The sequence below is a fragment of the Hemiscyllium ocellatum genome, chromosome 19, assembly GCF_020745735.1.
Source record: "Hemiscyllium ocellatum isolate sHemOce1 chromosome 19, sHemOce1.pat.X.cur, whole genome shotgun sequence".
Classification (NCBI taxonomy): domain Eukaryota; kingdom Metazoa; phylum Chordata; class Chondrichthyes; order Orectolobiformes; family Hemiscylliidae; genus Hemiscyllium; species Hemiscyllium ocellatum.
In genome coordinates, this window is record NC_083419.1 from 4,804,886 (window position 1) to 4,941,755 (window position 136,870).

A 136,870-nucleotide genomic window follows, 5' to 3' on the forward strand; every position below is an offset into this window, starting at 1 on the left:
ATTCCAGGGTCAGAGTTTACCACCCATTCCCAACTACCCAGGCATAGAACTTCTCCTTGAACCACTGCTGTTCAGACAGTAATCATTCACCAAAAGGTAAGGGATTCTAGAATAGTGGATTCGATTAGGGAATAATGATAAGTGATCAATCCAGAACGTATGATGCTCCCTCACTAATGCTGCCCTTGCTGTCTAAATGTAGAGGGGCACACAAGGATACTCTACCAATCAATCTGGACTCTCTCATGCAGAATAAAGCATTGTTTGAATTTATATTGTTTTTTAAAAATTATCCTGATTAGGAGAAGATGAAAAACTTCAAGACTGTTTTCTTTTTTAAGCAATTCTCAAATTCTTCAATTCTTACAGCAATCAAGAATGGACAAAAAAAAGACACTTAGGAGACAAGGCTTTAACGTTGATATGGCTACATTTTCAGGGTGGAAGCATCTCCTTTCATTTCAAGTTCACGGGTGGTTGAAGAAGAAAAATCCTATCGACATTCCTAAGATTTTTTCCTCTGAAACATCTGCACAGATGTTACATTGAAAAGTATCACTGATTCACCATGCACAACCCACCTGCAGAAACACCCCTCACACGACATTCAGTTCACTCTTTTGTCATGACTCACTTGGGAAAGTGTGCTGAAATTGAACCTCTCTACTCTTGGTGTTGTTACAAATACGAAAATTCAATTAAACTGCCAAAATGCCCAATTTACCCAACTGCGTGATTCAGAAATACATAACAAGTGGAGAGAATATAGAGACAGGTGTGGCAGGAACTGAGAAGCGAGGGTATTAACAGCTTGAGTCCAGCATGACTCTTCTCATGGTTCAGCAACTGTAATGTTTTGCTTTTTATAAAAGAAATACACACCAGTTTAGGTCATGACAAGGAAATTGTGATTTATAGTAACTGAACTGACTTTCCTGAATTAATGTCAAAAAAGGAGAAAAACTGAATTGCTAATTTATGACCATACAACTTAAACCTTACCCCTTTGAAATTCTCACACAAAGACAAAAAAACAAATATCGAGCATAAAACAAACGTCAGCGAAACAATTCTGTACGACGAACATGAAATCACAAAATCGGATGAGTCGGTTTCACAATCTTTTTGGTTTCTCGTTGATGCCATGTGAACTATGGCAGTGTTCAGAGTTTAATTCATTGGTTGGATTCTGGTCTTTTTCCCTTTGGTTTTTAAATTATTCCTTTCAGCATCTCAACATAGTGTTCTGACTACTTAGACTGAAAATTGGAAAGAGTGCAACTTTAAAGAGAAAGGAGACAGAGACATTTTAATGCAGCCCACTTGACAGTTTCCTTCCTTCCTTCTGGTTTTCCCTCACAGGCTATATGTTAAGTTGCAGCTGGATCCATTAGCGGGTTGTTCGAATGCCAAGCTCTCCTGAACCCACAACAAACAGCGCACATTTGTCTCAACTCAATCTCCCCAACAAGTAATTAGCTCCACTTTTTTTGCCAGATTCCGAACAATTCCTTATACATTCTCCCCTTTTGGAAACCGGGTCCATTTTCTCTGATGAAGGGCTTATGCCCAAAACGTCGAATTTCCTGTTCCTTGGATGCTGCCTGACCTGCTGTGCTTTAACCAGCAACACATTTTCATCCATTTTCTCTTTTTCAATCCTCAGTCCAAAAGATTAAATAAAATGTGGTCTCTTACACATTCTATAAATGCAACAGTTCCTCTCATGAACCAAATTATACTGACCACTCATGGATAGCTTTTGTAAACATCAGATGAAACATGTACTGGCTCATTAATGATTTAAACTATGTGCACTGTGGCAATTTTATCTAACACTGTACATCAATGTTCTTTGCGATATTAAATACTTGAGCTCGCTACTATTGCAAAGGAAACACTTCACACAACCTTCTTCACTCCTGGATTTTTAAACCCCTGGTTAAAGAAGCTCGACTCCCCTTGGAGTTAGTTACAGACGTTGTTCAGACGTACTGTACCTTCACCATGCAGTTACAACTTTCATCCCTTTAAGGAATTAAAGTTGGCTTGTGAAACCACCTATTAAAAGGTAACTCTAATTTAAAAGACAGAATATATCACATTATCCAGTTACATCTAGCATCACATTGGCTAAGCCAGTTCCAGTGAGTTCTTGCACTGTTTTAGCTCACTTTGCTCTCAACTCTGTTGTTTTTTTTTAAAAAAGAAAACCTTGACTGGATAATTACTGCTGGGCAAATCCCAGTATTATTTACATAAAAGGAAATGCTCTTAGGAGGCTGACATTGTGATTAAATCCAACCAACCTATTCAAAAGAGCCATGATGAAATCATATTTCTATTCATGGCTATGAGGTAATATTTACTGTATAAATATAACCAGTAAAAACAAGTCTGGAAACTTCATGGAATGCAATTTGTGTGAACAACCCACGTGTAAAGTTGCCATTGTCCCAGAAGACCACAGCTGCTCTGTCGTTAGAGATCTGACTGGTGCCTCAGGCAAGGGGCAAGATTGAAAAGGGTGAGACCGTCATAGTGAGCTGTGCTGTCAGCATCAGCCATATGTACTAATCAGTGTACTTGTCAAACAACTGTACTTTATGGCAAAACCTACCAGCTCCTGCAAAGTGGGTGTGGAAGAAATTTAATTCAGTTGCCAGCATTGTACATTTTGGTTTAATATCTTACATCAAGGGTGGTCGCTTTGGCAGTGTAGCACTGTATTGACAACGAGCTGAAATATCAGTCAATATTATACCCTGGCAATAATGTTAGCTGTTGCACAGCACTCTTTCTGTCACACAGCTAGAGGTTCAAGTACTACTCCAGAACTTGAGCACAAAATCAAAGGTCGACAGTGCAGAGCTGAATGAGTGCAGCCTTGATGGAGGTGCCATCTGTCAGATGAGCTATTGAACCAAGGCGCACATCTGCCCATTCAAGTAGATGTGAAATCTCTCTCCTGTGGTCCCTGTTTAGAAGGTAAGTGTAGGAATTATCCCTAGTGCCCTGTCCAACCTTTATCCCTGGATCAAAAGCACAAGGGGAAGCAGATGATCTATCCATTTATCTCTCTGCCATTTGAGAACTTGCTATGCACAACTTAATTATCACATTCCTTATATAGCAAGAGTAACTACACTTCAAAAGAAATTCAAAGGTGGTAAGATACATTGTGGTTGTAAAAGGCACTACATCAATGCACGTCTGTCTTTTTGCTTCAAGTCTTGGCAGAAGAACTCAAACTGTTGGCTATTAGCTTGAGGCCGAGTGTGCTTTGACTGGGAGAAAGTGAGGACTACAGATGCTGGAGGTCAGAGTGGAGAGCGTGGTACTGAAAAAGCACAACAGGTCAGGCAGCATCTGAGGAGGAGGAGAATTGACATTTCAGGCATAAGGCCTTCATCAGGAATGAGGCTTGTGGGTCAGGGGACTGAAAGATAAATTGGGGCGGGGGTGGGACTGGGATAAGGTAGCTGAGAATGCGATCGGGCAGTACAGGGTTCACAGACGATATCAGCCAGTGTGGGGGTTCATGCATTCTCAGCTACCTCTCCACCCGCACCCCCCTCCACACCCCTCCCCCCAACTCCCTCCAGGAGAGGTAACTGGTTTTCTTAAGAGTTTAAATGGAATATTTTTTTTCAAACAGCAGAGTACAGGCAGCTTCCACTGGGAAGAACAACTGCACACCCTTCAGTATCTTTCCCTCTCTCTCCAGTACACTTTCTGTAAGTGGTTTACAGTTTCAACCTGCACTGTTAACCAACAGCTTCATTTGTGAACAATTCCACAGCTCCTGATCATCTGCACACAGCAGGAACCCACAATCATAGGAGGTAGAGCTCTAAGTATCAAATTCCTCTTTGGGAAATTATGCAGCTAACCTGGTAAACCTGTTTTCAGAAAAGTTCTCTTTCCTTGTAATCCATAGTTTTTAAAGACAAAAATAAAAAGACATTGCTTTATACTGTAAGAACTAACAGCAAAGACAGTCCTATTATTGCTTGGTTAGCAATTTAGGTTATGTTCTGGGGAAAGGTGATCGAATGCTGTCATGTCAGAGGGTGGAATCTGAATTGGAAATAAAAATGGAAAAATTGGAAATTAAAAGAGCAATGATGGTCAAACCATGCTGACCATCATCAAACCCATCTGGCTCACTAATCTCCTTCAGAGAAGGAAACTGCCAGACTGCATGTGACGCCAGACCCAAAGCAATATGGTCAACTCTTAACTGGGAATCAGGGGAGTCATAAATGCTAGCCCAGCCCCACACATTCCATGAGTGAATAAAGAAATTACATAGAATCTTTCACATCCTAAAGCTCTTTACATCAAACAAACTATTTCTTGCAGAGAAGACACTTGTACGTTAGGAAACATGACAACCCCGTTATATACAGTAAGCTCCCAAACACCAGTGAAATAATGGTGTGTTGTTTTTAAATGTTGGTTGACTGGTAAATATTACAAAGGAACATCAGGAGGTCATTCAGCCCCTCAAGCCTGTTGCATCATTTAAATGAGATTATGTCTGATCGGTGACCCAGCACGATATACCTGCCTTTGGTCCATACTCTACACAACAAAAAAAATCTCAGATTTGAAATTAACTAGCTCAGCATCAACTGCCATTTGTGGAAGAGAGCTGCAAAACACTCTCAACCTTTTGTGTGTAGAAGTGCTTCCTAGCATCTCTCTTGAATGGTCTGGTCCTAATTCTCAGACCTTACTCCCTAGTCCTAGAAGACCCAATCAGTGGAAATTGTTGATTATCTTGTCTTTTCCTGTTAATATCATGAAGGCTTAGGGGCTGCATAGTGGTCAGCACTGCTGCCTCACAAGACTAGGGATCTGGGTTCAATTCCAAGCTTGGGCACCTTAGTGGAGTTTGCACGTTCTCCGTACATTTCCTCTAGGTGTTCCGGTTTCCTCCTATAGTTCATAGGTGTGCAGATTTGGTGGATCAGTCATGTTTTATAACCCTATACACTATATAGGGTTATTTAGCATGACCGATCCACCAAACCTGCACAGACTGTAGGAGGAAACCGGAGCAGGCTAGGTGGACTATGGGACAGATAGGGGGCTAGGTCTGGGTGGGATGCTCTTTGGCGGATTGATGCAGTTAATAGGCCAAATGCCCTCGTTCCGCACTGTGTAGGTACTCTGTGACTTAGGTCATCAAGGAGAAGTCCTGATCATCTTCGAAATTCTAGTTTGGAGACTCATGCCCAGTCGAGGGATCTGGTTTAATGTTGTACACAAAAAAAAGCCTTGTATCATTGCCTCAGCACTGTGGGGATTGTCAAACTAACTCCTTGTGCTCAACTCTCTGGAAGGTTCAAGACTGCACAGACTTCCTGGTCTGGGGAACAGTAACAAACCAGCAGAATCAGATTCCATTGAGACTTGTAAGACAGTGGGAAATGCACTTAAAGAGAAAATGTGGAAAACAGACTGGGATGTGGAATTAAGTTGTACAACCCTTTTAAAGATCCAGTATAGATATGACGGGTCTAAAGGCTTCCTCTTTAAATTTTAATTCTGAACAATGACTGAGAGAACCTCAGTCTATGTAACTCTGGGGTAAATACTAAACCATCAACCTGCCTGGTGGGATAAGAACCTGTGTCCTCACATCATTAGTCTGGACACGTGCATGACTAGTCCAGTGACATTAACACTACCATCTCCCTCTGAGGGTACATTCAATCTAACTATTTAAAAGGCCAAAACATCAGTTATACAGACACTGCTCAAATGTGCAGAATTTCCATATTTAAAACTTGTACTGCAAGTATTTCTGCATTTAAATTCAAATCAGCACAAATACAACAAAATATCCTGTAAGCATGAAAGAATTCCTTGTCCTTTCTGACTAAATATTCAGACAACTGTGCTAACCCTGAGTTATAAACAGGCGCTCTCACCTTACTGTGAAGTCATGAAAGAATCCCTGTAATTTTAGCAAGTCATATTTCTTTGTACTTATCTTCAAGTAGTCAGTGAGTCATGCACAGCCTAAATAAAAGCAGCTTTCTTCACAGCAACAAAGACACTACACCTGTTAGTTAACGCACAAGGATTTCAGGTTTGATTGCTGTTGTTTGCTCAGTTAGCTGCTCACCTTCATCACAGCTAACGGCAGGTACGCAATTCAGTACAGCATTTGTATGTAACTGCACCGTATTACCAACATACTGACTGGCCAGGGAGAGAGTCAACCCTCCTGATCTCTGCAACCACCTCAAATGTTGCAATCCACTAAGATCAAGTTGTAGCTTATTATTGGTTTGTTCAGTTAGCTTCATAACGAGTTAGAATACCACAGATGGTGCCAGTCAAATCCTTGTAAGAGCTGAGAGGGTTAGCTTTATTGAACATTTTATAATCTACTCAAATATTAATTAACATTAAAATATATGTTGAATAAGACATATTGGATTGAAAAGCACAGGGAGAGGATGCAGAATTAAAGCCGATCAAACTGGTTCACTTATGTTCTTGAAAGAAGGAAACTGCCATCCTCACCTTTTCTGGCCAACATGTGACTCCAGGCCCATAGCAATGTGGCTTACTCTTAACAATTTGGACAGGCAATAAATGCTGGCCTAGCCAATAACACCCAAATCCCGTAAATAAATTAATAAAAGAATCGTATTGGATGATATGACTGAGCAACCAACTGGTATTTCTTATAATCTGGCCCTTTTCTCACGGTGTAGTATCCCATCATAATCATTTGCCTCTCTCTCTAATGGAGACAGATGTTGGTGGTCTTTGTATTTACCTTCAAGTCCTCAGCTAGTCACGCACAACTTAAATAAAATCAGCTTTCCTCACAGCAACAAAGACACTACACTAATTAATGCAGTGATTCTACACCCATTCTCCAATATGGAGATTGGAACCTTGCCCAATTCTCCAAATCTGGCAAGGTTTCTTTTTGAAAAATGTTCTTCTAGTATATGTCCATTGAATCGACCTGATGCAGGGAAGGCTGGATTCAAATCAAAACAGCATCTACAGCTAGATTATTCAACTGTATCTGGGAGCTGAACAAATGGGTACGTACAGTATTGTGTTGTCATGTACAAAGTATTTCCAGTAAATTATGTTGTGGAGTTGAACCGATCTTGACAATAAGAATGCAGCTAAAACCAATTAAATTTGGTGCAAGCATCACACCATCCCATTAAAAGAAAGTACACGCCAAGCATATTGCACAATTTCTTTAATATTTAACTTGAATTCTTTTCAACAAAATGTCAATGTGCCACAAATGCTTCCAACAGTGTGATCACGGAATTATAGGAGTTTCATCATCTGGGTAATGTAACCCAACAGGAACTAATTTTCCATGAGCCAACAGTGTGGGAAGGTGAAGGAAGCAACAGTCCAAACAGCTGCACATTACCATCCAATATACATTCACAACCTAATTACAGCAAAACAGCATCCCCCAATCAGAACTAAATCAACAAGCTCACTTTAAACAAAATACAAGGCATGCAACCAGAGGAGTCAGCCAGAAGCTGAGTGAGATGTGGCTCCTGCTGGAACAGGAGTGTTGGAGCAGCCTGAGACGGGCTCAGGTCACCAGTTTTAGTCATGCATGGGTCTTCTTCAACCTGACTGAGTGACACGTCCCACCAGGAGCAGTAGTTTTCAGTGAGGATGCAGAATGCAGGGCTTTCTATCTTCCATCTCCTCAGTGGTAGATTGTCCTTAGGGTTACCATTAGTCTTATATACCCACTCTCTGCCTCACCAACCCAGAATGACAGGAAGGCCATTAGACACAAAGAACTTGGGACAGTGAGTTAGTGAGCGCCCTCTCCCCAGAATCACACGGCAGTTTTAAAGTTCAGGGTAGCTGTGGTCTCCGTGATATTTAGCATTTTGTTTCCCAGATACGGTTTCAGAATTCACGGACAGAGGTTACTCAATGAACAGCACCTTGTCACTAAAAAGAAGATAAACCATCTGGTACGTCGCACTGTGAAACTACTGGGTTCATCCAAGTTCAACCAGAACCCCGAGCCCAGAATAATTGGGGCAGCTTAACTCACTGAAAGGCCAACACACGCCCTTGAATTTTAAAGAAAAATCACAGTGGTGACCAAAATGGGGGGAACAAGGGGAAGGCACACTATACACTTACTGACTTTGAACTGTATCTCTAGGTTAACTTTCAAAACCAAAATGGTTTTTTTGAGCATCCTGGAATAAAAATGTATTTTAAACCTTGGTGCGGATGCCTTAGCAATTTTATCAGTATTCATTTCCCCTACCTGCCATCCTATAAAAGAAAAAATGTTGCAATTATCTTTGCACAAAGTGTAGATCACACCATCAGTCTGAGTAGGATGCTGCATCCAGCTGCTATGATTCAGGCATGGGCTGAGAGCGACCACTGCTTCTTGTCCCAAGCTGTGACTGGGCAATGTCCGCTAGCGCACTCTGTATCTTCTCCAACAGCAGGTCACCCCGACAAACTACTTCTTCCAGTAGTGCTGCAGCCTCATGGTTCTCCTCTTCCAGCTGACGTAAACTTGCAGCCTAGACATTAGGAGACACAACCTGGTTATCCCAGTGCACCTGGAACATGTATACTATTTATTCCATGCAAACACTTTGAAACAAGATGATACTTATGAGCGGACAGACATAAATCTGGGCTAGACCATTAAACAAAGCAGTGCCAACGGTGTGCTGCACTGTTACATAGGTGTCATTGATGGAATACACCAAACTAAAGCTCCATCAGCTGGAATAAAAAGATGTCACAGGACAAACTGAAGAGAAAGGGAGCTCTTGCAATGTCGTGACCAACAGATATCCAATCAAATTCTTTAAGGGAACTTTTTTCATGTTACAACAATAATGACACTTCAAAAGCCTTTAATGGTGACGTCCAGAGATTGTGAACAGTGCTAGATAAATGCAAGTTCTAGCTGCCCTTGTTCCTTACCATAATATCTTACCATATTACTTTTTCTTAACATCAGCCACTTGAAGTATATTGCTTAATAGCTGACGTTATGCAACAGTGGAAGTTGCACCATTTTGATTTTCATACTTAACTGCTTAGTTTTTGTTTAGCAAGGAGGGCTACATATCTGTTTATGGCAGTAGAGCTTTAAATTTATAGAACATTGATAACTACTTGACTTGTCATCCTCCTCTATCAATCTAAACCAGCTTATACAGAACTTGCATGAGATTTCCTTATATTCAATTTGCCCTCCCTGCTGACCTCTTATTTTGCATTTGCACTACCACAGAGTATCAAAATTATACACATCCTAACTCAGCAAGTGTTGTCCACCTATGATTCTTGACAGTTTCTGGTCTATGTATGGACCCAGCTCAGCAATACTTCAATTTTAAAATACTCATTTTGGTTTTCAAATCCTCCCAGGCTTTCACTCAAAATCGAAAAAAAAATTAAAAAGCCACAATTTTTCACGTATTTCTTATTAGTCCTAGAGACATCAAGCTAATCCTGGAGGGTTGGTAATGATGAGTATTGACAGCAGACTCACTATATGAACCTGATTTAAGGACAGGGATAGGGTTATACTCAGCTACAGTAAAACTGTTTTCTTTTAAAGGGACAGACATATGTTACAATGCCATTAGAAAGGTAGGAAATCCTGTTTGAGTGATAGCATCATTCATTGCTGAACATGGAGACAGATTTAATAACTCAGTTCTGGTCTCTGCTCGTGTTGTAAGTTGAAAATGTTGTGCATCGTTGCAAACAGCAAGTGGTCTGATTACAGGATGACCCATTGTAGCAATTGGATTGATTCAATGACCTTTGTGCAGTTGTATTCAAAGACAAATTAGGATGGGAGGAGGGAACGGGAGAATCAGTATTTCTGTTCCACACGCAATCCATTCACGTTATGTGCACTTCCACACACGCACTACCATGCTGCCCCCAAAATACATGGAGAGAACGTTCTTCATCTTGTGAGTGGTTTCAAAGCCAAACTCATCATCAACCATCACATGCCAGAAAGCACCAAATCTCTTGTCCCTGGTCTCTTCAATCACTCTGGCGGGTGTCTCATTGTTTGATGCAGACTTCTCACAAGCCATAACACACAATTTCATCGTCTCCACTTTCATTTCCTCCAGTGTATCGCAAATCTGAAAGGAATGTTTGAATGCACCTTCACTTTGCATCTTCCTTCTTTACCTAAGGCTCTGCAATTACAAATCAGCTCTATCCCTCCCTATCTCCCATCACTCCATGTGATGTCAAGAAACAGCTGAACACTCTGGATACTGCAAAGGCTATGGGGCCTGACAACATTCCAGCAATAGTAAAGTCATAGAGATGTACAGCATGGAAACAGACCCTTCGATCCAACCGATCCATGCCGACCAGATATCCCAACCCAATCTAGTTCCACCTGCCAGCCTCCGGCCCATATCCCTCCAAACCCTTCCTTATTGATATACCCATCCAAATGCCTTTTAAGTGTTGCAATTGTACCAGCCTCCACCACTTCCTCTGGCAGCTCATTCCATACACGTACCACCCTCTGTGTGAAAAAGTTGCCCCGTTGGTCTCTTTTATATCTTTCCCCTCTCACCCTAAATCTGTACCCTCTAGCTCTGGACTCCCCGACCCCAGGGAAAAGACTTTCCCTATTTACTCTATCTATCCCCCTCATAATTTTGCAAACCTCTATAAGGTCACCCCGCAGCCTCACACTCCAGAAATGCACTGCAGAAATTCACCAAAGATTCTTAGACAGCACCTTCCAAACCCACGACCACTTCCATTTAGAAAGACAAGGACAGCAAATACATAGAAGCATCACCGCCTGCAAGTTCCCCTCCAAGCCACACACCTACCAGACTTGGAAACATATCACCATTTATTCATTGGCACATCCAGGTCCAAGTCCTGGAACTGCCTACGTTACAGGCATTGTGAATCAATCCACAGCAGGTGGACAGCCATCACTACCTCAAAAGCAAACCAGAACAGGCAATAAATGCTGGCCAACCACCAACACTCAGATCTCATGAACCAATGAAAGATGATCACAAATTTCTTCAGAACACTGGATTTAGATGGTACCTTTAGTTATTTCAAACACCAGGGCACTATAATGATGTGAAACAGATGCCTTCAATGTTATTGCATTGTGAGGTGTACTGGTGAAGAAAACGTAGCAGCACAGATTGCCCCAATAAACTACAGTCAGCAGTGAACAGAATAAATTACTATTAGACAGTGTCTGTTGAACAAACAGAGAAGCCACTCACAGCAGCTAAATTCCACCACCCACACAGAGGGTCACCAGGACAGAGGACAGCACTTTCACTTGCTTCTTTAGAAAAGGGTGACTGCCAGGTTACAGTGCACCCTTTTTCACTTCAGTAATGGCACAGAATCTTTGAATATCTACTGAATAAGTGGACAAGACCTTGGTTATACAAATTAACCAAAAAGAAAAGGCTGTCATGACTGTCAGACAGAGGACTCCTGCATTGGGTCTCCTCCCCAAAAACAAAGATGTGCTTATTTTTACCATGTCGGTTCCTTTCATAGTGCCATTGGTCCATAACATGCCATTCCTCAATCTTCAGCTTTAAAAATAAAGCAAAAGCAGGCCCAGCATATTCAATAAAAACCGAAAAACTGAGGATGCTGTAAATCAGAAAAAAAAACAGAAGTTGCTGGAAAAGGTCAGCAGGTTTGACAGCATCTGCGAAGAGAAATCCAAGTTAATGTCTCGAGTCCAGTGACTGTTCCTCAGAACTCAGTTCCCAGCATATTCAGCCTTTCCCAGTAAAGGTCTGAGCCTTTGCTTGCAACATTTAATCATAAACTTGTTGCTTGCAACTGGATTCCCCTTTTGGTTGCACCCTGACAAATAATGCAGCAACTTTACTACTTTTTAAAACCCCTTATCCAGGAAGAGAATCGATGATTTATAGAACAGTGCCATCCAATGGTCTGGCAAGGAAGTGCAAAGCCTCAAGTCCATAACAGTTACTACTAACTTCAAGTCAGGACTTTACCTGCAACACTCAAAAAGCCTGGCACTATCCAGGACAAAAGCAGCCCACTTGATTGGCACCACATCCACAAGCATTCACTCCACCCAGTGACACTCGGCAGCAGCAATACCATCTACAAGATGCACACAATTTCACCCAAGTTCCTTAGACAGCAACTTTCAAACTCATGACCATTTCCATCTAGAAGGACAAGGGCAGCAGATACATGGGAACACTACCGCTGGAAAGTTCCCCTCCAAGCCACTCACCATCCTGACTTGGAAATATATCACCGTTCCTTCACTGTTACGGGATCCAAATCCTGGAATTCCCTCCTTAAAGGGCATCGTGGGTCTACCTACAGCACAAGGACTGCAATGGTTCAAGGCGGCAGCTCACCCCCACCTTCTCAAGGGACAACTACATACAGGCAACATATGCTGGGCCCACATCCCACAAATTAATTTAAAATAAGAGTCTCAGTTTGATTTTCACACGTGCTTTTCCGGACAACCTCGGGTGGGATGAAAATACATCAGAGTAGCAAATATTATTTTAAAATATAGCCTTGACTATGAATTATTTTGAGACCACAGAAAGCTAGCATTTAAGTTCAGCAGGTAACAGGGAAGGTAAATGGACGAATGACCCATCCACAGTCCCTTTGATATATAACTAGGATGGTTTTACTAAAACTATACAAAAGCACTACTGAGACTACAGCTGGAATACCAAGGACAGTTTTGGTCTTATCTGGGGAAAGATACATTGGAGGCAGTCCTGAGAAAGTTCACTAGGCTGGTACCAGGTACAGAGGAGCTGCCTTAATGGGGAGAAGTTGAGTAGGTCGGACCTGTAGTCATTTGAGTTTACAAGAATGAGAGGTGACCTTGTTGAAACATACAAGATTCTTAGGCGAGTTGACAAGGCAGATATGGAGAGGTTATTTCCCTTTGGGAGAGAGTCTCTGACCAGAGGGCATCATCTCAGAACAAGGGGTCACACATTTAAGAGGAAGAATTTCACCTCTTGGGCAGTGATGCACCAGGAGAGGGCTGTCCTGGCTGGATCATGAAGTAAATCCAAGGCTGAGATAGACACAGTTTTGAATCAGTAACGGAACAGAGTTATGTGGAGAAGGCAAGAAACTGGAGTTGAGGATTATCAGCTTAGCTATGATCTCGCAATGGCATAGCAAAACTGATGGCCCAAATAGCCTACTTGTGTAAACTGTAAAAAAAAAAGCAAACTTACACAATGAAGTGCTTATTGGTTCATAAGCACTTATGAACGAGGGAGGGGCATCATAGTCCTAAGGAAACTAAGTATACCTGCAAGCTTCCCACTTCACTCTTTTCCATTCCTCACATAGGGCAGGATTCTTTGATGATGATATCTCCTACCTCAAAGAGTCAGCAGGGAATACATCCTGGCTGACCACAGGAGTCTTGCAGACACCTTTAACTCCAAGTGACCCCGTTCTGATAGAAGCCTCAGCTCTGAAATCCCAATAGATCCAGTAGCCACAGCCAGGAGGCTGGCACTATTATCCAAGCCACAAGATCAGGGCCAGCTCAGTTGATATGGAGCTGTCACTCTGGGAAGCAGAGATATCCCATTAATTACCCAGTCACGCTCCTCATTGGGGAGGGAGGAGAGACGTCTCCCATCTCAGTAAAATGACAGAGGAGAGGGCCACGTGGGAAAGTGGCAGGATGACCACCTTAGACCCTGGAACTTCACAGACGTCACCGCCTGCAAATCCACCCACAGGGTCAAGTGCAAAATTCTGCCTGTGCTATTTTCCAATCAAAGGAGTTATGCATTTTTGAAGTAACAAAAAAAACTCAGACAGCACCTGTAGAGGAAAGCAGAGTTAGTATTTGGGTCAAATTTTGAAAAAAAGATCAGAACCAATAAACAGCTGGTTGTGTAAATTTGATTTTTGTTTTTGTAAGAATAGAGCAAGTGGAAACATCAAATACAAGAGCAAATACTTGAGATACTATGAAAGGGCTTTTCAAGCTAACAAACAAAACAGGGTCGGCTTTCCTCACCCTGATCACCTTAACAGGTGGCTTAATATAAAAATACAACACTTGCCACATATACAAATACTTCTTAAAAATCAAATCACTTAAAAATATTAGAAAGATGGTTTATCCATACGCAAAAGAACGATGGAAATAAAGACTTGCATTTCTATAGCATCTTCCATGACCACAGGGCACGTCAGTCTGGACATTGTGCTCAAACCTAGAGAGTGGAGCAGGACATCATAGAAGAGAAAGTGCCCTGTGAGTGTTACAGGCTGTCAGCTAACAGATCAAGGCAGGATCACAGCAAACAGTTAGTCAGGGATTCAGAGTAGCGTAGAAATTGAAAATGGAACAACTCTGGAAAAAAAATGTAGCTGGATCACGAAACTAAGTGCAAAATGGATAAAGGTTAATCTTAGCCATGATATCAAACAACAATGAGTCAGAAATACAGAAAAGAGATGGAGGGCTTAGTGATGTGGTGCAATGAGAACAACCTCTCTCGCCATACTGGCAATACTAAAAAACTGATCATCAGGGAGGGGTGGAGAATATTCCCCCATCTACATCAATGGAGTGGAGGTTGAGAGGGTGGACAGTGTCAGGTTCCTCGGAGTGATGGTCAACAAGGCACAACACCTCTTCTTCCTCAGGTGGTTCAGGAAATTTGGCATGTCCACAGGATCCTCACTAACTTCTACAGATACATCATAGAAAGCACACTGTCCGGGTGCATAATAGGCAGGTATGGCAACTGCTCTGCCAGGACTGTAAGGTGGTGTGCACAGCTCAGACCATCACAGAAGCCAACCTTCCATCCATGAACTCCACTGACATGGCTTGCTGCTGCAGAAAGGCTGCCATCATCGAAAACCCCTCCCACCCCGTTAATGATCTCCAACATCCTCTTCCATCAGGCACAAGGTACAGAAGTTTGAACACGCACCAGCAGGTTCAGGAACAGCTTCTTGCCTGCTGTTATTAGGCTGACAAATGGACTCTCTAACCTCAAATAATGCTGACCTTGCTAATGTTGTTCTTGTCTCACGCCCGCCCTGTGCAGTTTAACCTTTATGCCTTACTCTGTCCAAGTATTTTTCACTCTATGATCTGCCTGTCCTGCTTGCAAACAAAGCTTTTCACTGTCCTTCAGCACGTGACAATAAATCAAATCAAATTGAATTAAGGAAGTGAATCAGGGTCAAACTGAGGTCCAAACTACCAGAGTACAAAAACGCCAATACTATACCTACTTGTTTTTACAGCAAAGTAACTATATTCAGAAATTGCTTCTGCTCTTTCAAGTGGCCACAAAAGATCTAAAAAAACACTTTTCAGGAAGAGAGCTTTCCCCAGTGCTGAGTGTTCATTAGGTACACCCAAGCTAACACCTCAAACAGTATTTTCTGGTCACTGTCCCAGCTACTTAGAAGATATGGTGGCTCAACGGTTAGCGCTGTTAGCTCACAATGCCAGATACCTGGGTTCGATTCCACCCTCGGGCAACTGGGTGGAGTTTGCACATTTTTTTTGTGTGGTTGTGTGGCCAAGCGATCTAAGGCGCTGGATTTATGCTCCAGCATAAGGAGGCGTGGGTTCAAATCCAACACCGCCATTGTGAGAGTTGCAGTTTACCCTGCAGCGAGTTAAACTTCGTGTAAGGGGCGGCACGGTGGTTAGCACTGCTGCCTCACAGCGCCAGAGACCCGGGTTCAATTCCCGCCTCAGGCAACTGTCTGTGTGGAGTTTGCACATTCTCCCAGTGTCTGCGTGGGTTTCTTCCGGGTGCTCCGGTTTCCTCCCACAGTCCAAAGATGTGCAGGTCACGTGAATTGGCCATGCTAAAGTGCCCGTAGTGTTAGGTGAAGGGGTAAATGTGGGGGAATGGGTCTGGATGCATTGCTGTTCAGAGGGTCGGTGTGGACTTGTTGGGCCGAAGGGCCCGTTTTCACACTAATCTAATCTACTTAAGAGACCTTAAGTGCTGCCACCTCCCATGTGATGTGGCAGCACTTCAAAATAAAACAATGCCTGTCAAGTGTTTTGCAATTGCAAAGTTTTACAAACATACAAGTCGCAGGCTCATAGTTCCTTGAAAATTGGAGTCGTAAGTAGACAAGGCAGTGAAGGTGGCATTTGGTACACTTCCCTTTATTGGTCAGAGCATGGATTATAGGAGTTGGGAGGTCATGTTGCAGCAGTACAGGACATTGGTTAGGCCAATATTGGAATACTGTGCGCGATTCTGGTCTCCCCGTTATGGGAAAGTTGTTGTTAATATTAGATTCCCTACAGTATGGAAACAGGCCCAACAAGTCCACACCGACCCTCCGAACAGCAACCCGCCCAGATCCATTCCCCACATTTACCTCTAACAGCCCAGCAATAATACCAGTAAGCCATATGCTTCCCCACATCTAACTGGAGTAACAGTGTGAAACAAAAAAGCTAATGTCTGCTCACTGAAGAGACAAAGCATTGACTTTACAAAGGAGTTTTAGATTAGACTAGATTCCCTACAGTGTGGAAACAGGCCCTTCGGCCCAACTAGTCCACACCGACCCTCCGGAGAGTAACTCATCCAGACCCATTTCCCCCTAACTAATGCATCTAACTCTATGGGCAATTTAGCATGGCCAATTCACCTAACCTGCACATCTCTAGATTGTGGGAGGAAACACGGGGAGAACGTCTGCATGGAGTTTGCACAGTCACCAGAGACTGGAATCGAACCCGGGTCCCTGCCGCTGTGAGGCAGCAGTGCTAACCACTGAGCTACCGTGCCACCCCTTAAACTTGAGGGGGTTCAGAAAAGACATCAAGGCTGTTGCCAGGGTTGGAGGTACTGTAGGGAGAGGCTGAATAGGATGGGGCTGTTTTCCCTGAAGCTCAGAGACTGAGGGGTGACCTTATAGAGATTTGTAAAATCATGAGGGGCATGGATAGGGCGAATCGCCAAAGTACTTCACACAGGGTAGGGGAGTCCAAAGTGAGAGGAAACAGGTTTAGGGTGAGAGGAGGAAGATTTAAAAGGGACCTAAGGGGCAACCTATTCATGCAGAGAGTGCTACACATATCGAATGAGCTGCCAGAGGAAGTGGTGGAGGCTGGTACAATTACAGCATTTCAAAGGCATCTGGATGGGATGGGAATAGGAAGGGTTTAAAGGGACATGGGCCAATGCTGGCAAATAGCAATAGATTAATTTAGGATATCTGATCGACATGAACAAGTTGGGCCGAACGGTCTGTTTCCATGCTTGACATTTCCATGACTCTTAAATAACTTTAAAAACAGATGGGACTGGATTAGGTTGGGATATCTGGCCAGCATGGACGAGTTGGACCGAAGGGTCTCTTTCTACGCTGTACATCTCTATGACTCTATGAGAAGGAATTTGCCGTTGGTAGCTGCAGTTCCTGAACTGGCCACTTGGTGATGTACCAAGACAAAGCTTGTGTCGACAGCCACAAGTTCCTGCCTGATGCAGAGAATCCTGTGTTGAGCTCCACAAGAAGCAGGAGATCACACTGAGGCCTGGTACGATCTAAACACTTCTGTAACAGGCAACTACTCATCACCACAAGTGGCATTTAGGGGAGAGAAACCACAAAACCTCAAAAACAAATACTGCATCTTTTCAGCCCTAGGTACTACAACCCACGCGCGCACAAAAAAACCTCAAAAATACTGCAGAGATGAGGAAAAGAAAGAAAATTCTAGAAACTCAGTTAGATATCTGTGCACAAAGGAGAACAGTTTCAGGCAAAATCTTTTGAAAATTCATGTATTTAATCATCGAGATTAAAAAAAAGGGATAATGGTTAAAAAAAATTATTTTGATACAGAATTAAACAAACATTTGATTCAACCAGACCCCACAGTCCATACCAGACTCTCAATTAAAACTACTTATTCTGACAAAATATCAGAATATCTAGCTTCGCTGCTATTTGTCCGGAACCATCGCCTGAGACTTCACACCTCACTCTGGGTGACGAAATTTCTTCTCAATTCTCTCTTCGGTTTACTGGCCACTTACATTTAAGATTGCTGGTTTTGGTCTCCCCTATAAATGGAACATCATCTATCCTCTAACTGATTGAACTCTCCCATAATTGTAAAGGCATCTATCAGATCACGCCTCAGTCTACTACTTGTGTGTCAGGGAACCACAGTCTTTCCTGATGCTTATACCTATCCTTTAAGTCGTTGCGATGTTATGCATGGGAACTCTGACTTAATAACCTCAAGCATGACACCATGTGCATCTGGCTATGTGACCCTCTGTCATTTGTCACAACACCATCAACTGCAGAGAAATGGAGATGTGCCACTTGGCATCAATTCCATGTTTGACCCAGACACAAGACTTTAAGAGACAGGAGAGGGCCATTTAGTCCCTTAAGTCTGTTTGCTATTAAATGAGATCTGGCTGATCTGATAATTGTCAACTCCACTTTCCTGTTTTTTCCCCCAACACCCTTCATTCCTTTGCGGATTCAAAATCTAGCTATCTCGGCCTAGAACACTCTTTAATTAGTCAACCCTCTGCAGTAAAGAATTCCATAGATTCACTACCCTCTGAGAAGTAATGCCTCATCAGACTAAGATGAGTGAGCCCTTATTCTGAGAGTATGTCCGCTGGTCATAGACAATTTCCTCTTGTAGATGAGTCTTTCTGCATCTAGCCAGTCAGGTCTCCTCAGAATCTTGTATGTTTCATTAAGATCTCTGCAGTTATTGTAACAAGGTCAGTCAGGTGGACCAGAGAGAGTTCCTGGATTGGGGCTTTTAATCTGGTCCAATCAGGGAGCCCTGGCTGCCAGATAAGAACAGGAGTGTTAGATATTCTGCTCACTCAGAGCTGGCCCAGTGTCAAGGACTCTCCATGTGTTAATAAAGGGTGATTTGACGTGTGCAGTTATTTCAGTCTCCTCTCACTTGTTTAAACTAATCAAGTACAGGTTTAACTTCACTCAAATCACAAGAGAATCCCTGTGTATCTGGATATAGTCTAAAGAATCTTCTCTGGACTACCTCCCGAGGGAAGCAAAACTGTTCATGACCAGGGTCTTATAGTTTTAGGAAGACATTGCTCGTTTTATACGCAATTCCTTATGATATAAAGGCTTACAATCCATCCGCATTCCCTATTATCCCCTGAATTTACATACTGGCTTTCACGTGATGCTAACCACATTCTATAACCCTCACAGCAGAGGCTAAGAAAATCAACTTTTGCAGTTGATTAACATGCAACTCTCAAGCACTCAACAACACTTTCACTTCAGCGAGGTGTGCCAGCGGAGAGATGCTCGCTTTGGTTATTTTAAAATTGCAGTTCCCCATGGCTGCAATTAATTTATTCTGAACATTCTTACTTAGTAGAATCTTCACTTGCTAACGTTCGGTTAGAGGAATATCAGGTCTCACTTTCCTCTTTTTAAATTGTTCTGAACTTTAACTAAGGGTCAGGCTGTCATCCTGCTCTCCACAGATAGCTGCTGGGCATTTCCATCAGGCTAAGCAAGTGCATAAACCCAGAAAGGCAACAGACACCAGGCTGCTTGCACAGTTTGTGGTAGCAGGCTCAGCTCAGCATTGGCACAGGCAACAACAGTGCAATGCTCACTTCTGACCTAACAGGAAAAGAACATAATATAAAACAAAGAACAGAACAGGACCTCTCCAAAGTAGTCAATAAACGAGGGACAGGACAGCGCACACACTGTAGATGCATACCTTGAACATACAAGTGAGAAAGTATCTTTCTCCCATTAGCTAAGTGTTAATTCTGTTTCTCAACACAAGCACACATTGCATCGTATGTTTTAACCACAGAGGCAATTTGTTATGAAACAGGATGCACTATTTCAACTGATTTTTTTTTTTAACAGCCAGGACAAAAGGAAACGCGTATTACTGATCTTACATTTGACACTTGCTACTCAGTTATCCTCTCAACTGTTGTATTTTGTTTGACTTTTATTATGATTAACCTATTGCTACCTGGAATTTTCACAATGAACATACCCTGGAAATAAATTAAAGCTTGTTTCAGATATGGCATCTTAAGAATTTACTGTAACCGCTACAAAACATCTGTATGCATTAAAATTATCATATTTGTCTTTCGAGCAAGATAATTATGCAACAACTGAAATCAAACCGTGCATCACTCTTTACTAGTGCAATCATCACAAGTTGCTGAGGAAAACAAATCTGAAAGATGCTCACGTGAAGCAAGCAGTGGCCCAGATACAACTGCTTGTTTAACTGCATCCACTTGGACACAGAAGAATTAGATTGGTGTGGTGCTGGAAAAGCTCAGCAGATCAGGCAGCATTTGAGCAGGAAAATCAACATCACCATTCCCGATGAAGGGCTTTTACCTGAATCATCAATTTGCCTACTCCTCGGATACTACCTGACCTGCTGCGTTACTCCAGCACCCCACCCTCGACTCTAATCTCCAGCGTCTGCAGTCCTCACTTTCACCAATAAGAATTAGGTTGTTTATACTGTTTCAGTGGATCTGAACATCACTGGCTAGTCTATCATTTGCTCCCCAGCCCGAGGTACATGAAAGAGATGGCGAACTGCTGCAGTTCATACAGTGAAGGGTCAGCCACTGGGCTGTTAGGGGGAAGGTTTCAGGATTCTGACTCAGTGACAGTGAAGTAACAGTGATATACTTCCATGTCAGGGTGGGGCTCAAAAGAGAACTTGCAGGTGGTGCTCATATGTATCTGCTGCCTCTGCCCTTCACAGATTGCAGGCTTGGAAAGTGCTGACAAAGAAGCCAAAAATTGGTGAGTTCTTGCAACGTTTTGGATAAATACAAGTTCATGCCAGATGGGATACAGACCAGCAAAGCCATAAAATAATCGGGATGTGAGGTGAAACAACGGATGAGCTGACACCGGGTTGGTGTTGAACAATATGATAAAGATTGATGTGGGTAACCTTGATGACAGACAGATCAGGATCAGACTCAACGTAAAGGTTACAAAGGACTAGCTCAGTTTCAGACAACTGTCAGAGGAAATGGAAACAATGACTGGGGAGTGGGGATTGAGGCAGAGACTGCAGTTTGGTTTCACACCTCGCAACAATTAATTTCAGAGTCAAATCAGAGATGATGGAAGGGTCAAGGCAAAGGTGGCGAGATAAGACTTAAGAGCAGCTGGTTACATTTGGGCTAGATGTGTTTCCAAATGATACCCCTGGGGTGAAGCAGACAGAAGAACAATCAACAGTGTCAATACTCTGTCACTGGAGACACCAGAGGCAACAGTCACAATGAAGTTTAATATATATTACTTATATGGAACGTGGATTCCCAGTTCTGTATAGATGATGTTTTACAAACAAAGAGCCAGAAAGTAACCAGGAACAGTGAACAAAAGACAGACCTTCCAAGAAAGCTTTTGACTTCAATTAAATGACTGAGTCAGCTGCATGGGAAGTTAAACGCTGAATGCATACAAGCTTAACTTTTATGATCACAAGAAACAGATGGTTAGGTGCCATTAGCAGGTTAAATTCAGAGGAAGGCACACCACCAGATTGATAGCATTATGATTTGTAGAAGTCTCCAAGCTATCAGAGCTGAAAATAAGAAAATAAATCCAAAGCAGGGTCAGCAGTTGGCAGCTTAGTGCAGATCATGGAGGCACCCAGCATTGGTCTACTGTGGAGAGCCCTTCAAGAGAGACTGATGTTGGTCTTTTTAAAACTTTGCTTCTTGTGTTTCTGACCTACGGTTAAACTGTGTTTAGCAGTAATGTAACTCTTCTCTTCATTCCTTTATTCTGTAACTAAAGATTGTACCTAGGGACCTTTATACCCAAGATGGCACTGTAAGTGGAATTTGAATACATGCGACAATAAAGCTAATTCAATTCAAGTGTCTTAAGTTGCTTCTGCAGTCCAAGGAGAAGAGCTGGAAAGAGTCAGTGTGTTATGTCTGTACTTTGTGTGTCTGATAGAAATGGAGAATGGCAGCTGGTAAATGTACAGAAAGTCAATGGAGTAGGAAATCTAAAAGTGAAGACACTTCCTGGGGTTAAGTATTTCTACAAGATACAATGATAGAATTTTATATATACTCCTTCTCCCTTTTGTTAACAAGTTTATGCTCATTTGTTAAAGGATATTGGCAGGTTGAGTGAATATGTTCAGTGACTGATCACAGTAATCAAAGCAAAAATCCAAATAATGACCTATCAAGTCAGGTTGCAGTTGAGAAGCTGACTGCTTATATACAGCCATCTACTGGGATCACAATGCAGGAGCTGACAGGTGCATCTCTCACTATGATTCAATGGAGATGAGTGGCACTGAAAAAGTGCACATCCACTGAGCTGGATAACAGATAGGCAGGTAGTGGAGGAGGCTGGTGCAGCCAAATCTGTCCAAAAGGAGGATGAGAGGTAGTTTACCATGACCATTCATTTAGAACTTGACTTTGAAAAGAGACAAACTTAGGATCACAACTACGAGAACCACGAATAAGGGCAATAGACAATTCAAGAGAAACTGGAGTACCCAGTTTGTGGTTTGGTTGAACAATACTGACACATTTAAGGTGAAGCAGCACGAGCACTAAGGAAGGAATAGAAAAATGTGCTGATAGGTCAAGGTGCAGAGAGGCTGAGAGGAGACTCACATGAAACTGTTAGGCAGAATGGCCTTTTGCTGTGCTGTAAATTGTAAACAATTAGCTTCTTCAGCACATACAATTCAAGATGGGCAAGCGGAAATTCTTCCTACATCCTGCTGCTAGAATTTACTAAATATACTGTGTCTACAAACACTGCACAGGTTCCTACATTAGCTTTCACTGGCAGAATGTAACAGACCACTCTTAATGTGATGCAAGCAGTGGGATTTATTTAAGTACCATCTAATGTTATTTGATGAATTTGCATTTGTTTTCAGTGTGTGCCTGAAGTTAATTATTAATTTGAAGTCATAGAGATGTACAGCATGGAAACAGACCCATCGGTCCAACCTGTAGTTCTGGACTCCCGAACCCCAGGGAAAAGACTTTGTCTATTTATCCCATCCATGCCCCTCATAATTATGTAAGTATTTTTGTAACCATGGCGAATTCTGGGAGAACTGTTTTTGAAGCCTGGCTGTGGAACAAATGGGCTGTTTGTGCACAAACGGACTTTATTTTAGGCGATGACCTAGCATGGTAAGTAATGGAGCAAAAATGGTTCATCAGAAAATTTGCAATCCGAGTTTTTTTAAACTTCAGGGAAACACCCATAAAGAGAGACTTTTAGTTTCACTTTTGACTTCATGTTTTTAAGGTTTGGCAGATCTTACAACAGCATGGCTGTATAGAGCAGAGTTCCAGAGATAAACTTCATGAAATAGATTACCACAGAGTGAGAAGTTAATGTTAGTCTACAGCAGAAACATTGGGATAAAAACCCAGAAGTTCTGGATGTAGGTTTGCTCGCTGAGCTGGAAGGTTCATTTTCAGACATTGTCACCATACTAGGTAGCATCTTCAGTGAGCTTCCGAATGAACCATTGGTGGTGGAACCCACTTTCTCTTTGTATGTTTGAGTTTTTTGGGTTGGTGATGTCATTTTCTGTTCTTTTTCCTTGGGGTGGTAAATGGGAGCCAAGTCAATCTGTTTGTTGATAGAGTTCCAGTTGGAATGCCATACTTCTAGGAATTCTCGTGCATGTCTTTGTTTGGCTTGTCCTAGGATAGATGTGTTGTCCCAGTTGAAGTGAAGTGGTGTTCTTCCTCATCTGTATGTGGATCATGTCGTTTTGTGGCTAGTTGATGTTCACGCATCCTGGTAGCTCGTTTTCTGTACATTTGCCCAATGTAGTGTTTGTTACAGTTCTTGCAAGGTATTTTGTAAATGACAAAGGTTTTGCTTGTTGTCTGTATAGGGTCTTTCAAATTCATTAGCTGCTGTTTTAGTGTTGGTGGGTTTGTGGGCTACCATGATGTCAAAAGGTTTGAGTAATCTGGCAGTCATTTCCGATATGTCTTTGATGTAGGGAAGACTGGCTAGGGTTTCTGGGTGTCTTCTGTATACAGTAGTAAAAAGTGAGGTCTGCAGATGCTGGAGATCACAGCTGCAAATGTGTTGCTGGTCAAAGCACAGCAGGCCAGGCAGCATCTCAGGAATAGAGAATTCGACGTTTCGAGCATAAGCCCTTCATCAGGAATGAGGAGAGTGTGCCAAGCAGGCTAAGATAAAAGGTAGGGAGGAGGGACTTGGGGGAGGGGCGATGGAGGTGGGATAGGTGGAAGGAGGTCAAGGTGAGGGTGATAGGCCGGAGTGGGGTGGGGGCGGAGAGGTCAGGAAGAGGATTGCAGGTTAGGAGGGCGGTGCTGAGTTGAGGGAACCGACTGAGACAAGGTGGGGGGAGGGGAAATTAGGAAACTGGAGAAATCTGAATTCATATCTTGTGGTTGGAGGGTTCCCAGGCGGAAGATGAGGCGCTCCTCCTCCAGCCGTCGCGTTGTTATGTTCTGCCGGTGGAGGAGTCCAAGGACCTGCATGTCCTCGGTGGAGTGGGAGGGAGAGTTAAAGGGTTGAGCCACGGGGTGATTGGGTTGGTTGGTCCGGGCAGCCCGGAGGTGTTCTCTGAAGCGTTCCGCAAGTAAGCGGCCTGTCTCCCCAATATAGAGGAGGCCACATCGGGTGCAGCGGATGCAATAGGTGATGTGTGTGGAGGTACAGGTGAACTTGTGGCGGATATGGAAGGATCCCTTGGGGCCTTGGAGGGAAGTGAGTGTGGAGGTGTGGGCGCAAGTTTTACATTTCCTGCGGTTGCAGGGGAAGGTGCCGGGGGTGGAGGTTGGGTTGGTGGGGGGTGTGGATCTGACGAGGGAGTCACGAAGGGAGTGGTCCTTGCGGAACGCTGATGGGGAGGGGAGGGAAATATATCCTTGGTGGTGGGGTCCGTTTGGAGGTGGCGGAAATGGCGGCGGATGATACGTTGTATGCGGAGGTTGGTGGGGTGGTAGGTGAGAACCAGTGGGGTTCTGTCTTGGTGGCGGTTGGAGGAGCGGGGCTCAAGGGCGGAGGAGCGGGAAGTGGAGGAGATGCGATGGAGGGCATCGTCGATCACGTCTGGGGGGAATCTGCGGTCCTTGAAGAAGGAGGCCATCTGGGCTGTGCGGTGTTGGAACTGGTCCTCCTGGGAGCAGATGCGGCGGAGACGAAGGAATTGGGAATATGGGATGGCGTTTTTACAGGGGGCAGGGTGGGAGGAGGTGTAGTCCAGGTAGCTGTGGGAGTCAGTCGGTTTATAATAGATGTCTGTGTTGAGTCGGTCGCCCGAGATAGAGATGGAAAGGTCTAGAAAGGGGAGGGAGGAGTCTGAGACAGTCCAGGTGAATTTCAGGTCGGGATGGAAGGTGTTAGTAAAGTTGATGAACTGTTCAACCTCCTCGTGGGAGCACGAGGCAGCGCCGATACAGTCATCGATGTAGCGGAGGAAAAGGTGGGGGGTGGTGCCAGTGTAGCTGCGGAAGATGGACTGTTCCACATATCCTACGAAGAGGCAGGCATAGCTGGGGCCCATGCGGGTGCCCATGGCAACTCCTTTAGTTTGGAGGAAGTGGGAGGATTGAAAAGAGAAGTTATTCAGGGTGAGGACCAGTTCAGTCAGTCGAAGGAGGGTGTCAGTGGAAGGGTACTGGTTGGTGCGGCGGGAAAGGAAGAAGCGGAGGGCTTTGAGTCCTTCATGATGGGGGATGGAGGTGTACAGGGACTGGATGTCCATAGTGAAAATAAGGCGTTGGGGACCGGGGAAGCGAAAATCCTGGAGGAGGTGGAGGGCGTGGGTGGTGTCCCGAACGTAGATGGGGAGTTCTTGGACTAAAGGGGACAGGACCGTGTCGAGGTATTGGGAGATGAGTTCGGTGGGGCAGGAGCAGGCTGAGACAATGGGTCGGCCGGGGCAGGCAGGTTTGTGGATTTTGGGCAGGAGGTAGAAACGGGCGGTGCGAGGTTGTGGGACTATGAGGTTGGAGGCGGTGGATGGGAGATCCCCTGAGGTGATGAGGTCCTGGATGGTCTGGGAGATGATGGTTTGGTGGTGGGAGGTGGGGTCGTGGTCAAGGGGGCGATAAGAGGAGGCGTCCGCGAGCTGGCGTTTGGCTTCAGCGGTATACAGACAACAAACAAAACTAAAGTCATCAACTAGCCACAAAAAGACATGACTCACTCTCACTCGTATCCTTACATACAGATGAGGAAGAACACCACTGTGACTGGGACATCACACCCTTCAGAGGACAAGCCAAACAGAGACACGCATGAGAATTCCTAGAAAGCATGGCATTGAAACCAGAAGTCTATCACATTGACTTGGCTCCCATTTACCATCCCTTCCGAGAAAGAACAGAAAATGACATCACCAACCCTAGGAAACCTAAACACTAATAGAAAGCAGGCCATCCGGACGCTCGCTGATGTTACCTCGTATGCTGAAACATCTGAAAACAAACCTTCCATCTCAGCAAGCAAACCTACATCCAGAACCTCAACCTGAGCTACAAATCTTCTCAAAACTCGCTAAAACCCAGAAGTGTTAATTTCAGCGGGGAATATTAAAGCTCAGGTGTGTAGTGTCTCCAGAAGAAGCCATCGCAATTCCATGGTTCGTACTGCTGCATCACACCACCAGGGACTCAGGTTCAATTCCACTCTCAGGTGACCGTCTGTGGAGTTTGCACATTCTCCCCTTGTCTGCGTGACTTTCCTCTGGGTGCTCTGGTTTCCTCCCACAGTCCAAAGATGCACAGCTTAGGTAGATTGGTCATGGTAAATTGCCCATAGTGTGCAAGATAACATTCACATTGGCATGCCTGTATGAGTGTTTTGGGAACGGTATCAGGTATAGTTTTTGGGGGATAAAATTGTTTTATTTCATTTGCTGAAAAGAAGTGTTTTGAGACTAATAGGATTATATTATCACTGTGCATTTTAAACTTTTGAACTCATACAAGTTAACAGTTTGGATCATTATATCTTATTCCTTGTGTCATTAAAACAAAATTTTCAGTATTGCATGCTTATTTTCTGGCAAAATCTTAGATTTTGTTAAAACCAAAATAAGTAAAAAGTTAAATTTCTGTCTGGGATTGGATTTGTTCAGGAATATCATCAGGTGGAATCACATTACCTGCAATGCTGCTGTTGATTCTTCACTTGGTAGCGAGTCGACTAATACATCAATATCTTTCGCAGTCCGTGCAATCAGTGCAGCAAAAAGCTGGGCATATTCTGGAGGGAAAATGTAGGGCCAGGAGAGAAAAAGAAATTTCAGATAATAGCCTTTCAGGAATGACCCAATGAAGAGAGATGGTGGTAGGGAAAGATTTGCATTTACAAACGGCTCTATTATACCATTGGGTAATAATTTAACTCAGACAGCAAAGCCCATGTCTCACAAGTGAACTAATTTTTAAAAATTCCAAACGATTTTGTAATCACTTGACTACTTGCTAGTTATAACTATAATGTAAAATCATAAAGCAGAGGAGGCCATTTGGCCCACTGTGTCTGTGTTGGTGCTTTAAAAGAATTATTCATTGTATTGAACAGCCCTGCATATTGCCCACAAGCAAATGTTTTCCCTTCATTAATGTACCCAGCCCATTTCAGGCAATGCATTCCAAATTACAATTAAAAAAACTTCCCTCTTTTCTTTGGGCAATCATCATAAATCTGTACTTTCTGATTACTGACTAACTTGTAGTCTCCTATGTTCCACTAAGAGAGATGGACCTGATACAATGTTTTTTCATGAGACAATCTTCCTGACCTGGCACTGCAACTTTTAGCCACTCAGGCAGATGTGTCTTCCAAATGGGGTTGGCATTAATGCACTTCAGCATCTACATTGAGATGATTCTGCAATCTAATTTGTTTTATAAAAGGAGTGAACATTTCAGGTACTTGGAAGGATAAGGAACATCCTGGAGTAACACAAGAGTTAGGGTGGATGTGCAAAAACAAAAACTGGCAACCTGAGTTTTAAATGGAACATCAAGGTCAAAGGAAGACAGCTCTCAGCTCCAAAAAGGTGGTGCTCCAGAGGCATTGTGCATTTTTATAGCTTTCTACATCGTAAAGCTTCCTCCAAATATAACCTGATTCCAGGCCAAGGTGAAGTGTAAAACTTGCAACTCATACTTTATTGATAATGATTGCAACATCACAATGTTCACTTCCTCCCTGCAGCCCCCACATCCTAGCAGTCTCTCAACAATTTTACAATAGAAATTACACCAAATTAAAGTTGACAGGCCCTTAAATGGTTAGTCTCTCTTTTTAAGTGAAATAATTAAAATATGCCTTTTGTTTTAACATATTTACATACCATAAACATCAAGGCATTGAACATAAGCATAATCAAATTAAATTTCAGTGAGTCATTAAGGTGACATTAGGACAAGTGGTGAAGCAATTTAGGTTGCTATCACCAGGGAAACTGGACTTTAAGTCCAGGGGATCAGAAACACTGGATTCACAGACAATTGCAATAACTTATTTTGGAAAAGTAAAGACATCCAAAAACATTCAGGGAAATAGTGGCATAGCTGTCATGTAGTTCAACCAGTAATCCAGAGGTCCAGGCTACAGTTACAGGGGGACTGCCTCAAATCCCACTAAGGCAGCTGGTGGAATTACAACTCAATTAAATAAAATTGGAATAAAAAGTCTCAGCAATCTATCAATTATTGTAAAAACCTATTTAATATGAATAAAACTGCTATGCTGGCAGGCCTATAGGCAACTCCAAACCCACAGTATGTTAAACAACTATTAACTATTCTCCAAAGTGGTCAGGCAAGCCACTCAATTCCAAGGCAATTAGAGATAGGCAACATATATTGGTGCTTCCTGTGACACCACCTCCCATCAAACAATTAATTTTAAGAACTAACCTTCAGTTGGGTTGGATGGTTGATCTTTGTTTATGGCAGTCTGGATATTTGTAAATGATGCAGGTGGAGCACACTGCTGTAAGACACCAATGGCATTACAGAACTGGTCTGCTAACTAGAGAGAAAAGAAAAGAAGGTCAATTTCAAGCAACACGACTATTTATTTTTGTTGGGTAATGTTATTTACGGTCAAGGAACAAGATGTGTGAATGGAGTTTTTACTTAATTCAGTCATGGGACTTGGGCATCACTGGCCAGTCTGCATTTACTGCCTGACCCAAACTGCCCCTTGAGAAGGTGATGGTTAGCCATGTTCATGAACCATCTTCAGTTCACATGCTGGGGGTAAACCCACAGTGCCATTAGGGAGGGAGTTCTCCAATTTCAACCAAGTGACAAAGAAGAAACGACGAGATATTTCCAAGTCAGTTGGTGGGTAGTGTGGCTGGCAACTTACAGGTGATGGTGGTACTCCCATGCATCTGCTGTCACTATCCTTCTAGCTGGAAGTAGGTGTGGGTTTGGAGGGTGCGAAGGATCTCTGGTGAATTTCTGTAATGTATTTTGTGACAGTTTACATTGCAAAATAGTCACATTCAAATGCAACAAAATCTGGACAATATCCAGCTTGGTCCAACAAGTAGCAAGTTAACATTTCCGTCACGGAAGGCAAAAAGAGGCAACCTAACCACCACCCCCTGACATTCAACAGCGTTAATATCACTGAATTCCCCACTATCAACATCCTGGACATTACCATTGATCAGAAACGGAATTGCTCTCACCACATAAACACATTGGCTAAAAAGCAGGCCAGAGAGTAGGAATACTGCGACGAATAACTCCCCCCCCCCCCCCCCCCCAGACTCCCAAAGCCAGTCCACCATCTACGAGGCACAAGTCAGGAGTGTGATGGAATACTCCCCAAGTGCGTGGATGAATGCTCTCCTATAATACTCAAGCAGCGTGACACCATCAGGGACAAAACAGCCCAACTGAGTGGCACCACATCCACTCAACCAATCATGTAGTTCAGTCCTCCCATGAAAACCCTTGTATCACACACAACATGGGTGCTGGGGTAAAAATAAGCATTACCACAGTTAGGCAATAGTGTGGGGGTACAAAAAAAAGAACAGGAGTGCCTGACATCCTGTTCACTCTAAAAGAAATAAATAAAACAGGAGTGCCAGACGTCCATTTTACTCAGAGCTGGATCAGTGTCAAGGAGTGTCTATATTTAAATAAATGTTGACATGGTGACAGTGGGGTTAGTTCTCTAACTTTTGAAAAAAAGTAAACACTTGCATAAGTATCTCTCTGTCACTGAATCAGTCCTGTTTTCAGCCTATCACTAACATTTGTTCCTACCTCCCTTCCTTCCTTTTTAACCTATCTCTGAAGTTGATTAAAAATGTTTACATCTCTCAACTTTTGATGGTTCTGGTGAATGGTCATCCAGCATATACAGGTTTTGTTTGTGTACAACAATGAGTTAGTTCAATGATAGAACCCATTCAAGACTGTTCTTTCTGTCCTTAGCAAATTATAAAGCATAGTTCAAGACAAAGTGCAAATTATGAACAAGTTTGACAGTCCCACCCTTCTGTCCATCACAAATTCCACAGATTATTTGTTGATGGCATATTGGTGTATGGAAGAAGATAAATTTAAAAACGAAACAGAGCATATGGGAGTGTGAAGATTTGAGCTAGATTCCAAACAGTAAACTGTTAAGTAAACAGTGTTTAAATGCTCTGTCTCACGATTATAGTTCACCTGAACATATATCAGAGCTAACTGGAAAGAGACCAAACTACACTTAACTACAGAGAAGGAGCAGACCATTCTGCCCCTCAAGCATGCTCCATTTAACCTGATGGCTAATTTGATTCTAAGCCAGCAGCCTTTCACCCCTTGCTTATGAAGAATCTAATGTCACCCGCCTTAAAACTTTTCAAGGACTCTGATTTCACCTCATTCAGGAAAAGAAGTTCAGACATGCTCCACCTGAGGAAAACAAAATCAAATCTCTTCGATGAATGGGTGATCCTTATTTTTAAACTGTAACCCTTAGTCTAGATTCTCCCAGAAGGGGAAATAGCATCTCCACATTTGCCCTGTTAAGATTAAATGTTTGACCAAGTCACTTCTTTTTCATCTAAACTCCAGTAGGTACAAGCGTAGTGTTTCGAACCTTTCCTCAAAAAATCCTGCCATTCCAGGCATCAGCCCAGAGAACAACCTATAAAATGTTTCCAATGCAGTTCCACCTTACTAGAAATAAGGTGACTGGTAATGTGCATAGTTCTTCAAATGCAGTCCAGTCAGTGCCCTTAAAAACAATCATAAACTCTCATGTTCAATATCCCTCATAACAAAAACAAAGTTCTATTAGCTTTACTGATTAGCTTTGCTATATCAATACTATATTCTCGTATGATGCATATACTGGGACATGTAGATTTCTCTGCAACTGAGAATTCTACATACGCACACCATTGAGATATGTTTTTCATTATACCTGAGAAAATGAATGATTTCAATTTACCATTCGCAAATCTTTACCTTGTTCCTTAACTTAGATAGTCACACCTTAAACATCTCACCATATTTCAGAATATGATATAATTCAGAATATAATTAATATATTCAGTAAGACCTCAATTATTCCACAAAATCTCCCCATGTTGAAAATAGTGTGACACTGTGCCTGACCAAGTCTGTCCAAATGAAGTAGGGCCAGTGCCGCACTGTCGCAGGGTCAGCGCCGAGGGAGCGCCGCACTGTCGCAGGGTCAGCGCCGAGGGAGCGCCGCACTGTCGCAGGGTCAGCGCCGAGGGAGCGCCGCACTGTCGCAGGGTCAGCGCCGAGGGAGCGCCGCACTGTCGCAGGGTCAGCGCCGCACTGTCGCAGGGTCAGCGCCGAGGGAGCGCCGCACTGTCGCAGGGGCAGCGCTGAGGGAGGGCCGCACTGTCAGAGGGTCAGTGCTGAGGGAGGGCCGCACTATCGGAGGGTCAGTGCTGAGGGAGCGCCGCACTGTCGCAGGGTCAGTGCTGAGGGAGGGCCGCACTGTCGCAGGGTCAATGCTGAAGGAGGGCCGCACTGTCGGAGGGTCAGTGCTGAGGGAGGGCCGCACTGTCGGAGGGTCAGTGCTGAGGGAGGGCCACACTGTCGGAGGGTCAGTGTTGACGGAGGACCACACTGTCGGAGGGTCAGTACTGAGGGAGTGCTGCACTGTCAGAGGGTCAGTGTTGAGGGAGTGCCGCACTGTCGCAGGGTCAGTGCTGAGGGAGTTGCCGCACTGTCGCAGGGTCAGTGCTGAGGGAGTGCCGCACTGTCGGAGGGTCAGTGTTGACGGACAGCCACACTGTCGGAGGGTCAGTACTGAGGGAGTGCTGCACTGTCAGAGGGTCAGTGTTGAGGGAGTGCCGCACTGTCGCAGGGTCAGTGCTGAGGGAGGGCCGCACTGTCGGAGGGTCAGTGCTGAGGGAGCGCCGCACTGTCGCAGGGTCAGTGCTGAGGGAGCGCCGCACTGTCGCAGGGTCAGTGCTGAGGGAGCGCCGCACTGTCGCAGGGTCAGTGCTGAGGGAGCGCCGCACTGTCGCAGGGTCAGTGCTGAGGGAGCGCCGCACTGTCGCAGGGTCAGTGCTGAGGGAGGGCCGCACTGTCGGAGGGTCAGTGCTGAGGGAGGGCCGCACTGTCGGAGGGTCAGTGCTGAGGGAGGGCCGCACTGTCGGAGGGTCAGTGCTGAGGGAGGGCCGCACTGTCGGAGGGTCAGTGCTGAGGGAGGGCCGCACTGTCGGAGGGTCAGTGCTGAGGGAGGGCCGCACTGTCGGAGGGTCAGTACTGAGGGAGTGCTGCACTGTCGCAGGGTCAGTGTTGACGGAGGGCCACACTGTCGGAGGGTCAGTACTGAGGGAGGGCCACACTGTCGGAGGGTCAGTACTGAGGGAGTGCCGCACTGTCGGACCGTCAGTGTTGACGGAGGGCCACACTGTCGGAGGGTCAGTACTGAGGGAGTGCTGCACTGTCACAGGGTCAGTGTTGACGGAGGGCCACACTGTCGGAGGGTCAGTACTGAGGGAGTGCTGCACTGTCGCAGGGTCAGTGTTGACGGAGGGCCACACTGTCGGAGGGTCAGTGCTGAGGGAGTGCTGCACTGTCGCAGGGTCAGTGTTGACGGAGGGCCACACTGTCGGAGGGTCAGTGCTGAGGGAGTGCCGCACTGTCGGAGGGTCAGTGTTGATGGAGGGCCACACTGTCGGAGGGTCAGTGCTGAGGGAGTGCCGCACTGTCGGAGGGTCAGTGTTGACGGAGGGCCACACTGTCGGAGGGTCAGTACTGAGGGAGTGCTGCACTGTCAGAGGGTCAGTGTTGAGGGAGTGCCGCACTGTCGCAGGGTCAGTGTTGAGGGAGTTGCCGCACTGTCGCAGGGTCAGTGCTGAGGGAGTTGCCGCACTGTCGCAGGGTCAGTACTGAGGGAGTGCTGCACTGTCAGAGGGTCAGTGTTGAGGGAGTTGCCGCACTGTCGCAGGGTCAGTGTTGAGGGAGTGCTGCACTGTCAGAGGGTCAGTGTTGAGGGAGTTGCCGCACTGTCGCAGGGTCAGTACTGAGGGAGTGCTGCACTGTCAGAGGGTCAGTGTTGAGGGAGTTGCCGCACTGTCGCAGGGTCAGTACTGAGGGAGTGCTGCACTGTCAGAGGGTCAGTGTTGAGGGAGTTGCCGCACTGTCGCAGGGTCAGTACTGAGGGAGTGCTGCACTGTCAGAGGGTCAGTGTTGAGGGAGTTGCCGCACTGTCGCAGGGTCAGTACTGAGGGAGTGCTGCACTGTCAGAGGGTCAGTGTTGAGGGAGTTGCCGCACTGTCGCAGGGTCAGTACTGAGGGAGTGCTGCACTGTCAGAGGGTCAGTGTTGAGGGAGTTGCCGCACTGTCGCAGGGTCAGTGTTGAGGGAGTGCTGCACTGTCAGAGGGTCAGTGTTGAGGGAGTGCCGCACTGTCAGAGGGTCAGTGTTGAGGGAGTTGCCGCACTGTCGCAGGGTCAGTACTGAGGGAGTGCTGCACTGTCAGAGGGTCAGTGTTGAGGGAGTGCCGCACTGTCGCAGGGTCAGTGCTGTATATTTGATTTTGTCTGAAATTATCCCCGCCCCCCCCCGGGCCATCTACACCCCGACAGGAAGGGGCTGCTCTCGGGGCACACTGGTGAGTCACCCTGGGAGTGGAGCGGGAGGGGGAAAGGAGGAGGGGGAGGGGGAAAGGGGGAGGGGGAAGGGGGGAAAGGGGGAGGGGGGAAAGGGGGAGGGGGGAAAGGGGGGAAAGGGGGAGGGGGGAAAGGGGGAGGGGGGAGGGGGGAAAGGGGGAGGGGGGAGGGGGGAAAGGGGGAGGGGGAGGGGGGAAAGGGGGAGGGGGGAAAGGGGGGAGGGGGGAAAGGGGGGAGGGGGGAGGGGAGGGGGGAAAGGGGGGAGGGGGGAGGGGAGGGGGGGGGGGGGAAAGGGGGAGGGGGAGGGGGGAAAGGGGGAGGGGGGAAAGGGGGGAGGGGGGAGGGGAGGGGGGAAAGGGGGGAGGGGGGAGGGGAGGGGGGAAAGGGGGAGGGGGAAGGGGGAGGGGGAGGGGGAAGGGGGAGGGGGAAAGGGGGGGGGGAGGGGAGGGGAGGGGAGGGGGGGGGGGGGGGGGGGGGGGGGGGGGGGGGAGGGGAGGGGAGGGGAGGGGGGGGGGGGGGGGGGGGGGGGGGGGGGGGGGAGGGGGGGGAGGGGGGGAGGGGGAGGGGGGGGGGGGGGGAGGGGGGGGGGGAGGGGGGGGGGAGGTGGGGGGAGCGGGCCGACTGCAAACCCCGGGATGGAGTCAGGCTCCAGCCACTCGCCCTCACCGAGTTCACAGCGTCCTGCAGCTGCGTGAGCCGGTCCGCCATCTTCCAACCGACACCTAACAAGCCGCTCCGCCATTGGAAGAGGGTCCCGACCAACTCCCGGCCAATCGGCAACCGCTTTACTGCCGTGTGGCGGAATTGACCAATCACCTACCGAGATAACTGGTAACCAATGGAAACGGCACGGAGCGACCAAGTCAGGACGGGAGGCTGGGAATGCTAACCAATCATCTGGCGGAAACCGATGGAAAGACAGCCAATCATTAGCCACATTTCGATCCCCCAATCAGTGACGGGGATTGTAAACCAATCACATTGAGCTAATCCCAGGGTCTGTCCAATCAGAGTTACTGGCGACACATGGTTATGTTCCTCTACCCCAATCAGCTTGGCCAGGTCTGATTGGACAATATTTAAACAGTTAAACCATTGAAGTCCATTCCTAAAGAGAAACAAATCTGAAACTATCATAAAACTTGCCAAGTGATAAAGTTGGGCCTTACGTAAGGAATAGGAGCAGAAGCAGGCCATTCAGCCCATCCAGACTGACCTTTCCCAGGACACTGGGAGCCAACAGCAAATCAGGATCAAAAATAGAGGTTTCTGGAAAAGCTCAGCGGGTCTGGCAGCATCTGGCAACACAAAGCTGTTGACCCCGGGAAACATCGAGGAGCTCAAGAGGGACTACGCAGGTTGGAGAACCGTGAAGCCCCTCTTTGAGTCCCCAGCAGACTGGTGGGAATCAGTAAAAGGGAACATCAAGAGGTTCTTCATCCTCAAAGGTGTTCAGGAGGCGAGAGAGAGAGGCGGGGAAAACTGTCCCAGCTCCAGGAAAGTATGCAGAACCTGCTGCCGCTGCAGACGTTGGGGGTCGATGTCGTGGAGGACCTCCAGGAGGTGAAGGGCCAGAAAGCCTCGTTCTTTGCCTCGGAGGCCTCCAAGATAATCTTCCGGTCCAGGGTCCGCTCGATGGAGGCCTCCAAGATAATCTTCCAGTCCAGGGTCCGCTCGAAGGAACGTGCTCACGTTTCTTCTTCCAGAAGGTGCACAAAGAGAGCTCTGTGCTCAGAGCCTGAAGGAAGAAGATGGTTCGATAACATCATCTCAGGCTGACGTCATGAAGATCAGCAAATCCTTCTATGCCAGTCTGTATGACTCGAAGCCAACTGACAGCGTGGCCTCCCAGTCACGGAGGTCTTAGATGACAGAACACGAGAGAGGCTGGACCAGCCACTATCTCTGGATGAGCTGACCTCGAGTCCTTCGAAAAGAATAAACTCCCGGAAGCAACGTCTTACCGGTTGAGATTTATTCTGCTCTGTGGGCCTTGATTGGCCAGGACCTGCTGGAGGTGTATGTCAGTATGCTTCTGGCAGGTACCATGAGTGAATCCATGAGGAAAGGCATCGTCACCCTCATCTACAAGCAGAAGGGGGAGAGGGAGGAAATTAGAAACTGGAAACCAATCTCACTGTGAAACACAGACTACAAAATCTTGTCAAAGGTCAACGCCAACTGGGTCAGGTCTGCTCTGGGGTCAGTGATTCACCCCGACCAAACTTGTGCTGTACCGGGCAGGAAGATCACTGAGAGTCTCGCACTCCTCAGGGATACGATCGCCTACGTGCAGGACAGGGAGGTGGACACCTGCCTCATCAGCCTGGACCAGGAAAAAGCCTTTGACAGGATATCAGATACATATGTGAGGATGTTCTCTCCAAAATGGGCTTGGGGAGGGAATCTGTAATTGGATAAGACTGCTCTACACCAACATTGTCAGTGCAGTCTCAATCAATGGGTGGGAATCAGACAGCTTCCCTGTAAGATCTGGAGTCAGGCAGTGTTGCCCTCTCTCTCCTGCCTTGTTTGTGTGTTTCATAGAGCCATTGCTGAATCCATCAGGAAGGATGCGAGCCTGAGAGGGCTCACTATTCCGGGCAGTTGTGGCCTGCAGGTTAAGGCCTCCCTGTACATGGATGATGTCGCTGTTTTCTGCTCGGAACTACAGTCCGTGCACAGAATCACGTGCATCTGTGACCAGTTCGAACGGGCCTCGGGGGCCAAGGTAAACGGAGGCAAGAGCGAGGCCATGCTCTTCGGGAACTGGGCCAACCAATCCTCTATCCCCTTCAGGACTGACCACCTGAAGGTGCTGGGTATTTGGTTCGGTGGGGCTGGCGCGTGCGCCAAGACCTGGGAGGAGCGGATCAGGAAAATGAGGCAGAAACTAGGCAGATGGGAGCAACAGTTGCTCTCCATCGCCTGAAAAAACCTGGTCATCAGGTGTGAGGTACTCTCAGTATTGTTATATGTGGCACAGGTCTGGCCTATCCCCAGAACCTATGCCTCCGCAGTCACCCGGGCCATCTTCCACTTCATGTGGAGATCAAAGATGGACCGGGTCCGAAGGGACACAATGTACAAAGACCTGGGCAATGGGGAAAAAACACACCCAATGGCACCCTCACCCTGATGTCCACCTTTGTGTGTGGCTGCATCAAGCTGTGCATGGATCCCCGATATGCAAACACCAAGTGTCACTACGTACTGAGGTTCTACCTGTCCCCGGTGTTGCGAAGGATGGGCCTGGCCTCGTTGCCGCGGAACACTCCGAGTAGTTGGACCGTTCCGTACCACCTGTCCTTTGTGGAGAAATTTATGAAGAGAAACACCCTTGTCCACAAGTCCATCAGGAAGTGGTCAGCACGTAGTGTCCTTGAGACTCTTCGGGAAAAGAGAAGGGAAGATCCTGTCGAGCGGTTCCCTGAGCAGACTGTCAAAGCCATTTGGCAGAATGCCTCATCGCCAGAACTTTCCAACAACCACCAAAACATGGCTTGGCTGGTGGTGAGAAGGGCTCTGCCTGTGAGATCCTTTATGCACGCCCGGACTCTCAGCCGCACCGCATGCTGCCCTCGAAGTGGCTGCGGGGGGGACGAGACTGTCACACACCTCCTTCTGGAATGTGCCTATGCAGAGGAAGTCTGGAGAGGAATGCAGTGTTGTTTGTCGAGGTTCATACCGAGCAGCTCCGTGACGTGGGACTCCGTGCTCTACGGCGTGTTCCCTGGGACGCACACCGAGACGAACATCAACTGTGCCTGGAGGATCAACTCGGTGAAAGACACTCTTTGGTCTGTCCGAAACCTGTTGATCTTCCAGCTGAAGGAGTTGACCCCAACTGAGTGTTTCAGACTGGCACATTCCAAGGATCAGGACTACGTGTTGAGAGACGCACTGAAGCTTGGGGCAGCTGCCACCAAGGCGTGGTGGGGAAAAGACCACTGTAACATCTGCCTGACTAAGAAGAACAGGGGGCCCATGCAGTCATTTGGGCTCTGCTGACACCTCAGCAGAACAGCTGGGTAGTAAATGTACAGACTATGTATAGGAAAAGTAAAGTTCGACGTCTGTACGTAAAGCAATGTAATGTGTGCACAAGAATGGCATTGTATAGAGATCCAAATAATTTTTATGAATAAAGTATATTTTTGAAATTTAAAAATAATCTGTGGGGAGAAATCAGAGTTAACATTTCGGATGCTGTGACCCTTCCTCAGAAGTGGACCTGAAATGTTAACATTGATTTCTCTTCACAGACTCTGCCAGACCTGCTGAGCTTTTCCAGCAACTTCTGTTTTTGTTTCTGATTTACAGCATCAGTCTTTTTCTTAGCAACTGTAAGACCTTGAAGAGCTTGCCCATAGATTGGGGGTGGCGGGGTGGCACAGTGATTAGTACTGCTGCCTCACAGCGCCAGAGACCCAGGTTTGGTTCCAGCCTCAGGTGACTGTCTGTGTGGCGTTTGCACATTCTCCCCATGTCTGCGTGGGTTTCCTCCAGGTGCTCCAGTTTCCTCCCACAGTCCAAAAAATGTGCAGATTAGGTGAATTGGCCAAACTAAATTGCCTGTAGTGTTAGATGCAGGGGAATGGGTCTGGGTGGGTTGCTCTTCGGAGGGTTGGTGTGGACTTATTGGGCCGAAGGGCCTGTTTCCACACTGTAATCTAATCTAATCTAGATCCCTGAAGGCAGCAGGCCAGGTTAATGGAGAGGTTTAAGGAGTTATATGGGATGTTTTACTTTTTCAGTCATGGCATTGAACTTTTACTGGAAAAATATACCTTCTTCATAAAAATTATGTACATAGAAATGTTGGTTGAAAACAGCTCCACACTGTCTGGCACAAAAGGATCTGCTGATCCTCAGGATGTCAAAGTGAAATGATGTTACTGATCCATCTTCTTACTTCAGGCTGCTGAGCACAGATCCCTCCTGTGCACGTTTTGGAAGAACAAGTGCAAGCACTTCAATGGAATTGAGGTGGGGAAGGAGTGTCAAATTCCTTGGAATGGCGATAACCAGAAATCTTTCCTGGTCATCCCACATAGATGGATCATCAAGAAGGCACAACAACGCCTCTTTTTACCCCAGGAGGCTAAGAAAACTCGTCGTGTCTAAAAGGACACTCACCAACTTTTACAGATGAACCACAGAAAGCATTCTATGTCGGTGCATCACGGCTTGGCACGGCAACTGCTCTGCCCAGGAGTGTAAGAAACTACACAGAGTTGTAAGCACAGCACTGTCCATCATGCAAGCCAACCTCCCATCCACTGAGTCCATCTATGTTTCTCGACGCTGTGGAAGAGCAGCCAACATCATAAAAGACTCATCTGATTATAATCTCTTACAATCTCTCCTGACAGGCAGAAAATACAGAAGCTGAAACACACATACCAACAAGTTTAAGAACCATTATTATGGGAAGGACGCTGTGAAACTTGAAAGGAAAAGATTTACAAGGGTGTTGACATGGTTTGGAGGGTTTGAGCTATAGAGAGAGGCTGAACAGGCTGGAGCTGTTTTCCCTGGAGCATCGAAGGCTGAGGGTGACCTTATAGAGGTTTATAAAATCATGAGGGGCTTGGATGTGGAAACTGACAAGATCTTTTCCCTGGTGTGGGGGAGTCCTGAACTAGAGGGCATATGTTCAGGGTGAGGGGGAAAGACTTAAAAGGGACCTAAGGGACAATTTTTTCACAGAGGCTCACGCGTGTATGGAATGAGCTGCCAGAGGAAGTAGTGGAGGCTGGTACAACATTTAAAAGGCACTCGATGGGTATATGAATAGGAAGGTTTGGAGGGATATGGGCTCAGTGCTGGCAGATAGGACTAAATCAATTTCGGATATCTGGTCAGCTGAAGGGTCTGTTTCCATGCTGTATATCTCTATGACTGTAAGGACAGCTTGTTATTAGACTGCTGACGGACCTGTCTAATCTCTAATGATGATCTTGCTTTGTGCATGTCCTGTTCAGTGTAACCTTGTATGCATCGCCCAGTCTAAATGATCTCTATGTCCATTAATGATCTGCCTGTACTGCTCACAAAACAAAACTTTTCACAGTACTTAGGTACATGTGACAATAATGAATCAAATCAAACATTTTATCCTATTCCACATGTGTGGGACTTAGTCTAGAAGATTATCCTAGAGGCCTCTGAGGTAAAGAGCAAGGCTCCTAGTGATGCCCTGTGACATTGAGCCCTCTCTCTCTCTCTTTCTCTCACACACACACACATATCTTCTGATCACCATTGAAGATAAAGAACCTCTTGCTGTTCCATTGCCCTGCAATGGGATTGTCAGCCTGAATTACACACTGAAGCCTCTGGAGACAGATGTGAGCTGAATATCTGAAGGTGGGGCTCTGCACAATGAGCTATGATTGACAGGCAAATGGTTTTAGAATAAACAGCTGCAGTTAGGATGCTGAAACCCACATCATTGTGAAGGGCTGAATGGTCTCTTTCTGTGCAGTAATTTTCTGGGATGACAAGTTTACTTTGTACATAATAAACTGTGAAAATAACTATAGGCGATGGGTTGCTTGGGATCAAAAGTTATTTATAGATTCAGAGGAAACACCAGGAAACTTGGGGAGTTTCAAAACGCAGACAGGAAATGTGACAACAGCATGATCAATGTGAGTTCGAGAGAAGAATCAGATCAAACTTGAAATGTTAGCTGGTTTTCTGTTCACTCTCATGTGTCCAGACAGGCTGAGTTTCTCTGGGATCAAATTGCAGCATCTCCAACATGTTTAATTGACCGCCACATCTCTTCAGGAATACCAACCCTGAAGAAAGCTTGCTCTTCCCTCCAACAGGAATTCTGGTTGTCACCTCTCCCCCAGCATTCCAAATCCATCCACCCCCAGCTGACTATAGCCTAAATGCTGCCCCTTCCACACTTCACCTCAGCTCTGATGAAATGTTAGCTTGTTCTCTCTTCACAGATGTGCTGTGACCTCCAGCATTTTTAGTTTTCAGTTCGGACTGTACTGTAACTTCCCCCTTCAGTCTAACAGAGATTGGTTGAACTTACTCTAGCTAGGGCTAGATCACTAATGTACTGATGAGGGGGAGACTGAGTCTTAAGCAGAAATAACTCAATTTGAAGAGATGTGACTGATCCTAGTAAAGGTACAAAGGTAGCATCCTAGTTACAACAGCAACTTTAAGAAGATTATAAAATGATGCAGAAAAAATTCGTGAGAATGGTTTCAGGCATGAGGAAATGTAATTACATGAAAAGGTTTGTCTTTCAAGTGATGTGTGTTTTCTAGCTGCTTCAAACTGCTCCCACAGGCACTTACAGAGGTAGAGGGCACCACAATACACTAGCCCGTATATTATGCAGAATTATATGTTTCCAAGCATCTCTATTTCATAAAAATAAATTGTACGCACGATTAGTTGCAGTTATCATTTACCCAGTAGACATACATACAATGAAAATCATTTTTCATTAACAAAACATTGTGTAAGTATGGTCCATTCCACCTTTATCAGTCTCTATACTTGCATTACATACATACTCTTTCAATTCTGCAGGAGTCCTAATGGGAGGTGTGCATGTTGTTGCTGGCTGCTCCTCTGGTACCTGCTCATTCCCAGGGTGATGTGCCTCTTCTGGGGAGTGTTGTTCCCATTGCAAGTGCTGTTGCGATGAGAATTGTTGCTGACCCATTTCTGCTGATGGGGAACAATGGATCTCTGAGATTGATGACAGTTTTATACTTGGTGCAGATAGTGAGATTGCTTCTACCTGACCTGCTACCTGTGATGCAGGTTTAGTTTCTCTTTTGGTATGTTAATGATATATCAAATTGTTCACGTAAACCACATACAGTCGGCTTGGAAACTGCTCAACAGGACCCAGGTTGTTCCAAGCATTGACTGTTTGCACTCTGACTTGTTCTCTGATCAGAGAAAGTGGGGACTGCAGATGCGGGAGAGTCAGATTCAAAACGTGTGGCACAGGAAAAGCACAGCAGGTCAGGCGGCATCCGAGGGACAGGCAAGTCGACATTTCAGGCATAAGCCCTTCATCAGGAATGGTTCTCTGGCAATGACTTGGCTGGCTGTCATTCACCTTGATTTTGTTACTGATGTCCCTTATCATTTCTAAATTCAGTAATTTCTCACCATTGGAAGAGTAGGTTGTATGCATCACAACATTATTCTTTGGACTGGATTACATAGAAACATAGAAAATAGGTGCAGGAGTAAGCCATTCGGCCCTTTGAGCCTGCTCCACCATTCAATATGATCATGGCTGATCATGCAATTCTCAATATCCCACTCCCGCTTTCTCTCTATATCCCTTGATCCCTTTAACCACAAGTGCCATGCCCAGCTCCCTCTTGAATATATCTAATGAACTGGCCTCAACAGCTTCCTGTGGGAAAGAATTTCACAGTTCACAACTCTCTGAGTGAAGAAATTCTTCCTCATCTCAGTCCTGAATGGTTTACCCTTATTCTTAATCTGTGACCCCTAGTTCTGGACATCTCCAACATTCTTCCCATATCTAGCCTGTCCAGTCCCATCAAGATTTTATATGTTTCTATGAGATATCTCCCCTCAATCTTCTAAATTTCAGTGAATACAAGCCCAGTCATTCCAGTTTTTCTTCACATGTCTGTCCTGTCATCCCGGGAATCAGTCTGGTGAACCTTCATTGGACTCCCTCAAAAGCAAACGCCAACTCACAGAACATTTCAGAGAACATCTCTGGGACACACGCCCCAAACATCCCCACCACCCTTTGGCCTACCACTTCAACTCCCCCTCCCACTGGCCCAACAACATGCAAGTCCTGGGCCCCCTGCACCGCCAAACCCAAGCCACCTGATGACTGGAGGAAGAACGCCTCATTTTCCGCCTTGGGACCCTTCAACCACACGGCATCAACATCGACTTCACTAGTTTCCAAACCTTCCACCTCATCCCAGATCCAACCCTCCAACATGACACTACCCTCTTGAATTGTCCTACCTGTCCATCTTCCTTCCCACCTATCCGCTCCACTCTCCCCAGCGAACTATCACAATTACCCCCCCCCCACATCCATCTACCTTTCACCCTCATAGCCACCTTGACCCAGCCTCACCCCCAGTCCCCTATTTATCTCTCAGCCCCCTTCACCCTGCACATTCCTGATGAAGGGCTTTTACACAAAAGGTCAACTCTCCTGCTCCTCGGATACTGCCTGACCCTCTGCGCTTTTCCGGAACCACATTTTTCAACTCTCCAGCAGCTGCAGTCCTTACCTTCTCCTCCTTCCCTCAAATAGAAAGAATCTCCTTCCTCAGACTAGGAGACCAAAACTGCACACAGTCCATAAGCTGTGGCCTCACCAAGGCCCTGTTCACTCTCCTTGCCTTCAGTTTTTGAACGTTAGTCTGTGCTGGATTTTTTGCTAGGCTGATACTTCTACCTTTGCATTTAATTGGAGTTAGAGTGGAGATGAAACATGGTGTTCAACCTCCTAAACATTAATGAAGTGCCTGATTTTTTGTATTCATGAATTAAGGACCATTGCCTCTCATCACACTGTCTGGAATGCTGTCATGACGCGAATGTGTTTTCAGTCTCACTGGGAGGCATTAACATCAGCTGGCCTAATTCCCAATGACAAGATAATCAGTTCTGGCAAAAGCATAAAGATTAAGTGCAAGTTTCATCATGTTCTTTCTGAGATATTGTGCACCATAAATGGCTGTCTGGTTTGCTCTGCTTGGTATCTGTTACAAGCATTGCATCAGCTGATGTATGCCTTAACCTCATTGCGAAGGGTTGACCATTACAAATATTCTCTTCCCTTCCTCACACTCAACTCAATTCCATGACGGTTTGCACAGATGTGCTTCAGTATTCACTTTCTCATCCCCTTGGGAACAATGACTCTCCTTGCTTTGTACAAAATGCCATCTTGAACTATCACTTTGTCTCCATTTCCCAACACACTAATATCACAACAGGCATGTCCTTGATGCTTTCAGTTCACTCCTCCCGCAGAAATTGGAGAGTTACATCATGTGGTGTTCTTGTTTTAAGCAAGATGTGTGCTTTTCAGTTTAAAAGTTACTGTTGGGTTAATGATATCTGGGCCATGTTGTGTTGTTGCTTCTCATTGAATCCGTGGGCGGCACGGTGGCACAGTGGGCGGCACGGTGGCACAGTGGTTAGCACTGCTGCCTCACAGCGCCTGTAGACCCGGGTTCAATTCCCGACTCAGGCGACTGACTGTGTGGAGTTTGCATGTTCTCCCCGTGTCTGCGTGGGTTTCCTCCGGGTGCTCCGGTTTCCTCCCACAGTCACAAAGATGTGCGGGTCAGGTGAATTGGCCATGCTAAATTGCCCGTAGTGTTAGGTAAGGGGTAAATGTAGGGGTATGGGTGGGTTGCGCTTTGGCGGGTCGGTGTGGACTTGTTGGGCCAAAGGGCCTGTTTCCACACTGTAAGTCTAATCTAATCTTAAAAAAAGATCCCAAACTCTGCCTTAGCTTCCTCAATTTCCTTCATAGGGAAAGCTGGATTTAACGGCATATCAGCAATAAACACCCGTTTCCCTTGCTTGTATTGTCATGTCCAGCTGATATTTCTGTAAATGAAGTCACATTCTTTGCAGATGTTTCCCAACACAAAGAAGAGCTTTGGAGAAGATGCTTTGAAATGGCTCTGGATGGATTGTGTTGTCACTTTGTCTCTCTTTCTTTCTCTCTCTCTCTCAAATTATATGGATTACAAAGATCACAAGAAAAAAATAATAGACAGGCATTCTTTCCCTATCTGCGTAGAACGTCATTCAGTGTGTATGAATCCCTGTGAAGTGTGTGTGAATCCCTGTAAAGTGTGTATGAATCCCTGTAAAGTGTGTATGAATCCCTGTAAAGTGTGTGTGAATCCCTGTAAAGTGTGTGTGAATCTCTGGTATAACGCATGTTTCATTAATACATATTGGCTATAACACGATTGACAAATTGTGGATGCTGTTTGGATAACGCAAACTTTCTACTGAACGAGTATAGTAATTTTCTAAAGCGATCTTCTACAGCGTGATTTTTGACAGCAATTTCCATAGCGCGATTTTCAAAAGCACGAGATTGCAGAGGAACACAACTGATCACAGAACAACCTGTACAAAGGCAACTGCTTGTCCTGGCTGCCTAGGAGTCACTGCAAGTCTTCTCTTGCTGGGATCACACCACAAGGTGACTTCATCATTGACACTGTGGAGCTTCTGTGGAAGTATTGTCATCACGAGTTGTTTGATTCCAGTGAAAGCTACTATTTGTTCTCTTCACCGATACTACTGCACGCCCTTAGCAGTGAACTTATGACCCTAAATAGAAGCTTACACGCCAATTACAAATTAGGCAGGATTTTTGTTAAATAATTCCCAAATCCACGGATTGTTGCACTAGTTTCACACCAGTTGATTGCTGCATCTCTGCATCACCACGTATTTTATTTGGATGTGAGTGGAACGAGTGGAGAGTGTCAAGCTCCTGGGAGTGGCCATCCACAACAAGCTTTCTTGGACACTTCATGTGGACGCACTGGTTACAAAAACCCAACAATGTCTCTTTTTCATCAGGCAGCTGAGGAAATTTGGCATCACAGTGAATACCCTTGCCAATTTTTATAGGTGTGCCATTGAGAGCATTCTGTCTGGATGTATCACTACCTGGTGTGTCAACTGTACCATTCAAGATCGGAGATGGTTATAGAGAGTGGTGAACTCGGCCTGGACAATCACAAAGGCCAACCTTCCATCTATAGAATCCATCCACCAGGCCCACTGTCAAGGAAAGGCCACCATCATTCTCAAAGATCCATCCCATCCTGGCAATGTTTTTCTACAACCTCTACCATCGGGGAGAAGGTACAGAAGCCTGAACACATGCACCAGCCGTTTTCAAAACAGTTTCTATCTTACTGTTGTTAGAACACTGAATGGACTCATAAACCCTTAACATTTGCCTGTACCTGTGTTTTTGCTTTTGCTACTGTTTACCTATTATTTACTTATCTATGCTACTTAACTCTGTGATCTGCCTGTTGCTCACAAGACAAAGCTTTTCACTGTGTCTCAGTACATATGAAAATCAATTCAATTCATTCCTTTCACCTGTGAATACGTGATGTCAGGCTTCTTCAGTTACACTTTCTTTTCAGCTACAGGCTCATCTGATGAGCTCTGTCCAGGATTACCCTAGTTTCTGCTGGTGCTTTGTGATGGACGCTTCCACTGTCTCTCCAAACCCAAAGGACAAGCTGATCATAACTTCCACTCCAGGAAGATCACGGCCTAGCTCATGTCGTCTGTGTTGATGTGCTTATAGAGCACTGGGAATGTCAAATGGTTTGTGATACAAAAACAGAAACTGTTAGGAAAACTCATCAAATTGGCAGCATCTGTGGAGGGAAAGCAGAATTAACGTTTCAGGTCCAGTGACCCTTTTACAGAACTACTTGTAACTCGGATAAGTTTGGTATATTTGCGGAAGATAGGGTGGGGGAACATGGGAAGAGTAAATGATAGATTGAAATGGAGCCCAGAGAGAGAGAGAGAGAGAGAACAGCAGTTGGGCAGACAAAGGACTGGGTAAAGGTCAGCCTTGGAGAATCATTAGCTGCTCATGGAGACTATCAGTAGCTGACAATGGATATTGTGTGTTGGAGTGGCCTATGTGATGACAAGAGCTGGTGTGTGAGGGTTGGGCTAAGGATATAGGAGAAGGTGCTTGGGCCCTAAAATTATTGAACTTGTTATTGAGTTCTGAAGGCTGCAGGGTCAAACATTTGTGATGACTGACTGGCACTGAGCAAGTGGTTGGAAACCCGCTGCTTTCATTCAGTTTCAACTGCTGGTAACCCTTGAACTAACTCCACAGAGGCCAGTATCATATCACCAAGTCACCCTTTACTTACACATGTACAGTACGTGGACTCTGACCAGCCAGCTCAGAGGCAGTCCCTAGAGATGGGAGAATCCGTGAGACTCCTGTTTATATCTGTCAGCCAGGGCTCCCTGATTAGCCCAGGTTAACATCCCCCAATCAGAGAACTCATATGCAATGAGATCCTCTTTACCAACCTCATTCTAATCACTACACCACCCTGGACAGCAAGGTTGGTAAAGGCCTTTGCCTTGGCAAGTTGTTGTAAAATGCCTTCAATGGATAGTGAGTTCATGAAAAACTTTCCTCAGAGCCTTCGCGGCAAGGCATAATTTCAGTTTTCCAGTTATTGTTTCACTGCTGCTGTGTTGTTAATGCAGTCTGTAGCAGTTGTCACTTTCTTGATGGCTCCATTCTCCTTTGTTTTGTCTTTTGGGCTGGAGTTGAGGCAGTGGAATGCTCCTTAGAGTTATAGAGTCCCACAGCACGGAGACAGTCCCTTCAGCCCAAACAGGTGCATGCTGACCAAAACGTCCATCCACGTTAACTCCATTTCCCTGCACTTAGCTAATCTCCTTTTAAACCTTTCCTATCCATGGATTTGTCCAAAGGCCTTTTAAGTGTTGTTAATGTATCACTTCTGCTGGCAGTTCATTCCATACACGTACCACCCTCTGTGTAAAAATGTTGTCCCTCAGGTTCCTTTTTATTCTTTACTCTTAAACCTTAAACTGATGCCCTCTAGTCCTCGATATCCCAAAGCTGGGAAAAAGACTGAGTGTATTCACCCTATCCATGCCTCTCATGATCTTATATACCTCTATAACTTCCCCTCTTAGTCTCCTACACTCTAAAGAAAAATGTCCTAGCTTGTCCAATCCCTCCCAATAACTCAGACCATTGAGTCCAGGCAACATCATAGTAAATTTTCTTTGCACCCTTTCCAGTATAATAACATCCCTTCTTCAGCAAGGTGACCAAGACTGAACACAATACTCCATGTGCGGTCTCACCACCATCCTGCATAACTGCAACATAACTTCCCAATTTCTACACTCAGTGCCTTGACTGATGAAGGCCAGTGTCCCAAAAGCCTTCTGCACTGCCTTGTCTACCTGTAATTCCACTTTCAGAGAACCATGCACTTGAACTCCAAGATTCCCTTTTTTCCACTCCACTCCTCAAGGCCCTGCCCTACCATGAAATTCCCAGCTCGGTTTAACTTTACAAAATGCAAGACCTCACATTTATCTATATTAAACTCCATTTGCCATTTCTTGGACCACTTCCCAAACTGATCAAGTCCTGCTGCAATTTCTGATAACCTTCCTTACTATCCATGTTACCGCTGATTTTATTGTCATCTGCAAACTTACTAATCAAGCCTTGTCTATTCTCATCCAAATTATTGATACAGATAACAAACAGAAATGGGCCCAGCACTGACCCCTGAAGCACTCCACTAGTCTCAGACCTCCAGTCTGACAAGCATCCCTCCACTATTACCCTCTGCCTCCCACCATCAAGCCTATTTTGTGTCCAGTTTGCCAGGTCACGCTGGATTCCTTGCAACCTAACCTTTCAGAGCAGCATACCAAGTGGAAACTTATCAAAGGCCTCACTGAAATCCATAGAGACTACACCAACTACCCTTCCTGGTCACTTCATCAAAGAACCCTAACAAATTTGTGAGGCATGATCTCCCATTCACACTGTCTAATCCTAGTCAAACCTTGTCTTTTCAAATGCATGTATATAATATCTCTCAGAATCTTCTTAAGTAACTTATCTACCACAGAAGCTCGGTTTACTGGTCTATAGTTCCCAGGTTTCTCTTTGCAGTCCTCCTTGAATAATGGCACAACATTTGCTACCCTCCAGTCTTCTGGGACCTCACACGTGGGTAATGATGATGCATAAATATCAACCAAGGCCCCCTTGGAAAAGGCTGCATTACTCACACTCCTTCATCTACGGACACCATATTCACCAGAAAGACATCCAGACCTGGTAAATATCTTGTAATCATTTAGGATCTGTTCATCAACCAATGGTGTAGTGGCCTGTGAGACACTGCCAAACTCTTCTGGTGAATTTAACATTACCAGTCCAATGTTTAAGACTTGGTTCCCAGGGCAAGTGGGTTTTGTTTAATATCAATTATCTGGAACTGTAAATCTTCATTTTTCCCATTGCATTGTGCTCCCATTTCTCCTCTTGGATGGATATCATTGGCTACAAGAGCAGTGGAGTGGAATCGTGGCTCAGTGGTTAGCACTGCTGCCTCACCGCGCCAGGGACCTGAGTTTGATTCCAACCTCGGGCAACTGTCTGTGTGGAGTTTGTACATTCTTCCTGTACCTGTGTGGATTTCCTCCGGGTGCTCTGGTTTCCTCCCACAGCCCAAAGATGTGCAGTTAGGTGGATTGGCCATGGGAAATTGCTCATAGTGTAGGTTAGGTGCATTAGTCAGAGGTAAATGTAAGGTAGGGGAATGGGTCTGGGTGGGTTACCCTTTGGAGGGTACGTGTGGACTTGTTGGGCCAAAGGGTCTGTTTCCACACTGTAGAGATTCTATAAAAAATATACATGGGAACCCCAACCCTGACTTGGAAATATATCACTATTCCTTCAGTGTCACTGGAATCAAAATCCTGGAATTACCTCCCTGAAGGGCATTGTGGGGTACTAACACTACATGGACTGCAGCAGTTCAAGAAGGCAGCTCACCACCTTCTCAAGGGGCAACTAGGGATGGGCAATAAATGCTGGGCCCAGCCAGTGATGTCCGTGTCCCACAAGTGAATTAGAAAAACACCGACCTTACTGTCAAAGTTAAAAATCACACAACACCAGGTTATAATCCAACAGGTTTAACTGGAAGCACTAGCTTTCAGAGGGCTGTTCCTTCATAAGGTGGTTGTCCAGGTGGTTGTCCACCTGATAAAGGAGCGTCGCTCCGAAAGCTAGTGCTTCCAATTAAACCTGTTGGATTATAACCTGATGTTGTGTGATTTTTAACTGTGTACACCCCAGTCCAACACCGGCTCCTCCACATCAGGCTTACTGTCAAAAATATCATTCTTGGGTCACTATCTTGAGCCACTTCACATGAATCATGATGTTGCACAGACATTGCATTCAATTGATTTCCTGCTTCTGTTGTTCTCAATGTCACAGTTACAAACCACTTATCACCTCTCATCAAACTGTACAACTGTGTCAAGTGATTTGCCAGTCATCCTGTAGGAGAAAGTGAGGACTGCAGATGCTGGAGATCAGAGCTGAAAATGTGTTGCTGGAAAAGCGCAGCAGGTCAGGCAGCATCCAAGGAGCAGCAGGTGGATGCTGCTCCTTGGATGCTGCCTGACCTGCTGTGCTTTTCCAGCTCCTGCTCCTTGGATGCTGCCTGACCTGCTGCGCTTTTCCAGCTCCTGCTCCTTGGATGCTGCCTGACCTGCTGCGCTTTTCCAGCAACACATTTTCAGCAGCCTCATCCTGTAGTCATCTTGATCAGCTTCTTTTCCTTCTTGCTTCTTTTGCCCACTCCAATTTGCATATCAGATCACCAGATCCACGTCAGATTGCCCTTCACTCCTCCCTTGAACATCTTGACACCAAGAACAGCTACGTAAGAATCCTACTCCTTGACAACAGTTCAGCCTTCAACACTATTATCCCCTTGAGACTGATCACTAAACTTAGTGATCTCGGACTAAGCCCCACTCTCTGCAACTGGATCCTCAGTTTCCTGACCCACAGGCCACAAACAGTGAAAATTAGGAACAATATTTCATCCTCACTAACACTCAACACTGGAGCCCCCCAGGGGTGTACTCAGCCCCTACTGTACTCATTGTATACCCATGACTGTGTTGCTAAATACCAGACTAATGCCATTTACAAATTCACTGATAACACCACCATGGTCAGTCAAATCTCAGATGGCGATGGATCAGACTACAGACGGGAGATGGAAGACCTGGAAAAATGGTGCACTGAGAACAACTGAGCTCTCAATGCTGGCAAAACCAAGGAGCTCATTATTGACTTACGGCGGGATGTTACTCATGCTCCCCCTACACATTAACAGCACAGAGGTGGAACAAGTGGAGCGTGTCAAGCTCCTGGGAGTGGTCATCCATAATAAGCTTTCTTGGACTTTTCATGTGGACGCACTGGTTACAAAGACCCAACAACATCTCTTCTTACTCAGACAGCTGAGGGAATTTGGCATGACGGCAAATGCCCTTGCCAGTTTTTATCGGTGTGTCATCGAGAGCATTCTGTCTGGATGTATCGCTACCTGGTATGGCAACTGTACCATTCAAGATCGGAGACGGTTACAGAGAGTGGTGAACTCAGCCCGGACAATCACAAAGGCCAACCTCCCATCTATAGAATCCATCTACCAGGCCCGCTGTCAAGGAAAGGCAGCCAACATTCTCAAAGATCCATCCCACCCTGGCAATGTTTTTCTACAACCTCTACCATGGTTTTTGCCGCTGTTTACCTATTATTTACTTATGTATGCTACTTAACTCTGTGATCTGCCTGTATTTCTCGCAAGACAAAACTTTTCACTGTGCCTCGGTATATGTGACAATAAATTCAATTCAATTCAATTTCCAGCAAAACATATAAATGCGAAGCAATTCAGCTTTTTGCAGTTAGAGAACTGCTTCCCCAAATTGAAAAATGCCACTGTTACCTTTGTGTGGTATCCTCCACGATGTTTATATCTTATATTCTGACCTGGATCTTTTTGCTGAGTTTTCTGCAAATATTTGTTCTTTCTTCCCCAATCTGTTGTCTCATTCACTCTGGGCTGTCTCTCAACATAAAGCAATGCTTCATCCATTCTCCCATCAGTAAGCTCTGGATGATGATTGATAATCTCAGAAATTTTGCTCTTGTGAATCACTTTCTTGAGAGTTAGGACCTGGGTTTTTTCTGTCAATAAGACACTGAAAACTAACATGTGGATGCAGCAATAATTAGGAAGACCTTGAGGGATCTGTATAAAGTAAACTGGGAGAGAAATTTATCCCTATTTAGAGGACCTAGAATGTCAGGATCCAGATTGAAGACCATTATCCCAAGAAATATAACTGTCTTGATACAGTGAGGGGTCTGGAGTGCACTGTCAGAGAGTGTGCAGGAGGTCGACTCATTTTAGGCACTGTTATCTGGAAGGAGGCAGGAGAATGATATGAAGCAAATTGATTGCTCCATAAGTGAAAATAAAATCAAAATAAAACTTGCAAATGAATCACACTGGTCTGAATTGTAAACCTCAGACCACAACTCCAATACATTAATTTCTAAATGCAACAAACATTTTATTAACTGACACCTATGGGAACAGAGGAATGCCAATTGATTAAATATTTTGGATAATCAAGAGGTTCACATAAAAACATGCACGAAGAATTAGAAACATAATGCAGGAGGTATACACATTATACTTTATTTACAGCATAAATCACTGAAATAATAACGCAACTTTACCTTAAATAAAACTTACTGGCAGAGAACCTTCTTTCTCATTACGACAATTAAGACAACGTGAAGATTGCAATGATGCAGTAAAAATAGTGCTATTTGAGGTCTATAACTTTTGCCGCTTTATGGAGAGTGCTGGTTGATAAGTTACTGGTTAAAATCTCTGATCTCAAAACTCCAAGACCTGGTCTCAACTCCGCCCCCTGCAACTGGATCCTCAGCTCCCTGACCTACAGATCGCAATCAGTGAGGATAGACAACTGCACTTAACACTGGACCCACCCCACAAAGGATATGTCCTCCCTGGGTATTCCCTGGACACCCACCACTGTGTAGCCAAATTCCGAACAGACACCATCTACAAGTTTGCTGATGACAACATCTTGGTGGGACGGATATCAAGGAACAATGAACTAGAATACAGAAAGGAGGTGGAGGGCTTAGTGATGTGATGCAATGAGAACAACCTCTTTCTCCATTTCAGCAAAACTAAAGAACTGATCATCGACTTCAGAAAGAAAAGAGGAGAACAAACCTCCATCTACATCAACAGGGCTGAGGTTGAGAGGACAGCATCAAGTTCCTTGGAGTGACAATAACTGACCCCCTGTCCTGGACTTCCCACATAGATGTGACAGTCAAGAAGGCACAACAATGTTCCTCTTCCTCTGGGTCAGGAAATTCGGCATGTCCATAAGGACCCTCACCAACTCCTACAGATACCCCATTGAGAGCATACTGTCCGGGTGTATAACAGCCTGGTACGACAACTGCTCTGCCCAGGACTGTAAGAAACTACAGAAGGTGGTGTGCACAGGCCAGACCATCATGGAAACCAACCTCCCATCCATGGGCTCCATTTACACAGCTCACTGCTGCAGAAAGGCTGCCAATATCATCAAAGACCCCTCCCACCCTGGGAATGATCTCCTACAACCTCTTCCATCAGGCAGGAGATACAGAAGCTTGAACACACACACCAACAGGTTCAGGAAGAGCTTCTTCCCGGCCGTTATTAGACTGATGAATGGACTCTCTAACCTTGAATAATGCTGACCTTGTTAATGTTGATCTTTCTTCGCACACACCCTGTGCAGTGTAACCTGTATGCCTCACATTGTCCAAGGTTTGTTCACTCTGTGATCTGTATGTCCTTGCCATGATCTGCTTGTCATGCTTGCAAAGAAAGCTTTTCACTGTACCTAGGTACATGTGACAATCAATCAAACCAATCAATCAATCAATCAAAAACAAAGTTTGCTGTATTTTAAAAATTGTTAGAGAGCAAAAAGTAAGGAAAAGAAAATCTGTCACTTTAAATTACTAAGAGTCAGAATGTCTGGGTATTTTCCAGCCTTTGCTGCTGTGGAAAATCAACATGGAATACCAGGAGGAGGATGTCATTCGCCCTCTGAGCCATATGATCGTGGCTGATCATCCAACTCAGTTCCCTGTTCCTGCATTCCCCTATAACCTCTGACTCCTTCAGCCCCAAACGCTATATCCGATTCCTTACAACCAGAAACAAAAAACATAAATTGCTGGAAAAGCTCAGCAGGTCTGCGGAGAGAAATCAGGGTTAACGTTAACTCTGGTTTCTCTCCACTGACCTGCTGAGCTTTTCCAGCAATTTCTGTTTTTGTTTCTGACTTACAGCATCCACAGGTTTGTCGGTTTTCCTTGAGAGCCTACAGTGACTTGGCCTCAGCTCCTTGCCGTGGTAATGTATTCCACAGGCTCATTCAAGAAGACAGAATTGGGCATGTTCAGCCCCACTCTGTGTTGTTCTGACCCCTGCTGGTGAATGCTGCCAGGCTGGACGCGACGGGCCGAATGGTCTCATTCTGGCTCCAACCACTGTGGGATTTTTATGTTCTGTAAGAGTCTAATGAAGCGGGTTTGCTGAAAGCGATGGTGCGGTCAGGAGAGGGTTGTGTGCTGGGCTGGGTTGGAGTGAGACTGGGCTGGGTGGGAAGGGTTAATAGAGCCTGGGGCTGGTTCATATCACGAGGAGATGGGGCAGGTTCCGGATATTGAGGCGCTCTGCGGACTGACTTAGTGCCTGTGTGTGTGTGTAAAAGGAGGAGATGCAGAGAGTTTTCTCTTTGCTGGGACCGTAACAGCAGTGTCTTCCTCCTGAACCATTTACAGGAATAAGCCAGTGAGCCCTAGACAGGGACAGAGACAGAGACATGCCGTCCTTCCCCCGGCTACAGAGTCCTCTCTGGGCTGCACCTTTCCTCTTGCTCCTAGCCCTGTCCCAACCCCAGGCTCCTGCAGGTGAGTGCTCCCTGTTTATCCCACCCTCTCGCTGGGGGCGGGGGTTATCGTCTCCTTTTTCAGGGGATCTCCCTTGAAATCTGGTCGTCGATGCAAATACGTTACATTTTCAAAGCGCCACTTGTTCTTTTTAAAGTAGTTGCGTTGGTCGAAGCGACAGGGGAGTTATCGTGAACCTCTGTCGCTCTTAAGTTGCAACTTTTTGTATTTTTCAACACCGCAGCGATAAATGCTTCGGTATTAACGAATTTCTTTGGTAAAGAGTACACAATGTCCTCTGTAGAGTTGTTCCTGCTCTTAGTTGGAGGGGTACAGACTGCTACTGTTGAGTGTAATTACTGATGCCTGGGTTAGAGCAGCTATTAGAGTTTGATTCATAATCAATCAGTAAATCGCTTTGGTTTGTCATATTACACTGAGCTGCTGTTATGGCCGATAGAATCCCAGCCTGGTTGCACCTAATAAGGGGCCATTTGGCCCATCCTCAACAAGAGAGCTAGGAGTGAGAGGAGGAGAAACTTCTTTAGCATTTGGAATGTACTGAACAAAGAGACCTTTGAAGTACAGGCTCATAGCTCCTTGAGTGTGGAGTCACAGGTAGATAGGATAGTGAAGGTATGCTTTATTGGTCAGAGTATTGAGTACAGGAGTTGGGAGGTCATGTTGCAGCATTTACAGGACAATGGTTAGGCCACTGTTGGAATATTGTGTGCAATTCTGGTCTCCTTCCTATTGGAAAGATGCTGTGAAACTTGAAGGGGGACAGAAAAGATTTACAAGGATGTTGCCAGGGTTGGAGGGTTTGAGCTGCAGGGAGAGGCTGATCAGGCTGGGACTGTTTTCCCTGGAGTGTTGGAAGTTGAGGGGTGACCTTTTATAGTGGTTTACAAAATCATGGGCATGGATAGGATAAATAGACAGTCTTTTCCCTGGGGTTGGAGTCCAGAACTAGAGGGCATAGGTTTAGGGTGAGAGGAGAAAGGTAGAAAAGAGACCTAAGGGGCAACTACTTCTTGCAGAGGGTGGTACATGATGGAATGAGCTGCCAGAGGAAGTGGTGGAGGCTGGTACAATTGCAACATTTTAAGAGGCATTTGGATGGGTATATGAATAGGAAGGGTTTGGAGGGATATGGGCTGGTGCTGGCAGGTGGGACTAAATTGGGTTGGGATATCTGGTTGGCATGGGCAGGTTGGACCGAAGGGTCTGTTTCCATGCTGTACATCTGACTCACTGCTGGGGTGGGTGAGTTGGTGGATTCCCAGGAGATATCAAAACAGCTGGCCATACATCTGAAAGCAGTGAGTTTAGAGGGTGCTGGCGAGTGGAACTAACTGGGTAGTTCTTTCAGGAGAGAGTGCAGTCACAAGAGGGTGAATGGCCTCCTTCTGTATTGTAACATTGTGATTTGAAACATAAAACACCTGATGAGTAGTGCTTCCAAATAAACCTGTTGGATTATAACCTGGTGTTGTGATTTATTTTTTAAACTTTGTTTGACCCCATCCAACACTGGTATCTTCAAATCAATACATTTTGTGTGTGTGAGAGAGAGAACTTAATGCACAAGTGATATAATCACACTTCTATATGAGTGGCAAGTGTAGAGGGAGTTAAGTGGATAGGAGAGTGAAGAGGCTAAGAACCTAAATAGGGCTTAGAAGAGTCTCCCCAGATTGTCTCCACAAATCTGGCAGTGAGAAGCCATTAACGTTTCAGTCTGTGACCTTCCAATAGCTTTGAGTTCTGGGACGGATCATCGACTTGAAATGTTAACTGGGTTTTTCTCTCTACAGATGCTGAGTTTTTGATCTTGTTCTGATTTCCAACAGCTGTAAGATTTATCTGTTGCTCCTGAGTTATATGGTGCACCACATTATAGGTAGTTATGGATGTACCCTTGTTAAAAAGGTATTTGGATTCTAAGCAGCTTCAACAGAAGTAAGATGTCTGTTTTTTTTTAAAATGGGCTTTGGGTCAGCTGGTGTTTGCTGGCCAGTCCTTTTGTTTAGCAAGGATGTGAACATATGAAGATGACATGTTGGCTCAGTGGTTAGCGCTGCTGCCACCACCAGGAACCCAGATTCGATTCAACCCTTTGGTGTCTGTCTGTATGGAGTTTGCACATTCCCTCTGGTCTGTGTGGGTTTTTTCCATGTGTTCCAGTTTCCTCCCACCATCCAAAGATGTGGGTTAGGGTGGATTGACCCTGCTAAATTGCCTTGTAGAGTCCAGGGGATTTGTACGCTAGGTGGATTAGCCATGGGAGATGCAGGGTTGTGGGGATAGGGTAGGGTGGGAGATGTTATGGGGTGAGATCCGATAGACCAAATGACCTGCTTCCACACTGTCGGGAGTTTGATTCTGAAGGTGCAGAAAAGGTTCACAAGAATCGTTCCTTGGAACTTCAGGGAGGGGAATCGATTGAGGGATGGTCTGCTAGCCTTGATGGAGAGGGCTGAAATGAGGTTTTCTTGAGGCACTCAGTAGTGATGGGTCTAGACAGATTTTTGAGGGAAAGCTGAACCAGAAGGTACTGACTGCAAAGTGATTGCTACAAAAAGCAAGGATGACATGGAAAAGCTCTTTTAAAAGTGAGTGGTTTGAGTTTACAATTGTATGTGACCAGAGGCAGGTTTAATTAAGGAATTGGAAAGGAATAATCTCCAAAACAAGATTAGTAGGGTTGTGGGAGAAGGACATGAAAGTACTCAAGATGGGCTGAATAGCCTCCTACTCTCATTACCATAGTGATTCTAGTTCAGTTAATAACTGAAGTGCAGATAATATCAGGTTTATCAATGTACCAACTGGGAAGTGGGGAGAAAGGAGACTAGAATTGAAGATGCAACTTCTCCTGTGTATAGGAGAAAATGAGGACTGCAGATGCCGGAGCTCAGAGTGGAGAGTGTGGTGCTGTAAAGGCACAGCAGGCCAGGCAGTATCTGAGGAGTAGGAGAATAATCAACGTTTTGGGCATAATCCCTTCCTCAGGAATGGGCACTTCAAAGGTTTATGCCCAAAACATAGATTCTCCTGCTCCTCGGATGCAGCCTGATCTGCTGTGCTTTTCCAGCACCACACTCCCAACCTGTGCTGTGTGTATGTAGGTCACGTCAGAGTGGTGAAATATTGAGGCCGACTCCCCAGCTGATCTATCTGTGGAGTGCTAAAGAGTTCCTGCACCTACCTTGTCTTTCTGGCCTTGGGAAACTTGATATGTTTCTGATTTTTGAGGATTATTGATCACTTGATGTGCTGAGGGGTCTTGGCATCTACATGTGAGAAGGATGCTTCTCTCTCATGAAAGAGCCTAGAAAAATGTGTGTGTGTGTGTGTGAGAAGCACAGCAGGTCAGGCAGCATCCAAGGAATAGGAAATTCGACGTTTCGGGCATAAGCCCTTCATCTGGTTTGAGTCACTGATAAAGACCAACAGCTTGTCAAAAGCAGATGCTTGTTCTGTTTTTTTGTCATGAACTTTGGGAAAATATAACAGATCTGGGAGGTATTGCTGGAACTCTGGTGTGTACACTGAACAGATTTAGGAATAAGGTTGGGGGAGGAGGGGTGAATCAAACTCTCTGTACTTAATGTCACTCATTTTGAGGTTTTTTTTTCTTCATTCATACACTGGATGTGGCCAGCATTTATTGCCCATCCCCTATAGGGCAGTTGAAAGCCAACCCTATTGCTGTGGGTCTGGAGTCACATGTAGGCCAGAGCAGGTAAAGATGGCAGTTTCCTTCCCTAAAGGGCAGTAGTGAACTAGGTTTTGTTTTTTGAGTCAACAATGGATTCATTGTCATAATTAGATTCTTTATTCCAGATTTTTGTTAAACTCCAATTCATGGCTGGATTTGAACCAAGGTCCCAGAGTGTTACCTGGATCTTTTGGATTAATGGCCCAGTGAAAATATCAATAGGCTATTGCCTCCTCCCTAATATTGAATTTCAGTTAATTGGCAAAATAAGCAATACTAACTTGATTTATACAGCACCCTATTCTACTTCAGTGTAACATCCCAAGCTTGGTAATCATGATTTGGAGATGCTGGTGTTGGACTGGGGTGTACAAAGTTAAAAATCTCACAACACCAGGTTATAGTCCAACAGGTTTAATTGGAAGCACTAGCTTTCGGAGCGAATCACCTGATGAAGGAGCTAGTCCTTGACTGTCACCTGATGAAGGAACATCACTCCAAAAGCTAGTGTGCTTCCAATTAAACCTGTTGGACTAATCCTGGTATTGTGATTTTTTTCAAGCTTGGTAAGTGTCAAATTTTGGGTTTGATACTAATTCTCATGAGAGAGATTGTGGCTGGTGACCAGATTGCTCAGGGGTGTACTAGGAGCAATGGTAGTGACCCTACACTGGCCTAGGAGTCTTGGTTTCAAGTCCCACCTGCTGCAGAGGTGTGTAACCAATTAAAAAGGATTGCACAAAGATGGTGGTCACTGGCTTTTAAGGGCCAATGTATCTTTAGAATTGCATGAATTTCAGATTTTAGGGTATTGTCAGCCTGAAGGTGATAGCTTCCCTCATAGCTATGTTGTAAATTGTGACTATCTCTAATGCACTGCCCGAGTCCTTAGTAGCTGCAGACCCTGCTGGTAAGCTACAATTAACCCTTAATTCCGTAATGTTACCATTTCGCACTTCTATGCTTTTACATTTCCTCTTCCAATGTCTGCCTGTTCTGCCAGCCTGTTGTTCATTATTTATCTCCATTTGCCATCTGCAAATTTTGGAATTAAGCACTTGTTTCTGCAACTGAGTCACAGCAAAACATGCCTAAGAATTGTGATTGCTGTAACTGTGCAGTTGGTTAGAAAGTTATTCAGGGTGGTGTGTGCACATGGCATTTAGCAAAGGTAGACAGTAACACTTCCTGATGAAAGGCTTTTTGCCTGAAATGTCTTTTTTTTAAATTTTCCTGCTCCTCAGATGCTGCCTGATCTGCTGTGCTTTTCCAGCACCACTCTAATCTAGACTCTACTGACAGTGCCTAACCCCTCCCCAACATCTCAAACAATCTAGACCATTAGAACTTTTTTTCCCTATTTTTTAAAAATTTACTTTTTTGCTCTGGAGGCAGTATAAACTGTTTTTGAGCCGGTCGGGAAAGACTGGGGATTTCTCTCTCCAAAGAGAAGACTGAAGAGCTTGAGATCTTTGAGTTGAGAAAGGGTTTGTTGTATAGAAGCGTTGAAGATCTCAAGAGACCTGAACTAGGAGTCATCAATAGAAAGTTGTCATCAATAAAACTCCAGCAGGAAGTTCTTCGTCTGGACAGTAGTGAGAGGGTGATACTCATCACGTGGAATCATTTGAGGTGAATAAAATGGAGCCATGTTAAGAGGGTGTTGGATGAACACAAGGGAAAAGGATATGCTCAGGGATGAGAAGCAAGAGACTAGTTGGAACAGAACAGCAGACCTGTTTATACTGTAAAAAAAATTATTACAATCACTGAACTTCACAAATTCTGCAGTACTTTTTTTTTGGTGAAGGAATTATGTAAGATTTCACACAAACACAACAGTCTTTGTTTTACTGTCTGATAGACTAAAATCAGCATTAACTAAATATGATGTACTAACTCACTCGGCTGAATAGCTAGCTGACAACAGTGGGTTCAGTTCCCACGCTGGCTACTGAGGTACCAGTAAGGACTTTCCTTCTCAACCTCTCCTCTCTTGCCTGAGGCATGGTGACCCTCGGGTTAAACCATCCCTCCGGGCTGCTGCATGGTCCAGTAGGACAGTGGTGACTTTTTTCCCCCCCCACTTTGCCCACCTGACTGTGCTGTTCCTGAACCCCCCTCACGCACAAAAGTAACCGACCCTTCCAACAGTGCACACCCCCTCAGCTCTAGACTGAGGGTCAGTAAAGATTTTGAAGTTGAACAGCTACCCACTGCCTTAGATTTAACCAATCAAGTTTCTCTTTCTGCCCTGATTCACAACAATTACTGGGATATTTTTATATCTTCTGTGGTGAAAACAAAAACATTTGTTCCTTACATTTATCTTTATTATCTACTAACACCCATTTTCACTTCTGTGAAGAAACACACAGTTTAACGTTTTTCCTTTTAAAGACATTTAAATGTGTATTGCTATTGGTCATCATGGTTATATGACATCTATTGTGGTGGAGGACAAAGTGAGCTTGGCAGCTGAATGACCCGTTGATTACTGGAGCCAGCTGGGAGATTCACTTTGGTCACATTTTACTGCAAATCTAAAACTGCATTGCACCCACTGTGCTCTATATGGCAACTTGTTCTGTGTTTCAACAACTTCACATGACATGGCGTGATACAACTTGTGATATTTTGGCTTCCGATTTTTGCTCTAGGTTGTATACTTCATTCCACGTTCCTGAGCTCAGGGTGTGCACTTCATCATCCAAATCATGTTAGATGTAGTGAAATCTGATCACATGTACATTTTATCACCAGTTGTTTTTGTTTGAAGTATGTCAGGAGGCTGATTTTCTGCTCGAACTTTGACTTTGTCTAGCTGGGCATTTGCTGCTGTAATTTTTTTGTGAAGAAAACTCTCTATGCCTTTCAGATTGATGAGAAGATTGTGATGTCTCTTCTCCCCCCCCCCCCCCCCCCCCCCCCAAACCCAATGAGTAATCTGGCTGCAGGCATCAATACTTTTTTTTGTTTTGCCTTAATTGGAATGCGAAAAGGTGAGCTGCAAGTCTGGTCTGATTACAAAAACCAATAAAGTGACTCACCAATTTTAACTGAGTAATGTCGCTTTGGATTAACTCAGCTGAAGTTATAAAAGCAGATAGCAAGCATTCATTTAAATGTCTTTAAAAGGAAAAACGTTAAACTGTGTGCTTGTCCACAGAAGTGAAAATGGGTGTTAGCAGATAGCAAGCATTCATTTAAATGTCTTTAAAAGGAAAAACGTTAAACTGTGTGCTTGTCCACAGAAGTGAAAATGGGTGTTAGTAGATAATAAAGATAAATGTAAGGAACAAATGTTTTTGTTTTCACTACAGAAGATATAAAAATATCCCAGTAATTGTTGTGAATCAGGGCAGAAAGAGAAACTTGATTGGTTAAATCTGCAGGTTCACCTTTTTGTTAAACTTTCGCGGATGTGGGTGTTACTGGGCGGCACCATCCCTAATCGCCCTGGAATTGAATGCCTTCCTCAGCCACTTCAGAGGGTGCTGCTGTGGGTCTGGAGTCACGTGGAGGTGAGTGTGGCAGATTTCCATCACTAAAAGACACCACTGAAGCAGGTTGTACAAAAAAATCAAATGATTTAAACATACCTGGAATAGAAAAATAAATCTTACCAGCTGCCCTCGGATTTTAAACCGGATGCCCCAAGTATTCACCTGGGTCAATGGATTACTAGTCCATTGGCATGGCAAACCATGCTACAATCTTTGGTTTTTTTTAAGAAAACTTTTGGCTGTGTACCTAAGTAAGTAAAAAGTTTGTTTTGCGAGCTGTACAGACAGATCATAGCAAACTAGGGCCCACAGATCTTAGGGTGCTTAGACAGCAAGACACCAGGTTATGGCTGCACAGGATGTGCACAAAACCAGATCAACACTAGCAGGTCAATGTTATTTGAAGTTAAAGTCCATTTATCAGTCTAACAGCTGGGAATAGGCTGTTCCTGAACCTGCAGGTGCACATGTTCAGGCTTCTGTATCTTCTGCCTGATTTAGAGATTGTAGGAGATCCTTCCTGGGGTGTGATAGGTCTTTGTGAGCAGCCTTTCCCATAGCAGTGAGCCATGTCAATGAAGTCTATGGATGGAAGGTGAATTTCTGAAGTTTCTGTGGCACTGTGCACATCACCTTTTGTAGTTTTCTTATGGTCTTGGGCAGAGCAGTTGCCATACCAGGTCTTTACACGTGGTTTCAATGGTGTATCTGTAGAAGTTGGTGACGTACCAAATGTCCTGAGCTGCCTGAGGAAGAAGAGGTGATGTTGTTCCTCTTTACCGTCACATCTCTGTGGGACACCCAGGACAGGTGGTTATCATCACTCTGAGGAACTTGCTCTTACACCCCCCTCTTTCCCCCCCCCCCCCCCCAACACACACACACAACCTCCACTCTGAGGTAGGTGAGGGTGTGTTCTCTTTCTTTTTTCTTTCTAAAGTCAATGATCAGTTTTAGTTTTTGACGTTCAGAGATTTGCTGTCATTACATCACGCCACCAAGCCCTCCTATCGGCCTGCTGTATTCTAACTCATTGTGACGTATCCGTCCTATCACGCTGGTGTCACCATGAAATTTACAGATGGTGTTCATTTGGAATTTGGCGACAGAACCATGGGCATACAGTAGGGGGTTGAGGCCACCCCCTTGGGAAGGGGGCCGGCTCCAGTTTTGTTGTGCTGGAGGTGCCGTTACCACCACCTCTGCAATCTGTGGGTCAGAAAGGGAAGGATCCAGTTGTAGGAGGCGGAGCCGTGACCTGGGTCTGAGTTTTGAGTAGTCTGGAGGAGATAATGGTGGTGAAGGCGGAGCTGTAGTCAATGAGCAGGAGTCTGACTAGATGTCCTTGTTGTCCAGATGTTCCAGGGATTAATGCAGGGCTAGGGATGTGGCATTCACTGTGGACCTGTCCCATGAGTAAGGGATGAGGCAGACTGGGAGATGAGTTGATGTGGGACATAACCAGTCTCTCAAAACACTTCATGGTTAGAGCCACTGGGTGGCAGTCAATAAGGAATGTTGCATGAACTCAAACTTGTGTATTCCATTTATGAACAAGATATTGTCATCTAGGAAAAAAAAGAGAACATTGGCTCCGTCAATCCCCTAAACTGAACAGATTCTAGTTTCCTTATTACTTTTTAAATTAACCCCAACACTACCAAACAGCAGCAGCACTTATTTATTCCCCAGCACCTATGTTGTCTGTGTGTGGGTGTCGGACCCAGTGAAGAACAAGTGCAGAAAACTTAACTGTTCCACCACCAGGAAGAAAGGAAACACCCGAGTGGCCAGTGAGACGAGCAATGATCTTCTCGTTAGAGGGCAATGCTGAATGATCAGAAAGTGAAGAGGAGTGGGGGGGTAGTGGTGTAGGAATTAAATCAAAATAGAATCTGAGGGGGAAATAAAACACACTACTTGCAGTCCCCATCTCTCCCTGAGAACCTGAGGTGTTGGTGGACAGTGTGCTCCTTCTCTAGAGACTCCTGGGCACAGATGTAACTGTGGAAGAGGGGCAGGCAATTGGCCATAATGACCCCCTCCACAGCCCGTGACCTAGACCTGATTTTGGTTTGGTCAGTTCCAGGAGCAGACCTATGAAGAGGTCCTCTGACCTGCCCTCCCTGCTCTGCACTGGGTGACTTTCATCACTTTTAACCAGGCAGTTGGCTGAATAAATAGTCAAAGTGTACTTACAATTGGTACAGTGGAAATACCAATGTTATGGTGTATCAGCTTATTTTATTCTGACAGCACATAGGTTCCTCTCCTGTGGAGCAGAGAAATCTCCACTGGGTCCACTGCACCAAGAGTGTAAAATGCAGGTATTTGGATGACTTTCTCAGTAAATGGCAACACTCTGTTCACTTTCTGAATTGTTTGCTGCATCTTTTTTGTACGCTTGAACACCAAGGTCCTTCAGCTTGAGCTGAGGAGAAATGTCTTCACCCAGAGAGTGGGGAGCTGGTGGAATTCTCTCTCTCTCAAAGCAGTTGAGGCCAACCTACAGAGCTGCCTCCAGAAGGAGTTAGATATTGTTCTTGGCCTAAAATCCCCAAAGGTTATGGGGGACAAAAGGCGCTGCTACTCCAGTGCCATGGACCCTGGTTCGATTCCTGCCTCTGGTGACTGTCTATGGAGTTGGCACATTCTACACGGGTTTCCTCCCACACTAAAATGTGCAGGTCAGGTGAATTGGTTATACTAAATTGCCTGTAGTGTTCGGGGATGTGTAGGTTAAGTGCATTAGTCAGGGGTAAATGTAGAGTAATAGGGTAGGTGGAATGGGTCTGGGTGGAATACCCTTTTTTTGGAAGGGTCAGTGTGGACTTGGGCCAAATGGCCTGATTCCATGAAAGTGGGAATTGGGGAGGGATGGATGATCAGCTGTGATCCTATTGAATGGTGGAACAGGCTTGAAGGATTATATCACCTACTGTGTTTCCATCTCTGAGCTCTGCAATCTTTCAGCATTTAGTTTTTTAAAAATTATCCCAGTTATCATGGACAACTTCCCAGCTCTTTGCCCACTCACTGAATCAACGTTATTCATAGCTTTGTCCTTTTCACAATTTCCTTTCCTGCCTATCTTTGTCAGTTATCTCTCCTGCCCTTCACCCTATTAAACCTGTTTAGTTTCTAACATCTGTCTGTTCTGATTTGACTTAGTGTTATGAAAGCCAAGGGCTGAAATAAAAATAGTACTGAAGCAACTCAGCAGGTCCAGCAGCTTGTGTAGAGACTGAGGAAGAGTTAGTGTTATGAGTTCAATGTGACATCTCTTCAGATTTGGTATTGGCCCCTGGTATCTTTATTTGTAGATAGTGCCAGTCCTCAAACGTTCACTTTGTACCTCTCTACACTGCTACAGACACATAGGACACACTGTGTCAGGCTGTGTTTGTCTGCATTCTTTTCAGATGACATGGCAGAATTTTCTTCAGAGTGCTATGAACCTTGGAAATAGGTCAAGAAGTTTGTGGCATCTCCACTTTGGAATATAAGGCCATGACAGGCTGATAGTTGGGGCTGTGATATCAAGGAAAAGGTGGGACAGTGGTATTTGAAACCGGAAGTCTGTGATGATTGTATGACAAAGTTCAACAGGGCTGAATGGTCTACTGTTGCTCCTGTTCCTTGAGTAATTTCCACATTTGCAGTTTATTGCTGTTTGAATCGGTTTTTTGGGGTGGGAATGGAAGGAAAACTGCTCACCAAGACACAAGGTGAGACTTTCCTTCTGACAGTGAGGGTTCAAATGGAGGTCATCTGTCGCCTCACCTTGAGATCTGCTCCTTTAACAAAATTTTGGATATGTTTTCAATCGAACCCCTTCCCCATTTTTAAATACCATATTCAAATCAAGACCTAGCTTCAGAATCTCGCTTGTAATTGCCTCGAGTACAATCACCCATAATGTAAAGTGCGTCACAATTTCCTCAGGAAAAGTGGCCAACTGACCTAACTTTCTGAAAATAATATTTTGTCTTTTTAAGGAGCGAATTGAGAGTTGGAAAGATGTAGGGAGGAAAGCCCCAATCTCCGGATTTGGGGAGTAGCAGGGAAAGGCAAGTGATGGTGGAGCGATTTAGAACTGGGGAACGCAGGGGATGTCTGTTTTTGAAGTCTGGCAGTCACTTGTGGCTGACCTTAACGTCAGCGCCCACATATCACTTACAATACACCACAGGAGTGAAAAACAAACTTTTTGTAGAAAGTGAGAGCTGCAGATGTTGGCGAAGTCAGTGCGGTGCTGAAAAAGCAAAACAGGTCATGCAGCATCTGAGGAGCAGGAGAGTCAACACTTTGGGCGTAAGCCAGTCATCAGGAATTTAAACTTGTTTTGCCCATTGTGTTAAGTACAAGTTCTGGCTGAATGGAGGTGATCATTTTGCTTTCAAGAGATTCCTAATTTGATCAAGGAAAATGACAACTTCAGTCTTATGCCTTATGCAATCCTTCATCTGAACATTACCATTGTGTCATTTTGCTCAATGTTTTCTTTCCCCCCATTTATAATAAACCATGTTTGTCTTGAGGCAGTGGTGAGCTGTGTTCTCCCAGCTGCCACTTGTATTTCTCCGGCACTTGGCAGATACCAGTAACTGGTGCCTTGTGCAAATAAGCCTGGCATGCGCAAGAAGGGTGTTTTATCCCTGCAGACAGCTGCTGCTGGAAGGAGCGTTTCTCCTCTCTGAGGCCACCTGTTAATGAGCATCTGGTTTCTGTCTGGCCAGACAGCATCACAATAGAGCAGGGCAAGGCCATAAGGTCATGTCATAAACCTTCCAGGAATATGTCCAATAAAGTTGGCAAACCCCACCCCCACCAAGTTCCGTTTTAATTGCATGCTTTCTTACAAATTTCTCCAGAGAATATTCAGTGAAAGAGGAGGTGGTGGGAGATTTCAAAATGAGCAATGAGGCATTTTTCAAACCTAAGCTTTTTGCATTTATGTAGTGCCTTTAAGAACTTGAGACATCTCAGTGCTTCCCAGTGTAGCTCCTGCTGTAATGTAGGCAAGGTGGCCATCAATTATTATTCCATAAACTGCAAGGGGATGATCCAATCATCTCATCTGAAAGATGTTGACCATCCCTCAAATTTCTTCAAGTTTGCTGAAGAGAAGTGTTTCAGGAGCTGTTTGCCTCTTGTTCATCAGGGAAATGAAGGGTTTTTTTAATGTGTTTGAGATTTTTGTTTTTTGCCTTTTTTTATCAAATGGAGTTTGTTCCTTTTTTTTCTTGTTTTGCAGATGTTCTCCCCTTTCTCCCCCCTCAAATACCCCATCGGACCAGATAATCTAGTTAATTACCTCCTTGTTCTTTGTCAGAGCTCAGTGTTTCCTGTCTGACTACAACTCTTTTTTTTGAAAGGTGCTGAAGCAAAACCTGCAATAATGAGATGATTTATGAGGCAATACCTGTGATGTAAGTTTATCTTTGTGCAGCATATGTTAAAATTGGAGTATCTGTATTGTAATCCTCCCTCTCATGCAGATCGAATTGAATTCAAACTTGGAAGATTTCAACAGATCACATTATTTGAGAACAAGACATTTGTTGTCTTTTTGTCAAACATTCCTGTGGATGTGACATTCATCATCATTCAAGTGCACACCAAATATGTTAATACACTTCTTTCCTTTCATAAGGTATGTAAATGTGTATTGAAAATTCAACTCTTGACTGCTTTCCAACTTGTTCTGTGCTTTGGATTGATGTCTCAATTTTTTTCCCTTGCCCCCTCCCCCACCTCCCAACGCTAGTTTCCTGTGTGTCTTCGCCCTGTGATTGTGTTCAGAGCTCTATCCTAACTCTCTCTCCAATCCTGTTCATGTGTTGACTCAAACTTTGTTTCCAGATTCACTGGTACCTCCATTCAGTCTTTTTCCAAATTTCCTGTGGTGTCTCTGGAGAGTGAACAGAGAGAAACCCTGAATGAATGGTGTATTTAGAATATGCTTTGAACCATAATTAGACAAACTTAAAATTATTGAACCTTTGGTCCAGGATATGCATTTGCTGGCATAGCTCTAGGCTGCAAGCCCTGATCTAACTTTATTATGTAGTAGAAATGCCAATTTCCAGTGTCTGACTAAACCATCACAAACTTGCCTTTCCCTATTGGCAGTTGTGATCGGAGACGACCCAAACAGCTTTTCAGCCATTACCTTCTGCAGACACCTCTGTAGCTGCAAATCACACTGCTCTGTTTTTCGGCAAAATGTTCTTAGCTATGCAGCTAAGGTGCAAACATTTTGCCACAGCTCCACTTTATACTCCTTCCTAATCACAGTTTTGGCCGGTCTTGGTCCTTCTGCTATTTTAAGACCTGTAAACTCCTTTGTTTAAACAATGGTTTAGTCTGGGAAAGTCACACTAATTTGATTCAAAGCTTAACTTCAATACAAAGCCTTGCAAAAATCAAGTGGAAACTTTCTAAGCATGTAGAACAGTACAGGCTTGATTTTGTTGACCTTTTATCTTAATCTGAAAGATTCAAACTAACCCACATACCCTACATTTTACTATCGTCCATGAGTCACTTTAAATATCCCTAATGCATCTGACTCTTCCAGTGAATTCCATGCACCTACCACACTCTCTAGGAGAAAGTGAGGACTGCAGATGCTGGAGATCAGAGCTGAGAATGTGGTGCTGGAAAAGCCCCCTTTGTGATAGCCATCTTGGCTCTGGCTATCCACTGTATCTATGCCTCTCATCTTTATACATCTTATCAAGTCACCCCTCATCCTTCTTCCAGAAACAAATTGTTTTAAACTCCCTGGGCGTTATTTAAGGGAATAAATCACTGGTCATGAGCTGAAAGGTGTTTTTGTTTTGGACTCTATTCCTGCCAGTGTCTACATAACTGGCCTATATCTGCCAATGTAGGAGACACGTGTAATCAGTGACTGGTACTTGGTGAGTTAGGATAGAGGCAGAGTTCTGTGTGTTTGTGATTTCCAAACCCTCAGCAACGTAGCTCAGTCACTTCAGGAGGCATTAAGAATCAGCAAGTCCATCCCTAATTGCACTTGAGCCCCCCACCCCCCCCCCCCTTCCAAATTGTGGTCTTGTTAGTGTGTTGAGAAGTTGCTTCTATCCACTGGAAAGTTTAGAAATTCTTTATCACTCAAACCATCAAGGTCGATGAGTGAGTCTGGTGCTGGAAAAGCGCAGCTGCTCAAGCAGCATCCGAAGAGCAGGAGAATCAACATTTTGAGCATAAACTTTTCCTCAAGATTCCTGATGGCTTTCCTGCCCCTCAGATGCTGCCAGACCTGTGCTTTTCCAGCATCTGCAGTGCTCTCTTCAGACTGTCAAGGCAGTAGCTGGAATAGTTCCCAATGTCCTCACTAACTTAGAGGACAAACCCTATGAAAATCTGGGCCATTTTTAAGTTATAATCTTTTTGGTTTTAGGAGCATGAGAGCAGGAGTAGGCCATTTAGCCTGTCCCACCTTTTCAGTTGGATTACAGCTGCTGCTCTCCCAATGCCACTTCACCACACTTTGTAATTAGTGACCTCTCTGCTTCTACATTGAGCCTTTCTCAATGGATCCTCATCTGCAGCAATCCAGCTTGGAGAATTTACCATCCAGAGATTGACCAATCCCTCCTGATGCAGGAGATGACCACCCGGTCCACTGTATCTGAATCTGCTCCTCAAACAAGCATCATTTTGGCACCGGGTAATGTCCTACTTTCTACCCATTCCCTTACACAATATTTCTATCCAATTAATCAGTGTGTCTCTCTCTTAAATGATTTCAATTGAACCTGCCTCCTCCATATTTCCAGGCTGTGCATTTGAAACCCTAACTACCTGTATGATTTTTGTTTTTCCTTTTGCATCATCTGCACACTATTTTAATGCTCTGCCCTTCTCATTCGTTGTTACTTTATCAGTGGGATCACATCATCACTATCTACTTTATCCAGCCAGCTCATGATATTGGAAGTTTCATTCTCGTTGCCTTTTTCTCCAAGTATAACAGTCCCAATGTATCCTTACCACTGAAGTTTCTCATTCCTGGAACAGTTCTTGTAAGTCACTTCTGCACTCCCTTTCCAATGCATTCATATCCTTCCTATAATGCAAACCTACAACTGTGCACCATATTCCAGCTGAGAATTTACAAGTGTCTTATTCACCATTTTGAGGAAATCCCTCTATTTCAATTCTAAAGAGTCTGCCTCTTATCCAGAGAATATTGTCCCATGCTCAAGAAAACATCCCATCTATACTCACTCTGTTGTAACCTGATTGAAAGATGTGTGTGTCTAACATTGCTTTTAAAATGTCAATTTCAGATTACTACAAGAGAAACTTCAACTGGTCAAGACCCTGCCTTGCTGCAAAGTCTAAAGCCAGAGGAGACTGCGTTGATGTGGTATCTACGAACACCAATGGACAACACCTCTGCTATGTCTGTCATTCTCCCGTACAAAGCAAGAGGTTGAACTATCTCATTCCTGTATCGAACCAGTGACCTTTTGCACACGTCCATTTTGGTTACATTGGGGTCTTGACGTGATTGCCCAATGAGTCTTAATTCTCTCCCATAATCCATTTTTTAAAATGTTTTTGTGAAGCTGGGATGCTTGTGATGGTCTTATTTGCATGAATATTTCACCAGCTGTGCCTGTTCTTACAGATCTGAAACAACAGGTTTGGAATAACTTTGGTGCCCAGAGGTGTGTTGGTTTAGAATGCTCACTTTTTAAATAGAGAATTGGTGCCATTCTTGTACGTGTGATCTGATGCTGACCTTCTGTAGGACTGCCTTTTGAACTGAAGATATTTCAAACTTGTGGTGATCTTGGTTCCTGTCACTGTATACTGGAAGCTAATGAGCATTTTGTTTTATTATCAGATTTTTTGGCATCCCCTGTATTTTGTTTTATCCTATAAGCAAATGGTTGGGTTAGTGTTGCCATCAGTTTCCAACCCCCCCGATATCTTCTAATCAACCTGTACATTGTTGTTGTAATACAACTTTGGAACTCATGGGATTTGAACTCTGAACTCTGGTCCCCCAGTCCATAGGCAAGGACCCCACCATGAGACACTCCAATCCCCCTTTCTATACTAATCTTGGGTATGTCTCGTAATACAGAAATGTCAGGTGGTGATTTCTGTACTAACTTCCAATTGCCTTCAGCAGATCCTGTCCCAGGTGGATGTAGCATGGCATCTGATTTGACAGTTGATGCCCGTGTGCACTTGCAGTACAACCTGTATGAAGCCACAATAAGTTTTGCACCAGCCAATGTTGGATATGCAAGGTAATGTTCGAAGCAAAAATGTTTCTGATGTTCTGCATTTTATTTTTCGATTCTTCTGAAATGGAGCCATTGTTGCAAGTTTCTCTTGTGAAATAGCAACAATATAATGTTTTGAAGATGAATATCGTGTGCTCATCAAAATATCCATATTGTGGCACTTCTTTAGTACTGCATTGCAAAACTCTTTGTGTTGCTTCCTGACCCTGCAGTGGGATAAGAATCACAACCACTGTGTTGCCCACTGAGCTGTGGCTAACATCGTTGTGTTTGATTGCAGTTCAAAAGCTTACTGTTTTTGAGTGGGAAATCTAAGTCTTGAAGATAAAACAAGCCTTTTTTCGATTGGTTTAAAGACTGATTTTTCTTGAACTGGTTGAGTGTAACTGTTGGCACAAATGGGATTTATTCAGGTGCTACACAAATGTGGAATTATGTCTCGGTAATTATTGTTTTGATTCTGTGTGGTTGAATACAGTCTGTATTAGCCTCTTGCAAACAGCAGGGATTGAACTTCATTTAATCATTTGAGATGTGAACCCTCAGACTTGGCATTGGGCTGGCAAGAAGCTTCTGTTGTTTGACATCCAATGTCTTTTTGGTCTGACTGCGGTTACTGGAAAGTACCATTTGCAACCCCACTGTACATAATGATCCTACTGTCCTTATCAGAACATTGCCCCATTTGTGTGTATGGTACATCAAACTATATACTGGAAGGACACAGCATCTCAAAATGAGGGTTGCAAGGTGATGGCCTCGTGGTATTATTGCTAGACAATTAATCCAGAGAATCTGGGGATCTAAGTTCAAATTCTGCCATGCTAGATTTGAATTCATCATTCGACTACAGAATTGATTTCAACATGAGGCAGATTGCCCCATGACATTCATCATGGAATGTAACCAAGGGTAAATACTGTTAACAATAAACCCGTTTCATTGAGTTAAATCTACTTTTTTAAATGGAGAAAGACTGCAGTAAGCTAGGAACAGTGTGATTAGGAGTGCTCACTCACGAATCATACAAAGCTAGTGTCTGAGTTCAGTGGGTAACAGGAAAGGTAAACGGAACATCAGCCTTTTTCAAAGTGTGTGCAGTATAAAATTAGGTTTTTATTATAGCTATTTAGTTTTTTTTTAAAAAAAAGGGCACTAGTCAGCCCTTAGCTGGAATATTGTAAATGGTTTGGGGCTTTTTTTAATTTTATGGATCTATTTGGCATTGGAGTCAGTCCAGAGTTCACTCAGCTGTTAGCAAATACAGAAAGCTTTCCTTTTTAAAGAGGTGGAGTCTTTTGTAGTTCAACCCATTTGAAGTTTGAGAATAAGAGATCTGTTATAACGACCAGGAGGAGGCCATTCAGCCCCTTGAGTCTACTCCTCCATTTAATATGAACATGGCTAGTCTTCTGTCAGCCTCCACTTTCCTGACCACTCGCCCAGTTCATTAGCGCATTACAAATGGAGAATGAGGCAATAGACAATGTCCCAGCAGCCACCACACCAGATCCATTACCCTCAAGTCCTCTATCCTCTGCTGCCCCTTTACCCTAAGACAATGACCTTTTCAAACCAGATTGCCCCCACATAAGGAAATATCCTTTTGTCAATCCCCTTTGAGCAGTTTAAAAAGATAAATAAAATGCTAATCTCTAGTAAAATGAACTTTTCACCTCTGGAATTAATCCAGTGGACCTTCTCTGAACTGCCTCCAATATAATTTTAGAGCATAGAATGTAACAGGCCAATCAGCCCTCAATGTTGTGCTGACCTTTTATCCTACTCTAAGATCAAACTAACCTATGCCCTTCATTTTACTATCATCCATGTGCTTAAATGTCCCTAACTCTACTACCGCTGTTAGCAGTGGATTCCATGCACCTACCTCTGACATCTCCCCTAAACAATCCTCCAATCCCCTTTAAATTGCCTGCTTGTGATATATATTTCTGCCCTGGGAAAAAGCCTGACTATCCATGCCTCTCATCCTGTACACCCCTATCAAGCCTCCTCGCCCCTCCTGTCCAATGAGAAAAGCCCTAGCGTGCTCACCCTCTTCATAAGACATGCCCTCCAGTCCAGACAGCATCCTGGTAAATCTCCTCTGCACCCTCTCTAAAGCTTCCACGTCCTTCCTAATTGAGGTGACCCAGAACTGAACGCGATATTCCAAGTGCAGTCTGACTAGGGCTCTACAGAACTGCAGCATAACATCATGGCTCTTAAACTCCATTCTCCTGCTAATGAAAGCAAACACTATCATATGCCTTAACAGCCTCATCAACCTGGGTGGAGAAAGTGAAGATTGCAGATGCTGGAGATCAGAGCTGAAAATGTGTTGCTGGAAAAGTGCAGCAGGTCAGGCAGCATCCAAGGAACAGGAGATTTGACGTTTCGGGCATGAGCCCGATTCCTGAAGAAGGGCTTATGCCCGAAACATCAAATCTCCTGTTCTTTGGATGCTGCCTGACCTGCTGCACTTTCCCAGCAACACATTTTCAGCTCATCAACCTGAGTGGCAACTTTTGAGAGGATGTGGACTCCAAGATCCCTCTGTTCCTCCACACTGTCAAGAATCTTACCTTTAACCCTGTATTCAAATTTGACCTTCCAAAATGTATGACATCACACTTTTTTCTCCCCTGGTTGACCTCACTGTGCTGCCACTTCTCAGCCCAGTCTGCCTCCTATTAATGTCCCATTGCACCCTACAACAGTCCTCTGCACTAGCATCCACTCTAATTCTCCGGCCTTCATGTCGTCAGCAAACATACTAACATACTTCCACTTCCTCCTCCTAGTCATTTTATAAAAATCACAGCAGAGGTCCCAGGACCCATCGTTATGGAACACCACTGGTCACTGAGCTCCAGGCTGAATACTTTTCATCTACCACCACCCTGTCTTCTATGGGCCAATCCATTCTGTATCCAGACACCAATTTCCCTGTATCCCATGCCTCCTTACTTTCTGAATGAGCCTACCATGGGGAACCTAATCAAACACCCTGCTAAAATTCAATTACACCACATCCACTGCTCTACCTTCATCAATTTGTTTTGTCACATCCTTGAAGAACTCTAAGGCTTTGTCACTGTCTAAGGAGCTTAAAATTGTACATAGATTCTCATGAGTTTCAGTATGTTTGCAACAAGTATTGGGAAGACCAGACCTCATCTCGAGTACTATGTGGAGAGATGGAGTGTCTAGGACCAGAGAGCATTGCCTCCAAATAAGAGGTCACCTGTTTAAAATAGATGAAGAATTTCTTGGATAGCGAATCTGAGGCATTCTTCTCTGCAGAGGGCTCTCTAGACTGGGTCATTAATTATATTTTAAGGCTAAGATATTCAAAGGAAATAGAGGAGTTATGGGGGGGGGGGGGGGGGGCAGTGCAGACGGTGGGGGGGAGAAGGTAGGAAAGTGAAGTTGAGGGTTATTGATCGGCCACGACTTGTAGATGCCGATGTACACTCCAGTACGACAATGTTATAAATAACACACCAGGTTATAGTCCAACAGGCTTAATTGGAAGCACTAGCTTTCGGAGTGCTGCTCCTTCTGGTGGGTGTGGAGGCTACACTTGTAAGACAGACTTTATAGGCTATAAAAGCTAGTGTTCCAATTCGATCTGGACTATAACCTGGTGTTGTAATTTGTAACATTGATCAGCCATGATCTCCCTGACAGCAGACTCAATGGGCTGAGTCGCCTACTTCTGTTCCTATACCTTTTATAGCATTAATTGCTTTTGGTCTCCCCCAAACAGGTTCCCTTCCTTTCTCAGTCATTTACTTACTAATTATTTGAAAAGGTCAATGGCAGAGTGACAACACTCTGGCCAATTTCTGAATTTTTAAAATATCATCAATTCTTGGAGCACCAGTAAATGCAGTGCACCTCTGTACAATCCTGCACCTATCTCCAGCTGTAACTTGGTTTGAAACCACTGCAACGATCAGTGAGTTGGGTGGATGGGAATGAAACCATCTTTACATGGTTCAGATTGGTGCTCCCAGTTCCCTTTTTTTAAATACAACTCTCAATAAAAATTGAGATGCGTAGATAGGGTTAACAATGTTTCCTCTTGTTGAAATACCTAATACTTAAGGCGAGAGGGGTGGAAATGGTTGGTTTTAAGAGGGGTAGGTGTGTGGAATGCTCTGGGATGGTGGAGGCAGATACGACAGGGCTGTTGAAGGGACTTTTGCATAATTGTGTGAATATGCAAGGAATGGAGGGACATGAGCTGAAAATGTGTTGCTGGAAAAGTGTAGCAGGTCAGGCAGCATCCAAGGAGCAGGAGAGTCGACGTTTCGTGCATGAGCCCTTCAGGAAGGATTTGCAGTCCTCACTTTCTCCAGTGGAGGGGTATGGACCAGGGAAGGCAGAACGGATTAGTTTAACTTGGTGTCATGTTCGGCACAACATTGTGGGCCAATAGGCCTGTACTGTTCTGATTTATGTCATTGACTGGAGGAAAGGTGATGAATGGGTGACTGCCTGTCTTTTCACAGGGGAACTGTTCCCCCATTGTGTGACTTTGCTGAAGAGCCCACGTTGAGACTGCAGTATGATGTCTATCAGTATTTCCTACCAGAGGCTGATCTGACTGAAAAGCTCCTCTTTGCCTCCCTTCAGAAGATGGCGAAGGTAGATCATGTGGAAACGAATGGAGTCAAGGTACAAAATGTTTCCCATCCTCATTTTCCTTTGAGTGGTGAAAGATTGTCATAATAGGCTGAAGATTTTGAGTATGATTTCAATGCATGTTTTCTTATGGATAATCGGAATGTGTCTAGACATGCCAATTCTTAACACTGATTTTCTCTTGGTAGAACGTTCACAAATCTCCAATATAAATATTGGATATCTTATGAAGTGTACATGGTGTATCCTGTACAGATGTCTCCCAGCCACCTTTTTCATCTGTTGGAGTAACCACAATTTGGAACATCTTTAATATTGCAGATTGAAGTTAATTTTTCAGATGTGAGAATTGCAAGTACCCACAAGGCTTACCTTTTTATTGTCTATCTCTTATTACCCTTGAACTGAGTGGTGTTCTGTACCGTTTTGGGGGCGGGGCATGTTTACTTTGAATCAACTACATGGCAATGGGTCTGGAGTCACATGTAGGCTAAATAGCAGATCTTATTCCCTAAAGGACATTTGTGATCCAGATGGGTTTTTAACAATAACTGCTGACTAGTCTGTTTGTTATATGGAGAAATAAAGTAGGAGTAGGCTATTCGGCCCTTCAGGCCTGCTGTGCTATTCAATGATTTATGGATGATCCTCTATCTCAGTGCCCTATTCTCAAATCCTCTCCATACCCCTTGTTAACTTCCATGTTTTAATACATTTATCAAACTCCTTTCTCGAATATACATGTGCACACGTGCACATCTTCTCTCTGGAGCAGATCCCATGAGATGATCCACCTTTTTTTTTGAGGAATACAGGGCAACCTCAATTATCCCAGTGTTGATAATCCAAATTTTGGATTATCTGAACAAGATCACAAGGTCCTGATGCTTAGCTAAACTGTTCTCTGAACACTTGACTATCCAAACAAAATTATTCCCCATCTGTGCCTTTTTGGATAATCCACAGTTGCCCTGTATTTCCTCATCTCCATCCTTGATGGCCTACCCCACATCCTGAGGCAGCTTCCTGGTAGTTCCCTTCCCTTCCCTTCCCTTAAATGGAATGTTGGCCTTTATTTCAAAGGGAGTACAGTGTAAAGGTAGGGAGGTTTTTGTTATAACTATAAAGGGCACTTGGCCTGAGGCTGGAATACTGTAAATGGTTTTGGGGCTTTTTTTTTTAAAGGAAAGATGTATTTTGGCTTTAGAGGCAGTCCAAATAAGGTTCACTTAGCTGTTATCAAGTATGTGGTGCTGGAAAAGCACAGTCGTTCAGGCAGCATCCGAGGAGCAGGAGAAATGATGGATTAATCTTCACTGGATTAATGTGGGAGCTTTAGCGAGGGTGCAGAGGAGATTTACCAGGATGCTGCCTGGACTGGAAGACACTTCTTATGAAGAAAAGTTGAGGGAACTAGGGCTTTTTTCATTGGAGCAAAGAAGGATGGGAGGTGACTTGGTGGTGGTGTACAAGATGATGCGTAGATAGTCAGACTTTTTCACTGGGTGGAAATGGCTGTCAAGAGGGGGCATAATTTTAAGGTGGTTGGAGGAAGATAGGTTCTTTACTATCACAGCCGGCAGTGCATTCCATGCACCCAGTACTCTAAAGTCAGATACATTAGGGGCATTTTAAGTGACTGCTGATAAGCATATGGAAGATTAATACAATCAAGGGTATGTAGGTTAGTTTTGATTTTAGAGTAGGATAAAGGGCAGGTACAACATTGAGGACTGAAGGGCCTGTACTGTTCTATCTAAAACTGCCTTGGAATCCAAATAGACTACACCCAACAGGTTCTCCCTTTTATCTATTCTACTAGTTACATTTCAAAAGATCTAGATGATTAGTTATGCACAATTTTCCCTTTCCTTAAACTCTTAACTTCACCTAATCCCATTACCATTGGTGAAACTTTAAATACTAGATTTAGTAACCCAACTTCAACTTTCATTAGATACCATAGTGGGGTTTGAACGTGTGAACCCAAGGTAATAGCTTACACCGAGAGAAAGTGACATTTCTCTTGACTTTTTTGGATTAACCAACCTCGCCCAGTCTGACCTACACGTAACTCCAGTCTCACGGCAATATGGTGGATACTGAACTGCCCTCTGGGTGATTAGTGATGGAGAATAAAGGTTGGCTGGTTCAGCGTCATCCACATTGTATAGGTAACTTTTCTATTAAAAAAATTTGAACAAATGATGTAACTTGAAGTATAATAAAAACAAACTCCATTTTTTTTCTTTAAAAGAAAAATTGAGCCAGAATTCTGGAAAGTCTACAGCTCGAATCGTTGTTGGAGAATGTCGTCATTCTGACTGACCACAAGGTCACTTCCTGAGTGCCCTGTGGTTGTGCTGTGCCATGATCCATTTTCACAGAATTTCTATTTTCCGTTTTTTCAGCTTTGCAGTCTGGGTGCACGAGATAAGACGAGTGTAACAGTATCATCCATTCCTGGCCAAGGGGTGATTTATAATGTTATTGTAAAGGATCCGGAGATGAAGACATCGGCAGCTTATACTCCAGCTCACACCTACGGCTGCAGTTTCACAGAGAAGCTGGATAACTGCTATAGTCTGAGTAAGCCCATCTCACCAATGGATCTTCCCTCTTGATCTCCCGCACTTGCCTGGTGTACTAGGTTGGTGGAGAAAGTCCTGCTTTTAGATTTTTAACAAAAGACCGGAGTGGAACATAGTTTTAGTGGTTCATGTGTGGAATGAACTTCCTGAGGAAGTGGTGGATGTGAGCACAGTTACAATCTTTAAAAGACATCTTGATACCCAAGTGAATAGAAAGGTTTGGAGGGATATGGGCCAAGCGCGAGCAGGAGGAATTAGTTTAGTTTGGGATTGTTTGGCATGGACTGGCTGGACCGAAGGTCTGTTTTCATATCGTATAACTCTATTGATGAGGTAGGACCTAGGGATGTAGAACCAATAAGGTGCTATACTGGCTGCTGCATTTCCTACAATGTTCACACAGCTAACTCCAAAACCGGCCTCCTTTTATAATACTACCATTTTCCAGTCCAATCCTTCCTCCACTGGTGGTGGCCAACTTTAAAGTTTTCAGAATCTCTTGTCCTACGTTTCTGGGGGGGCGCGGAGGAGTGTGCGCGCCTGCCTGCACCAGTCCCCTTGCCCCAATCCTTCCTGTTTTGCAGCTGGAGGGGATATTGGTCAGTGTCCTGCCAGACCTTGGCCCACCTTGTACCAGCTGCTTTGGGGCAGTGCCCCACTGTCGGGCAATGCTCACGATCAGGAAGCAGGGTTCTGACGGATGAAGATCCGTGCTCCACTTTGGTAACTGGTGTCTGTATCCAAGTGACGAAACAGTATTGAATTGTGGCTGTCTCTTTGTTGTCCCGAACTTTGATCGCAGAGACTAATTTGATCAACCACCCTGGATTTCAAGACGTTGTCCCCAGCTGGGACACTTGCCTGTTACAGGCACACACACACATAGCAGGTGAAGTATAATGTGGTTAAACATGAGGTTATTCACTTTGACAGCTAACACAGGAAGGCAGATTATTATCTGAATGAACATTGAACCTGATAAGTATCGAAGGTTGAAACATAAATTTGTGATCAGTAAGGGAATCTGGGTTTATGGGGTGGGAAAGTGGAGGGTTATCAGGTCAGCTGTAGTCTCATTGAATGGCAGAGCAGACCTGATGGGCTGAATGGCCGCCTTCTGCTCCTATGTCTTTTGTGCTTAATCATGGTGTTCTGGCTGGGCTCTGGTTTTCACAGGGCAGTAAATGGATTGTGGATCAATAGGGTATTGGTGTAGTCAGGCATAGAGATGCATACATCTCAGACTCTCCGTGAGATGGGCTCAACCCCATTCTGTTTCCTTATGGAAGGCAAACACAGATGGTGGAGAAACTGTGTTTTATGGAGTGAGGGACAAGTGTTTCTAGTCCTGTGACATTTTAGAATCCAAGCATGATAGAATGTTGTAGTGGTTCTGTTCGCCGAGCTGGAAGTTTTTGTTGCAAACGTTTTGTCCCCTGGCTAGGCGACATCATCAGTGCTCTGGAGCCTCCTGCGAAGCACTTCTTTGATGTTTCTTCCGGTATTTATAGTGGTCTGTCCTTGCTGCTTCCGGGTGTCAGTTTCAGCTGTCCGCTGTAGTGGTTGGTATATTGGGTCCAGGTCGATGTGTTTGTTGATGGAGTTTGTGGATGAATGCCATGCCTCTAGGAATTCCCTGGCTGTTCTCTGTCTGGCTTGCCCTATGATAGTGGTGTTTTCCCAGTCGAATTCATGTTGCTTGTTGTCTGCGTGTGTGGCTACTAGGGATAGCTGGTCGTGTCGTTTCGTGGCTAGTTGATGTTCATGTATGCGGATTGTTAGCTGTCTTCCTGTTTGTCCTATATAGTGTTTTGTGCAGTCCTTGCATGGTATTTTATAAACTACATTAGTTTTGCTCACGTTGCTCATGATAGAGTGTGGTGGGATTTATATTGTTTTTAAAAAGGAGGGAGGAATAATGGAGGAGACCTGGGATGGGATTATAGGGTGGAAGAGTTTAAATAACAAGGACATCCTGGTGCAGGTGTGACTAAAGCTGGCAAAACTATAAACTGAAGAGGACAATTTGGAACTCCCAGAAGAACAAGTGAGTGGAGTGGACAAATAGGTGGTGGACAAAATTCAAAGCAGAAAGTGAGGTTTTTATTTGTAAGAACATTGAAAGACTGCTTAACAGGAGGTGCAGGAGCGGAGGGAGCTGGGTGTCAGTGTCGCAGATCATTGAAGGTGGTAGGACAGGAGGTGAGAGCAGTTAATAAAGCACGGTGTCCCTGGCTTTGTTAATAGGGGCATAGACCGCCAGGGCAAGGAGGTGGTGCTGAACTTGTACAAGACACAGGTTAGATCTCAGCTGGAGCATTGTGTACAGTTATGGGAGCTACATTATGGGGAAGCTGTCAATGCATGAGCGCAGAAACCATTTACAAGAATGGTTCCCGGAATGAGACCCCCCCCCATTGAGGATCGATTGAAGTTGGCCCCCTTCTTGGAAAGGGGAAGGCTGAGAGATTGAAGTGAGGTTTTGGAAAATCAGTAACTTCACATCAAGGGGGTGGGGAGGCTGAGTGTCAGCTAGCTCAATTGGCTAGACAGCTGGTTTGCAAAGCAGACACTAACAGCATGGGTTCAATTCCTACACCATCTGAGGTCACCATGAAGGACTGTTTCCCCCTGCCTCCCGGTTGTTACCTGAGGCAGAGTGACCCTCTGGTTAAATCACCACCTGTCATCCCTCTCGTGAAGACTCTGGAAGTTTCCCCTTTCCTTAAGGTCTGGAATGTGTTGCCTGAAAATGCGGCAGAGGCGGGTTCAATTCAGGCACTTGAGGGTATTGAAGGACTTGGATTGAAATAATGTGTGTGGTTATGGCAAGGGTTAGGAGGGAAAGGAGACTGGCTGGCTGTGGGGAATGATGCTTAAGAGCCAGTGTGGGCACGATGGGCTGAATAGCCTCTCCCACTATAGTGGGAATGATGGTTTCTGTAAAGATTTAACTAACACTTCAGAATGTGTAAATGGCAGCTGTGCTTATAATAAATAAAAACAATGCAGGCTGGCACTTGGTAAAAAGGATCAAAATGGTATATCGAAATTGTCAAACTCTGACCAGGAGGTGAAGTCCCTGTGTTTTACTGAGCTGTGGTTCCCACTGGTCACATTTCGGGCGATTGTAATTAGCTGGTGCCCTGATATGTTCTGATGAGGCTGCTGGCGATTTACCACGTTTAATGTTGGGCACCACATTGTTACTGGTATATCTGGCATTTACATATCTTGTGGAACTCTGCAATTCTCTGTCCTCTAATGAGATTCCGTTTGTCTAGAGCGAACTTCAACAAGAATATTTCTGGTTTCTGTTGGGCTCGTTGGATTATTTATTTGCTTCTTTGGGCATCGCTACCTAAAGACGGGTGAGTTTTTATTGGAGTGCCCTCCACTTTTAACTGGCTGGTATCTACTGGGCATAGATAGACATCTTCAGTGTTTTCACTTTTACGGATATTTCTAGTTGTTAGTTGTCAGTTGTATTTTAATTTTGTTTCCCCAGATGGGGGTAATTGATCTGAGCAATTGACAGTGCCGTTTATGTCTGTTTTTTTTAAATTTTACTGAAAGAAACCTACTCCTAGTGACTACATTGGGGTTTAGGAAGAGATTTGCCAGGAATAATCCCAGGATTTGGAGGTTTTAGTGGAATCTAGAACATTTTTCCCCTCCAGACAGATTGGAGGAGGAGATGGAAAGGTGCTGGAGGAGATTGAGAGACCATGGGAGCAGATTGGGGGAGTGCAGAAGGGGGTTTGGGGTGTTGGTGGTGTGTGAGATCTATCTGGATTGTTTGTCCCTCTGGGTGTATTTCTGAACCATCAAGATGTGCATCTACAAAGATGAAACGGTGGTTTGTTTTCAACTTCCCAGCTTGTCACTGTAAAACAGTGAGCTGTGGAGACAATAATCTCTCTAAGCATGTTCCTCTTGTATATCCTAGAATTATTCTTCTTTGGATTCCTTCTGGTGGGATTTGTCTCCTTTGTCCTCCTGACCCAGAGGAGTGCACTGCATTATGATGGTAAGTGATTGGCCAACTCACGAGTTTCTGATTTTTTTTTTGCTGCAATGTCTGGGAATTCCTACAAAGGCAGCATTTGGATTAGATTAGGATATGTTTTAATAAATGAAATATGTGGAATCTTGTGAAATAACAGGCCAATCCTAGAGGCACGTGACACCAATAGACTTAAGATTTTTTTCTTGAAGGTAACAACAGACTGAAAAGGCCATTTTGGCTTTCTGGATTTCAAGAGGTTTAGTTTTTTTTTATTAATGGAGGACAGTGGTGTTTGTTACATGACCTTCCTTCCTGTCAAATAAACTGGGGTCTGCTCCTGGGCCTGGCCAGGCTGACTATAAACCAGTTCAGTGGGCCATGGAGGGGTCATCTCCAACTGCCTGCCTCATGTGTTTGCCCGGGTGCCCTTGGAGAGGGAGTATGCTGTACCCATCAATATGCTTGTTCTCTTTTAGAGGTGGGCATTGCCCAGGGGATACAGTGCTTTATTTTCCCCCTCCAACCCCATTTTTGATTTAGCCCCTTCACCCTCCACCTTTTGGCTTGCATTATATAGAAATGGTTGACCCACTGCTGTGTCTACTGATGGTGGATAAAGGTGGGGGAAAGAAAATGGGGGAGGTGGGGGAAATAAAATTGTAGTGATGTTTGGTGGGCAATTCACTCAGTTGTGAAAAAAGTGAGGACTGCAGATGTTGGAGTACCAAAGTTGGAAAAATGTCATGCTGGAAAAACTCAGGCCAGGCAGCATCGGAGGAGCAGGAGAATCGACGTTTCAGGCATAGGCCCTTCAGGAATGAGGCTGGTGTGCCAAGCAGGCTGAGATAAAAAGGGAGGGGTGCTTGGAATACGATAGGTGGAAGGAGGTGAGGGTGATAGGCTAGAGAGGGGGTGGGGGCGGAGAGGTCAGGAAGAAGATTGCAAGTCAAGAGGGTGGTGTTGAATCCGGGGGTTGGGACTGAGATAAGGTGGGGGGGGGGGGGGGGGGAAGGAGGGGAAATGAGGAAGCTGGAGAAATCTGCATTCATCCCGTGTGGTTGGAGGGTTCCTAGGTGGAAGATGAGGCACTCTTCCTCCAGGTGTCGTATGGTCAGGGTCTGGTGATGGAGGAGGCCAAGAACCTGCATGTCCTTGGCAGAGTGGGAGGGGGAGTTAGTGTTCAGCCACGGGGAGGTTGGGTTGGTTGGTGCGGGTGTCCCAGAGGGGTTCCCTGAAACGTTCTGCAAGTAGGCAGCCTGTCTCCCCAATGTAGAGGATGGCCATTTGGGTTGTTCGGTAGTGGAATTGGTCCTCCTGGGAGCAGAAACGGCAGAGGTGAAGGAATTGGGAATATAGGATGGTATTTTTACAGGGGGCAGGGTGGAAGGAGGTGTAATCTAGGTAGCTGTGGAAGTCGGTCGGTTTGTAGTAAATGTCTGAGTGTCGTTGCCCGAGATTAGAAATGGAGAAGTCGAGGAAGGAGTCTGAGACGGTAAATTTGAGGTCAGGGTGGAAGGTTTTGGTAAAGTAGGTGAACTGTTCAACCTCCTCGCGGGAGCACGAGGTAGTGCCGATGTAGCAGAGGAAAAGGTAGGGGGGTGGTGCCAGTGTAGCTGTGGAAGATGCTGTTCCACATATCCGACGAAGAGGCGGGCATAGCTGGGGCCCATGAAGGTGCCCATGGCTAATCCTTTGGTTTGGAGGATTGGAAGGAGAAGTTAAGAGTGAGGACCAGTTCAGTCAGTGGAAGGGTACTGGTTGGGTCAGCGGGAGAGACACCACCCACGCCGTCCACCTCCAACCGCATGGGCCCCAGTTCACCCACTTTACCAACACCTTCCACCCCGATCTCAAATTTACCTGAACCTTCTCAGACTCCTCCCTCCCCTTCCTAGACCCCTCCATTTCTATCTCGAGCAACCGAATCAACACGGACATTTTAATATAAACCGACCGACTCCCACAGCTACCTAGACTACACCACCTCCCACCCTGCCCCCTGTACAAACGCCATCCCATATTCCCAATTCCTTCGCCTCTGCTGTATCTGCTCCCAGGAGGACCAATTCCACTAAACAATCTAAATGGCTGCCTCCTTCAAAGACTGCAATTTCCCCTCTGTGGTCGATGATGCTCTCCACCACATCTCCTCCACTTCCCGCACCTCTGCCTTTGAACCCCACCCCTCCAATCGCCACCAGGACAGAACCCCACTGATCCTCACCTACCACCCCACCAACCTCCGGATACATCGTATCATCCTCTGTCATTTCCGCCCCACCACCAGCGATATATTTCCCTCCCCTATCGGCGTTCCGGAGAGGCGACTCCCTCGATGGGTCCACCCCCCCCCCCCCCCCCACCAACCCAACCTCCATTTCCAGCACCTTCCCCTGCAACCGCAAGAAGTGCAAAACTTGCGCCCACACCACCTCCCTCACTTCCCTCCAAGGCCCCAAGAGATCCTTCCATATCCGTCGCAAATTCACCTGCACCTCCACACAATTTACTGTATCCGCTGCACCCGATGTGGTCACCTCTACATTGGGGAGTCAGGCCGCCTACTTGCAGAACATTTCTGGGACACCCACACCAACCAACCCAACCGCCCCATGGCTGAACACTTTAACTCCCCCTCCCACTCTGCCAATGACATGCATGTCCTTGACCGCCTCCATCACCAGATCCTGACCACATGACGCCTGGAGGAAGAGCGCCTCATCTCCCACCTAGGAACCCTCCAACCACATGGGGTGAATATAGATTTCTCCAGGTCCCCCCCCCCCCTTATCTCAGTCCCACCTCCTGGATTCCTCACTGCTCTCTTGACCTGCAATCTTTTTCCCAGCCTCTCACCCTCACCTCTTTCCACCTATTGTATTCCCAGTGCCCCTCCTCCTACCTTTTAATCTCAGCCCGCTTGGCACACCAGCCTCATCCCTGAAGAAGGGCCTATGCCTGAAACATCGATTATCCTGCTCCTTGGATGCTGCCTGGCCTGCTGTGTTTCCAGCGTGACATTTTTCAACTCTAGTCACTCAGTTGTGCCTAATAGTAATTATTTTAAAAGAAAATGCGAATACCATGGTTTTGAAGAATCCAACACACATTTTATTACAACATTAGGTGTGTAACTGAGGATTGTAATGTTTACAAGTGCCTGAGTTCATAGTAACAATGATTACAACACAGGAACACGATAGCAGGAGAGCACCATGCTTCAAGTGATCCAGGATATGATGGAGTACAAGATTTTTATACACTCGGGTCATATGGGTATGTCAGTGATTTCATGAGTGTGCCTTTTAAAGGTATCCTGCCCTACTTGGAGCAGAGACTGTCAGGGAAAGATTTTGAGGTTCAAAATCACAAGGGGTTTTTGAACTAATTCCTGCTGGGATATAGGTGGGTTGGGCAGGGAGAAAGTGAATAAACGTTTCACCCAGTATTCTATCATAATCTGGGACAGCCTGTCTGAAGGGGTCACTAACCCAACCCTCTAGATTGTTTTAATGAACAGGGTGACAGAGCACACATTAGTGTGATAGGGAATGCTACACCACTGATCTGATGCAGTAGGCTAAATAGCTGTCCCAATCTCACTAATGGTCTTGAATCTAAAATACTTCAGATAAAAAGCATTTAACTTGTGATGCAGCAGATGAGTTGATGTAGGTGCTGGGTAAAATGGAGTTGTGTATTCTACAACAATCGTTCACTTGGAAGCACTGAGCTGTACTTCTGCTAATGGGAGGTGTTGGTCACTCTGTCTGTGACCAGATTGTGGCTGTTACCGTCTTCAAATGAGATCCAACTATTTTCTTGCCTATTCAGGAGAAAAAAACCCACGCTAATCATCAACCGAACACTTCCTTTAAAAATGGATTTTGGTGCGAGTCACTTTTTTTTTGTGCTGATGTAGGCCCTTGTTTGAAGAAATATTGAATTGCTAAATTCAGGGACGTTTTTAAAAAAAAAACCTCCCTTTCCCATCCCCAAATAGATCTAACTTGTCAGAGGCTGCCATTTGGCCAATTGTCAGCTCCCTGCAAGAGTAACTTGGTGAAATGATGTGTACATGGCTCAGTCTTTAGCTGCTCAATGCTTCACTGTTTAATTAGATTCTGGCTCACTTAACATTTTTAAATTAGATTAGGATTTTTTTTAATGCAAACTGTCATATGGTAGAAATCTAGTTACATGCATTTTTTTTTGTACTGAAGTAAATATCCTAATTAGTTGTATAGCTCAGAAAGAGACCCTTTGGCTCAACTTGTCCCACTGACCAGGCTTCTCAAGATAAGCAAATCCCAATCGCTAGCGATTGACCTATATTGCTCTGTGTAATTGTGTACGTATCCAAATGTCTCAATGTTGTAACTGTACCTGTATCTACCACGTCTTCTGGCAGTTCCTTCCAAATACCTACTACCCTGTCTTGCCCCTCCAGTCCATTTTAAATCCCTGTCTCTTTCTCTTTCCCCCGCCCTGTCCTGCCAGCCTGGGGAAAAGACTTACTGTTTACTTTATCCATGCCCCTCATGATTTTATTGCATCTCTAAGGTCACCTGTCAGTCTCTGACACTCCGGGGGGGGGAAAACACCCCAGCTTATCCAGCTTCTCTTAATGATTCAAACCTTCCAGCCCCTGTAACATGTAAATCTTTTCTACACCCTTTCCAATTTAAGAGTATCCTTCTATAACAGGGTGACCGAAATTGGGGACACACTCCAAACATAGCCTCACCAACATCCTGTACAATCCCAATGTGACATCTCAACTCCTGTACTCAGTGTCTGAGCAATGAAGGCAAGTGAGCCAAATGCCGTCTTCTCCACTATTTACTTTGTGAACCAACTTTCGCTGAGTGAGTTATGCACCTGAACCTCTGGGTCTCACTTGACAACACTTGCCCCAGGGCCCTACTGTTCACTGTATAAGCCCTTTCCAAAATGCAGCCCCTCCCACTTATCTAAATTAAACTCCGTCTGCCAATCCTCAGCCCATTGTCCCAGCTGGTGTAGACCCTATGGTCTTCACTGTCCACTACACCATCATCTGCAAACTTATCATGCTTCCTATATTCATCATCCAAATTCATTATACAAATGACAGACAAGAGTGGACCCAGTACTGATCCCTGCAGAACACTGGTCACAAGCCTCCTGTCTGTAAAATGACCGTCCACCACCACCCTCTGCTACCTTTTTTTTTGAGCTGATTTTGGTATCCATTTGGCTAGTTCTCCCTGGATGCAGTGATCCAACTTTTTTACGAAGCAGCCAACATGTTGTACCTTGTCAAAGGCTTCACTAAAGTTAATGTAAACAACATCTATCACTCTGCCATCTTGGTCACATCCTCAAAAAAAACCAGTTTGAGAGACGTGGCTTTGTGTGAGGAAAATCATCATGCTGACTATCCCTAGTCAGTCCTTGCCTCTGCAAATGCATGCAAACCCTCCCTCAATCATTCCAAAAACTTGCCAAGCACTGACATCAGACTCCTCGGTGTCTATAGTTCCCAGGCTTTTCTGTGCAGCTTTTCTCACGTCAAAAGCGCACCATAAGCCACTGTTTTTCCCCCCCCATGACTGTAGATGATAAAAGTACCATGCACAGAGACCTGCAATTTCTTCCCTAGATTCCCACAATGTACTCCAATACACTTCAGCTCCCAGAGATTTGTCTACCTCTTTTTTTTAAAAAGACCTCCAGCGCATCCTCTTCTGAAATGTGGACTCGAGAGATCACTATTTGCCCAATTCCCTGGCTTCCACTTGAACTTGCCTGTTTCTTTCTGCCCTTTTTTATATGAAGGGAATATTACAATTTGCAGAATTGTTTCTTGCAACAGAAACCTCCCAGTGCATCTGTCTGGAATTGATTCGGATGTAGGTTCCGAAACCCAAACTATTTTCTACACAAAAAATGTGAAAGCAAATTAACTGAATCTGACTTTTTTTCTAGAGTTTTTTGCACTCCAAGCCTGTTTTATCTTCTGTTAACAATGCAGAATTGTAATTGTATTTGAAGTTGTTGTACAGTCTCCATTGGGGACCCTATCTGTGTTTGTTTCCCCAGTTATTTTGGGGTTGGTAGCAGTGTTGGGATCTGTCGGTGGGAGTCTGCTGGTGATGTGTTGGTGGCGGTCTGGCTCTGTTGTGCTGTGCGCACTGGTCGCTGGCTTGCTCCTGGGATTGTTGCTGTCATCGTTGATGTTCTTCACACCATTGGGTAAGTAAGTGTGGAACAACTTAGTAACCAGGCTGACCTTTGACATTTTTTAAACGTTGGCCTGGCCAGTGACTCCCTCATTTCTCCCCCCACCCCCCCTGAATGAAGAATTACAAAATGGTGCAACACCAGAGTTTATTTTGCCTAGCATGTTGAAGTGGGAAGACACATTACTACTTCAACTGTGCATTTGTGGGATAAGTGTTACTGGCTGATCCTTTTATTGCCTGTCCCTAATTGTTTGGACGGCAGTTAAGAGTCCACCATGTGCTATGGGTCTGGAGTCACATGTAGGGTAGGCCAGACCAGGTAAGGATGGTGGATTTCCTTCCCTAAAGGACATTAGGGAATCAGCTGGGTTTTATGACTATGGTTGCTCTTAAGTTGACAATTGTTTTCATTCTAAATTTTTACTCGATTCAGGCTTTACTATCTGCTGTGATGGGATTTAAATCCATTTTCCCAGAGCATTAAACCAGAGTTCTGGATTACTTAATGCAATGACAATCCCACTACACCCACTGCTGCCCCACCTGTCTGGCACCTGAACCTGGGCCTCCCCTCTGAGGGAAGGATACACCCACCGTTTTACCCTGATTTGGCTGCTCCAGGTTTAGTTTCTGTTCATTGGTCATTCCCAGGATGTTGAGGGGTGGGTCAGTAACAATGCAGCTCAGTGTCGAGTGTGATGGCTGGATTCTCTCGGTTTGCTCAATGCCTCACATTCAGGACATGAATATTATTTGCCACGTAACAGCCCAAACCTGGATACTGTCCTGGAATTTGGTGTACATGGGCATTGCTTCAGTATCTGAGTTGCTGAGAATGGTGCTGAACATTGTACAATCATCAGCAAACATCCCCAGTTCTGATTCTGGTGGGAGGAAAGGTCATAGCTGAAGGGGGTTGGTGGGTGGGAGTGGGGTGGTCAGTTAGCTCAGGTGGCTGGCTGGTTTCTGATAGTGATGCCAATAGCCTGGGTTCAATTCTCACACCAGCTAACCCAACCCACACTCTGGGTAAACAACTAGTCCGCTCTCTAACGAAACCGCAGCTCTGGGCCTTCTGGGAATATAGCAGCTTTATCTTTGAGTTCTCATGGTGCAGTGGTACTGTCCTGGTCTCTCATCCAAGAGGTCTAGGGTTCAGTCCTATTCTGTTCGAGGTGTGTAATAGCATCTCTGTACAGGTTGACTTAAAAAAGACAGAAGGATGGCTGGGCAGTGGGCACTACCCTGAGGAACTCCTGCAGAGATGCCCAAGAGCTGAGTTAACTGACCTCCCAATAGCCATGACCACCATCCTATGTGCCAGTATGACTCCATAGAGCAATTCCCACTTGATGCCAGTTTTGCTGAAGCTCCTTGAGGCTGTGGTTGGTCACATGTGGCCTTGATGTCCGGAGGCAGTCCTCTCCTCGCTCGCACTCGCTCGCTCCCTTCCTCCCTCATGCTTGGCCAAGGCTTTTATAATGAAAGGAGCTGAGTGGCCCTGGTAGAACCCCAGGCTGAGTGTTAGTGAGTAGCTTATTGCTAAGTTAGTGCTCCTGGGTTGGAAAGTTTTTAATGTCTATTTCTGTAGTAAGAATTTTTTTACCAATAACGTTGAAACCCAAGAGTTTGAATTTATTTAAAATCACAGAATTACTGCTAGAGTTGCTCTCAATTTGTTTTTCTGTCTTCCAGCAAATGTTAAAGTTTTTGATGATGATGCTGTCTTCTGGGTGACCTTCTCTAGTGTGGCATTGCTTGTCCCACTGATATTCTTCAGCTGCCCTAGACCAGTAAGTTTCCCCCTCTATCGGGTAGTGAATTTAATGCCCCTGTTAATTTGATGTTGCCTAAACTGCTTTTTGCCCTTTTTTTTAATAAAAAGCAAGGAAAGTTATGTAAGTAGAAAACTTCCACTTATGTGGAGGACTAAGGTGGATAAAAGGTTGATTAAAACAATCTCACCAGGTTCTAGTCCAACAGGTTCACTTGGAAGTACCAGATGAAGGAGCAGTGTTTTGAAAGCTAGTGCTTCCAAATAAACCTGTTGGATTATAATCTGGTTTTGTGATTTTTTTTTTAAACTGAGAATTTCCATTGTGTAGTCAGACAATTCAGCAAAGTGTTTCTGAAGTGGGAGAAGCAAGCTTATCGCTATCATTGGTCACAGACGATGGAGCCACTGTTTGCGCGCTCTCGTGGATCAGAGTTGCTTTGGAAAAGCACAGCAAGTCGGGCAGCATCCAAGGAGTAGGAGAATCGACGTTATGGCATAAGCCCATCATTCCCGTTTCTCCTGTTCTTGGATGCTGCCTGACTTGCTGTGCTTTTGCAGCACCACACTCAACTTTGGCTCAACTGTCTGTTGAAGAGTGCATGTACAGATTTGGTTTGGAGGACAAACCAGACACAAGGTATTGATGAAACAGATGGGTGTTGTTGCTGAGAGTTGATTTCAATTTGAGACAGAATTTAAATTCTCCGAGCTGCACTTGAAACTTGAGCCTTTTTGTTCCTGGAGCTGGAACTGTCTGAGTTAACCATCCAGTGACTTTGTATTGACCTCTCCTATCACCTCTAGTCTGCTGACAAGATCATAAGATGTAGGAAAATGTTCTCTGGGTCCTATATCTTGATGGAAATAGTTATTCTGAAATATTAAATCTTGACAAAATGTTTTTGAATAGCAAAATTGAGCGAAAGTCCATAAAGTGATCAGGAAACTCCCGATGGTGTAGAGTTCTGGGAATTACGGATCTGCTGCATTATACTCCCCAGATATGTCTCCAATTGCCGGCGAGACATTGCAATGGATTTTCTAAAATTGAAACCCACGTCACAAACTCGAGGAATTGAGTTTTCCTTTTTGGTTTTAAAAAATGTTTTGCACACTTTAGCATTTACTTTTGTGTCCTTTTTTTTCAGTTGAACATTCTGGCCTGTGGATTTGTTGGCTCTTACACAGTGATTCTAGCCATTCACAACTTTGTGTTCACCAGCCTCGCCTACATCACACTAAACATTGTCAAGCGAGCACTTCATGGCAACTTCAAGGCTGCCTTCACAAACGTACCCTTCCAAACGAACGGTAAGCCAGGAGGAGTGCAGCTGGTTTTGTCATAAAGTCTGCATTTAGATAATTGTGTTCAGCAAAAAAGTCACTTTCTGATGGACCCCAAGAATTGATGGGCAATTGGCTGCCTCCTGATGGCTTGTCTGTTTTGGCTTTTCAATCTGTTGAGACCCTAGTAATATATCCCTATTTTTAGGGAGGGAGGTAGAAACGATAGCTAACTAGGCTGACCTCCCAGTTCTTGGTAAGATTGTAGAGTGCTTTGAAGTGCATAGTAAAACATGCTGAGTCAGTGTGGCTTCGTCATTCCTAACAAATCTGTCATAATTCTTTGACTAATTTGCTTGTTACATCCTCTAAGGAGAGCTATTGGATGAGGTCTATTTGGATTTCCAGAAGGCCTTTTAACAAGGTGCCACACAGGAGGCTGCTAACTAAGAACCCACTGTGTTCGGGGCAAGGTACTAGCATGGATAGAGGATTGGCTGGCTGGCTGAAGATGGAGTGGGGATATAGGGGTCTTTCTCAGGATGGCAGCTGGTGACCAGTGGAGTTCTGCAGGAGTCAGTGTTAGGACTACAGCTATTCGTTTTATAAAGTCACAAACGGAGGGCATTATTGCTAAGTTTGCAGATGACACAAATAGATGGAGGAACAAGTATGTTTGAGAAGTTGGGAAGACTACAGAAGGATTTGGACAGGCTAGGAGAGTGGACAAAGACTTTGCTGATGGAATACAATGTGGGAAAGTGTGAGGTTATGCACTTTGATAGAAAGAATAGAGGTGTAGATTATATTTTCTAAATGGGGAAAGGCTTTTGGAAATCTGAAATACTGATTTGGGACTCCTAGTTCAGGATTCTCAAGGTTAACATACTGATTCAGTTGGCAGTTAGGAAGGCAAATGTAATGTTAGCATTCATTTCAGGAGGGCTGTAATACAAGAGTCGGGATATACTGCTGAAACTGCAGCAGGTTCTGGTCAGACTACATTTGGAATACTGCGAGCAGTTTTTTTAAGATTAGATTTCCTACAGTGTGGAAACAGGCCCTTTGACCCAACAAGTCCACACCAACCATCCAAAGAGTAACCCACACAGACCCATTCCCCTACTCCCTGCTAATGCATCTATCACTACAGGCAATTTCACCGGACTCCCACCTCTTTGGACTGTGGGAGGAAACCCACACAGACACAGGGAGAATGTGCAAACTCCACACAGTCACCCAAGGCTGGATATGAACCCAGATTCCTGGTGCTGTGAGGCAGCATTGCTAACTACTGAGCCACCACGCCACCCCATAATCTAAGGAAGGATGTGCTAGCATTGGAGGAGATCCAGAGGGAGTTTGAGAATAGTCCTGGGGATGAAGGGCTTGTCCTTTTTTTTTCAAGGAGTAGTTGTGGACAGAGTCTGTACTGGTGAAGCTTAGCATGATGGGGATCTGATTGAAACTTAAGAATACCAAGAGGCCTGGGTGCAGTGGATGTGGAGGAGATCTCTCCATTAGTAGCAGAGACTAGGACCTGAGGGCATTGCCTCCATGAAGGGACAACCCTTCAGAACTGAGATGAGGAATTTCTTCAGCCAGAGGGTGGTGTCTCTAACTCATTGCAGAGGGCTGTGGAGTGTATTTAAGATAGACAGACAGATCCTTGATAAGGGGATCAAAGGTTATGGGGAAAAGGCAGGAGAATGTTTCTTGATTGATTGGTGGAGCAGATTTGCTGGGCTGACTCTGCTCCGATATCTTTGTCTTATGGAATGTAAAGAAAAGCAGGGGGTAGGGTTTCAGCCCAATGTTAAGGTCTCTTACTTGGGATACTGAAGCAATGTACGAGTGAATCAAAGGAATTCTTTTCCTGTTGAAAAGAAATTTGAAAAGGAAGGGGAATGAAATAAATCTCGTCTCATTCTGCTCTCCCAATGTCTGAGTGGCCTCCAAACTGTATGAGAAATGTGTTTTATTTTATGCCATCAGCGATTAGGCTCCCTGGTAAATTTGAGATCACCTTCATCCACTTGGGATGTGGGTGTTACTGACTGGGATGGCAAATTGTCTGTTCCCGGTTTATTTTCAAGACTATGCCTTCTGCACCTAGTTACTGCAAGGGAATTAATTTCTAATTGCATTGGGGTCATAGTGCTATTGCTGGTTCTGGCTGAAGAATTATACAGTGGATATAGACTTTTTTTTAAAGACACTCACTGGTGAGATGAAAAATGTTGGTTATGACCCGAAGTGCACTATTTGAGATGGTGGTTTTTAAAAATTTGTTCATGGGTATGGGTGTCTCTGGCTAGGTCAACATTTTATTACCCCAGAGGGCAGTTAAGAGTCAACTGCATTGCTGTGGATCAAGAGTCATATAGGCCAGACCGGGTAAGGATGGAGACTTCTTTCCCTCTTGGCCATTAGTGAACCAGATCGATGAGAAGCAAATTCAGCTGTAAAGAAAATTGGAGCTTTAAGGAGCTATAAGCTTTGAATAAAGTAGACCTAATTGAATAGCTTTCAAAATGTCAGCACAGGCCAGATGGGATGGCTGAATGGCCTCTGATTTCTGCTGCTTGATTTATACTGTGAATACCTTTTTTTTTCCAATTGCAGACTATATTTTAATATCAGTGTGGGTAGTCTTACTGGTAAGTGGAGTAGTGTTCCAGTTCCACCGTGAGAAGGAGCAACCCAGATTCCCACCTCATCCGTACAAAACCTGGAAACGAGACCGAGAGCGTCGACAAACTAACGTCTTGGACCCCAGTCACCACGTCCCACCAATCGGGGATCGGATAAAGAGTGCACTGACTGATGTCAAGCATCTGTTCACCAAACAGCAGTCTGCAGGAGAACAGACCCCATTACTCCTGTAGACTCCAACCCACTGCCAGTGAGGGACATCGCTGTATCTGTCTATGACTCGGCTGTATCTGTTTGTTTGGTCACGAGTCACGTTTGTGCAGATCTGCCAAATTGTTTTTGACATCAAGAATTTGAATGGTGGGCTCTCTTAAATCACTGTTAATTCTGTTACAAGAACATTTTGTTTTCCATCTTTAATGTGCCAGAAACCATTGGAGTGGTTTAAAGGATTGACTGAATCCTACCTTGTAACTCAAGATTAGCATGAACTGAGCAATTGGCTGCTAAATGAGTACAAGCCCTGCACTGATTCCATTTTTGAGAATTTGTTTGTTTTTTGAATTTCGGTTCTTGTCTGGAAGTTACGGTGACAGGACACGTTACTGATACAAATGGTCCCATCTTTAGTTATCTGCACCTTGTTACAGATTGCTTTTTTTAAAAAGAAAAAAATGATTGTATCCTGGGGAAAATGAGGAAAAGTTGGTCCTTCTAAGGATTCACATCACCCACTGTTCCAGGAGTTCGTGACATCCAAACACTTCAGAGCTATAGAATAATGTAGTGGGGAAAAAAATTCAGACTTGCACAGTGTTCTGCACATTTTTAAATACCTCATTGAATTCTAGAACAAGATTCCTGATATGAAAATTAAATTAACTACAAGATTGATTTTTGAGAAGGTTAATAGTTATTTTCTTAAATCAAATCAACTTTGTTCCACAGTATTCACTTAGTCCTAATGGATTGTTTTCTGGGAGACTACTGTCCTATGACTGAGATTAAATATTTATAACCTGAAGCTTCCTAATTGAGCTCATTTTGGCTGAATTAAAAATAATCATGCAATTTCCTCAAAGATTCCTGTGCCCCTAGAACTGATGGAATAAGTTATCCACTTGTAGCTTGTTTATCCATTATTAACTCATTTGGGTGGACAAAGGTCAAATTAAACCACTTCCTTCCAGTAATCAGCCTTAACACCACCTCCTGAGGCTACATGGATTGGGCAAAAGGAGACCATTTTACAGATCGTACATCAATGCATTGGCTTTAATTTCCACTAAAATAAAGAGCAAGTTTTCAATTTGAAAATATTTAAACAGCTGGAGATGTGTTGAATTAGGATATTCATCGCAACTATACTGGGCTACAACCGAACATGGTGGTCCTGATCGAACTGTGTGTATAATAGGGTATGGGTCCATTTTACATGTAAATGAAGCATCCTCTAGTCTCTAATTGGTTAATACTTGAAACCATGGGTGTAGTTTGTAAGTGTTTTATATTGCAGATGTGATTAAAATATTTGATACAATTTGTGGTCACTTTCATATGGTTTATTTGGACTGGCCCCTTTCATAAGTAATTTACACTTATTTAGCACCTCAATATTACCTTGGTGCCTGAGTACTTTAGAGCTGAATGAGGGAACAAGTTGCTGCAGATGCTGGAATCTGTACTGAAACAACAAATGCTGGAAATCTTAGCAGGCAAGCAGCATCCATGAGCAAGAACAAGCTAACCATCTTCTAGAGTCATCTAGACTCTACGTTCGCTTTGCTCGTTTGTTTTCCCCCTCTCCCTCTCCCCCTCTATGCTGCCTGACTTGCTGAGATCTCCAGCACTACTTGTTTTCAGTACAGTTAAACAACTTCAGCCAAGGTTCTGTAGACAATGATAAACTAATAGCTGCTCCAGGTGAAATATTGCTCAGGACATGCAATTGTCATACCCAAGGGCAGAATTAGCTTTTGTTTAATGTTTCCTCCAAAGGATAATACTACATTGGGATGTCAACCTGGATAGTCTTTCTGTCCCCTTCAGGCTGGGGATTCTTTTACACATCCTCTGTTTTGAGGGGTAGTTCAGATTCCTCTTGTGGACCCAACTGTTGATTTTGAAACTATTGGAATGCTGGAAGAAAGCCTGCAAAATCTTAGCTCTGAGCACACCTCTTAGAATTTTAAGATGTTAAATGAAAAGATTTTCTGTTCCAATGCTGAAACCCCACCATGGTCGATTCTCCTGCTCCTTGGATGCTGCGCTTTTCCAGCAACACATTTTCAGCTCTGATCTCCATCTGCAGTCCTCACTTACCCCACTATGGTCTCAAAGCTACACTAAATCTACACTAGTCCCACTTGCCAGTACTTGGCCCTTGGCTTTGATTATTAGACTTCAATTACTCCTCCAAGTCTTTTTTTTAAAAGAAAAGTTGATTCCTGCCTCAATGACCCTTCTAGATGCCCAACACTGAGTAAGATTAGGGCCAATCGAGGATAGTGGGAAGTTGAGAGTCCAAGGAGATAGGAGCAGTGTTTAAATGATTTTTTTTTTATCTGTATTTACACTAGAAAGACACGTGGTCAAGGAGAATACTGAGATACAGGCTACTAGACTAGATGGGAATGGAGGTTCACTAGGTGTTAGCAATTCTGGAGTTTTTAAAAAAAAAAATCCCCAGGGCCAGATGGGATTGATCATAGAATTTTCTGGGAAGCCAGGGAGGAGACTGAGCCTTGGCTTTGATTTTTTTTTTGTTGTTGTCATTTGTCTACGGGAATAGTACCAGAAGACTGGAGGTTAGCAAATGTTGTTCCTTTTGTTCAAGAAGGAGTAGAAACAATCCTGGTGGTAACCAGTGAGCCTTATTTCAGTTGTGGGTCAAGTGTTGGAAAAGGTTAGAGATGGGATTTATAGCTTCCTTGAAAGGAATAAGTTGATTAGGGAGAGCAACATGGTTTTGTAAAGGGTAGATCGTGCCTCTCTCAAGCCTAAATCGAGTTCTTTTTAAGAAGGTAACCAAACAGGTGGCTGAGGGTAAAGCATGTATGTATTTCAGTAAGGTGTTTGATAAAGAGCCCCACAGTAGGCTATTGCACCAAATACAGAGGCATAGCATTGAGGGTGATTTATGGTTTGGATCAGAAATTGGCTAGCTGAAAGAAGGCGGAGGGTGGTGGTTGATGGGAAATGCTCATCCTGGCGTTTGGTTACTAGTAGGGTACCACTGGGATCTGTTTTGGGGCCACTGCTGTTTTGTCAATGCCCTCATCCAGGTCATTTATAGATGGGTTAGTTAATTTGTGGATGACACCAAGCTTGGTAGAGTTGTGGATGTTGTAGGTTAGAGAGACATGGATAAGCTGCAGAGATGGGCTGAGGGGTGGCAAATGGCATTTAATGTAGAAAGGTGTGAGGTGATTGATTCACTTTGGAAGGAGTAACAGGAATGCAGAGTATTGGGCTAATGGTAAGGTTCTTGGTAGTGTAGATAGGCAGAGATGTCCAGATATGAGATCCTTGAAAGCCACCAGCCAGGTTGATAAGAGGGCATATGGTGTTAGTTTTTATTGGTAGAGGGAATGAGTTTTGGAACCATGAGATCATACTGTAGCTGTACAAAACTCTGGTGTGGCCACAATTGCAATATTGCATATAGTTCTGGTCACCATGTTATAGGAAGGATGTGGAAGCTCTGGAAAGGTTTCAGAGGAGATTTATTAGGATGTTATCTGGTATGGAGGAAATGCTGAGGGACTTGAACCTGTTTTTTTTTGTTAGAAGATTTGAGAGGTGACTTAAGTGAGACATCAGATAATCAGAGGGTTAGATAGAGAAGACAACGAGAGCCTTTTTTCTCATAGTAATGGCTAGCATGAGTGGACGTAGCTTTACATTGAAGGGTGATAAAGGACAGATGTCATAGTAGGAGGGATTTGGAATAGTGAAGGATAGATGGGCTTTGGATTGGTTCCACAGGCCGGCACAACATAGAGGGCTGAAGGGCCTCTACTGTGCTGTAATGATCTAATTTTCTTAAATACCCCTCTTTTAATCCAAAGATTGAGGGTCGAGCAGTAGATGTGATCTATTTGGACTTCAGTAAGGTGTTTGACAAGTCTCCCCTTGGGAGACTGATTTATCAAGGTTAGATCTCATGGAATACAGGGAGAATTAGCCATTTGGATACAGAACTGGCTCAAAGGTAGAAGACAGAGGGTGGGGTGGAGGGTTGTTTTCAGACTGGAGGCCTGTGACCAGTGGAGTGCCACAAAGATCGGTACTGGGCCCTCTACCTTTTGTCATTTGCTCGCATCAGAGTCATTTATGTAAAAGAGGTCCAGTTAGTAAGTTTGCAGATGACACCAAAATTGGAGGTGTAGTGGACAGCAAAGAGGGTTAGCTCAAATTATAACAGGATCTGGACCAGATGGGCCCATGGTAAGGTCCTAGGGAGTGTTGCTGAACAGAGGCCTTGGAGTGCAGGTTCATAGCTCTTTGAAAGTGGAGTCGCAGATAGGATAGTGAAGGTGTTGTTTGGTATGCTTTCCTTTATTGGTCAGAGTACTGAGTACAAGAGTTGGGAGGTCATGTTGTGGCTGTACAGGATATTGGTTAGGCCACTGTTGGAATATTGTGTGCAATTCTGGTCATCTTGCATGGAATTTTATAGCCAGAAACACTACGTAGGTAAGAACAGGAAGAAAGTTAGCCACCAGGATGCATTAACACCAGCTAACCACACAAGGCCACGACCCTCTTCCCCTTGGAGCCCTACACAAGGAGGAAAAAAAAAATCCACCATTTCGACTGGGACAACACATCTATCCTGGGACAGGCTAAGCAAAGACGTGCCAGAGAATTCCTAGAGGCGCCATAAACAAACACATAGATCTAGATACCATCTATCAACCCGTCAGGAAATGACATCACCACAAACCCCAGGAACCCCATCCAGAACAAACATATAAATAGAAAGCAGGAGACAACAGCTTCACTTCACTTGGAGGTTGCTACTGATGATGTTACCTAGCCAGGTAATGAAACGTCTGGATATCAAACCTACACCCTAAACAATAACAGTTTTACAATTTAAAAAAAAATACATTTGGATCTTTTGAAGGTGAGAATTAGCCTTGCAATAAAACTGTACTTTTCACTACCTATGAAAAGAGTAAGCAACCCTCCTGCTCCACCATTCAATTAGATCATAGCTGATCTGACTTGAACAGGAACTTGACCTTTCTTGATCACTTGGAATCTATCTAACTCTGCCTTAAAAAAATACAAAGATTCTATACCTACTGCCTTTTGAGGAAGGGAATTCTGAAGATAGGCAAAAGTGAGGACTGCAGATGCTGGAAACCAGAGTCTAGATTAGAGTGGTGCTGGAAAAGCACAGCAGGTCAGGCAGCATCCGAGGAGCAGGAAAATCAACGTTTCAGGCAAAAGCCCTTCATCAGGATTACAGCACCACTATAATCTAGACTCTCAATTCTCAAGATAGTCAACTCTTTGACAGAAATATTTCCTCATCAGATAACACCTTATTTTAAACTATAAACCCTCAGTGCTAGAACTAGTTAACCAGTTCTGAAGAAGTCATACTGAAGCCAATATCTCAGTTTCTTTCTCCACAGATATTGCTTAGCCTGCTGAGTTTCTCCAGCACTTCACATATGCATTTGTGATATATTTGTGGATATGGTACTGAGCTGTTATTGAAGCTGTAATTATTGGCAAACATCCCCACTTTTGACCTTATGATGGAGGGATGGCCAGTGCTGGAATAGCTGAAGATGATTGTAGTAGATTTTCTCCACCCACACTGTCCTCAATGCCATTTCATCTGTGGAGGCGGCTAAATCTTTTACCTGTAAATTGAATCAAAGACAATCACAGTTTGATAAGGATCAGCTGGTCCACAAATCCTCCTAGGACATCAGACTTGCTCTTTTTTCTTTTTGGCGTTAGACACCGTGAAGAACAACCTTTTCCTTCCATCGGAAGAATACATGGATACAAAAAGGTGAGTCTGTTAATCAGCCTATGAGTTCTTCCAATGACAAATCAGCTGCACAAACTTTCAGCCTCTGGTTGAGATACGACACATTGTAGTTCAGCAGTCCAATGCTTGAAGGCATATACAACAGGCTTTAATCAATGTCTCTTTATTAAATCAAAAATATACACATCCACAGACATATAGTACAGAAATCACAGGATTAATAACCTAATCCCAGTTACTGATCTTATATTGTGAATCAATACGGTAAAAAATAGAACTCAATCTATAGGTTTGCCCTGGAATTCGGTCCTCTGTTCTACCACCCTACAGCAGGACTGGTGCATACTTACTAGACCTGGTCAGTTAAAATTCTAAAGAATAAATATTTCTCCAATTTCAACTTTGTGATAGTAAACATTCAAGTGTATGGCACAATGTGTTCCTCAATCCCCCAACATCACCTTCCCAATCTGTCGGCATTAAAAATTACACAATTTATTTTTCCTATATACACATACACATAGAGGTTTCATATTTGCAAAGGGTAAACTAGTGATTGCTTTATTTTCCCTGAGGCCTGTTCTGGTGGCAGTAGTATAGCATGTTGAGACTGAATTGTACTCACCACCAGAAAAGCAAATAGGAATGAGGCGGACCCTAAACTAAACACAAAACGCCAGCCACATTCAAGAAAAACCAACAAATGAACACTTTTTAAAAATTAAAGCCAATCATGCAATAAAAGATAGTAAGCTCTTCCAATCAGTTTAATTAAATGTGCCATGAAACTCCCTAATATAGCTGCAAAAATTAACAGTTATCTGTACCTATTTGATGCACTGGCTCAGTCAGTTTGAAGATAACATCAACATGTGCTAATACAGAGATTAATTAGTGGAAGCTCAAGGATCCCAGAAGTCTTTCAACTTTTCCGCATGCTGAGGTTGGCATTTGTGACTAAACCAGATAATGACGTACTTTCCGATAGCTCTTCCTTCAGGTAGAGAAAAGATTCCTTGTTTATCTGAAGAACCTCTCTTAAGCCTTTGTTTTCAAACTGCAAAGAAACAATTAGCTTTCAGGCAACTGAGCAGTCTTGGCAATGCTGTCCAAGTGGAGGGTGGGATTAAAACAGGCCAGCTGAAGCATTTAGCTCTGTTCCTAGGTCCATTGAGGTTCCAGTGTCAGTACCATTAGGAATTATAAATAACAAAACACCAAGCTTCTTTGTTGGTCATATAACCTTAATATGACCATGCTCAAAAACATTTGAAAAGAGGTTGGTAAAATAAAACTGATGTAAAATAGAATTGAGATGTAAAACAAAATAAATGGCAGAAATAAATCCTCTTACGTCTACAAATGTAAAAATTGAAGTTATGCATCAGGTGTAGAAAGACTGCACCTGAAATGCTAATCTGCCTTCGCTCGAGAAATGTCAACTTAACCCATTATGTTCCTTCAGTATCTCTACATCCACTTCATGGAAATAACTACTTTAAATCTTTCAAACAGCTTTTAAAATTACAGATAAGACTACACAAGCAGAAACTAAGAAGAAGCAGGCATTAAACATGTAAAAATCTGTGAAATTATCTTCTGTTGATGGGATAATTGCATGTTTTAGCAAAGAGATAACATTTACGTGAAACTAGGGCAAAGCAGAACTTTTGAGAGGGGGATGCAATTTAAGTGACTTCCAAAGCCAGGCGAACAATTATATTTTCATTTTTGCATTCTACTCACTTCTAATTGAACAATTCGCTCTTGTTCCTTAAACAGACGTTGTTCATCTATCTCAATTGCCTTTCGCATCACTGTGGCCATTTCATTGATCTTATCCACGTGGACTTGGAGTTCCTGTAGGGAATACAGCCCAGAAGTAAATTTTGCATGCACTAAAGCAGCTTCTTACTTCCAATGGTCACACTTCATTGCCAGTGTTCAAAAGCATCAGGTCAGTTGTACACAATGACATGCAGGACTTTGCTGTCTGTCATATGGTAACTGTGGACTGTAACCAGCCATAAAACAGTGCCCCCTTCAGGGGGATGGTGACAGCAGCGCAGTGTCTCCTTAACCAAAATAAAGAGCTGATTAGTGTCTGAACAAAGAAGTGTTAAGAGTAGTTAATCCAATATCAAGTCAAGTACAGAAAGCAAAATAAAAGACAAAGTCAGGAATACAGAAAGTGACAAAATATCACTGACCTGCAGTCTGAAATTTATAAACAATTACAAAATGACTTCTAATGAACCCCAGCTGATGAAAAGCAATTTTCTGGATGTTCTTATTTAAGCAGTGCTTTTAAAGATGCGGAAGAGGTAAACAGTGTAACTGTGGTCCAGACCAGAGGCAACCGACTTCCGCACAAATGCTGATGGTACATGAGAGAATTTCACACATGCCAAAGAACCATTGCCTGCTCTTTTCATTTATTTATTCGTGGGATGCGGGCATGCCTGGTCATTGCGCATCCAGAGCTGGGAAGAATCAACCACATTGCTGTGGGTCTGGAATCACATGTAGGACAGCCCAGGTAAGGATGGCAGTTTTCTTCCTTAAAGAATATCAGTGAATCAGATAGTGTTTGGCCCCCACAATCAACAAAGGATTGATTCATGGTCGCCATAAGACCCTTAACTTAGATTTTTTAAAAACTGAATTCAAATTCCACCATCTAGGTGAGAGGTGGAAAGTTTAAGGGGGATACATGCGGCAAATACTTCACACAGGGGGTGGTGGGTGTTTGGAACGCGTTGCCTGCAGAGGTGGTAGAGGCAGGCACGGTAGATTCATTTAAGATGTGTCTGGATAAATGCATGAGTAGGTGGGGAGTAGACGGATACACAGATGCACAGGTTTAGACAGTACATTTGGATCGGCTCAGGCTTGGAGGGCCGAAGGGCCTGTTCTTGGGCTGTAAATTTTCTATGTTCTTTATCGACCATGACAGGATTCAAACCCAGGTCCCCAGAATGTTACCTAGGTCCTTGTATGAATAGTGTTGCCATAATACCAACTAGACCATTACCCCACCTTAGGGCTAGGATGTTTTATGGGCAGGTGAGTGTGTATATTGTATATAAAATGCATTTTGAACTCTTATGCAAGCTGTGAAAGGCATTTTATGTTAACTTGTAATTTCAATGAAATGACCTACCTGCTCCACTGTACTGCAGCTGGAGTCTTCTCATCAGAAGTGGTATTTTTGTTGATTTTAAAAAGCACTCTATACTGATAAAGCTTATGGCTCTATTTCTGATTAATAATGAGCCCTTTAACTCCTTTCTATTCACTCTCCCAGTTTCATGGATAAAGACTTTGATGAGGAAGTTATTGTGCAAAATCAATGAACATGGATTTGTTGGTAAAATACTAACCAAGGGTTAACAAGAAACAAGTGGGCTGTTTTGGAGTAGACGACAATGACAAGTAGAATATTGTAAAGATCAATGCTTGGGCCCCAGGTATTCACTAATACGTACAATATAAATGGCTTATAGAGAAAATTGAGTATACTTTTTCCAAGCTGGTTGAGATAAAACTAGGTAGGAGTGAGTTGAGAGGAGATTTTAAGTTAGTCAGTGGAAAAATGTGTGGCAGATTCAGTATAACATGGATGTGTGAAATTGTCCACTTTGAGGGGGAAAACAGAACAGCAGAGTATCAATGAAGATGGTGATAGATTGGGAAAGGGACCTGAATTCTCTTTTACACCAGACATTGAAAGCAGACAGTCAGACGCAGCAATAAAAGCAGAGAACACTGGAGAAACTTGGCATTATTTGTGGAGAGGGAGAAAGCTAATGTTTTGAGTCCAATATGATTCAAAATTTCTGAAGAATCATCATACAGGGCTTGCAACAGAATTAGAGTAAAAAGTGAGGTCTGCAGATGCTGGAGATCACAGCTGAAAATGTGTTGCTGGTTAAAGCATAGCAGGTTAGGCAGCATCCAAGGAACAGGAAATTCGACGTTTCTGGCCAGAGCTCTTCATCAGGAATGAACCTCATTCCTGATGAAGGGCTCTGGCCCGAAACGTCGAATTTCCTGTTCCTTGGATGCTGCCTAACCTGCTGTGCTTTAACCAGCAACACATTTTCAGTTGCAACAGAATTAGTAAAGTTATTTATGGAGATGCAGCAAACAGGAAAGCAAATGCTATGTTGGCATTCATTGCAAGAGGATTTGAGTACACCTTAGTGCAGCTGTACAGGGACATGGTAAACACAATGGAGCAGTGCTTGAGGTTCCGGTCTCCAAGAAAAGATATACTCACCATAGAGAGAATGCAGCAACGGTTCACCTGACTGATTCCTGGGTTGGCAGGTTTGTCATACAAGATATATTAACTGTATTCACTCACATTTAGAAGAATGAGACACCTTTTTGGGCTTTAATGTTAACTTGTTTTCTGGGTGTAGGTTTGCTCACCAAGCTGGAAGATTCAGTTCCAGACGTTTCGTCACCCTATCACCAACCCAAAGAAATCCAAACCTATAAATCGAAAGCAGGAATCATCACCAGTGCTTTGTCTGGAGACTCACTGAAGATGTTACCTAGTATGGCGACGAAACGTCTGGAAATAAACCTTCCAGTTCAGCGAGCAAACTTATACCGAAAACCTCAACCTGAGCTACAAATCGTCCCAAAACTCGCTAAGATATTCACTGTATTCACTTGCATTTAGAAGAATAAGGGTTTTTTAAAATTGAAATATCTAAAATTTTATGATGTGGGGGTGTTGGACTGGTGTGGACAAAGTCAGAAGTCATAGGACAGCAGGTTATAATCCAACAGGCTTATTTTAATCACTTCACCCAATGAAGGAGTACAGCTTCAAAAAGTTAGACTATAACCTGATTCCTGAGAGTTCTGACTTGGTCTCAGATTCAGACAGACTGGATGCAGGGATGATGCTTCCTCTGTCTGAGGGGTCCAGATCAAGGAGTCAAAGTCTCAGCGTCCATTTTGGACTGAGATGAGGAGAAATTTCTTCCCTCAGGGGTTGGTGTGAAGGGGAAGTCACTGAATATATTTAAGAAATGGATTTCTAGATGCTAAAGGCATAAGGAATAAGAGGAAAGAACAGGAGTATGTCAGTGAGGGAGAGGATCAGCCAAAATTGTGAAAGGTGAAGTGGGCTCACTGGGCCGAATGGCTAACTCCTACTTTTTGTCTTTTTCCATAACCTGTGGGATATTTTTTAATGAGGACATTTACCTCAACAGTAGACTATTACCTCTACCAAGCAGCCAGAGTGCACCAGTGTGAAGTTTCCGTAGCACACACAAAGCAACCTGAATGAAACCACTGGGATTTTTACAGTCCCATGTGAGAGGTCTTCATTACACCAGGTATAAGGCTATTCCAAAGCACTGGAAGTACGGCACTAAAATAAGAGACAGAACTGCAGATGCCAGAAATCGGAAACAAAAACAAAAATTGCTGGAGAAGCTCAACAGGTCTGGCAGCATCTGTGCAGAGAAAGCAGAATTCTGAAGAAAGATCACTAGACTTGAAATATTAACTTTGGTTTCTCTCCACAGGTATAGCTGCTGAGTTCCCCCAGCAATTTCTGTGTTTTGGAAAACAGAGATTTTGTACTGGCCCTTCACATGGCTCAATAACCATAACTTGCCTCTTTCAATACCTCAAACAGTAGCAGACTATATTACTTGCCTGATCTTGCCAAATAAGCCGAAGTAAATGTTATGGTTTATTCAGTTTGACAACAAATTTGTCTTTTTAAAAAAATGACAATTGCTCCAATAACATTGCACTGTTAAAATAAGCACATCAATGTCCCTTTTAAGATCATAGGAGGCACTGCATTCTACCATTTCAAATACAAGTCGTTCTGCTGTGACACGACTGTTCCATTCCTCTGCAACCCACACTACAGAAAATCACACTGTAGAAGATCGCTGTAGAAAAATCGCTATACCCGTTCAGTAGAAAATCTGCGTTATCCAAAGTGTCCACAATTCATCAATCACATTACAGCCAATTCATATTGATGAATCATGAATTATGCCACAGAATGCCAGCATGCAATATAATCGCTGGACTTGTGACAGGATTATCCAAACGATTTCACTTCTATACTTCTGCAAATTTTTAATCCTTTCAAGTATTTTTCCAATTGTCTTATTCCTGAAACTGCTTTTCCTGCCTTTTCAAGTAGCAAGTTCCAGGTCTTAACTACCTGCATTAAAGAAAAATTAGGGTGTCTAATGATTACTTTATTTGTAAACTTGTAAAAATGTAATCCTTGAATTGTACCGGAGCTTTTAAATAAAAAATGCACCAATTTTATTTTGGTGCAATTCAAGAGTAGCTCCCTTCTTCCTGTTCTTTATACGAGGGAGCTATGACACACAAAACTATATACTTGACAAAAAAAATGGAAGAAACAAAGAGGATTTTGCCACGAACCTTGGAGTGCTGTTCCTTTAATTTTGTGATCATCATAAGATCATCCTTCTTGCTGGTCATCAGCAGGCGGAACATCTGCTCCCTGTACTTGCTCATGATGAGCTCCAGTGCGGATTGATGTTCTTCTAGTGATGTCCGTAATTCTAAGAACAAGAAGAATCCAATGACAGTTCATCACCAACGCTTCATACTATCCAATCAAAAGATTCTTGGTTTTACCAAAACTTTTGAAATTTTAAAATTCATTCCTGGGGGTGAGAGTCTCGCTGGCTAGGCCAGCATTTATTGCCCATCCCTAATTGCCCGAGGGCAACCACAAGAGTCAACCACATTGCTGTGGGTCAGGACTCCAAACCAGGTAAGGACAGCAGTTTCCTTCCTTAAAGAGCATTAGCGAATGAGATGGGATTTTCCAACAATGGGGGTTTCATGGTCATCATTAGACTCTTAATTCCATATTTTTATTGAATCCAAATTCCACCATCTGCTGTGTTGGGATTTGAACCTGGGTCCCCAGAACATTAATAGGTCAGTGATAATAGCACAAGTCATTAGGTATAATCAGACATTCTTGCAAAAAGAGCACTGTTCAGATCCAAACACTGAGCCAAACAGGGAATACATGTAACACACTTGGGATATTTAGATTTGATTTGAGCCTCATTAGCTTGTTCCTGGGCTTGGCCATTAACAAAGCCAGGCTGCCAGTGCTTGAGGGGGAACTTGTTCAACTCTGCTACCTGCTCATCTTTCCTGGCTAGGTCCAGCTCCGCCTACGTTTGGACAGGAAACAGGCAACATCTGCAAGTGTCTCAAGGTTTTCCGGGATTACTCGGCTGAAGTGCATCATGAAAACAATACTTTAATTTGGTGAGTTTCCAGTAAAAGTTTTTGCTTTGGTTACAGTTGAGTTATAGCTCATCTTTCCAAGTTTATTTTTTTAATGCGCTTCAGAGGGGTATGAAGGAACACGAATAGACACACGTGCTGCATGGTAGAATTAGGAACAATACAATTGTAGTGCCTCACTTTGTGAACAAACCTAAAATGATGAAAAGATAGATTCTGGTCTCTTCCTTCACCAACTGGCTTTCTAAAGCTTAACATTAAATGTTTTGGCTTTAAGTTTTAGATATTATTTTATATTTGTGGATGGGATATAGGCACTGGCTAAACCAGCATTTAGTGCCATGGCTGGGTACTACACAAGATGGAATAAATTTCTCTTTAAATGCAACAAGCTGTTTCACCATTTTCAGGACTTTATTACTGCACATTGTAATGCACAGAACTGAAGTGGATTCTATCATATTGCCAGGTAAAGATGAATGGTTTGAAAGGAATATACCTGTACACTGAACTGCATGTCTCAATCAGATGTTGTATTAATAGATACAATGAAGGTTCACCTTTATTTTCCTGCTGTAGGTCTCTTATTTGTCTGTTTTCTTGTTGGATTCCCATCACAAGGGTGGAGCGAGGGCGATGCCTCGCCACTTCATTTAGTTCCTGAATATCTTCCTGGTACTGGACAAAAAAAAACACCCAAGGAAAGAAGATATACCACAATTCTCAATGAGCACAATAACAAAAAAAAATCTGAATCAAGTCCAGAATATTGCAGAAATAGGTCACCACGAAATGTTCCAGTCGAGTGAGAGTCTGAATCTGCGTGTTAGGAGTTGCAGGTTCTGCCTGTAATGGAAATGTTTCCCTCAGTTAACTATGGGGGTTGCAGGGAATGGGATAATGAGAGATAAGCGTTAAGTGCACTATCTTGCAAGAAGGAACAAGTAGCATTTTTAACCAAGGTCACTTTGTCTGCTGATCGTTATTTTGGACAGGATTCTCCTGTCTGACATAAGTCATCCTGTCCATTTGGCTGAACAAAAGTAAGATTGAAAATAAAGAAATGGTATCTTTATCTAAAACTCAAAACTGAAATGCCACAGATCTTCAATAATCTGAGGCCTTATAAAAGTTCAATAGAAAATGTTGTCCACTACCACCTTCATGCTACATTGAGAGAGTAAAGATGTATTCATCTAGCATCAAATGAACTCTGGCCATTTGACTGGACAGAATTTGTGGGAAGATTTTCATTGTCAGGTTTTCTTTGAAGAACAAAATTGAAAAATTGCCACAGAACAAGCCGTTTCCAACTACAATAATTATTACATTGACACCCACTTCTTCTCATTGCCTTTTAAGATGATACAATGAGGGTGAATCTATTTCCAAGTGAGGAGCAGCAGGCCACCTGTCCCCTTGAGCCTGCTCTACCATTCAATAAGATCATGGCTGCTCTGATTACTCGACATTTCAGCTAGCCCCCAATAATCTTTCACTCTCTGGATTGATTTTCAAACTCCATCAAAATCTAAACCCTTTCTACTCCTCTCTAAGTATTTGCTCCCTGCCAGACAATCTCTTAACTGGGAGAATGAAAGTTTCTATCATCTCTAGACATTGTGAAGATAACTAGGTGAAAGACACAGGATACTGCAAAGGCTATAGGTCCTGACAACATTCCTAGAGTAGCTGGAAGACCAGTTATATATATCTGGAAGACCAGTTATATACTGAGGCTACAAGAGCAGCAATTCTTTAGTAATCCCTCCACTGCACATTTCCCAAATATTTTACCATCATCTACAATTCTCCACTTGCTTGGATAGCTGCAGCTCCAACAACATCCAGGATAAATCATACCACAAGTTTGCAGATGACACCAGAATTGGTGGTATAGTGGACAGCGAAGCTGATTACCTCAGAGTACCTTGGTTTTTCAGACTGGAGGCCTGTGACCAGTGGAGTGCCACAAGGATCGGTGCTGGGTCCTCTACTATTTGTCATTTACATAAATGATTTGGATGTGAGCATAAGAGATACAGTTAGTAAGTTTGCAGATGACACCAAAATTGGAGGTGTAGTGGACAGCAAAGAAGGTTACCTCAAATTACAACAGGATCTTGACCAGATGGGCCAATGGGCTGTGAAGTGGCAGATGGAGTTTAATTCAGACAAATGGGAGGTGCTGCATTTTGAAAAAGCAAATCAGAGCAGGACTTATTCACTTAATGGTAAGGTCCTGGGGAGTGTTGCTGAACAAAGAGACCTTGGAGTGTCAGTTCATACTTCCTTGAAAGTAGAGTCGCAGATGGATAGGACAGTGAAGGTGGTGTTTGGTATGCTTTCCTTTATTGGTCAGAGCATTGAGTACAGGAGTTGGGTGGTCATGTTGTGGCTGTACAGGACATTGGTTAGGCCACTGTTTCTGCAATTCTGGTTTCTTTCCTATCAGAAGGATGTTGTGAAACTTGAAAGGGCTCAGAAAGGATTTACAAGGATATTACCAAGGTTGGAGGATTTGAGATACAGGGAGAGGCTGAATAGATTGGGGCTGTTTTCGTGGAGCATTGGAGGCTTTTAGGTGATTTTACAGAGGTTTTGTAAAATCATGAGGGGCATGGATAGGATAAATAGACAAAGTCTTTTCCCTGGGGTCAGGGAGTCCAGAACTAGAGGGCATAGGTTTAGGGTGAAAGGGGAAAGATATAAGAGAGACCTAAGGGGCAACTTTTTCACACAGAGGGTGGTACGTGAATGGAATGAGCTGCCAGACGAAGTGGTGGAGGCTGGTACAATTGCAACATTTAGATTAGATTAGATTACAGTGTGCAAACAGGCCCTTCGGCTCAGCAAGTCCACACCGACCCGCCAAAGTGCAACCCACCCAGACTCATTCCCCTACATTTACCACTTCACCTAACACTACGGGCACTTTAGCATGGCCAATTCACCTAACCTGCACATTTTTGGATTGTGGGAGGGAGCCGGAACACCCGGAGGAATTAAGAGGCATTTGGATGGGTATATGAATAGGAAGGGTTTGGAGGGAAATGGGCCGGGTGCTGGCAGGTGGGACTAGATTGGGTTGGGATATTTTGTTGGCATGGACGGGTTGGACTGAAGGGTTTGTTTCCATGCTGTACATCTCTATGACTCTATGTGACAGTGTCATGATAGTCAAGTCTAGAAGTAACAATGACAATATTAAGGATTTCATTCAGGATATGAGTTCAGACGAGGCAAAGTTCGGTAACGAGTAAACCTCATGGTGGTACCAATATGAGGCCAGTTGCTCATCTCAGGATGAAATGGGATACCAAGGTCACAAACAAATTGATTAATCTAATGTCATGTTGCCAAAGTAAAGAATGAGTTCAGAAGCCTGGGAATGGAATTTGGAGCAGGGACCAAGAACAATATTTTCAGCCTTTCCAATTAAAGAATGCCAACCTACCTTAACCATTCCGTGCTTGCTGTGCTGGTACTCATTCAAACTAACTAACCAGTCACTGCTCGACTGAATGTGGGATATTGCTGTGTATAAAATGGTTGCTATATTTTTGCTTGCATAACAGAAGTGATTACGTTTGAAAATAAATGAAGTACTTTGTGTATTCCTGAGACACGATAAAGCATTGCACAACTTATTCCTTCTTTCAATCTATTGCAATGAGCCTACACTATGAACCCCATCTGTTATAGAGACTTCTACCCATCATTATTTTGTACTGCTCAGAATATACTCCAGCTTAAAGAGTTTAAAGCTGGATATATAAACATACACACTCACATTTCCCACCTGATAAAACAGTTTGAAAATTGGAAATGTTCACCACTTCTCTTTGTTGATATCCTAGCAACAACTTCCTAACTCGATCTGTCATTTTGAGTGCAGCAATGACAGCGAACGGGGGCAGATTTATACAAACAATTTCACATTAAGACTGTTTTACATAACAAGACTATTCTAGGATTCTATTATAGGTCCCATCCAACTCACCATATGCACTGAAACAGTTGAGCAATTTCTAAATGCTCATTACTTAAAGGTGCAGCACATTCCAACAAAAATAGGAAAACCCCCTGCAATTATCTACAGAGAAGTAGCGATGTTTGGACAGGAATTTACAACACAAGTGTCTTTCCTTTTGTGTTTTATAATAGCAGCTGTTAAAAATAATACATTTCTCCAAGTATTTTGCATTAACCTGCTTCACATATTACCTGGCCCTTCACTAAATTCTTTTTATGGATCTTTGTTCGTATTTATTTTCAGATCACGGATGCTTAGTAACATACATTAGGAACAGAAATAGGCCATTCAGCCTATCCAGCCTGCTCCGCCATTTGATAAGATCCTGCCTGCCCCGCTGTAACTCTGATTCCATGTCAATCAAAAATCTAACTAAAACCAAAAGAACTGCACATCGTGTAAATCAGAGACAAAAATAGGATTTGCTGGTGCTCAGCAGGACTGTTCTGAGGAAAGTCACTTGACCCAAAACGTTAACACTGATTTTGCTCCACAGAAGCTGTTTGACCTGTGGAGTTTTTCCAGCAAATTCTATACTTGTCGAAAATCTATCCAACCCTAAAAATAATTACTAACTCAGCCTCCATTGCTCTCTGGGGATGAGAACTTCACAGACCAACGACGTTCAGAGAAAAACAATACTTTAAATGAGGGATGCTTAATTTTTTAATATGCCCCCCAGTTCTTGATTTCCCTATGAGGGAAAACATCCCCTCCATATCCAATCTCTCAAGCCCCCTCAATAGGATCAACTTGTTCAACTTATTCCTCAGAAGACAACCACTTCACCCGAGGAATGAGTTGAATGAATTTTCTCTGAACTAGTTCTAATGCTTTCACATCCTTCCTCAAGAAAGAAAATTGAAGCAGAACATAGTATTCCAGATGTGGCCTCACCTACAAGTAAATTAGGCAACTACAAGAAACTAAATTGAGGAAACGGAGAGATTAACAGTGCAATTAAGAAATAAAATATCCAAGATACACTTATCCAAAACATATGACCCACAATGTAGCAGATTAATGCTCCATTTAAATTGAGAATCCAACAGCAAAGCCAGTACTGTAGGACACCAGGAGTTTGAGGAAAGCTAGATTGCAGACAAGGCAAAGAACAAATGGGTTCTGATTAGCTTGAGCTTTATAAACTTTAAGATAGAGATTTAGTCACAGGTTAAGACAGTGTCCCAGAATGAGCAGAATATCAGCATTGTCCACACCATCAAGAGACTGTGGCTGCAACATGTTATCAACATGATGCGCTACAGAGATTCACCAAAATTATAGTAACAGCACCTTCCAGCCCTTATAACCTCCAGCAGAGATGCATCACAGTCGCAGTATTACAAATACCAACACTGCCAAAGCTCCCTCAAACCTCGTCTTTCTTCAAAGCTGTACGCATCCCTGACAAAAAAAATCACTCTTCCTGGAACAGAATCCTAACCTTTGGGGACACTGTCAGATTGCAGTCAGTTTAGGCAGGCCCTACTGTTGCCATCTCAGCATGACTGAGATGTCTAAAAATTGGACCTGAACTCCCATTCAAACTGCATGAATGACCATCTTATGGGACATGACATGTACAACAGGAGGATTTAAGAAAAAGCAGATTTGCGAGCTAAATATGATTGCAAAGTAATTGCTATATATCACTCACCTGCTTCATGGCCTCCACTCGCTTGTTGAGGGCAGTGGTCTGCTCAATGAGAGCTTCTGCTGCACTGTCATGTTCTTTCAGCCGTTCCACCAGCGCTTTTGCATCAGCCAGAACCTTCTCTATAGTACAACTCATTTCTGTAAAAGGAAAGACTGATTTACTAGATGCCTGAATACATGGTTCACTGAACGTGCAGCAGATTGTATACTCCAACACAATCCTGCAGCAGAGTCAATTCAATCCACATATCACCAGCTACAGCTCAATGAGTTCCATTCTCTCCCTGTACATTGCAAACCTTCATTTTCCAATATAAAGACCACTAGAGGCTGTGTTGGCAAAGCATGGGAACCAAACCTTGCAATGGAAGACACCATAAACTATATAACTAGGAGCACTGGTCTATTTCAGACGAGTTAGTCCTGTCTGAAACACTAAAGACCTCGTTTTAAGACCAAAGACTACTTGCAGCCATAAAACAGGCAGATAGGAACTTCACATCTACTCTTCAGTGAAGACAACACAGCACTGTCACAGCGCTGGACTGGAGCAGCCGGTTAGGCCATTGGCGAACACGAGGTTGTAAGCAAGGGCCCAAACAACAGAGCCCTGCTGATAGCTACAAAAACAGAAAAGGCCGTGACAAAAGCAAATCTATCAACTACTTCAGAGAATGACTTAACTAAAAAGACAGGCCAGACAGCATCCGAGGAGCAGAAGAATCGACGATTCAGGCATGAAGGGCTTATGCCCGAAACGTCGATTCTCCTGCTCCTCCGATACTGCCTGACCTGCTGTACTTTTTCAACGCCACACTTTCAAATCTGATCTCCAGCATTTGCAGTCCTCACTTTCTCGTCCTTAACTAAGACATCATTTTTAAAAATAAAGACTTTGTGAGTTGCAGAAATCCTCTTGTGTTTTAATCACACTGATTACTGGCCTAGTTATCCAGCATTTCAACTAAACTGGGTTTTCAGTTCAATGGCTAAGGCATTTGCTGTGTTGTAACGGATCTGCAGAAATTATGGCTTATCAGCTGCATCATAACATCTAATGGAAGATTACAGACTTGAAGCACTAACTTTGTTCTGATCTCCCTGAATACAGCCAGAAGCTGAGTGTTTTCACCAGGTTCTGTATTTACTTCAGGTTTCCAACATCTTTCTATTGTTACATTTATAACTAGGCTGTCTTTAACTCCAAATTAGACGTCTTGATCCCCATTCACACCTTCACACAGGATCAAAGCTTGTGTGTTTTTGAGTTTTAAGTAACTAAAAACACGATTCAGGTCCAAATACAACATCAGCCAAGTTGACACTGCACTGAACCCAGGCAAGGGTAAACAGGGCGAGATGGTCAATTCAGCGTTAGGAAGGGGGTCCCATAGAAAAGTGGAAACTGCTATAACGTGTAAGCTGGAGGACAGGGGATACTGGAGGGGGATTGAAGGGTGCAAGGGGGAGGTTGGCCGGTGGGAGGGGGTGGGGGTGGGGAGGGGGAGGGGGTGGGGAGAAGGGGTTGAAATGGATGCTGAGTGTCACACCAACAAGCATTCCAGCTTGAGGGGGTGGGTCAGGGGAGTGGGCTGGTGTCCCAGGGCATGGGGGGGGGCAGTCCTGGCCAGGGGATGGTCTTGGGGTCCTTTGGGAAGATTTGTGGGGGTGGGGGTGGGTCAAGAGTGTGTCGTGGGGGGGGGCTCCCAGAGAGGGGGATGAGGGGGTCCCAGGGGGAAATGTTGGGGGGGAGGGGAGGGGAGGGGACAAAGATCGTGGGGGGAGGGGGGCTCCCAGAGAGGGGGATGAGGGGGTCCCAGGGGGAAATGTTGGGGGGGGGGAGGGGACAAAGATCGTGGGGGGAGGGGGGCTCCCAGAGAGGGGGATGAGGGGGTCCCAGGGGGAAATGTTGGGGGGGGGGGAGGGGACAAAGATCGTGGGGGGAGGGGGGCTCCCAGAGAGGGGGATGAGGGGGTCCCAGGGGGAAATGTTGGGGGGGGGGGGAGGGGACAAAGATCGTGGGGGGAGGGGGGCTCCCAGAGAGGGGGATGAGGGGGTCCCAGGGGGAAATGTTGGGGGGGGGGAGGGGACAAAGATCGTGGGGGGAGGGGGGGGTCTGGGGGAGAGATTGTGGGGTGGCCTCAACTCCCTGCGTCTCAGTCCCAGAGACCCCGTGCGGGTCATTGTATCTCCCCACCCCCCACCCTCCCTGTCCCTGTCCCTGTCCCCACCCCCCGGGGCCCCCCCTGTCCCCACCCCCCGGGGCTCCCTGTCCCCACCCCCCGGGGCTCCCCCTCCCCCAGTCTCTCACCGAGCCGTGACCGTTACTGCTGCCGTTTCCATGAACCTCCTGACCGTCAAAGGCCGGAACCGGAAACTACCACCTACCGCCCGGTGGCGGGACCGCGCCTGCGCAGACCCTTCGTGTCACGCAGCGCACGCCGGGCGTTGTAGTTCACCGTAGTGGGCATGCGTGCCTCTCCGCGGCTTTCACCTCCAGGCCACAGGCGGCGCTGTCGACTGGAAAATAAAATGGTTTGCTACATGTTGGTAACTGTATCAAAGATGAAGAGTCACGTGAGTGACACAGACCAGGACAAGTGGGAAAGACAGTAAGGGACCATTGGGACCCTGATTTGGTTATCTTGCTTTTACCTGTAGTTGTCAGGGAGCTGTTAACTTGGAAAGTATATGACTGACAGGAATGACACTGATCCCTCTGTTATGTTTCACAAAAAAAAAGTCACTTTTGACAATGCCTGTTGATTAGAATAGATAGATGTTTGATGACCAATGTGCACGTGATGGGCCAAATGGCCTTTTACCATCTTGTAAAAAACCCTACTGTCACACAACTCCAGGTTATAGTCCAATTGGTTTATTTGAATTCACAAGCTTTTGCTGCGCTGCTCCTTCATCAGATGAAGTGAATGGTGTCGTGTGACTTCTGACTTTGTCCACCCCAGTCCAACACCGGCACTTCCACATCATAAAAAAAACTCAACATGTTTAAGACCATTGTGATACTTTTACGAATTCTCTGATTTTATGGGTTTTTTTTGTCTGTGCATCAATATGCCATTGATGTGACAGATAATACCCTTGCCTTCCTTCACTCACATTGTATTTGTCCTGCCCTGACACCTATCAGTTGTTCAGTCTTTACCCACATACGTTTATGATTCCTCTAACACTACTTTCTATTCAATAATTTCCAGTTTCCTAGCTGCAGACACCACCTCTTCACCATGGGTGTGCAGTCCCTGTACATATCCATCCCCTTGAGGATGGTCTGACAGCTGTCCACTTCTTCCTTGAGAAAAGAGGCCTGAATGGTTCGCATCCTCCTTCACCTGGCTGAGCTCATCTCAACTTTGAACAACCCCTTTAACTTGGTGCATGTTCTCCAAGTCAAAGGGTGGCTATGAGTACCAGCAATGGACCCAGTTGTGCATGTCACTGTCCAGTGTGTGGAACATTCCTTCAGTCCTACTCGGGAACTCTCCCACATTTTCACCAGTACATCAATGACATCAATCGTGCTGATTCTGGTCTGGAATTGGAAAAATTGATGAGCTTTGCTCCAAATTCCATCCTTCTCTCACCTTCATCTGTCCATTTTGGGCTCTTCCCTTCCCTCCCTTTAATTTCTCTGCTTCCATTTCTGGGGACAGACTGTCCACCAATATCCATTACAAGCACATCGACTCCCACAGTTACCTTTACTACATAGCCACCGGCCTTGCATTCTGCAAGGACTCCATTCCATTTTCCCAACATCCCCATCTCCTTTGCACCTTTTCCGATGATACCACATTCTACATTGGTGTCTCCAGCATGATCTCCTTTAGGGTCAACTGAGGAAATTCCTCCCTTCAAGGAATTCCCCCCCTCCGCCCTCATTGTAGCTGACAGGGCCCTGAGCCATGTCCAATCCATCTCTGTCCTCATCCCTTCCCCTTCCAACTTGAACAATCATAGGGTTCCCTTTGTCCTCACTTGCTCCTCCACCAGTGTCCACATCCAAAGGATCTTCCTCTGGTATTTCTGCCGCCTCCAGCAGGATGCCACCACCAATATATCATTCTGTTCCCTCCACTGTTAGTATTCCACAGATACAGTTCTCTCAATAATAGCATTGTCAGTCCAAGCACTTTCTTACTGTTCAAACATATCTGCCCCAGATGAAGCAGTGGTTTTCTTCTATTTATTCATTTTGTGGAATGTGGGTGTCACTGGCTGGGTCCAGCATTTATTGCCTGTCCCTAGTTGCCCTCTTGAGAATGTGGTGGTGAGCTGCCTTCTTGAGCCATTGCAGTCTGTGTGCTGTGGGTTGATCCATAATACCATTAGGAGAAAATGAAGACTGCAGATGCTAGAGATCAGAGTTGAGAGTGTGGTGCTGGAAAAGCACAGCAGGTCAGGCAGCATCCGAGGAGCAGGAGAATCGACATTTCGAGCATCAAGAATGAAGGGCTGGCTCAAGGGGTCTGAGAAATAAATGCAGTGGGGCTGGGGGGGGAGGTAGCTGAGAATGTGATAGGTAGATGAAGTTTGGGGTAAAGGTGATAGGTGGGAGAGGAAGGTTGAGCAGATGGGAAGGAAAATGGACAGGTAGGACTGGTCATGAGGGCAGTGCCGAGTTGGAAGGTTGGATCTGGGATAAAGTGAGAGATGGGGAAATAAGGAAACTGGTGAAATCCACATTGGTCCCATGTGGTTGGAGGGTCCCAAGGCGGAAGATGAGACATTCTTCCTCCAGGCATCGGGTGGGGAGGGTTTGGTGGTGGAATTCTAGAATTTTAACCCAGCGACAGTGAATAAACACAGATATATTTCCAAGTCAGGATGGTGAGTGACTGGGAGGGGAACTTGCAGGGGGTGGGGTTCCCATGTCTCTGTTGCCCTTGTCCTTTGAGATGGAAGTGGCCATGAGTTTGGAAGGTGCTGTCTGAGGATCTTTGGTGAATTTCTGCAGCGCAGCTTGTAGATGGTACACACTGCTGCTACTGAGTGTCGGTGGTGGAGGGAGTGGATGCTTGTGGATGTGGGGCCAATCAGGCGGCTGCTTTGTCCCTGGATGGTGTCAAGCTTCACTTGTACTTCTTTCAATCTAGTCAACTGTGTTCACTGTTCACAAAGCAGTCTCCTTTATACTGGGCTGACAAAGCACAGACTGGGCGATCGCTCTGTGGAACCTTTCCATTCTGTAGGAATAATCTTCGTTATCAACAGACACATTGACTTGGATCCCATTTACTACCCCCTGAAAAAAAGGAAATGACATCACCACAGGAAATGACAGCACCATGGGAAATGACATCACCAACCATCATCAAACATATAAATAGAAAGCAGGAATCATCAGCAGTGCTTCGTCTGGAGGCTCACTGATGATGTTACCTCACATGGTGATGAAATGTCTGAAAAAGAACCTTCCAGCTCAGCGAGCAAACCTACATCCAGAACCTCAACCTGAGCTAAAACCATCTCAAAACTCAATAAGCTTCTTATTGCTTGTCATTTCAATGCCACCATTTTGCTCTCATACCCACGCTCCCGTCTTAGACCTGCTCAGCAGTGAAGACACACCACCTGCTTTACCTGCCAGGTTCTGTTCAACCATCAGAATTCAACATTGAGTTCAACAGCTTTAGCGCCTGGACACTCTTCCCCATTGCAATTCCTCCCGCCAACCCCCTGTCATGTGTTGTTTGCATGGATTTACCTTTAGCAAAGCCAATCCATTTTTGATTATCCTTCACACTTATTTCATTTCTTTATTATCATTAACACTCTCTTTGTCTTTTACTTTGGGCACCCTTACCATCTGATTCATTTACTCTTCCTTTCCCTTTCTCAAAAAACAGTGATTCCCACCCCTCTGATTTGAAATGTTAAATGATTCTCTCTGTACACATCTTGCCAAACCTGCAGAGTTTCTACAAAACTTTCTGTTTTTAATTCAAATCGCGAGTATCTCCAGCAGTATTTATATTATTCATTTACGGTTGAGGGCACCGCTGGTTAGGCCAGAATTTATTGTCCATCCCTAATTGCCCAGAGGGCAGTTCAGAGTCAACCCCATTGCTGTGGGTCTGGAGTCACATGTAGGCCAGACTGGGATAGGATGGCAGTTTCCTTCCCTAACAGGCTTGAGTGGAGCAGATGGGTTTTTCCAACAATTGGCAATGGTCTCATGGTCAACATTAATTACAGATTTTTATTGAATTCAAATTCCACCATCAGCCGTGGTGAGATTTGATAATACCACTCGTCCATTATCTATAATTCATGTCCTTGCTTTGAAATCCCACCATGGCACCACCATTCCTTGTCTCTGTAATCTCCTCCAGCCCCACAACTCTCTGAGGTCTCTCTTTGCTTCCAACGCCTTGAGAATGTGCATGACTCCGTCACTCGGACCTTAACTGCAGATGCCTGGTCCTCAAGCTCTTGAATTCTCTCTGGAAACCTTTTTGCTCCTTGTTCCTCTTATAGCACTCCTTAAAGCCAACTGCTTTGTCCAAGTGACAAGGAGACAGTAAGGACAGCAGATGCTGGAAGCCAGAGTCAAACTGGAAAAGCGCAGCAGGTCAGACAGTATCCAAGGAGTAGGAGAGCCAGTGTTTCAGGCTGAAACCCTTGTCCAGGTGTTGGATCACCTGCCCCTAATATGCCCGGGTGTCTCTTTTCCTTCGTTAATGTCTTTCTTAAGCACTTCAGGACATTTTATTATGTTAAATAATCTTTCAAATACAAATCTTTAAGTTACTCAATTGGCATGGTGGCTCAGTGGTTAGTATTGCTGCCTTGCGATGCTAGGAACCTGGGTTCGATTCCACCCTCGGGTGACTGTGTGGAGTTTGCATGTTTCCTCCAGATGCTCCAATTTTCTCCCACCATCCAAAGATGTGAGGGTCAGGTGAACTGGCCATGCTAAATTGCCCATAGTGATAGGTGCATGGGTCTGGGTGGGTTACTGTTTGGAGGGTCGGTGTGGACTTGTTGGGCTGAAGGGCCTGTTTCTGCACTGTAGGGACTGTCAGGCTTCCCTGTGTGTGTCCATATGTTAAAGGACATTCTATGAAATGTTTTATAAAATAATCTTTATGAAATATTTTTAAAATAAAGTATTTTAAGGGGAGTTAGGTGAGGGAAATCTTATGATGTCGAAAAGTGTGGTGCTGAGCATGAGAGTTAATTTTTCAGACATAAACCCTTCTCAAGAATGCTCTGATGATACATTGGGAAAAGAGTAGCCGAGTAGATTGGATAGTTCTTTCAGTGTCCAGCATAGCACTAATGGGCCAAATGGTCTTCTGCAGCAGTGTAATAGTCAATCATGTGCTAGGGCCAGAAAAGTTTGAAAGCTCTGCTGTCATGCTCCTCAATTACCACAAGTGGGCAGCAAACAAGAGCAGCAGACAGACTGATCCAAACCTTCATCAAAAGGACAAAATAATCAAAACAATTGGGGGTGACCTAGATAGACCCTGGATGACCAAGTTGTTGAGATATACAGAAGAATTGAGGTTAAAAACCAATCAACCATGATTTTATTGATGGAGGAGCAGGCTGAAAGGACTGAGTGGTCTTCTTTATATGTTTGTGTGCAGTCACAAGAGCTGAAAATGTGTTGCTGGAAAAGCGCAGCAGGTCAGGCAGCATCCAAGGAGCAGGAGAATCGACATTTCGGGCATGAGCCCTTCTTCAGGAATGAGGAAAGAAACAAGGGCTCATGCCCAAAACGTCGATTCTCCTGTTCCTTGGATGCTGCCTGACCTGCTGCGCTTTTCCAGCAACACATTTTCAGCGCTGATCTCCAGCATCTGCAGACCTCACTTTCTCCTGTACTCACAAGTGAACAAACTCATTCCTGTGTTGATTTTCACTTCTGTCTTCCACCTACAGAGGCTCAAATTCATGGTGAAGGGAATGCTGTGCTCTATATGGTATGGGGAATGCTGTGCTCTGTATGGTATGGGGATCGCTGTGCTCTGTATGGTATGGGGATTGCTGTGTGCTGTATGGTATGGGGAATGCTGTGTACTGTATGGTATGGTGATTGCTGTGCTCTGTATGGTATGGGGATTGCTGTGTGCTGTATGGTATGGGGAATGCTGTGTGCTGTATGGTATGGGGAATGCTGTGTGCTGTATGATATGGGGATTGCTGTGCTCTGTATGGTATGGGAAATGCCGTGAGCTGTATGGTATGGGGATTGCTGTGTGCTGTATGGTATGGGGAATGCTGTGTGCCGTATGGTAAGTGGAATACTGTGTGCTGTATGATATGGGGAATGCTATGTGCTGTATAGTGTGGGGAATGCTGTGCCCTGTATGGTATGGGGAATGCTGTGCCCTATATAGTATGGGAAATGCTGTGCGTTGTATGGTATGGGGAATGCTGTGTGCTGTATGGTATGGGGATTCCTGTGCACTGTATGGTATGGGGATTGCTGTGCTCTCTATGGTATGGAGATTGCTGTGCGCTGTATGGTATGGTGAATGCTGTGCGCTGTATGGTATGGGGATTGCTGTGTGCTGTATGGTATCGGGATTGCTGTGTGCTGTATGGTATGGGGATTGCTGTGCTCTCTATGGTATGGGGATTGCTGTGTGCTGTATGGTATGGCGAATGCTGTGCGCTGTATGGTATGGGGATTGCTGTGTGCTGTATGGTATGGGGAATGCTGTGTACTGTATGGTATGGTGATTGCTGTGCTCTGTATGGTATGGGGATTGCTGTGTGCTGTATGGTATGGGGATTGCTGTGTGCTGTATGGTATGGGGAATGCTGTGTGCTGTATGGTATGGTGATTGCTGTGCTCTGTATGGTATGGGAAATGCCGTGAGCTGTATGGTATGGGGAATGCTGTGCTCTGTATGGTATGGGGATTGCTGTGTGCTGTATGGTATGGGGATTGCTGCGGATTGCATGGTATGGGGATTGCTGTGTGCTGTATGGTATGGGGAATGCTGTGTGCCGTATGGTAAGTGGAATACTGTGTGCTGTATGATATGGGGAATGCTATGTGCTGTATAGTGTGGGGAATGCTGTGCCCTGTATGGTATGGGGAATGCTGTGCCCTATATAGTATGGGAAATGCTGTGCGTTGTATGGTATGGGGAATGCTGTGCGCTGTATGGTATGGGGAATGCTGTGTGCTGTATGGTATGGGGATTCCTGTGCACTGTATGGTATGGGGAATGCTGTGTGCTGTATGGTATGGGGATTGCTGTGCTCTCTATGGTATGGAGATTGCTGTGCGCTGTATGGTATGGTGAATGCTGTGCGCTGTATGGTATGGGGATTGCTGTGTGCTGTATGGTATCGGGATTGCTGTGTGCTGTATGGTATGGGGATTGCTGTGCTCTCTATGGTATGGGGATTGCTGTGTGCTGTATGGTATGGCGAATGCTGTGCACTGTATGGTATGGGGATTGCTGTGTGCCGTATGGTATGGGGAATGCTGTGTGCTGTAGGGTATGGGGAATGCTGTGCCCTGTATGGTATGGGGATTGCTGTGTGCCGTATGGTATGGGGAATGCTGTGTGCCGTATGGTATGGGGAATGCTGTGCTCTGTATGATATGGGGATTGCTGTGTGCTGTATGGTATCGGGATTGCTGTGTGCTGTATGGCATGGGGAATGCTGTGCTCTGTATGGTATGGGGATTGCTGTGTGCTGTATGGTATGGGGATTGCTGTGTGCTGAATGGTATGGGGATTGCTGTGCTCTGTATGGTATGGGGATTGCTGTGTGCTGTATGGTATCGGGATTGCTGTGTGCTGTATGGTATGGGGAATGCTGTGCTCTGTATGGTATGGGGATTGCTGTGTGCTGTATGGTATGGGGATTGCTGTGTGCTGAATGGTATGGGGATTGCTGTGCTCTGTATGGTATGGGGATTGCTGTGTGCTGTATGGTATCGGGATTGCTGTGTGCTGTATGGTATGGGGAATGCTGTGCTCTGTATGGTATGGGGATTGCTGTGTGCTGAATGGTATGGGGATTGCTGTGCTCTGTATGGTATGGGGATTGCTGTGTGCTGTATGGTATGGGGATTGCTGTGTACTATATGGTATGGGGATTGCTGTGCTCTTTATGGTATGGGGAATGCTGTGCCCTGTATGGTATGGGGATTGCTGTGCCCTCAATGGTATGAGGATTGCTGTGCGCTGTATGATATGGGGAATGCTGTGCTCTATATGGTATGGGGAATGCTGTGTGCTGTATGGTATGGGGAATGCTGTGTGCTGTATGGTGTAGGGAGTGCTGTGCGCTGTATGGTATGGGAATTGCTGTGTGCTGTATGGTATGGGGAATGCTGTGTGCTGTTTGGTATGGGGATTGCTGTGCTCTGTATGGTATGAGGATTGCTGTGTGCTGTATGGTATGGGGATTGCTGTGTGCTGTATGGTATGTGGATTGATGTGTGCTGTATAGTATGGGAATGCTGTGTGCTGTATGGTATGGGGATTGCTGTGCTCTGTATGGTATGGGGATTGCTGTATGGTATGTCGATTGATGTGTGCTGTATGATATGAGGATTGATGTGTGCTGTATGGTATGGGGAATGCTGTGCGCTGTATGGTATGGGGATTGCTGTGCTCTGTATGGTATGGGGATTGCTGTGTGCTGTATGGTATGTGGATTGATGTGTGCTGTATGGTATGGGATTGCTGTGTGCTGTATGGTATGGGGATTGCTGTGTGCTGTATGGTATGTGGATTGATGTGTGCTGTATGGTATGAGAATGCTGTGTGCTGTATGGTATGGGGATTGCGGTCCTCTGTATGGTATAGGGATTGCGGTGTGCTATATGGTATGGGGATTGCTGTGCTCTGTATGGTATGGGGATTGCTGTGTGCTGTATGGTATGGTGAATGCTGTGCCCTGTATGGTATGGGGAATGCTGTGTGCTGTATGATATGGGGATTGCTGTGTGCTGTATGGTATGGGGAATGCTGTGTGCTGTATGGTGTAGGGAGTGCTGTGCGCTGTATGGTATGGGAATTGCTGTGTGCTGTATGGTATGGGGAATGCTGTGTGCTGTATGGTATGGGGATTGCTGTGCTCTGTATGGTATGAGGATTGCTGTGTGCTGTATGGTATGGGGATTGCTGTGTGCTGTATGGTATGTGGATTGATGTGTGCTGTATGGTGTAGGGAGTGCTGTGCGCTGTATGGTATGGGAATTGCTGTGTGCTGTATGGTATGGGGAATGCTGTGTGCTGTATGGTATGGGGATTGCTGTGCTCTGTATGGTATGAGGATTGCTGTGCGCTGTATGGTACGGGGAATGCTGTGCGCTGTATGGTATGGGGAATGCTGTGCTCTGTATGGTATGTGGATTGCTGTGCTGTCTATGGTATGGGGAATGCTGTGCGCTGTATGGTATGGGGATTGCTGTGTGCTGTATGGTAAGGGGATTGCTGTGTGCGGTATGGTATGGGGATTGCTGTGTGCTGTATGGTATGTGGATTGATGTGTGCTGTATAGTATGGGAATGCTGTGTGCTGTATGGTATGGGGATTGCTGTGTGCTGTATGGTACGGGGAATGTTGTGCGCTATATGGTATGGGGATTGTTGTCATATGTATGGTATGGGGATTGCTGTGCTCTGTATGGTATGGGGATTGCTATATGTTATATGGTATGGAGATTGCTGTGTGCTGTATGGTATAGGGATTGCTGTGTGCTGTATGGTATGGAGATTGCTGTGTGCTGTATGGTATAGGGATTGCTGTGTGCTGTATGGTATCGGGATTGCTGTGTGCTGCATGATATGGGGATTGCGGTGCTCTCTATGGTATGGGGAATGCTGTGCGCTGTATGGTATGGGGATTGCTGTGCTCTGTATGAAATGGGGATTGCTGTGTGCTGTATGGTATGGGGATTGCTGTGCCCTGTATGGTATGGGGATTGCCGTGTGCTCTGTATGGTATGGGGATTGCTTTGCGCTATATGATATGGGGATTGCTGTGTGCTGTATGGTATGGGGGCTGCTGTGTGCTGTATGGTATGGGGAATGCTGTGCTCTATATGGTATTGGAAATGCTGTGCTCTCTATGGTATGGGGATTGCTGTGTGCTGTATGGTATGGGGACTGCTGTGTGCTGTATGATATGAGGAATGCTGTGCTCTAAATGGTATGGGGAATGCTGTGTGCTGTATGGTATGGGGATTGCTGTGTGCTGTATGGTATGTGGATTGATGTGTGCTGTATGGTATGGGGATTGCTGTGCTCTGTATGGAATGGGGATTGCTGTGTGCTGTGTGGTATTGGGAATGCCGTGCGCTGTATGGTATGGGGATTGCTGTGTGCTGTATGGTAAGGGGATTGCTGTGTGCGGTATGGTATGGGGATTGCTGTATGCTGTATGGTATGTGGATCGCTGTGTGCTGTATGGTACGGGGAATCTTGTGCGCTATATGGTATGGGGATTGCTGTCATATGTATGGTATGGGGATTGCTGTGCTCTGTATGGTATGGGGATTGCTATATGTTTTATGGTATGGAGATTGCTGTGTGCTGTATGGTATAGGGATTGCTGTGTGCTGTATGGTATGGGGATTGCTGTGTGCTGTATTATGTGGGGATTGCGGTACTCTGTATGGTATCGGGATTGCTGTGTGCTGCATGATATGGGGATTGCGGTGCTCTGTATTGTATGGGGATTGCTTTGCGCTATATGATATGGGGATTGCTGTGTGCTGTATGGTATGGGGGCTGCTGTGTGCTGTATGATATGAGGAATGCTGTGCTCTAAATGGTATGGGGAATGCTGTGCGCTGTATGGTATGGGGATTGCTGTGTGCTGTATGGTATGGGGACTGCTGTGCCCTGTATGGTATGGGGATTGCTGTGTGCTGTATGATATGGGGATTGCTGGGCTCTGTATAGTATGGGAAATGCTGTGTGCTGTATGGTATGGGGATTGCTGTGTGCTGTATGGTATGGGGATTGCTGTGTGCTGTATGGTATGGGAATGCTGTGTGCTGTATGGTATGGGGATTGCTGTGTGCTGTATTATGTGGGGATTGATGTGTGCTGTATGGTATGGGGATTGCTGTGCTCTGTATGGAATGGGGATTGCTGTGTGCTGTGTGGTATTGGGAATGCCGTGCGCTGTATGGTATGTGGATTGCTGTGCTGTCTATGGTATGGGGAATGCTGTGCGCTGTATGGTATGGGGATTGCTGTGTGCTGTATGGTAAGGGGATTGCTGTGTGCGGTATGGTATGGGGATTGCTGTGTGCTGTATGGTATGTGGATTGCTGTGTGCTGTATGGTACGGGGAATCTTGTGCGCTATATGGTATGGGGATTGCTGTCATATGTATGGTATGGGGATTGCTGTGCTCTGTATGGTATGGGGATTGCTGTGTGCTGTATTATGTGGGGATTGCGGTACTCTGTATGGTATCGGGATTGCTGTGTGCTGCATGATATGGGGATTGCGGTGCTCTGTATTGTATGGGGAATGCTGTGCGCTGTATGGTATGGGGATTGCTGTGCTCTGTATGATATGGGGATTGCTGTGTGCTGTATGGTATGGGGATTGCTGTGTGCTGTATTATGTGGGGATTGCGGTACTCTGTATGGTATCGGGATTGCTGTGTGCTGCATGATATGGGGATTGCGGTGCTCTGTATTGTATGGGGAATGCTGTGCGCTGTATGGTATGGGGATTGCTGTGCTCTGTATGATATGGGGATTGCTGTGTGCTGTATGGTATGGGGATTGCCGTGTGCTCTGTATGGTATGGGAATTGCTTTGCGCTATACGATATGGGGATTGCTGTGTGCTGTATGGTATGGGGACTGCTGTGCTCTGTATGGTATGGGGATTGCTTTGCGCTATATGATATGGGGATTGCTGTTTGCTGTATGGTATGGGGAATGCTGTGCTCTATATGGTATTGGAAATGCTGTGCCCTGTATGATATGGGGATTGCTGTGCTCTAAATGGTATGGGGATTGCTGTGCTCTCTATGGTATGGGGATTGCTGTGTGCTGTATGGTATGGGGACTGCTGTGCCCTGTATGGTATGGGGATTGCTGTGTGCGCTGTATGGTATGGGGATTGCTGTGCTCTCTATGGTATGGGGATTGCTGTGTGCTGTATGGTAAGGGATTGCTGTGTGCGCTGTATGGTATGGGGATTGCTTTGCGCTGTATGATATGGGGATTGCTGTGCTCTAAATGGTATGGGGATTGCTGTGTGCTGTATGGTATGGGGACTGCTGTGCCCTGTATGGTATGGGGATTGCTGTGTGCTGTATGATATGGGGATTGCTGGGCTCTGTATAGTATGGGAAATGCTGTGTGCTGTATGGTATGGGAAATGCCGTGAGCTGTATGGTATGGGGAATGCTGTGCTCTGTATGGTATGGGGATTGCTGTGTGCTGTATGGTATGGGGATTGCTGCGGATTGCATGGTATGGGGATTGCTGTGTGCTGTATGGTATGGGAATGCTGTGTGCTGTATGGTATGTGGATTGATGTGTGCTGTATGGTATGGGGATTGCTGTGCTCTGTATGGTATGGGGATTGCTGTGTGCTGTGTGGTATTGGGAATGCCGTGCGCTGTATGGTATGTGGATTGCTGTGCTGTCTATGGTATGGGGAATGCTGTGCGATGTATGGTATGGGGATTGCTGTGTGCTGTATGGTAAGGGGATTGCTGTGTGCAGTATGGTATGGGGATTGCTGTGTGCTGTATGGTATGTGGATTGATGTGTGCTGTATAGTATGGGAATGCTGTGTGCTGTATGGTATGTGGATTGCTGTGTGCTGTATGGTATGAGGATTGATGTGTGCTGTATGGTATGGGGATTGCTGTGCTCTGTATGGTATGGGGATTGCTGTGTGCTGTATGGTATGGGGATTGATGTGTGCTGTATGGTATGGGAATGCTGTGTGCTGTATGGTATGTGGATTGATGTGTGCTGTATGGTATGGGGATTGCTGTGCTCTGTATGGTATGGGGATTGCTGTGTGCTGTGTGGTATTGGGAATGCCGTGCGCTGTATGGTATGTGGATTGCTGTGCTGTCCATGGTATGGGGAATGCTGTGCGCTGTATGGTATGGGGATTGCTGTGTGCTGTATGGTAAGGGGATTGCTGTGTGCAGTATGGTATGGGGATTGCTGTGTGCTGTATGGTATGTGGATTGATGTGTGCTGTATAGTATGGAAATGCTGTGTGCTGTATGGTATGTGGATTGCTGTGTGCTGTATGGTATGAGGATTGATGTGTGCTGTATGGTATGGGGATTGCTGTGCTCTGTATGGTATGGGGATTGCTGTGTGCTGTATGGTATGGGGATTGATGTGTGCTGTATGGTATGGGATTGCTGCGCTCTGTATGGTATGGGGATTGCTGTGTGCTGTATGGTATGGGGATTGATGTGTGCTGTATGGTATGGGGATTGCTGTGCTCTGTATGGTATGGGGATTGCTGTGTGCTGTGTGGTATTGGGAATGCCGTGCGCTGTATGGTATGTGGATTGCTGTGCTGTCTATGGTATGGGGAATGCTGTGCGCTGTATGGTATGGGGATTGCTGTGTGCTGTATGGTAAGGGGATTGCTGTGTGCGGTATGGTATGGGGATTGCTGTGTGCTGTATGGTACGGGGAATGTTGTGCGCTATATGGTATGGGGATTGCTGTCATATGTATGGTATGGGGATTGCTGTGCTCTGTATGGTATGGGGATTGCTATATGTTATATGGTATGGAGATTGCTGTGTGCTGTATGGTATAGGGATTGCTGTGTGCTGTATGGTATCGGGATTGCTGTGTGCTGCATGATATGGGGATTGCGGTGCTCTCTATGGTATGGGGAATGCTGTGCGCTGTATGGTATGGGGATTGCCGTGTGCTGTATGGTATGGGGACTGCTGTGCCCTGTATGGTATGGGGATTGCCGTGTGCTCTGTATGGTATGGGAATTGCTTTGCGCTATATGATATGGGGATTGCTGTGTGCTGTATGGTATGGGGAATGCTGTGTGCTCTGTATGGTATGGGGATTGCTGTGCCCTTATGGTATGGGGATTGCTGTGTGCTGTATGGTATGGGGATTGCTGTTTGCTCTGTATGGTATGGGGATTGCTTTGCGCTATATGATATGGGGATTGCTGTGTGCTGTATGGTATGGGGAAAGCTGTGCCCTGTATGGTATGGGAAATGCTGTGTGCTGTATGGTATGGGGATTGCTGTCATCTGTATGGTATGGGTAGTGTTGTGCGCTGTATGGTATGGGGATTACTGTGTGCTGTATGATATGTGGATTGCTGTCATCTGTATGGTATGGGGAATGCTGTGTGCTGTATGATATGGGGATTGCTGTCATCTGTACGGTATGGGGAATGCTGTGTGCTGTATGGTGTAGGGAGTGCTGTGCGCTGTATGGTATGGGGATTGCTGTGTGCTGTATGGTGTGGGGATTGCTGTCATCTGTATGGTATGGGGAATGCTGGGTGCTGTATGGTGTGGGGAGTGCTGTGCGCTGTATGGTATGGGGATTGCTGTGTGCTGTATGGTAAGGGATTGCTGTGTGCTCTGTATGGTATGGGGATTGCTTTGCGCTATATGATATGGGGATTGCTGTGTGCTGTATGGTAAGGGGATTGCTGTGTGCGGTATGGTATGGGGATTGCTGTGTGCTGTATGGTATGTGGATTGCTGTGTGCTGTATGGTACGGGGAATCTTGTGCGCTATATGGTATGGGGATTGCTGTCATATGTATGGTATGGGGATTGCTGTGCTCTGTATGGTATGGGGATTGCTGTGTGCTGTATTATGTGGGGATTGCGGTACTCTGTATGGTATCGGGATTGCTGTGTGCTGCATGATATGGGGATTGCGGTGCTCTGTATTGTATGGGGAATGCTGTGCGCTGTATGGTATGGGGATTGCTGTGCTCTGTATGATATGGGGATTGCTGTGTGCTGTATGGTATGGGGATTGCTGTGTGCTGTATTATGTGGGGATTGCGGTACTCTGTATGGTATCGGGATTGCTGTGTGCTGCATGATATGGGGATTGCGGTGCTCTGTATTGTATGGGGAATGCTGTGCGCTGTATGGTATGGGGATTGCTGTGTGCTGTATGGTATGGGGATTGCCGTGTGCTCTGTATGGTATGGGAATTGCTTTGCGCTATATGATATGGGGATTGCTGTTTGCTGTATGGTATGGGGAATGCTGTGCTCTATATGGTATTGGAAATGCTGTGCCCTGTATGATATGGGGATTGCTGTGCTCTAAATGGTATGGGGATTGCTGTGCTCTCTATGGTATGGGGATTGCTGTGTGCTGTATGGTATGGGGACTGCTGTGCCCTGTATGGTATGGGGATTGCTGTGTGCTGTATGATATGGGGATTGCTGTGTGCGCTGTATGGTATGGGGATTGCTGTGCTCTCTATGGTATGGGGATTGCTGTGTGCTGTATGGTAAGGGATTGCTGTGTGCGCTGTATGGTATGGGGATTGCTTTGCGCTGTATGATATGGGGATTGCTGTGCTCTAAATGGTATGGGGATTGCTGTGTGCTGTATGGTATGGGGACTGCTGTGCCCTGTATGGTATGGGGATTGCTGTGTGCTGTATGATATGGGGATTGCTGGGCTCTGTATAGTATGGGAAATGCTGTGTGCTGTATGGTATGGGAAATGCCGTGAGCTGTATGGTATGGGGAATGCTGTGCTCTGTATGGTATGGGGATTGCTGTGTGCTGTATGGTATGGGGATTGCTGCGGATTGCATGGTATGGGGATTGCTGTGTGCTGTATGGTATGGGAATGCTGTGTGCTGTATGGTATGTGGATTGATGTGTGCTGTATGGTATGGGGATTGCTGTGCTCTGTATGGTATGGGGATTGCTGTGTGCTGTGTGGTATTGGGAATGCCGTGCGCTGTATGGTATGTGGATTGCTGTGCTGTCTATGGTATGGGGAATGCTGTGCGATGTATGGTATGGGGATTGCTGTGTGCTGTATGGTAAGGGGATTGCTGTGTGCAGTATGGTATGGGGATTGCTGTGTGCTGTATGGTATGTGGATTGATGTGTGCTGTATAGTATGGGAATGCTGTGTGCTGTATGGTATGTGGATTGCTGTGTGCTGTATGGTATGAGGATTGATGTGTGCTGTATGGTATGGGGATTGCTGTGCTCTGTATGGTATGGGGATTGCTGTGTGCTGTATGGTATGGGGATTGATGTGTGCTGTATGGTATGGGAATGCTGTGTGCTGTATGGTATGTGGATTGATGTGTGCTGTATGGTATGGGGATTGCTGTGCTCTGTATGGTATGGGGATTGCTGTGTGCTGTGTGGTATTGGGAATGCCGTGCGCTGTATGGTATGTGGATTGCTGTGCTGTCTATGGTATGGGGAATGCTGTGCGCTGTATGGTATGGGGATTGCTGTGTGCTGTATGGTAAGGGGATTGCTGTGTGCAGTATGGTATGGGGATTGCTGTGTGCTGTATGGTATGTGGATTGATGTGTGCTGTATAGTATGGGAATGCTGTGTGCTGTATGGTATGTGGATTGCTGTGTGCTGTATGGTATGAGGATTGATGTGTGCTGTATGGTATGGGGATTGCTGTGCTCTGTATGGTATGGGGATTGCTGTGTGCTGTATGGTATGGGGATTGCTGTGTGCTGTATGGTATGGGGATTGATGTGTGCTGTATGGTATGGGATTGCTGCGCTCTGTATGGTATGGGGATTGCTGTGTGCTGTATGGTATGGGGATTGATGTGTGCTGTATGGTATGGGGATTGCTGTGCTCTGTATGGTATGGGGATTGCTGTGTGCTGTGTGGTATTGGGAATGCCGTGCGCTGTATGGTATGTGGATTGCTGTGCTGTCTATGGTATGGGGAATGCTGTGCGCTGTATGGTATGGGGATTGCTGTGTGCTGTATGGTAAGGGGATTGCTGTGTGCGGTATGGTATGGGGATTGCTGTGTGCTGTATGGTACGGGGAATGTTGTGCGCTATATGGTATGGGGATTGCTGTCATATGTATGGTATGGGGATTGCTGTGCTCTGTATGGTATGGGGATTGCTATATGTTATATGGTATGGAGATTGCTGTGTGCTGTATGGTATAGGGATTGCTGTGTGCTGTATGGTATCGGGATTGCTGTGTGCTGCATGATATGGGGATTGCGGTGCTCTCTATGGTATGGGGAATGCTGTGCGCTGTATGGTATGGGGATTGCCGTGTGCTCTGTATGGTATGGGAATTGCTTTGCGCTATATGATATGGGGATTGCTGTGTGCTGTATGGTATGGGGACTGCTGTGCCCTGTATGGTATGGGGATTGCCGTGTGCTCTGTATGGTATGGGAATTGCTTTGCGCTATATGATATGGGGATTGCTGTGTGCTGTATGGTATGGGGAATGCTGTGTGCTCTGTATGGTATGGGGATTGCTGTGCCCTTATGGTATGGGGATTGCTGTGTGCTGTATGGTATGGGGATTGCTGTTTGCTCTGTATGGTATGGGGATTGCTTTGCGCTATATGATATGGGGATTGCTGTGTGCTGTATGGTATGGGGAAAGCTGTGCCCTGTATGGTATGGGAAATGCTGTGTGCTGTATGGTATGGGGATTGCTGTCATCTGTATGGTATGGGTAGTGTTGTGCACTGTATGGTATGGGGATTACTGTGTGCTGTATGATATGTGGATTGCTGTCATCTGTATGGTATGGGGAATGCTGTGTGCTGTATGATATGGGGATTGCTGTCATCTGTACGGTATGGGGAATGCTGTGTGCTGTATGGTGTAGGGAGTGCTGTGCGCTGTATGGTATGGGGATTGCTGTGTGCTGTATGGTGTGGGGATTGCTGTCATCTGTATGGTATGGGGAATGCTGGGTGCTGTATGGTGTGGGGAGTGCTGTGCGCTGTATGGTATGGGGATTGCTGTGTGCTGTATGGTAAGGGATTGCTGTGTGCTCTGTATGGTATGGGGATTGCTTTGCGCTATATGATATGGGGATTGCTGTGTGCTGTATGGTATGGGGGCTGCTGTGTGCTGTATGATATGGGGACTGCTGTGCCCTTTTTGGTATGGGGATTGCTGTGTGCTGTATGATATGGGGATTGCTGGGCTCTGTATGGTATGGGGATTGCGGTGTGCTATATGGTATGGGGAATGCTGTGCTCTGTATGGTATTGGGACTGCTGTGCCCTTTTTGGTATGGGGATTGCTGTGTGCTGTATGATATGGGGATTGCTGGGCTCTGTATGGTATGGGGATTGCGGTGTGCTGTATGGTATGGGGAATGCTGTGCCCTGTATGGTATGGGGATTGCTGTGCTCTCTATGGTATGGGGATTGCTGTGTGCTGTATGGTATGGGGACTGCTGTGCCCTGTATGGTATGGGGATTGCTGTGTGCTGTATGATACGGGGATTGCTGGGCTCTGTATGTTATGGGAAATGCTGTGTGCAGTATGGTGTGGGGATTGCTGTGCTCTGTATGGTATGGGGAATGCTGTGCTCTGTATGGTATGGGGATTGCTGTGTGCTGTATGGTAAGGGATTGCTGTGTGCTCTGTATGGTATGGGGATTGCTTTGCGCTATATGATATGGGGATTGCTGTGTGCTGTATGTTATGGGGGCTCCTGTGTGCTGTATGGTATGGGAAATGCTGTGCTCTATATGGTATGGGGAATGCTGTGCCCTGTATGATATGGGGATTGCGGTCCTCTGTATGGTATGGGGATTGCGGTGTGCTATATGGTATGGGGATTGCTGTGCTCTGTATGGTATGGGGATTGCTGTGTGCTGTATGGTATGGGGATTGCTGTGCTCTCTATGGTATGGGGATTGCTGTGTGCTGTATGGTATGGGGATTGCTGTGCCCTTATGGTATGGGGATTGCTGTGTGCTCTGTATGGTATGGGGATTGCTGTGCACTGTATGGTATGAGGATTGCTGTGCTCTCTATGGTATGGGAAATGCTGTGTGCTGTATGGTATGGGGATTGCTGTGCCCAGTATGATATGGGGAATGCTGTGCTCTATATGGTATGGGGATTGCGGTCCTCTGTATGGTATGGGGTTGCGGTGTGCTATATGGTATGGGGATTACTGTGTGCTGTATGGTATGGGGAATGCTGTGCCCTGTATGGTATGGGGATTGCTGTGCTCTCTATGGTATGGGGATTGCTGTGTGCTGTATGGTATGGGGAATGCTGTGTGCTCTGTATGGTATGGGGATTGCTGTGCCCTTATGGTATGGGGATTGCTGTGTGCTGTATGGTATGGGGATTGCTGTGTGCTCTGTATGGTATGGGGATTGCTTTGCGCTATATGATATGGGGATTGCTGTGTGCTGTATGGTATGGGGAAAGCTGTGCCCTGTATGGTATGGGAAATGCTGTGTGCTGTATGGTATGGGGATTGCTGTCATCTGTATGGTATGGGGAGTGTTGTGCGCTGTATGGTATGGGGATTACTGTGTGCTGTATGATATGGGGATTGCTGTGTGCTGTATGGTATGGGGAATGCTGTGTGCTGTATGGTGTGGGGATTGCTGTCATCTGTATGGTGAGGGGAGTGCTGTGCGCTGTATGGTATGGGGTTTGCTGTGTGCTGTATGGTAAGGGATTGCTGTGTGCTCTGTATGGTATGGGGATTGCTTTGCGCTATATGATATGGGGATTGCTGTCTGCTGTATGGTATGGGGGCTGCTGTGTGCTGTATGGTATGGGGAATGCTGTGCTCTATATGGTATTGGAAATGCTGTGCCCTGTATGATATGGGGATTGCTCTGCGCAATATGATATGGGGATTGCTGTGCCCTGTATGGTATGGGGATTGCTGTGTGCTGTATGGTATGGGGATTGCTGTGCCCTGTATGGTGTGGGGATTGATGTGCTCTCTATGGTATGGGGATTGCTGTGTGCTGTATGGTATGGGAATGCTGTGCCATGTATGGTATGGAGATTGCTGTCATCTGTATGGTATGGGGAGTGTTGTGCACTGTATGGTATGGGGATTACTGTGTGCTGTATGATATGGGGATTGCTGTCATCTGTATGGTATGGGGAATGCTGTGTGCTGTATGGTATTGGGAGTGCTGTGTGCTGTATGGTATGGGGATTACTGTGTGCTGTATGATATGGGGATTGCTGTCATCTGTATGGTATGGGGAATGCTGTGTGCTGTATGGTGTGGGGATTGCTGTCATCTGTATGGTATGGGGAATGCTGTGTGCTGTATGGTAAGGGATTGCTGTGTGCTCTGTATGGTATGGGGATTGCTTTGCTCTATATGATATGGGGATTGCTGTGTGCTGTATGGTATGGGGGCTGCTGTGTGCTGTATGGTATGGGGAATGCTGTGCTCTATATGGTATGGGGAATGCTGTGCCCTGTATTATTTGGGGATTGCTGTGTCCAGTATGATATGGGGATTGCTGTGCTCTCTATGGTATGGGGATTGCTGTGCTCTGTATGGTATGGGGATTGCTGTGTGCTGTATGGTATGGGGATTGCTGTGCTCTGTATGGTATGCGGAATGCTGTGCTCTCTATGGTATGGGGAATGCTGTGTGCTGTATGGTATGGGGAATGCTGTGTGCTATATGGTATGGGGAATGCTGTGCTCTGTATGGTATGGGGATTGCTGTGTGCTGTATGGTATGGGGAATGCTGTGTGCTCTGTATGGTATGGGGATTGCTGTGCCCTTATGGTATGGGGATTGCTGTGTGCTGTATGGTATGGGGATTGCTGTGTGCTCTCTATGGTATGGGGATTGCTTTGCGGTATATGATATGGGGTTTGCTGTGTGCTGTATGGTATGGGGAAAGCTGTGCCCTGTATGGTATGGGGATTGCTGTGCTCTCTATGGTATTGGGAGTGCTGTGCGCTGTGTGGTATGGGGATTACTGTGTGCTGTATGATATGGGGATTGCTGTCATCTGTATGGTATGGGGAATGCTGTGTGCTGTATGGTGTGGGGATTGCTGTGCCCTGCATTGTATGCCTCACCCTCTGTGTCTACAGGATGACCTCCCATGTCAACCTTCCCATTATCCCAGCCTCTCTAGTGCCTCTGATTTCCATTGTTATTTGTTGGTCATAATTTCAGCTGCCGAGGACACCCGTTCTGGAATTCCTTCCCTCATCCCTGTTGACATCTCTGTCCTCCTCAAAGCCTACCTCTTTGACTGACCTGTTGATGACCTGTCTCCCT

General features: G+C 44.9%; 3 protein-coding genes across 6 annotated transcripts; 1 reads left to right on the forward strand and 2 right to left on the reverse strand.

Annotated features, from left to right (window-relative positions):
- Positions 1-7,229: 7,229 nt before the first annotated feature.
- On the reverse strand, positions 7,230-35,003 carry med21 (mediator complex subunit 21). 2 transcript variants are annotated; one of them, XM_060839208.1, is made up of 5 exons: positions 34,894-34,977; positions 29,485-29,579; positions 29,028-29,142; positions 27,260-27,360; positions 7,230-8,573 (listed from the first exon to the last, which is right to left on the reverse strand). In XM_060839208.1, exons 2-5 carry the CDS (start codon positions 29,503-29,505, stop codon positions 8,397-8,399), a joined length of 414 nt encoding a protein of 137 aa, XP_060695191.1. In that variant the 5' UTR covers positions 29,506-29,579; positions 34,894-34,977; the 3' UTR covers positions 7,230-8,396. The 2 variants fall into 2 exon arrangements, with proteins under 2 accessions (XP_060695191.1, XP_060695190.1); XM_060839207.1 differs by lacking the exon at positions 29,485-29,579 and having other exon boundaries at positions 34,894-35,003.
- A 19,674-nt stretch (positions 35,004-54,677) lies between these two features.
- tm7sf3 (transmembrane 7 superfamily member 3) lies at positions 54,678-96,142 on the forward strand. Of its 2 annotated transcripts, none has more exons than XM_060839209.1 (12): positions 54,678-54,934; positions 67,645-67,799; positions 70,465-70,609; positions 71,316-71,439; positions 75,957-76,122; positions 78,501-78,678; positions 81,965-82,051; positions 82,630-82,710; positions 88,774-88,926; positions 90,612-90,709; positions 91,842-92,004; positions 94,603-96,142. In XM_060839209.1, exons 1-12 carry the CDS (start codon positions 54,847-54,849, stop codon positions 94,863-94,865), a joined length of 1,701 nt encoding a protein of 566 aa, XP_060695192.1. In that variant the 5' UTR covers positions 54,678-54,846; the 3' UTR covers positions 94,866-96,142. The 2 variants fall into 2 exon arrangements, with proteins under 2 accessions (XP_060695192.1, XP_060695193.1); XM_060839210.1 differs by having other exon boundaries at positions 71,319-71,439.
- Positions 96,143-96,184: 42 nt separating this feature from the next.
- On the reverse strand, positions 96,185-116,032 carry fgfr1op2 (FGFR1 oncogene partner 2). Of its 2 annotated transcripts, none has more exons than XM_060839616.1 (6): positions 115,945-116,032; positions 113,635-113,771; positions 108,499-108,616; positions 107,090-107,232; positions 102,395-102,508; positions 96,185-100,514 (listed from the first exon to the last, which is right to left on the reverse strand). In XM_060839616.1, the coding sequence occupies exons 2-6, from the start codon at positions 113,767-113,769 to the stop codon at positions 100,374-100,376; spliced, it is 651 nt and encodes a 216-aa protein (XP_060695599.1). In that variant the 5' UTR covers positions 113,770-113,771; positions 115,945-116,032; the 3' UTR covers positions 96,185-100,373. The 2 variants fall into 2 exon arrangements, with proteins under 2 accessions (XP_060695599.1, XP_060695600.1); XM_060839617.1 differs by lacking the exon at positions 96,185-100,514 and adding an exon at positions 100,796-101,705.
- Between the last annotated feature and the right edge of the window lie 20,838 nt (positions 116,033-136,870).

Coding starts and splice junctions, on each gene's coding strand:
- fgfr1op2 (XM_060839616.1), bottom strand. CDS start 113,769: ATGAGTTGTACTATAGAGAAGGTTCTGGCTGATGCAAAAGCGCTGGTG. Junction 102,509..107,089: donor TAAAGGAACAGCACTCCAAG/GTTCGTGGCAAA, acceptor TATTCCCTACAG/GAACTCCAAGTCCACGTGGA. Junction 100,515..102,394: donor AGCGAATTGTTCAATTAGAA/GTGAGTAGAATG, acceptor TTCAATTTACAG/GTAAAAGATTTAGCCGCCTC.
- med21 (XM_060839207.1), bottom strand. CDS start 34,935: ATGGCGGACCGGCTCACGCAGCTGCAGGACGCTGTGAACTCG. Junction 29,143..34,893: donor TGCAGGACGCTGTGAACTCG/GTGAGGGCGAGT, acceptor TTTTCTCTCTAG/TTAGCAGACCAGTTCTGTAA. Junction 8,574..27,259: donor AATCAACAGCAGCATTGCAG/GTAATGTGATTC, acceptor CCTAATGTCTAG/GCTGCAAGTTTACGTCAGCT.
- tm7sf3 (XM_060839209.1), top strand. CDS start 54,847: ATGCCGTCCTTCCCCCGGCTACAGAGTCCTCTCTGGGCTGCACCTTTC. Junction 78,679..81,964: donor GGATAACTGCTATAGTCTGA/GTAAGCCCATCT, acceptor CCGTTTGTCTAG/AGCGAACTTCAACAAGAATA. Junction 82,711..88,773: donor GAGTGCACTGCATTATGATG/GTAAGTGATTGG, acceptor TTGTTTCCCCAG/TTATTTTGGGGTTGGTAGCA.